At 32.5% G+C, this 144,179-nt stretch overlaps 3 protein-coding genes across 5 annotated transcripts; 1 reads left to right on the forward strand and 2 right to left on the reverse strand.

Annotated features, from left to right (window-relative positions):
* The first annotated feature begins 28,336 nt into the window (after nucleotides 1–28,336).
* Nucleotides 28,337–97,229, forward strand: LOC134708545 (homeobox protein Hox-B5-like). 3 transcript variants are annotated; one of them, XM_063569178.1, is made up of 3 exons: nucleotides 28,337–28,458; nucleotides 66,726–67,384; nucleotides 95,145–97,229. In XM_063569178.1, the coding sequence occupies exons 2-3, from the start codon at nucleotides 66,850–66,852 to the stop codon at nucleotides 95,432–95,434; spliced, it is 825 nt and encodes a 274-aa protein (XP_063425248.1). In that variant the 5' UTR covers nucleotides 28,337–28,458; nucleotides 66,726–66,849; the 3' UTR covers nucleotides 95,435–97,229. The 3 variants fall into 3 exon arrangements, with proteins under 3 accessions (XP_063425248.1, XP_063425247.1, XP_063425246.1); XM_063569177.1 differs by lacking the exon at nucleotides 28,337–28,458 and adding an exon at nucleotides 58,419–58,540; XM_063569176.1 differs by lacking the exon at nucleotides 28,337–28,458 and adding an exon at nucleotides 65,998–66,554.
* LOC134706158 (calcium-binding protein P-like) lies at nucleotides 52,451–53,602 on the reverse strand. The gene has a single exon (XM_063564867.1). It carries the CDS (start codon nucleotides 53,600–53,602, stop codon nucleotides 52,451–52,453), a length of 1,152 nt encoding a protein of 383 aa, XP_063420937.1.
* Nucleotides 53,609–54,802, reverse strand: LOC134706159 (calcium-binding protein P-like). Its single transcript, XM_063564868.1, has one exon. It carries the CDS (start codon nucleotides 54,800–54,802, stop codon nucleotides 53,609–53,611), a length of 1,194 nt encoding a protein of 397 aa, XP_063420938.1.
* Nucleotides 97,230–144,179: the final 46,950 nt, after the last annotated feature.

The raw sequence follows: 144,179 nt of genomic DNA on the forward strand, positions 1-144,179 counted from the left end.
ATGATATATCTGAAAATTTCCCGCGCGTCTTTTCCTTTTTCGTTGTGGCAGTTCGTATTTTTCGTCATTTTAAATTGATCTATGCTTCTTTTTCTTGTTTTTCGGTTGCTGTGTCCATTTTATCATTATTTATTTTTATCCATTCCGCAAACTACCGTGCTGAAAATTCTTTTACTAGGTTAAGCTAGCTGTAAAACCAGGTTTAACCCACCGTTTTCGTCGGCAAACGCCTGTACCAATTAAAGCAGGTTTTTATTCACTGACTTGTTCTGTTGATTGCTAGCGTTTAATGTTGATAGTTTTTATGGACTCCTTTTTTTAATTCTTTTTGGAGCTCAATATTTTTTTAATACTGAGTATTAGTATTTTTCATACATGTATTTGGTATTACTATTTTGAAATTTTCTGAATAACTGTGTGTATAAATATACCTTACGTTCTTAATAAGCAAGAACAAAATTCTAATTAAATGTTCATCATCTGCTTCTTTCAAGGTATACAAACAGTTTCAAGGATGAAGGTCAGATAAGTAATTTTTACACTTTGTTTTTTTAAACACAATTCTAAAGCAATTTTGTATTTATTTCGGCAGCATGTGCATTTGCAGTCCCTGATCGTTCTGATCAAGTGCAATAAGGAACTGAAACGCATTTAGTTCGCAAAACCAATCAATTTAACGAAAATTAATGTATTTTTCTACATAATCAATTTCTCTTTCGTACTTTTTTTGTTTTCGGGATCTTAGAGTTTAATTAAACTGTCGTAGAATTATTATTAACCATACAATGGAAATCAATACTATATCTTATTATGTGAAGAAAAAGTCTTAATACTAGATTTTCCATAAATTTAAATTGGGAATTTCGAAATCAACAAGAGACCAAATTCATCGCATAAGTCACTTTATCTGTGAAATTAATCCTTATAAGCCTCGGTTTGAGTAACATTTCCGATATATCACTGACAGACATTTTTTCGCAAGAATACACACTTCTTATCGTATTGTTGTGCCAGCTACCAACTCTCTAATCTAGTAAAGCTTTTGTGAGGTTCAAAACGGGATTTAAGAGAAACACGTATTTCAATTTCTATGGTCATATTTAGAATTAAAATTAATCAGCAACGTATGATTAGCAAAAACACGTGTCAACATAAAACATTTATCGGAAAGGATTCTTTCATATATTTGCTATACATGTGTAATGTTTTTCAAAATACGGATGAGAAACCAATGAACGTATACATCTTATACAAACAACACTATGGCTACAAAATAAACTAAGGAAAGACAAACATCAGTTCAAAACAATACTAAAGGAACCCCACAAACAAATATTGGGTGAACTCAAATGTCCTAAATGAGGGCAACAGTAGTGTACCGCTGTTCAAAACTCATAAATCGACCGAAAAAAACCCAATATCCGGGTTTCAAACTAAAACTGAGGGAAATGCATTAAATGTAAGAGAACAAAGACACAACATTGAAATGTAACACACACAGAACCAAACTAAGCATTAGACAAAATCCGATGAAAATATCAAATATAACGTAAAAAAAAATACATGAAAGAGTCCATAATTCTTGTTCCACTATTGATACCAGCCGTTAAGCATCAACTCTTTTGTTTTTCCTCGGCTTTACCTTCACCAAATAAGACTGATCTCTGAATCTTTATTATATTTAGCAACACGACGGTTGCCACATGAGGAATAGGATGAACTGAATACCATTTCAAATCAACTGCAATTACCCCCTGCAATAAAGATAAGATTCGTGCCCTCAGTTTCTATGAAGTGTTTTGAATAATAAAGGCAACAGTAGTATACCGGTGTCCAAAACTCGTAACTATATGGACAAAAAACAAAATCGGGGTAAAAAACCAAAACTGAGGGAAACGCATCGAATATAAGAGAACAACGACACAACATTAAAATGTAACACACACAGAAACGGACCAAGCATTAGACAAAATCCGATGAGAATAACAAATATAACATCAAAACCAAATACATGAATTTGGGATAGAAAAGTACCGCGAGACGTCTTATAGTAATGTGAATTCACACTCAAATATAAGGGAAAACAATCGACACAATGTTACACACACAGAAACGAACTATGATATAACATTGGAACTGTTTTTGTGTTTCTTCATATTTTTTTCGCCATGGTGTTGTCAGTTTCGTTTCGATTACTTCAGTAATGTTGACTGTTGAGTTATCTCCCTGTAGTGTTAGGTGCCACCTCAAGTAAAGTTGATTGCCCATTTTGGTATCTTCTGCTTTTTATAAAACGCAGATAAGTAAATAAAAAGACATCTTATGAAAGTCAATTACATATCGGTAACGATGAAAAATAAGAAGATGTGGTATGATTGCAATGAGAAAATCTTAACGAGAGAACATATGCCGTAGAAGTTGACATCTACTAGTATTGATAACCGTACTACTTCAACATTGAGCATTACCTATACCACATAATTAGCTTTTAAAAGTCCCCCTATTGACAAACGTAAAACAAGAAAACAAGGAACATTGCGGCCTGATTTATGTAAAAAAATAATACAAGATAAGCATAAATGATATATGATATACAGCAACCAACGACAAACATTGGATCACCTGGGACAAGCACATACTTGATGAATCGAAGGTAAACCCTCCATTTACCATGACCAGTAGTGGAGTAATTAAAATTATAAAAATGCTAGACTCCTAAAAAAATCAAAACGGAAAGTCCGTTATCAATTAACAAAAATAGAAGCTCAAACTCATCAAACGAATGGTGAACAACTGTCTTTTTTTAGTTTGGTACAGCCATTTCCTTGTGTAGAAAACAGTATAAAAGTTGACTAAGTCTCTCACTTTTATGAGAAGTCGCATTAAATATCTTTATATCGGCAACAATATGTAAGCAAAACAAACAAAAATAAAAGGTGAAAATGTCAACAATTGGGGTACAGCAGTCAACATGTACTTCAGCGTAACAGTACAACAAAAGAACAATCTAAATCTGTTGGAAAAGGCTTAAATTATCCGATCGACACATAAAAGAAAGACATCTTACAGAAACACAGACCGCCGGGACGTGCCAAGGTATTTATACATTTCCACAAAAAAAGACACTACGTGCAGATTTGACAGTACCTGTAGTTACTAAGAGTCAGTTCAAAACCAATAATAATAAATAAACACTTATGCATTAAAGACTTAAATAGCAATCAGTACACATACACCACCTAGTGAGTGGATTTACTGTTAAATCACCTTTAACAGTGAGAGAAAAGCATGACCTTGTGCATTGAAAAGATACAGAATACATTTTTTAAAACTTACCGAATTTTGAAGTTAAGTTTAAGCTAGAACACTGTTAAATTTTAGCATGACGAATAGATTTGGCGTAAAGGTAAGTTAACGACAATACCGTTGTATCTGTATTTTTAAGATGCAAGTCAAATTATGAAACAGACTTAATTTTAACTGCGCTTTCCATGTATCATCTGTATCATTTGTTTCAAGTTCATTAGAATCAATACGTTCGACATACAATGTATTTATATTGTGTCCAAAATTGGAACTATTTATTGATAGGAAATCTTCGATATAACCCGTAAACAAATAAAGGATAATGCTACCATTGTTCGATCTGAACATCATTTGAACACTGAACAATATTTTTTTTCCTTCATTCATTTTTAACATGTAACCACTGGGGTTGGTTTGGTACTGTTTATTCAATTTGATTTGGTATTGTCTATTCAACTTGATTTGGTACTGTTTATACAATTTGATTTGGTACTGTTTACACAATTTGATTTGGTACTATTTATTCAATTTGATTTTGTACTGTTTATACACTTATCCACTGGTGTTGATTTTGGTACTGTTTATACACTTATCCACTGGGTTTGATTTGGTACTGTTTATACACTTATCCACTTGGGTTGATTTGGTACTGTTTATACACTTATCCACTCGGGTTGATTTGGTACTGTTTATACACTTATCCACTGTGGTTGATTTGGTACTGTTTATACACTTATCGACTAGGATTGATTTGGTACTGCTAAACAGTATACCGCTGTTCAAAACTCATAAATCCATGGACAAAAAAAAAATCGGGGTAACAAACTAAAACCGAGGGAAACGCATTAAATATAAGAGGAGAACAACGACACAACACCGAAACGCAACACACACAGAAACAGACCAAGCATCACGTCTTATCTTAATATCTCAAAAATAAGAGAAAACAAACGACACAACATTAAAATGCAACACACACAGAAACGAACAGTAATATAACAATGGCCATCTTCCTGATTTGGTACAGGACATTTTTAAAGGGGAATAAAAATGGTGGTTTGAATCTGGTTTTGTGGCTTGCCAAACCTCGCACTTTAATGGCAAAGTTAAATATAACATTGAAATGACAACATAATATTACAGGACTGCAATCCAAATAAATAGGTAGGAGAACATATTAGACAAAGAAACACATGATTAATAGATAACAAAAAGAATCAGGTTTAAAATTCAATACGTCAAAAACGCGCCTCGTCAACACAAGACTCACCAGTGACGCCCAGATATAAAAGATCGAAAGTGAAATAAGTACAAAGTTGTACAGCACTGAAGATCAAAAGTGAAAAAGGTTGTGCCAAATACGGCGTAGTTTTTATGCTTGGGATAAGAACATCCTTATTATTTAGAACAATTATTGCTATTGTAAACAGTAAATTTTATCAAATGAATATGAAAGAGATATACATAATGAAACTGAAGTATTAACTAATTACTGAAAACTAAACCCGAATACATAATGCTACGACCAACATAGAATAGACACACCCGACTCAGTTCAGGCCTAAACGCAGTAAATCATAATAATACACTTATCCACTGGGATTGATTTGGTACTGTTTATACACTTATCCACTGGGATTGATTTGGTAGTTTATGCACTTATCCACTGGGATTGGTTTGGTACTGTCTATACACTTATCCACTGGGATTGGTTTGGTACTGTCTATACACTTATCCACTGGGGTTAATTTGGAACTGTTTATACAATTTACTTACAGTCAATTCAGTACTGTTCAGTAATTTGTAGACAATTTATAATAATGTTGATGTGTACAGGGGAATAAAGGCAACAGTAGTATACCGCTGTTCAAAACTCGTAAATCTATGAACAAAAACAAAATTAGAGTAACAAACTAAAATTGAGGGAAACGCATTAAATATAAGCGGAGAACAACGACATAACATTAAAATGTAACACACATTGAAACGGACGAATGCAGTGGTTGTCGTTTGTTTATGTGTTACATATTTGTTTTTCGTTCATTTTTTTACTTAAATAAGGCCGTTAGTTTTCTCGTTTGAATTGTTTTACATTGTCTTATTGGGGCCTTTTATAGCTGACTATGCGGTATGGGCTTTGCTCATTGTTGAAGGCCGTACGGTGACCTATAATTGTTAATGTGTGTGTCATTTTGGTCTTTTGTGGATAGTTGTCTCATTGGCAATCATACCACATCTTCTTTTTTATAAGCATTAGACAAAATCCGATGAGAATAACAAATATAACATCAAAACCAAATACATGAATTTGGGATAAAAAAAAAGTACCGTGACACGTCTTATAGTAATGTGAATACACACTCAAATATAAGAGAAAACAAACGACACAACGGAAACACAACGTTAAAATGTTACACACACAGAAACGAACTACAATGGCTATTTTTCTGACTTGGTACAGGACATGTTAAAAGATAAAAATGATGAGTTGAACCTGGTTTTGTGGCATGCCAAACTTTAATGGCAATGTTAAATATAACATTGAAATGACAACATAATATTACAGGACTACAGTACAAAAAAATAGGAGAACGTATTAGACAACCAAAACTACTGCACTGTCTGAACAAAAACTGAACATATCCAACTTGACTGCAAACAAATTTTAAAAACAGTACTGCAGTAATCGTAATGGATAAGTCGACAATCGATTGAACGACTGAATATCACTGAAAAATATATTGTTCCGACCTATCAGATGATTTTTCAGATAGAAAAGACCGTTTAAAACTTATTTCAATTTTCTAGTAACAGTGTTTGGTGCTGGTAACGATTTTTATGGTGCCCGTTTTATGGATCTTAAACATATGTCTGCTCACACTTTTGCACGGCTCGTTTGTTTGACTGTTTGTAAATACATTACGACCGGCTGGAATGTGGCAGTTAAATCCGATTTGTCACAGGTCGCAACAAAACAATGTGAGTTATAGTACGTGAATTAACACAATAATCTAAAATCGTAAAAACATCGTGATCAAACAACACACTGATAACTAAGTTATCAATCACTTATGCGCCATATCCATTCTTGAATTGTGTGTAGTTTGTTTTAAAAAAAAATCACAAAAAGTGAATCAGAAGATAACAAGTGAATATTCAAACTCATACGATAACTTTACAACACCAAGTCAAAAGATGATAAACAACGAACGGCCAAAACAAAAACTAAGAAATGAGCTACACGAATTCCTCGAAACACTGGGAATTATCAAGTGTTCTGAAAGGATACGCTGATGCTGTTCTACATATGACTCGTCGTATTATTGCATTAGTAACTCTACAATGTCGCAAAGGTACACATAAAGTTGAACTTATATAAAGACTACAAAAAACAAATTAAACAAATTTATTTTTTTTACATATTCAAAAATATTCGTATGTTATACAATTTTATGCGTCCGTCATACAAGTACGGGGATTATATAGCCTTAAAACCAGGTTGAATCAACTTTTGTCTTCATAAGGATATGCCAGGAATATGACAATTGTTTCATACGTTTGATGTGTTTGAGATTTTGATTTTGATTATGCCATTTGAGGAGGAGCTTTCTAATTTTAAATTTCCTTGGAATTCGATATTCTTGTTATTTTTACTTATTATAATTCATTTGATTGGGAATATAAGAATCTTACTCTGTTTTGATTTTTCAAGCTTGCAATATTACATATAAATAATCAGTCCAGTTGATCGAATAGTCTACGCGGCTGATCTCTAATGTCCTAACTTCTTGAGTTCAAAATACTCTCACAGGTGATGATATATTTTATATATTTGCAATTGCATAAATGCAGTTTTAACATTATATGACAAGAAGCATATTCATCCCTATTAACAATAAATGGATTTATATCTAGGATTTAATAGGAACTTCATTCATACAATCTCCAAGCTGCAATGTATCATGTACTGTATTGCAATGCTGAACTAAGCTGACAATGAAATTTATCGCCAAACTAACGCTATATTAAATATAACCAATTGGTCTGCATGTTGCATACAGTGCAGGGGGATTCCGGTTTCTGAACTGAATATTTAAGTTCACGTCAAAGCTAGCGAATGACATTATATTGTAGCCGACAATTCAGTACTAATATAAAATATAACAATAGCATGAAAGAAGGGCGAAAGGTACCACAGGGACAGTCAAAATCATAGATTGAACATAAACTGACAATTTGCCAAGTAGTACATCTTAATTTGGTTTAAAAATTTCAGCAGTATGAAAAATTCGACTAGGTGTGTTAGGTCCAGCCAAGATAAGTTCTATTGTCAACAGTGTTTTAAATCAGGGTTTTATGCTGAGTAATTTCTATCTAAGTATAAATAGTTATCAAAGGTACCAGGATTATAATTTAATACGCCAGACGCGCGTTTCGTCTACATAAGACTCATCAGTGACGCTCAGATCAAAACAGTTTTGTAATTTTGGATCACAAATCAAGATATAAGACAGATCCAAACTATCATGTACACAGTGAGTACAAACACAAACCAACCTGGCATTTGGAATCTATAGCAATCGACAAATAAATTCAACAGTTTACTCATGTAAATAGTAATTAATAAAAGACTGCACACAGAAGCTAAATACATAGCAGTTCAAACTAAGAACAATGTTTGCACAGCCAAGTATACTTATCTATCAGAGTATCCACATTGTTTTTGCAAGTTGATGTGTGGTGTTCATTTATTTCAACGCTTTTCCATAACACAAGAGTTTGGCAGCAATTCAAATAATGTTCCTTTAGAACTATCACTAGGTTGCTACTGCCATGATCAGCATGACGATTGCCACGGTCTGCTTACCTTCCGGAGCACCTGATGCCACCTCGGTGGTTGATGGGGTTCATGTTACTCAGTCTTTGGTTTTTCTACGATGCATTTTGTTTACTTTTTTATGTCTTTAAATGGTATTTTTTGCTTTTTCTACAATGCATTTTGTTTACTTTTTTATGTCTATAAATGGGATTTTATTTTTACTATAGAAATTTATTGTTTTGAATAATGTGTTTGAATGACCTATATAAGTACATCTTTCGCCTGTTGTTTGTCAATATGTTCTGTTCTCTAGAACCACATTTAAGGAATAAAGCTATAATTTAATTTTGATAAGTGTTTTATACATACACAATATTTTTTCAAATGCATTAGAAGAAAATTATTTTATTTTGCATTGGTTCTTTTTAAGACATTACAGCAATTATACTCACAGATATTTCTGGTTTGTAAAAATTGGTAACTGCTTCGTGGTATATATTTGGTGTTGGATAAATTACAATCGTAAAACAAATATAATGTCGATTAAAGTTTAGTTGAAATCCCTTGAATATATTAGCAAATATTTCTGACATGGCATATATTGTTTGTTTACACGATTTTCAAACCAAAAGGAAAATGGTGTATGAAATAAAATATTATTATTTGTTGTCGCGAACGTTCTAACTCTATTAACGGTTCCAAACTTGTCTAATATAAGAAATAGTTGCAACCATGTACACTGTCCATTGTGAGTGTGTAAACACGATATGATTTACAGAAGTGAGTTGATAGATACTTCAGGCATATTCAAACTCAAATGTCGAGAAAAATGGCAATGCCATGGCAAAAACGATCAAAAGACAATGCCATGACAAGAACGATCAAATGACAATGCCATGTCAAGAACGATCAAAAGACAATGCCATGGCAAAAACGATCAAAAGACAATGCCATGACAAGAACGATCAAAAGACAATGCCATGTCAAGAACGATCAAAAGACAATGCCATGACAAGAACGATCAAAAGACAATGCCATGGGAAGAACGATCAAAAGACAATGCCATGGCAAGAACGACCACAAGACAATGCCATGGCAAGAACCATCGAATGACAAAGCCATGGCAAGAATGATCAAAAGACATTGCCATGACAAGAACGATCAAAAGACAATGCCATGGCAAGAACGATCAAAAGACAATGCCATGGCAAGAACGATTTAAAGACAATGCCATGGCAAGAACGATCAAAAGACAATGCCATGACAAGAACGATTAAAAGACAATGCCATGACAAGAACGATTAAAAGACAAAGCCATGGCAAGAACGATCAAAAGACAATGCCATGACAAGAACGATCAAAAGACAATGCCATGACAAGAACGATTAAAAGACAATGCCATGACAAGAACGATTAAAAGACAAAGCCATGGCAAGAACGATCAAAAGACAATGCCATGACAAGAACGATCAAAAGACAATGCCATGGGAAGAACGATCAAAAGACAAAGCCATGGCAAGAACGATCAAAAGACAATGCCATGACAAGAACGATCAAAAGACAATGCCATGGGAAGAACGATCAAAAGACAATGCCATGGCCAGAACAATCAAAAGACAATGCCATGGCAAGAACGATCAAAAGACAATGCCATGGGAAGAACGATCAAAAGACAATGCCATGGCAAGAACAATCAAAAGACAATGCCATGGCAAGAACGATCGAAAGACAATGCCATGGGAAGAACGATCAAAAGACAATGCCATTGCAAGAACGATCAAAAGATAATGCCATGGCAAGAACAATCAAAAGACAATGCCATGGCAAGAACAATCAAAAGACAATGCCATGGCAAGAACAATCAAAAGACAATGCCATGGCAAGAACGATCAAAAGACAATGCCATGGCAAGAACAATCAAAAGACAATGCCATGGCAAGAACAATCAAAAGACAATGCCATGGCAAGAACGATCAAAAGACAATGCCATGGGAAGAACGATCAAAAGACAATGCCATGGCAAGAACAATCGAAAGGCAATGCCATGGCAAGAACGATCGAAAGACAATGCCATGGGAAGAACGATCAAAAGACAATGCCATGGCAAGAACAATCAAAAGACAATGCCATGGCAAGAACAATCAAAAGACAATGCCATGGCAAGAACGATCAAAAGACAATGCCATGGCAAGAACGATCAAAAGACAATGCCATGACAAGAACGATTAAAAGACAATGCCATGACAAGAACGATTAAAAGACAAAGCCATGGCAAGAACGATCAAAAGACAATGCCATGACAAGAACGATCAAAAGACAATGCCATGGGAAGAACGATCAAAAGACAAAGCCATGGCAAGAACGATCAAAAGACAATGCCATGACAAGAACGATCAAAAGACAATGCCATGGGAAGAACGATCAAAAGACAATGCCATGGCCAGAACAATCAAAAGACAATGCCATGGCAAGAACGATCAAAAGACAATGCCATGGGAAGAACGATCAAAAGACAATGCCATGGCAAGAACAATCAAAAGACAATGCCATGGCAAGAACGATCGAAAGACAATGCCATGGGAAGAACGATCAAAAGACAATGCCATTGCAAGAACGATCAAAAGATAATGCCATGGCAAGAACAATCAAAAGACAATGCCATGGCAAGAACAATCAAAAGACAATGCCATGGCAAGAACAATCAAAAGACAATGCCATGGCAAGAACGATCAAAAGACAATGCCATGGCAAGAACAATCAAAAGACAATGCCATGGCAAGAACAATCAAAAGACAATGCCATGGCAAGAACGATCAAAAGACAATGCCATGGGAAGAACGATCAAAAGACAATGCCATGGCAAGAACAATCAAAAGGCAATGCCATGGCAAGAACGATCGAAAGACAATGCCATGGGAAGAACGATCAAAAGACAATGCCATGGCAAGAACAATCAAAAGACAATGCCATGGCAAGAACAATCAAAAGACAATGCCATGGCAAGAACGATCAAAAGACAATGCCATGGCAAGAACGATCAAAAGACAATGCCATGGGAAGAACGATCAAAAGACAATGCCATGGCAAGAACGATCGAAAGACAATGCCATGACAAGAACGATCAAAAGAAAATGCCATGGGAAGAACGATCAAAAGACAATGCCATGGGAAGAACGATCAAAAGACAATGCCATGGCAAGAACAATCAAAAGACAATACCATGGCAAGAACGATCAAAAGACAATGCCATGGGAAGAACGATCAAAAGACAATGCCATGGCAAGAACAATCAAAAGACAATGCCATGGCAAGAACAACCAAAAGACAATGCCATTGGAAGAACGATCAAAAGACAATGCCATGACAAGAACGATTAAAAGACAATGCCATGGCAAGAACGATCAAAAGACAATGCCATGACAAGAACGATTAAAAGACAAAGCCATGGCAAGAACGATCAAAAGACAATGCCATGACAAGAACGATCAAAAGACAATGCCATGGCAAGAACGATCAAAAGACAATGCCATGGGAAGAACGATCAAAAGACAATGCCATGGCAAGAACGATCGAAAGACAATGCCATGACAAGAACGATCAAAAGAAAATGCCATGGGAAGAACGATCAAAAGACAATGCCATGGGAAGAACGATCAAAAGACAATGCCATGGCAAGAACAATCAAAAGACAATACCATGGCAAGAACGATCAAAAGACAATGCCATGGGAAGAACGATCAAAAGACAATGCCATGGCAAGAACAATCAAAAGACAATGCCATGGCAAGAACAACCAAAAGACAATGCCATTGGAAGAACGATCAAAAGACAATGCCATGACAAGAACGATTAAAAGACAATGCCATGGCAAGAACGATCAAAAGACAATGCCATGACAAGAACGATTAAAAGACAAAGCCATGGCAAGAACGATCAAAAGACAATGCTATGACAAGAACGATCAAAAGACAATGCCATGGGAAGAACGATCAAAAGACAATGCCATGGCAAGAACAATCAAAAGACAATGCCATGGCAAGAACGATCAAAAGACAATGCCATGGGAAGAACGATCAAAAGACAATGCCATGGCAAGAACAATCAAAAGACAATGCCATGGCAAGAACGATCGAAAGACAATGCCATGGGAAAAACGATCAAAAGACGATGCCATGGCAAGAACAATCAAAAGACAATGCCATGGCAAGAACAATCAAAAGACAATGCCATGGCAAGAACAATCAAAAGACAATGCCATGGCAAGAACAATCAAAAGACAATGCCATGGCAAGAACGATCAAAAGACAATGCCATGGCAAGAACAATCAAAAGACAATGCCAGTGCAAGAACAATCAAAAGACAATGCCATGGCAAGAACGATCAAAAGACAATGCCATGGCAAGAACGATCAAAAGACAATGCCATGGCAAGAACAATCAAAAGACAATGCCATGGCAAGAACGATCGAAAGACAATGCCATGGGAAGAACGATCAAAAGACAATGCCTTGGCAAGAACAATCAAAAGACAATGCCATGGCAAGAACAATCAAAAGACAACGCCATGGCAAGAACGATCAAAAGACAATGCCATGGGAAGAACGATCAAAAGACAATGCCATGGGAAGAACAATCAAAAGACAATGCCATGGCAAGAACGATCGAAAGACAATGCCATGACAAGAACGATCAAAAGACAATGCCATGGCAAGAACAATCAAAAGACAATGCCATGGCAAGAACAATCAAAAGACAATGCCATGGGAAGAACGATCAAAAGACAATGCCATGGGAAGAACGATCAAAAGACAATGCCATGACAAGAACGATCAAAAGACAATGCCATGGGAAGAACGATCAAAAAACAATGCCATGGCAAGAACGATCAAAAGACAATGCCATGGCAAGAACGATCGAATGACAATGACATGGCAAGACCGATCGAAATACAATGCCATGACAAAAACGATCAAAAGACAATGCCATAGGAAGAACGATCAAAAGACAATGCCATGGGAAGAACAATCAAAAGACAATGCCATGGGAAGAACAATCAAAAGACAATGCCATGGGAAGAACGATCAAAAGACAATGCCATGACAAGAACGATCAAAAGACAATGCCATGACAAGAACGATCAAAAGACAATGCCATGGGAAGAATGATCAAAAGACAATGCCATGGGAAAAACGATCAAAAGACAATGCCATGGCAAGAACGATCGAAAGATAATGCCATGACAAGAACGATCAAAAGACAATGCCATGGGAAGAACGATCAAAAGACAATGCCATGGCAGGAACAATCAAAAGACAATGCCATGGCAAGAACAATCAAAAGACAATGCCATGGGAAGAACGATCAAAAGACAATGCCATGGGAAGAACGATCAAAAGACAATGCCATGGCAAGAACGATCAAAAGACAATGCCATGACAAGAACGATCAAGAGACAATGCCATGGGAAGAACGATCAAAAGACAATGCCATGACAAGAACGATCAAAAGACAATGCCATGGGAAGAACGATCAAAAGACAATGCCATGACAAGAACGATCAAAAGACAATGCCATGGGACGAACAATCAAAAGACAATGCCATGGCAAGAACAATCAAAAGACAATGCCATGGCAAGAACAATCAAAAGACAATGCCATGGGAAGAACGATCAAAAGACAATGCCATGGCAAGAACGATCAAAAGACAATGCCATGACAAGAACGATCAAAAGACAATGCCATGGGAAGAACGATCAAAAGACAATGCCATGGCAAGAACAATCAAAAGACAATGCCATGGCAAGAACAATCAAAAGACAATGCCATGACAAGAACGATCAAAAGACAATGCCATGGGAAGAACGATCAAAAGACAATGCCATGGGAAGAACGATCAAAAGACAATGCCATGGCAGGAACAATCAAAAGACAATGCCATGGCAAGAACAATCAAAAGACAATGCCATGGGAAGAACGATCAAAAGACAATGCCATGGCAAGAACGATCAAAAGACAATGCCATGACAAGAACGATCAAGAGACAATGCCATGGCAAGAACGATCAAAAGACAATGCCATGACAAGAACGATCAAAAGACAATGCCATGGGAAGAACGATCAAAAGACAATGCCATGACAAGAACGATCAAAAGACAATGCCATGGGAAGAACGATCAAAAGACAATGCCATGGCAAGAACAATCAAAAGATAATGCCATGGCAAGAACAATTAAAAGACAATGCCATGGGAAGAACGATCAAAAGACAATGCCATGGCAGGAACAATCAAAAGACAATGCCATGGCAAGAACGATCAAAAGACAATGCCATGGCAAGAACGATCAAAAGACAATGCCATGGCAAGAACGATCAAAAGACAATGCCATGACAAGAACGATTAAAAGACAATGCCATGACAAGAACGATTAAAAGACAAAGCCATGGCAAGAACGATCAAAAGACAATGCCATGACAAGAACGATCAAAAGACAATGCCATGGGAAGAACGATCAAAAGACAAAGCCATGGCAAGAACGATCAAAAGACAATGCCATGACAAGAACGATCAAAAGACAATGCCATGGGAAGAACGATCAAAAGACAATGCCATGGCCAGAACAATCAAAAGACAATGCCAGTGCAAGAACAATCAAAAGACAATGCCATGGCAAGAACGATCAAAAGACAATGCCATGGCAAGAACGATCAAAAGACAATGCCATGGCAAGAACAATCAAAAGACAATGCCATGGCAAGAACGATCGAAAGACAATGCCATGGGAAGAACGATCAAAAGACAAAGCCATGGCAAGAACGATCAAAAGACAATGCCATGACAAGAACGATCAAAAGACAATGCCATGGGAAGAACGATCAAAAGACAATGCCATGGCAAGAACAATCAAAAGACAATGCCATGGCAAGAACAACCAAAAGACAATGCCATTGGAAGAACGATCAAAAGACAATGCCATGACAAGAACGATTAAAAGACAATGCCATGGCAAGAACGATCAAAAGACAATGCCATGACAAGAACGATTAAAAGACAAAGCCATGGCAAGAACGATCAAAAGACAATGCCATGACAAGAACGATCAAAAGACAATGCCATGGCAAGAACGATCAAAAGACAATGCCATGGGAAGAACGATCAAAAGACAATGCCATGGCAAGAACGATCGAAAGACAATGCCATGACAAGAACGATCAAAAGAAAATGCCATGGGAAGAACGATCAAAAGACAATGCCATGGGAAGAACGATCAAAAGACAATACCATGGCAAGAACGATCAAAAGACAATGCCATGGGAAGAACGATCAAAAGACAATGCCATGGCAAGAACAATCAAAAGACAATGCCATGGCAAGAACAACCAAAAGACAATGCCATTGGAAGAACGATCAAAAGACAATGCCATGACAAGAACGATTAAAAGACAATGCCATGGCAAGAACGATCAAAAGACAATGCCATGACAAGAACGATTAAAAGACAAAGCCATGGCAAGAACGATCAAAAGACAATGCCATGACAAGAACGATCAAAAGACAATGCCATGGGAAGAACGATCAAAAGACAATGCCATGGCAAGAACAATCAAAAGACAATGCCATGGCAAGAACGATCAAAAGACAATGCCATGGGAAGAACGATCAAAAGACAATGCCATGGCAAGAACAATCAAAAGACAATGCCATGGCAAGAACGATCGAAAGACAATGCCATGGGAAAAACGATCAAAAGACGATGCCATGGCAAGAACAATCAAAAGACAATGCCATGGCAAGAACAATCAAAAGACAATGCCATGGCAAGAACAATCAAAAGACAATGCCATGGCAAGAACAATCAAAAGACAATGCCATGGCAAGAACGATCAAAAGACAATGCCATGGCAAGAACAATCAAAAGACAATGCCAGTGCAAGAACAATCAAAAGACAATGCCATGGCAAGAACGATCAAAAGACAATGCCATGGCAAGAACGATCAAAAGACAATGCCATGGCAAGAACAATCAAAAGACAATGCCATGGCAAGAACGATCGAAAGACAATGCCATGGGAAGAACGATCAAAAGACAATGCCATGGCAAGAACAATCAAAAGACAATGCCATGGCAAGAACAATCAAAAGACAACGCCATGGCAAGAACGATCAAAAGACAATGCCATGGGAAGAACGATCAAAAGACAATGCCATGGGAAGAACAATCAAAAGACAATGCCATGGCAAGAACGGTCGAAAGACAATGCCATGACAAGAACGATCAAAAGACAATGCCATGGCAAGAACAATCAAAAGACAATGCCATGGCAAGAACAATCAAAAGACAATGCCATGGGAAGAACGATCAAAAGACAATGCCATGGGAAGAACGATCAAAAGACAATGCCATGACAAGAACGATCAAAAGACAATGCCATGGGAAGAACGATCAAAAAACAATGCCATGGCAAGAACGATCAAAAGACAATGCCATGGCAAGAACGATCGAATGACAATGACATGGCAAGACCGATCGAAATACAATGCCATGACAAAAACGATCAAAAGACAATGCCATAGGAAGAACGATCAAAAGACAATGCCATGGGAAGAACAATCAAAAGACAATGCCATGGGAAGAACAATCAAAAGACAATGCCATGGGAAGAACGATCAAAAGACAATGCCATGACAAGAACGATCAAAAGACAATGCCATGACAAGAACGATCAAAAGACAATGCCATGGGAAGAATGATCAAAAGACAATGCCATGGGAAAAACGATCAAAAGACAATGCCATGGCAAGAACGATCGAAAGATAATGCCATGACAAGAACGATCAAAAGACAATGCCATGGGAAGAACGATCAAAAGACAATGCCATGGCAGGAACAATCAAAAGACAATGCCATGGCAAGAACAATCAAAAGACAATGCCATGGGAAGAACGATCAAAAGACAATGCCATGGGAAGAACGATCAAAAGACAATGCCAATGCAAGAACGATCAAAAGACAATGCCATGACAAGAACGATCAAGAGACAATGCCATGGGAAGAACGATCAAAAGACAATGCCATGACAAGAACGATCAAAAGACAATGCCATGGGAAGAACGATCAAAAGACAATGCCATGACAAGAACGATCAAAAGACAATGCCATGGGACGAACAATCAAAAGACAATGCCATGGCAAGAACAATCAAAAGACAATGCCATGGCAAGAACAATCAAAAGACAATGCCATGGGAAGAACGATCAAAAGACAATGCCATGGCAAGAACGATCAAAAGACAATGCCATGACAAGAACGATCAAAAGACAATGCCATGGGAAGAACGATCAAAAGACAATGCCATGGCAAGAACAATCAAAAGACAATGCCATGGCAAGAACAATCAAAAGACAATGCCATGACAAGAACGATCAAAAGACAATGCCATGGGAAGAACGATCAAAAGACAATGCCATGGGAAGAACGATCAAAAGACAATGCCATGGCAGGAACAATCAAAAGACAATGCCATGGCAAGAACAATCAAAAGACAATGCCATGGGAAGAACGATCAAAAGACAATGTCATGGCAAGAACGATCAAAAGACAATGCCATGACAAGAACGATCAAGAGACAATGCCATGGGAAGAACGATCAAAAGACAATGCCATGACAAGAACGATCAAAAGACAATGCCATGGGAAGAACGATCAAAAGACAATGCCATGACAAGAACGATCAAAAGACAATGCCATGGGAAGAACGATCAAAAGACAATGCCATGGCAAGAACAATCAAAAGATAATGCCATGGCAAGAACAATTAAAAGACAATGCCATGGGAAGAACGATCAAAAGACAATGCCATGGCAGGAACAATCAAAAGACAATGCCATGGCAAGAACGATCAAAAGACAATGCCATGGCAAGAACGATCAAAAGACAATGCCATGGCAAGAACGATCAAAAGACAATGCCATGACAAGAACGATTAAAAGACAATGCCATGACAAGAACGATTAAAAGACAAAGCCATGGCAAGAACGATCAAAAGACAATGCCATGACAAGAACGATCAAAAGACAATGCCATGGGAAGAACGATCAAAAGACAAAGCCATGGCAAGAACGATCAAAAGACAATGCCATGACAAGAACGATCAAAAGACAATGCCATGGGAAGAACGATCAAAAGACAATGCCATGGCCAGAACAATCAAAAGACAATGCCAGTGCAAGAACAATCAAAAGACAATGCCATGGCAAGAACGATCAAAAGACAATGCCATGGCAAGAACGATCAAAAGACAATGCCATGGCAAGAACAATCAAAAGACAATGCCATGGCAAGAACGATCGAAAGACAATGCCATGGGAAGAACGATCAAAAGACAAAGCCATGGCAAGAACGATCAAAAGACAATGCCATGACAAGAACGATCAAAAGACAATGCCATGGGAAGAACGATCAAAAGACAATGCCATGGCAAGAACAATCAAAAGACAATGCCAGTGCAAGAACAATCAAAAGACAATGCCATGGCAAGAACGATCAAAAGACAATGCCATGGCAAGAACGATCAAAAGACAATGCCATGGCAAGAACAATCAAAAGACAATGCCATGGCAAGAACGATCGAAAGACAATGCCATGGGAAGAACGATCAAAAGACAATGCCATGGCCAGAACAATCAAAAGACAATGCCATGGCAAGAACGATCAAAAGACAATGCCATGGGAAGAACGATCAAAAGACAATGCCATGGCAAGAACAATCAAAAGACAATGCCATGGCAAGAACAATCGAAAGACAATGCCATGGGAAGAACGATCAAAAGACAATGCCATTGCAAGAACGATCAAAAGATAATGCCATGGCAAGAACAATCAAAAGACAATGCCATGGCAAGAACAATCAAAAGACAATGCCATGGCAAGAACAATCAAAAGACAATGCCATGGCAAGAACGATCAAAAGACAATGCCATGGCAAGAACAATCAAAAGACAATGCCATGGCAAGAACAATCAAAAGACAATGCCATGGCAAGAACGATCAAAAGACAATGCCATGGGAAGAACGATCAAAAGACAATGCCATGGCAAGAACAATCGAAAGGCAATGCCATGGCAAGAACGATCGAAAGACAATGCCATGGGAAGAACGATCAAAAGACAATGCCATGGCAAGAACAATCAAAAGACAATGCCATGGCAAGAACAATCAAAAGACAATGCCATGGCAAGAACGATCAAAAGACAATGCCATGGCAAGAACGATCAAAAGACAATGCCATGACAAGAACGATTAAAAGACAATGCCATGACAAGAACGATTAAAAGACAAAGCCATGGCAAGAACGATCAAAAGACAATGCCATGACAAGAACGATCAAAAGACAATGCCATGGGAAGAACGATCAAAAGACAAAGCCATGGCAAGAACGATCAAAAGACAATGCCATGACAAGAACGATCAAAAGACAATGCCATGGGAAGAACGATCAAAAGACAATGCCATGGCCAGAACAATCAAAAGACAATGCCATGGCAAGAACGATCAAAAGACAATGCCATGGGAAGAACGATCAAAAGACAATGCCATGGCAAGAACAATCAAAAGACAATGCCATGGCAAGAACGATCGAAAGACAATGCCATGGGAAGAACGATCAAAAGACAATGCCATTGCAAGAACGATCAAAAGATAATGCCATGGCAAGAACAATCAAAAGACAATGCCATGGCAAGAACAATCAAAAGACAATGCCATGGCAAGAACAATCAAAAGACAATGCCATGGCAAGAACGATCAAAAGACAATGCCATGGCAAGAACAATCAAAAGACAATGCCATGGCAAGAACAATCAAAAGACAATGCCATGGCAAGAACGATCAAAAGACAATGCCATGGGAAGAACGATCAAAAGACAATGCCATGGCAAGAACAATCAAAAGGCAATGCCATGGCAAGAACGATCGAAAGACAATGCCATGGGAAGAACGATCAAAAGACAATGCCATGGCAAGAACAATCAAAAGACAATGCCATGGCAAGAACAATCAAAAGACAATGCCATGGCAAGAACGATCAAAAGACAATGCCATGGCAAGAACGATCAAAAGACAATGCCATGGGAAGAACGATCAAAAGACAATGCCATGGCAAGAACGATCGAAAGACAATGCCATGACAAGAACGATCAAAAGAAAATGCCATGGGAAGAACGATCAAAAGACAATGCCATGGGAAGAACGATCAAAAGACAATGCCATGGCAAGAACAATCAAAAGACAATACCATGGCAAGAACGATCAAAAGACAATGCCATGGGAAGAACGATCAAAAGACAATGCCATGGCAAGAACAATCAAAAGACAATGCCATGGCAAGAACAACCAAAAGACAATGCCATTGGAAGAACGATCAAAAGACAATGCCATGACAAGAACGATTAAAAGACAATGCCATGGCAAGAACGATCAAAAGACAATGCCATGACAAGAACGATTAAAAGACAAAGCCATGGCAAGAACGATCAAAAGACAATGCCATGACAAGAACGATCAAAAGACAATGCCATGGGAAGAACGATCAAAAGACAATGCCATGGCAAGAACAATCAAAAGACAATGCCATGGCAAGAACGATCAAAAGACAATGCCATGGGAAGAACGATCAAAAGACAATGCCATGGCAAGAACAATCAAAAGACAATGCTATGGCAAGAACGATCGAAAGACAATGCCATGGGAAAAACGATCAAAAGACAATGCCATGGCAAGAACAATCAAAAGACAATGCCATGGCAAGAACAATCAAAAGACAATGCCATGGCAAGAACAATCAAAAGACAATGCCATGGCAAGAACAATCAAAAGACAATGCCATGGCAAGAACGATCAAAAGACAATGCCATGGCAAGAACAATCAAAAGACAATGCCAGTGCAAGAACAATCAAAAGACAATGCCATGGCAAGAACGATCAAAAGACAATGCCATGGCAAGAACGATCAAAAGACAATGCCATGGCAAGAACAATCAAAAGACAATGCCATGGCAAGATGATCGAAAGACAATGCCATGGGAAGAACGATCAAAAGACAATGCCATGGCAAGAACAATCAAAAGACAATGCCATGGCAAGAACAATCAAAAGACAACGCCATGGCAAGAACGATCAAAAGACAATGCCATGGGAAGAACGATCAAAAGACAATGCCATGGGAAGAACAATCAAAAGACAATGCCATGGCAAGAACGATCGAAAGACAATGCCATGACAAGAACGATCAAAAGACAATGCCATGGCAAGAACAATCAAAAGACAATGCCATGGCAAGAACAATCAAAAGACAATGCCATGGGAAGAACGATCAAAAGACAATGCCATGGGAAGAACGATCAAAAGACAATGCCATGACAAGAACGATCAAAAGACAATGCCATGGGAAGAACGATCAAAAAACAATGCCATGGCAAGAACGATCAAAAGACAATGCCATGGCAAGAACGATCGAATGACAATGACATGGCAAGACCGATCGAAATACAATGCCATGACAAAAACGATCAAAAGACAATGCCATAGGAAGAACGATCAAAAGACAATGCCATGGGAAGAACAATCAAAAGACAATGCCATGGGAAGAACAATCAAAAGACAATGCCATGGGAAGAACGATCAAAAGACAATGCCATGACAAGAACGATCAAAAGACAATGCCATGACAAGAACGATCAAAAGACAATGCCATGGGAAGAATGATCAAAAGACAATGCCATGGGAAAAACGATCAAAAGACAATGCCATGGCAAGAACGATCGAAAGATAATGCCATGACAAGAACGATCAAAAGACAATGCCATGGGAAGAACGATCAAAAGACAATGCCATGGCAGGACGAATCAAAAGACAATGCCATGGCAAGAACAATCAAAAGACAATGCCATGGGAAGAACGATCAAAAGACAATGCCATGGGAAGAACGATCAAAAGACAATGCCATGGCAAGAACGATCAAAAGACAATGCCATGACAAGAACGATCAAGAGACAATGCCATGGGAAGAACGATCAAAAGACAATGCCATGACAAGAACGATCAAAAGACAATGCCATGGGAAGAACGATCAAAAGACAATGCCATGACAAGAACGATCAAAAGACAATGCCATGGGACGAACAATCAAAAGACAATGCCATGGCAAGAACAATCAAAAGACAATGCCATGGCAAGAACAATCAAAAGACAATGCCATGGGAAGAACGATCAAAAGACAATGCCATGGCAAGAACGATCAAAAGACAATGCCATGACAAGAACGATCAAAAGACAATGCCATGGGAAGAACGATCAAAAGACAATGCCATGGCAAGAACAATCAAAAGACAATGCCATGGCAAGAACAATCAAAAGACAATGCCATGACAAGAACGATCAAAAGACAATGCCATGGGAAGAACGATCAAAAGACAATGCCATGGGAAGAACGATCAAAAGACAATGCCATGGCAGGAACAATCAAAAGACAATGCCATGGCAAGAACAATCAAAAGACAATGCCATGGGAAGAACGATCAAAAGACAATGCCATGGGAAGAACGATCAAAAGACAATGCCATGACAAGAACGATCAAGAGACAATGCCATGGGAAGAACGATCAAAAGACAATGCCATGACAAGAACGATCAAAAGACAATGCCATGGGAAGAACGATCAAAAGACAATGCCATGACAAGAACGATCAAAAGACAATGCCATGGGAAGAACGATCAAAAGACAATGCCATGGCAAGAACAATCAAAAGATAATGCCATGGCAAGAACAATCAAAAGACAATGCCATGGCAAGAACGATCAAAAGACAATGCCATGGCAGGAACAATCAAAAGACAATGCCATGGCAAGAACGATCAAAAGACAATGCCATGGCAAGAACGATCAAAAGACAATGCCATGGCAAGAACGATCAAAAGACAATGCCATGACAAGAACGATCAAAAGACAATGCCATGGCAAGAACAATCAAAAGACAATGCCATGGCAAGAACAATCAAAAGACAATGCCATGACAAGAACGATCAAAAGACAATGCCATGGGAAGAACGATCAAAAGACAATGCCATGGCAAGAACGATCAAAAGACAATGCCATGGCAAGAACGATCAAAAGACAATGCCATGGCAAGAACGATCAAAAGACAATGCCATGGCAAGAACGATCGAAAGACAAACAACAGGATATGAAACACAACATAGAAAACTAGATACTGAGCTACACGAGTCACACAAAAAAAATGGGTTAAGGCGGCTCGCGGGTCTAAATTAACTTCTTTTTTCTAATATAGGATTTTCCTATGTTTTTCTATGATTAAACTTTATCTTATACCTAATGGAAATATATAAAATAAAAATATGGGGTCACCGTTCATTTAAACTCACAATTTGCCTCCGAAAGAAGCATTCATTTTTGAAAATGTCCTTTTTTTTTGTAGATCTAATAGGAGAAATATTGGTAATATCGAAATAAAAAAAGAACTAAATTACAGAAATCGCTAAAATGTTACAATTATTTAGTTTATGTACAGCTTGTTTGAAAACAATAATAAAAAATATAGGTCACCGATGAGTTAAAAAAGATATTTCAATTTAAACATCCAAAAAAGACATTTTTGCACCAAAGGGAGATAATTTGGAGCTTTTTCAATGATATGAACACTCTAAAAGTCATCTGTGGCCAAACCAAATCGATTTTTCTATGTGATTTTTGTGCCATATTATAAAGTATTGGCTAATTGTGTAATAAATAAAACTTGTAATGAAAAAACAAATGTGTAATTTTTTGCCGATTTTTTTATACCCGCGAGCCTCCTTAAGTGCAGATCCTGTTTCACATGTAGTACCATGACATTATATATAGTTATAGCTTGAAATATTGCTTATACACAGGTACATTTAGGGGGCAGCTGAAGGACGCCTCCGGGTGCGGGAATTTCTCGCTACATTGAAGACCTATTGGTGACCTTCTGTTGTTGTTGGTTTTTTTTTTTGGTTGGGTTGTTGTCTCTTTGACACATTCCCCATTTCTATTCTCAATTTTATTATTGATTATGAATACCGTATATTAACCTAAAGGTATCTTTAGATTTAATAATTTTGAGTGGTTATTTCAATATTCATTGACCTTAATTCTTTATAAACTATAACTTCAACTGTTAATTATAAATCAAATTGTAGAGCCGATTTGTATTTCACAATACCTTGTATCATATTTATGATATAAGGTGATCGTTTGTACAAACAACGTTACATAGCCGTCTCATCTGCATGTTCGAACATTAGATTGACAGATATTCTGTCCGCATTGAAAGAGGGTCTTCATAAAATACTGTGAAACTGTTTACTCGGGTAGTGGTATTCATTTTAATTTTTAAGACTTGTACCTCGAATTTTACAAAAGCGGCAACCTCAGCACCATAACCTATAATAAACGAGTCTAATTTTATTTGGAAATTATCAATTTCCCCACCTTAGTACTAATTTTCCCCATCTAAGTACCAATTTTATCCAACTTAATACCAATTTTCCAACTGATTCGATATTCATGGGCTTGCTGCTGCTACTCAGAGTCTGAACAGAAAATTGATAAACCAGGGGTATTTTACAGAACATATCGTCCTTTTTTCTAAAATAGTTCATCAGAAGGTACCAAGACCTTGTTGATACATGTTCTGTATCATCTAAACAAATGATACACGACGGTCATGAAGTAAATATTTTAGGCACAGACGTTGTGTATCATCTTTATTTGTCTTTTCATAATATTGCTGTTACCTATCTTTGATAGTATCCATTTGTATGCGACTGTCATACAAATGAAAGGTTTAACTAGATATAAAACCAGGTTTGATATACAATTTTCCACATAAGAACCGGCGTTTTACGTTTCCGCAAATTGGCATTACTTTTCCGCGAAAAAAAGATGACGTTTCCGGAAAAAAAAGTTTACGTTCCGCAAATAAATATCTTACTTTTCCGAAAAAAAAATTAACTATTCCGGAAAAAATAAATTATTACTTTTCCGCGAATAATTAAGGAATACCTATTGATCGAAAGCAAAGCTATAATAAAAAATAAATATGCATTAAGTTAAAGGTCATCATAACATGTAAGTAAAAAACATCATTAAAATGTATGAAAACGTATGTTCAAACATATCTTGATATGAGTTCATAAGTCAGTTCTGGCAGAATGTTTGAAGCCAACACGTCGTGCAAAGACCATAGGAGCACATTCACAGTTTACAAGTTCTGTGTTTTGTTTAGGAAGGAAGTCCATCTTCTCCTTTTCATACTTCCGAACGGGTGCTTTTACAGTTAGAGTTCTCATCTTTATGTAAGATGTTGTTTTCAGTTTCAATAACACATCGACAAAGACAAATATGGTAGGATGGTTAGCTTAAATCTGCTCGCACAGGTAGACACTAAAAGACTCGACACCATTCGTTGTTCTCTTTTCCTCGGGGTCAGGGGTGATGCCCAAATGCTTGGTGGAAATCTAATTGCCACCCATATGAAATTCCAATATATAATCGGTAGACCTCATGCATTTATCTTCAGATGGAGCATCGGCAATTAATTCAACAAAGCATTCTTTAATCATGTCAGTTGGCAAGTAAGCCAAACCAAAGATTTCTCAATGAAGTTTAACTCATCCTTACTCGAGTAAACTAGTTATATCTAGTTAATTGTAGCTATACTGAGATCAGAACATTTGTTTTATTATTTATTTTTTTTTTATCACATATGTACATTCAAATCTTTATAATTTACCAGGTAAATTTGCGGAAAAGTAATAAATGCAAATTGCGGAAACGTATTACTTTAAATTTGCGGAAACGTAGTATTGGGACTTTGAATAATTAGCGGAAATGCAATACGCCCATAAGAACATGTCCGTTCCAAGTCAGGAATATGACAGTTGTAAATAAAGGCAACAGTAGTATACCGCTGTTCAAAACTTATAAATCCATGGACAAAAACTAAATCGGGGTAACAAACTAAAACCGAGAACAACGACACAACATAAAAATGAAACACACACACAGAAACGGACTAAGCATACGTTTGATTTGTTTGAGCTTTTGATTTTGCAATTTGTTTAGGGACTTTCTGTTAAGAATTTTCCTCGGAGTTCGGTATTTTTGTTAAGAGCAAAGACCTTCAACACTCGAAGCTCACATGCTACTACACGACTACTTAGGCCACAGAGGCGGTTGGTTCACTATTTGGTCAAAAAATATTATTAAACCAAAAAGCAAAATATTCTAACATTGAAATACATTGCACGTCTGAGAACTCTTATTTTTATGATTTTAAATTATCGTTGTTTTCATGGCTTTCAGGTGCAATAAGTTGATTGCACTTAAATATTTGTTAATTGTTGGTTATGTTCACCCATGCCGTAAATGTGTCACTCTAAGCGAAAAGGTGCACAATTTCGTACAAATCTTGATGATATTTGTACACACAACCCAATTACTAGTATTTAAAAAAAAAAGTGTTTGTATAGATTTACGTTGAATCTCGGATGTGGTGTCCTTAATTTTCCCATTGTTGAATGGAAAATGCATTTTCTAGCAACAAGGAACCATGTTTGAGGCCCCAACTCCTTCAAAATGTTGAAAAAATATTAACATATTGTATTTTCATTGGTAAAGGTGTTACTAAATGTCTATACACGTACCAAAGTGAGTAAACGGACATTCGAAATCAAAAATGAATAAACAAACGAAAAACGGATGTATGAACTAACAAAGGTAAATAAAATATATACAGTTGTGTCAACAAATTTTTAAAAGCTCCGGATGCTCTCGTGCAGCTCATAATCAACATAGTTATATAATGTCATTGTTAAATGCAACATCAAGGTACTTTGTCAACAAAAACTCAAATAGACAATCAAATTAGTAAGCATAATGCTGTTTGAAATTTTGCTTATAATTCCTCGTAACCTCTCTTTGTAATGCATTTGATGTGTTGAGAAAAACATAGGTACAGTAAATCATTGCAAATACAAATTTCAAAACTCTAAAATATCTATTTATCATTTAATAACGATATAAATTAATTTTCCAGAGACATGCATTTGAGGCTTAATTTAAATTGCTTCATATATATATTTAGATTTTCTTCAAATGCCTTTTTACCAATAATCTTAAAGCTATTGTAGTAATAACCCTTTGGAACCTTGCTGGAAAATTTTCATTTGGTGTGCTTTGGAAACACATCTATTTTCTTTGGCAGAAGATTATTTATTGCTTGTTTATAAAGAACAAACGTCTTTCATCTTCACAGAAGCCATAAAATATAATATTTATCCAGAAAATTACTCTTCTTCAAACAAAAGCATAATTCTATTTAAGAAGGATTTTTGTCTTCCCAACTTTCATTAATACGCATATTGTATTAAAAACGCAACACATGCGAAATAAATCACACTTTTTTGTCATATGGAAGTTGGAGGACTTAAGATTTTCCGTAGAGTTTAATGGAAATGCGTTTAAGGGATGAAGTTATATTTTTATATGATATTTGTGGTGATACCAAATAATTTTAGCTATCAAATAAAAGTGAATCCTTTCAATTTGGGTATTTTCTTTCAAGTTTTTGTATTTTTTTCATATTATTTGCGATATTAGATAAATAACAATAGAATCCTGAATAATTTTGACAAAGAGGCTTTTCTATCAAAGTTGTTATTATCTTTTTTAAATTTGTGGTCATTATTATGAAATAATTTTGCAATTCTTTTTATCCTCCATTTATAACGAAATTATTTCCAAATGAAAATATTGGGTATGTACAATCAGAGACGCGTGTATAAATGTTGGTTGACCCATGTAAATATATTCCTAATATTATTATCACTTTTAAAAACTTAAAATCCTTTAAAAACAGTTTATGTTTTTATAATGTCATTCAAATTTCACTTATCGATACAACACAATCCGATGCAACACTTCAATTTTCAAACTCACTATTTTTAAATGAATAAAATAATTTGAACAAATGAATAAATCTATATGAAACGATATATATCATTTAAGCTCATAAAAATTGTTCATTTTCTGCTAAACAACAATACAAAAATCTCATTACTATAAAATATATGTAATGTAGACGTATTCGTGAAGAAAAATAATTTGAAACATCGAGATCTGATTGGTTAAAAGCCATAAAGATTATCTGGCCATAAAAAGAATGAGAGATCGGCGGGAATGGGTTTTTCGTCAATGTAGCAAAAGCTTGTACAGTGAGAAGATTTACGACTTTCTACCGTAAGTTAATAGTTTAAAATATTAGTGTTGTTATTTATTTTATTGTGTCTTAATGTGTATGACTGGCAATAAAACAGTCAAGAAGAGAGTCTGCTGTTGCGATTTGCTACATGGTCAAAACGACTCTACAAGTGGTCACAGCATTTTATGGGTTGCACATTAGTGTAATTACCGCATCGTTCTAATTTTTCATCATTGACTTTCTTAAATTGATTGAAGAGTTTTCGAAGTTGGTCGAAAGGTCACGAATGTTATAAATTATTTTTAATCAATGATAAATTATTTGTATACTCAAAAGAGAAGATCTCGAATGAGGAAGAAATCTAGTTCAATTTTGAAAAGATCTGCGAAATGATTGTTGTTTTTAGAGTGATTTATATTTAATTCTGTTTGGGAAGTTTATTGTTTTTGTGGGAATTGTGAACGCTTGTGGTTCGCTACAAAGAGGTAATAAACAATTGTTGTATGCATGAATGCTCTGTTGTTTAAAAAAATAAATAAATCATGTAAAAATATGAACATTTTTGCATTACAATCGGAGGAAAATATCTGATATTTTTATGAGATAAACGCTAATGAAAATAACATATGCCTTGATTATACGGACCAAAAGTGTATAAATAGTATTTTTCGGATAGATAACCATACCGCAGTACTAACTCTAAAATTGTGAATGAAATCATAAAAAGAATAAGTCTTAATAATATAATTTTAAAATGTGACGTATTTAAAGTAATCAGCTATATTTACATATCAAAAGCTATGAATAAGTATATTTTTCATCTGATATAAAATCGAGATTTTAACAGAAATTAAGTTACAAGATTAGAAAACCACATAAATAAAAATAAATAAATTATTTCCACCACTTGAAATTGAAACCCATATTTTATTTTATATTTTAGAGTTGTACACACTACACTATTATTTATTCATTGTGTATTTATTTAAATATAAATAAATTAAATTTCTATTATATAATACTCGTTAGACTAGTAATGCTAAAAACTAATTTATTTTAATTGCATTTTCACGAATCGGTATTTATTTTTATGTTTTTTTAAATTATTGTTCATACAGAAAAAAACGCAGTGTCAAAAAATATGGTTAAAAAATATGAGTTTTGACACTGCATCGGCAAATTCCTTTCGTTTGATAAACAATGTATACAGCTCTCGTTTATCTAATTTGTCGTCAAAATTAATTAGAAGATATAGTAAATATTTGTGGTGAAAGTGAAGCATTATTTGTCTGACAGATATGATAACCTACAGGTGACAACACTTGGACCTTTAGGAGAAAGACAATACACACGACATATCAGTATGGCAGATAATCATAGTTATTTATGTCTTGACTTTTTACATTACTCAGTCTTAATGTTTTACTTATTGTAAAACAATTTTAGGGTAATAATCTTACGATTATCATATGTTGAGGGCAATAATTTTCATATTATCTGAAGTTAAATAAGTAAAACAAGTATAGGGTAATATATTACGATTATCATATGTTGAAGGAAATAATTTCCATTTTTTCTGAGTTGATCAATTTCAGGGTAGCATCTTATGATTATCATATGTTGAAGGCAATAATTTCCATATTATCTGAAGTCAAATTATATTGTCTTTATATTCAATTACGATTATGGTCATTGTCTCAATATTGAGAACCGGTATTAAGATCCATTTTGATTATTCAACTTTTAGTCATATTTGCGTGAAATGGGAGTGCATTATACAGAATATTAAATGTATGTCTTCGAAGATAAAATGACTGAAATAATTAAGAAAAAAAATCTTCCGATACGAACTCAAAATTTGACCAACACACCATTTAACCTTTGCCCAGAAGTAAGGCCAAATGTTGCTTATAATACTAATAGGGATTAAAAGGGGAAAGCAGTACATTTTGTACATCAAACGATAGAGATTGATAAAGTTAGTAATATCTTCCACAATAGAATGTCCAGAAATATCATTATTTCATTTATAATACATTTATATTTATACCATATGATTTTTTTAATAAAGATATTAGCACAATAATATTTTCTTTTGATATTTTTGTATTTACTCTCTAAAAGCTCTGCTCTGAAAGTCAATATTTGTATTTTTATGCAAATAAATGAGCTAAAATTTCAATTCCCGAAATAAGTTATTACAATTTCATCCAAAATGTTAAAACCACAGACAAAGGAAAACGTTTTTCAGTTCTTAAATTATCAGTCAGTGGTGTACAGTAGTGAATTATTTATGCTTCGAAAAAAATAGTTTTTAAATATTTAAATATTAAATGATTCTACTTCATTTGGTATTCGGTGTGGACATGGGAGAATTGTCTCAGTGACAATCATACAGCATCTTCCTATTCTGTTTGCAAAAATTGAGTTTATGGAATATAAAAAAATTATAGCAATTCATTGTTGAAATTTTCTAATTTTTCATGGATTGTCTATGCATTTTGAATAGAATATACCTCTTTTCTTATAAAGTTGACTTGTATTATACTTGTTATTTTCTGGGACTAATATACTAACATCTATTTTGATTTCATTTCAAAGAACCGGTTAGTATAATAGCCCCAGTTATTTTTTATGTTAAGTTAAAAAATATTTTTGCATACAAAAAATTCATCAGTAGAGAAAATAAAAGATATTTGTTGCATACAACTACAAATTACATACTTGTAACTATGATTACAAATATAATCAAATCACTGACAAATGTTTATCAAATTATGATATATGATATAAAATAATGAAATTTAGATCCTTGGTGTTTAAACAAATCAATTCGATGAATACTATTGCTATGGGAATGAGATAGAAATATTATATGCATATACATGTTGGATGAAAATGTAATAACTTATTCCGCGAAATTAAAGTTTTTGCTCATTTTATTTCCATGGGAATATATTGAAACGCGTAGGAAATCTGATGTGAATGTGTTATAAATCACAATTTATCCAATCAACAACTTACCTAATAGCAGTATGAAATATTCATACGCCTTTAATAACTCTGATTAAGTCAACTTTATGTTGCATCAAAGATATGCAAATTTTGTGTAGTAAAATCATACAAGCATATAAAATCGACGTCATTTCTTTCTATTTTAGAATTCTTTATCGATTTTAATAGCAGAAGACGTTGCATTACGGGAAGTGATTTTATTTCAGAAAAATGCAATATTGAAGATTAATTATGTTTTATTTCGATTTTTAGTGTAGAAAGAATAGAGACAGTATAACCTTTTGTTTAATTATATCCACGGAATGATGAATTACACATTGCATGATATGAAAAGGAAACGAATCTATTTTCGTTTGAAGGAAATTATGCGAAACTGGATACAGCTAGTATTCAAATTAAAACTCAATTGTTTAGTTTATTTGGTCGTATGAACAGAGTAGAAATGTATATAGCATTTAGCAATCATACCCAATGTTACAGAAATTAAAAAATGTGTTGTCCAATATCTGAAACTTTGGAGAGAATATCTCTCATCTGTTCTCTCCGTATTTATTTACATAAATCCAAACACACACGTATACTCATTCGCACACAATTTGAAAAGCGTGCGAATCTATAATTTATTAATATTCCATTTATTTTCCAATAGTCTGTATCTTGTCTTCTAGGGCTTTTTCTATTTATTATGTAAGATATATGTTGAAATCAAATATTTAAACGATCAAATATTATGCAAGAGTAAAAGTAATATGATAGCTGTAAATACAATGTTGGTCCACTTGAATATACATGTATCACACTTTGGTCCACTTTATATACAAAAGTCTATTTAAAAAAATAATTCTGAGTATGTATTTGAAACACAATTCGAGACCTATCTTATCATATCTAAAATATTATGAAGTTAACTGATGATATAAATTCGTGCATGCCCTTTTAATAAATGGAGAGCTTATTGACATGTAAAATAACAGAAGTTTATGCATGCATTGCTTGACTGGATTCTTTTCCATGTTATTGAATAACCCAAAATACAATAAATGTTAAAAATTCCACGTTTGGAACAATTTCATGGGTTAATTTCATCCTAAAACAGTTTGACAAGCCAAAAAGAGTGGTGTAACGGGAAACAACCGATATAACTGAACTAAAACCTTGAATTGTAGTATGTGCTAAAGATATTGATGATTTGTGATAAAGCATATAGTTATAATAATGCAATTGTTACAATTTAATACTTGTATTTTTTAACAGAGGTATAAATTCTCAGATAAAACATATTTCTAGAATGTACATGTGCAAAGTCATGCACCTGTAGTCAGACCCACGCTGTTGTTAACATCCTGTTCTATATAATTTTTGTTTTTGTTTTGTAACAGTAACCTAATAACCTATAGAAGGTTTGATCGGTTTTGCCTGTATAGTTTTGACTTTTCAGTATTTGTAAATTAAACATTTAACAAATAAGATTCCTGTAAACTTTCTCATTTATCAAAAAATTAAAATTCTATATCTACTTCAAGTTATCCCCCTTGGTATTTAGTAACATTGCAATGCATGTTTCACACGTGTTTTTGTGTTCTGAATATACACGAGGTTTTCGCTAATGAACTTCATTGATCAATATCGTTTTGTTGTTCATTCTCCAAATTCTACCACTAGCACATCTGATGCCTGCTTTGAAGCTGTTGAATCAAGCAGATAAAAACAAAATGTATGCATTAACTTTATCAACGTCACCAGAAAACCACAACAGTGTTTTGTGTATGTTTTGTGTGATATCCGGTAAGGTTCGTTTAATTGTCTTATTGGTTGGAATTGCTAGATACTCTTGTATCTGTGATTAAGAAATACTGATATTACCACAATGAACATTTTTAGTCCCCATCTTTGGATTTGAATAATTACGATAAATTCTAAAGCTGAACAGCATTTCACACATTTAAAAGACAGAGAGATTCATGTAACTCGATTTTCAATACTGAATCTATGGTTTCCATTCATGCAAGGCGAATTTGCATTAGTGTTTGTATTCTCGAATGCATGCATGCAGTGTACACATAATTTATCATTAAAAATCATCTGACATAAAAATAGAAAACCAACGTAGATTGAACTGGTATGGCATCTCGCTTATATGACACGATTCTAAACATTCCAATTGAATATATAAAAAAGAATATGTGGTGTGATTGCCGATGAGACAACTGTCCATAAGAGACCAAAATGACACAGACATTAACAACTACTTAGTATATGTCACCGTATGGCCTTCAACAACGAGCAAAGCTCATACCGCATAGTCAGCTATAAAAGGCCCCGATAAGACAATGTAAAACAATTCAAACGAGAAAACTAACGGCCTTATTTATTTAAAAAAAATAAATAAACGAAAAACAAATATGTAACACATAAACAAACGACAACCACTGAATTACAGGTGGAACCCCCTTTTTTTTTGGACGATCAATGCATTTGAATGGGAGCATATAGTTGGAACCCCCTTTACTCTGGGTAGGGAACCCCCCTTTTTAAAATGGCTGGATCCGCCCCAGATTTTGGAACGGGGCGTAGGGTTCCTTCCAAACCAAAGGATTTCACAACAATTACTCTTAATCGTTATCCACTATGCCTGACAATCGTTAAATTTTAAACCATTCAATTATATGATAAAAGATGTAGTGGATATCATTATACAAAATTACTGCTCTTAATGCAAAATTGTGCATAAACTGAAAGTATTCGACTGCCTGAAATAAATATTCAACAGTTACGTAATCGCATACTTCAAATGTTTTGAAAATATCAAAAGTCATGGCTAAAAGCAATTGTGTATATTTCATTATACAAAACAAATACTCTCTTAAACAAGTTGATATTGAAATAAAACCTGCAAAAACTAGAAGGAATAATAAAGGCAAGAGTAGTTTAGACATGCAAAACATGTAAGCAGTGACTACATCCAGCAAGGTTTACTACAATGTTCTTACTGACGAGAACATATTATTTGTATTCATGTTCAACTATAAATAAACAGACTTCCCGTTTGAATGGTTTTACACTGTAATTTTGGGGCCCTTTATAGCTTGTTGTGCGGTGTGAGCTAAGGCTCCGTGTTGAATGCCATACATTGACCTAAAATGGTTTACTTTCTTAATATTGTTATTTGGATGGAGAGTTGTCTCATTGGCACTCACACCACATCTTCCTATATCTAATTAATAATAATAAAAAGAGTTTGGACATCAAAGACAAAAGTAAATGACAATTATATCTTTTCTTAAGTATATTCTCTGTAGCTACTAAACAACTTAAATATTTGGTTCCTGTATAGAAATTTCCGGTAACATTCTTTTTTTTATATCTCTCGGTCAAATGATTACAGGAAAAAGATACTTATCAACGTTTTCAACATGAAAAGACAAACATTCTTAACAAATTAGCTACTGGTCGTTTCACATGGAGAAGAGTGTCGACAAATCAACAATACATGATTGATACTCGTTAAATAGAACTCGCAATTCGACTATTTGGACAGTCCAATCTGTATCCGATGATTTCTACGGACAAATTAGCTTATTGATTAAAGGTTAACTTAGTTTAGCGAAAATAACAGTGTCACATTTCTACTGCCTAAGTAAAACATTACTAGTTTAGTTGTAAGAAAAAACAGGTCTGAGCTGGCAAATTAATTTTTCTATTAGTAAAAAGGCAACATGACTTGACCGAATTTGGGATGGATGTATCTTAAATAATTTTTTGTCTTTTAAAAAGCTACGGTTACAGCTTCGACAAGGAAAGTTTACATGAATACGTCATTAGGTCACTATTAGATGGTTGTTTCAATGGCAATCGTTAAGTATGTCATTGGTTATAAAAAAAGAAGATGTGGTATGGTTGCCAATGAGACAAATCTCCACAATAGACCAAATGACACAGAAAGTAACAACTATAGATCACCGTAAGGCCTTCAACTATGAGCAAAGCCCATGCCGCATTGGTTTATATAAGGGTGGTTTTGTCTGTTTTTAAATCGTACAGTTTAGTACTTTTGGTTATTCTCAAATCTACCAAAGCTTTTCAGACTCAAATTTTATCGCATTATTGTTTTGCAATGAAACCTGATATGTCTTGTTTTCATCAAACATTTAAACTTCATTTCTTGTGAATTGTATTGAAATAGTTTAAATTATTATTCGGTAAGACAAAAAGAAAAGTTTTCATTTTACGACATATGACACACTTGATGAGCCAATTTAACGAGTAGGGTAGGGTGTAAGCACTTACAGCCGCCTTAACCCCAACACAATTTGTGTCGGTACCAAAGTAGAATATCTGAAAGTGTTGTTTATTGTTGTGTGCTTTTGTTGTCTTTGTTTGTTATTCTGTTTTCGGCTTACACCCAACTTCAGTATAGTATTAGTTTCTGTTTTAAAAAAATATTTAAGAAATATAAAGTAATTGTTTAAAAGCGTTGAATAAAATATATTGAATCGATGATTTAATAAATCTTAAAGATTGCATATTCTATTATCCGAATATTAATTTTGACATAGCAACAAAGTATATTATGGGTTAACCAATTACCAGAACATTTCTTTTATCTCGTAAAATGCAACAACGTCAAGTTTTATGTTTTAGATACTACTAAAGAAGTGTGCAAACCAATAAACGTGTCACTATTTATTCTATCTCTAGACATTATTCATTTTCTCAATGTTTACAAGGGTCTTGCAGATAAATTGAAGAACTCTGTTGTGTTTGATTAAATTTTGTATTAGTCGACAAAATACATTCATTATGGTCGTTATTGTTGACATTTCATCTCTCTCGTGTCCTCCCAATTTAAAACACTTTGGAGATTAAGTTTCAAGCGTTTTCGTTCTTTATCAAATCTCCGGAAACTTCACCACGTCATTCCAGGTTTGGGTCTGGATTATGTTTCTGTATTACAAACATTACAAACAATGTCTCAACATCTGAGACAAAAGCCAGATAATTAATGAAGTTTATCGATAAAGAAAAGGGATATAATCATCCACTTTAGTGCTGGCATTCTTCAATTTTCTTATGCAGAAAAAAATATATTCAGCTGCATTTCGGGAACATGGAAAAGCATTTTTTTGAAGATAGTTTGTATTTGTAGAAGTTCAGTCACGAAAATAATTTAACACGGTCAACAAACACTTCAAGCACATGATGTGGTGTCAGTAAGTTAGATGCGAGTTGCTGTAAATATCTCTAAGAACTACCATGATCTACCATTTAAATCACAAACGAAAAGAGAATGAAAATATGATGCAAAAAAGAACATCGTGATATTACTTACAGCATCGATGTTTTTATCTTTTAATATTTTGCTGATATGGTTTTTGCTTTCTCATTACCCATTTTACTACATTTTTTTATTCTCAAGACTTCAGAGTTGCTCTTTTAATATAAATGCCAAATTTGTTTATATGCTGTGGGGTATATTTGAAAAGTCATGCAAGCAAAGTTGTCTATGCAAAGTATTATCACACAGTTTATAATATTCACAAAAAATGAAGACATAAAATTAGCTTTAGTTTAGATCATCTTCGATATTTTAAAAGTTGTGTGAGATTTTTTTTCATTTCATTTTTTTAGTTCAGTCTCTTAACACTCATAACGACATGGTAACTAGTTTAAATGACATATTTTGAAATGTCTTGGGAATTTCTGAAGACGTTAACAAAAAATAAAAGTGTTTCCAACCAAACCTCAGACGGATATCAGTAGAAAATAATGGGTTTTTTCACTGCTTTAATTTTTTTGGCACAGAGTATTTTTGTTTCACATTCCTTAAACTTAAATATCAGTGCTGTTCGACTCCTTGCCGACTCTGGATGCAATCAGAAATAATTTAAAACTACTTTATTCAATAAGCTCTTGTCCAAAACTTATCAAAACATTTTTTTAATTGTTATAAATTTCTTTTAAAATCTTGAGACTATTTTGGTTATGAACTAAGCCTAACCTTTGTAATAGGGCGTGTATGATTTGGTAATGTGTAAACTCGCTCCTAGGTTGGTCGTTCACCTGTTTTTTGTATATTTCAAGGTGGTCAGACTACGAGTGACCAGGAGTTGAAACAGTTCTATATGAGTCCACTTTTTCTAATTCAATTACTACATTTTCAGTTTCAAAATTTTAAAACATCTGTAAAGTTTTGACATTCGGAATCGTTGACTTCGACCATTTTGATGGCATCCATTCGCAGTATGCGACAAATGCTGTCTCAGTGTTTGTTTACAGTAATATTTACATTACATGTATGTTACAGAAGAATCCGTTATTTTTATTGGATAACAACGCTTGTTCGTCATACTAGAATTCACCTTCATAGCCAAATGGAGATTACAATTCATGATGACACGTGCTTTTACAAAAAAGTGCACAGGTTATTTTAGAAAGAAATGATAAAAATTCATTTCCAATTGTCATAGCGAAAAAATGTAATTATAAGTATTGAATGCTTCTTTTAGTAATTTCATAAAGTTGTAAAAGCGTTGACAGTGTACACATTTGTAGAATGACGCACTTCATGCAAAATGTACTTCAACGCTTCTACCCCCAATGAATTTACAAAAAGAAGCATTACATTCCTATATTTTGATTACTGTTTATTGGAACCATTAACCGAAGAATACCGAATGGGACATTAATAATCGTATATCCGTAAAATAATTATTATCAGTATACCTTAAAAATAATAAAATATAGACACAATGTCGATGATTCTAATATGTAAGTTTCCCTCCCCTAAAAAGGTACAATTACTCCAACCCCTTCAAATGAATATCACAAACATGCTAAACCAATGTATTGACAGTAGTGACAGTAGCAACGTTGCTGTGCATCATTTTATTTAATTGATGACTCGTTAGTATTTGGTAATATTAAAAAAATATATATATATAATCATTCATAAAAATGGTTCGGGATAAATGATATTATTGTATATGTGCGGTTAACGCACTTGGATTAAAACTATTTTCATATTATTTTGGGGGTTCGACAAATTCGAGTTTCGATACTAGTAACTTGAAATAAACAATATCCTTGTTTCCAAACCGCTCAGTAGCAAACGATAAAAAAAAATTAACCAAAAAATTAGCCAAATAGAAACACCCCAATTAAACTTACTCTTTAAGTGTACATATAACTCCATCAACTAAATTTTGACCCGATCATGTTATATTTCTTTCTGAACATTTAACATAAAACCATCAATAATCAAATGCTAAATTCTACAAGATTTTATTAGACACAATTTTCGCCTGTTTCAATTTTAATGAGAGTCGCTAACGCTTCATAAATTATATATATTCAGTAAGTTATTAAATAAAAAAAACATGTTCAAATCTTTTTTGTTATCCTTTTACATATAAGTTTAGTAATTAGAAAGTAGAGAACTCATTCATAAAATGCGAATGTAATAACATGTATGTGACGTTGATGTTTTGTCAGTTGTTTTTTCTTCTTGTTCAATTTGAAAAGGTTTCTTGGTTTACTGGTAGTACTACGAGTTCTCTTTATATTTCCAGTAAACGGAGAGCAATTAGTGGCGGGCTTTTTGTCTCCACATAACGTCATACACACACTTGTTTTATGTGTTAACTTAACACGAGGTATGCCTTCTTTGTGATAAAAATCAAGTTTAAGAACAGAGATATATTATTAAAAAAATATTTTCTTTTTTAATACGATTAAATAGTTCAATATATATCTGTGTACTTTCTAATATTTGTGACTTGAGTCTCGTAATGACATAAAAATCCTTCGATTATTTACTCAAGCAGACTTTTACCGTCTTTGATGTGGAAATGAAAACAAAAAGAGTACTTATGCAAATTACGAGAAAGATCAAAACGCGATGGTATCATTATTACATTTGTCGCCAAAAGAACATATTCTTAAAAGCTGATAATGTAACACAGTTAGCAAGCTTGGCATTTAATGGAGCGTACAGAGTTGATAAAATGGAAAATCTGATCAAAGACCTCATGCTTTCTGTTTATTGCTGGAAAAGTATTGTGAAAAATAGCGATGCGTGTTAAACAGTGACCAATAAAATCGAATAATAATTCGGATTTCATTACAAACCATTTGCTCAATTTATCTGCATGATGATTTTTCAATTTTCTCAAAATATACGCTTTACATAATTGGCGTTCATAAATCAAAGGCAGAAACGTAACAATATACACGTGTTAATCAAATGACGCGAACATGGCTACGTAACAGAAGGCTTGAGCACAAATCTACTGTAATCTACAACGTAGGGCGGTTTTATATTCGAAATTGACGACGCCTACTTTATGTAGATCGATCCTAATGAATGTTCAAACAATTAGGTAATCAATTACTATTGTTAAGTATTAAAATGTATTCTATATAAAATCAGAGTATATTGGAATCCGTGTGAAAAATTTGAATTTTTGTTATGTCTTGTTCAGCATTACAACAGCTTGAATGCATTTACGAGTTTTTGCTGTACGACTTAAAGATCTTAAATTTTCTTTTTATTACGCATACAAAACCCTTAGTTCATGGTATGTTAAATCCCGAATCGCCTATCATAACATTATCGATTAAAACGATGTTTAATGGGGATTTCATCATAGATCAAAAGACTGACATCAAACGCAACTAAAATTTACTCCTGATTTCAGATGCGCATGCGTAACGATGATATAATTCAAAGTTGTTAACAAAATATTTCTTTCATATTAAACTAAAAACGCGACGTAAAAAAATATCCAGGTTAAGCCTTAAATTCAATTTTATCATTATGCATAGGACCGAGTATGTCTTCTAGTATGTAATATAGTGTTATTAACTGGCTGTTTCTGTATTGGCACTGGTATAGATTCAAGGTTTGCTGTATTGGCCTCGAGACCCGTAGGGTTGAGGGCCAATACAGCTGACCGAGAATCTATACCAGTGCCAATACAGAAACAGACAGTTCATAACACTTTTATTAAATAATCCAACGTTTTCAATACAGACTTGTTCTGAATGCTGTATTACATACATCAAATGTGAATATAGGGCCAATATTTCCAATACGGACTGGCAATGATGTGAATATAGGGCCAATATTTCCAATACGGACTGGCAATGAATCCTGAATTACATGCATAATTACACCTAATATAAGAATGCCAGAATTTTATTGGTTCAACCGTTGGTAGCCAGTGTATTTTTCGCATATTCTAACATTTTTTTTTTTTTACAAGAATTTGTCCAAAGTACACGGATGCCCCACTCACACTATCATTTTCCATTGGGACCGATTTCCATCGCCTTGTTGGCTTGGGAAATTTCACAGCCTCTTGACTGGTATTTTTCGCAAATACCACTCCATAACATGATTTATGATCTGTTCACAATGTATGTTTACAGGGCCAATAATTTTTTAAATACTGACTTGCTTTGAATCCAGCTTACAGAGTTACATGTACATGTATGTCATTGATATGTGTCATAATGTGATCAGCGGTCAATATTTCAAAAGACAAATTTGTATGAATTGTTAAATTTGTAAGATTCATATTTTTTCAATAAGAATAAATATAGGACCTACAGTAAAGAGGATACAGAAATCATTTCATATCTGAACTCGTCACTGCTTTTCGCTTTTAAATCCATCATCATGCATGGATTTCTTGTCACCATTGTCAGATGAAATTTCTGATTCCTCGTCCAAGTACTTAATAAAATGCTATAACAATTCATTTTATGTAGCAAATATAAAGTAACTGGGAAGAATAAATCAGACAGTTTAACTATTCTTACTCTGCCTTGGATCGTCTGCGTTTTGAATGTGATGATTGTTTACCTAAGCAGACGGAAATGCAACAGTGTCAATAATAGAAAGTCGTACTCGAAAAGGCTGTGAATTATTTCCGTTTCAAGACTGCAAGACGTTAAAAAAGTTAACATTGCACATCATTTAACCTTTTTATTTTATGATTACACAAATGTACCCCAAAGTTAAGTAATGGCGTTGGAAAATTGAAACCGGAAGTAAACGTCCTGTATTAGCCCATGGGCCAATACAGCTTTTATCTGTATTGGCCCTGTTCGAAAAGCTCTTGATTTATATCGACAGTGGAACGTTATCAGTATTGCACATGCCGATTTATCCGTATTAGGGCTGTTTTAATCGTATTATTTAATAACACATTGTATTTCACTTTTGAGATAATAAGTAACATCTCACGAAGAGTATGAAAAGGTTAAAAGAGATTCAATATCACATACTAGTATCAAAGGTCAAGGTAATTTTTATATTGATTGTTCGTAGTGCTCTGCATTTTCCGTTATCTCTGCATGTATATTAATAAAAAAAAATTGGGAAAGATGATTTACAAAGAATGCAACAACAACAAAAACATATATCGAAAAATAACAAACAAACAAGATGGGCAACTGAATTTTAAAAAAAAACAGCCACCAAAACACTGCACTGTCACAGACAACTAAAGATTTAGTAATAAATACCTTTAATATATCAAGGGTTTGGCTATACGCAGGTACACCAGAGGTATCATCTGTCACTGCTTCATTAGTGATCGTCAAATTGCTCTGTAACTCAAATGAAACTAATATATCTACCCAAGTATATAACCATTATTTGTCTTTATTTGACACATTCTGTCAATTGTTCTTAAAAATTAATTGGCTGGTTTGATTTTCATAAAAAAAGGACAAAGTATTTACTATAACCCTATAAAAAAATATAAAAATTTCAAATAATTTGAACCAACCGTTTTATAAGAAAAAATACACTGGTTATATAGCAGTTTGACAAACATATAATTTGATCATTGAGAAGCTTAATATTCCCTTAACAACACAACATTATTAAAACGTTTAGTTGATTTTACAGAGTTATCTCCCTGGAATATAAGGTACCATTTTAAGAGGCCAATTTTCTATTCATACCTCCTTTTGATACTTGACAATCGATTAGATTTTAGCCGAATTATTTTTAAACATTTATAACATGTATATGCATCAAAACAAATGAATAGTGCCTGATGACGTAATTTTTGCGTAAAAGCATTGTACAATCAATAGCGTTGCGTACAAATCACAACAGATTGAAACGTTCTTATGACTTACAACTCGGAAGGCAATACGGTTTGGAAAAGTTGTTCAAATGATACCAACAATACAATAATGTCTAAATTACAAATCTAAATTACGCTCACGTGATTTAATTGGTTTAATAATCTCTCAAGAATAAAATTCGGTTAATCAAAAGAAGACTAAATCATTTGTAGTAACAGAAATGAGAAAAAGAGAAAACAAAACCACGCGAACTTTGAAATCATGGTTCTAGCAAATGATACTAATGATCTAGTAAAAATGGCTTACATGTTACCTTGACCTTAAAATAATGGTGAGAACCTTTCTTATTAACCAATATTTTATATTTTACCAGAAATTCGATCATGACAGTTGTCTTCTAACAAGAATCTTACTTTATCATAATCATTACGGAAATGCTGAGTAATTTGATAAAACGGTTGCATTTTTCTTGTGTTTTACTGACGGCTAATGTAATAAATATTTTCTAGGGAATGTATGAAATCAGTTATTTACTAAAACGACATAAATATAGTCTAAATTGAATACAAACATTTCTCCCAGAGCATAAATTAGCGGACTAACATTATATTTATGTAGTAGGATGTGAACAGATGTTATGTTATGTACTGATTTATTACAATAATTTTTATCAGGTGTTCACTAAATATATCCACCCAGTCCGAACTACTGTATGTTATTCAGTTATATATTACATCTTTCTCAACAGTAGACATGTGTACGGTCATTCACCATGTGATACGCTGTAGATAGAAAACAACACTTGATAATCTTCATAGGCGACAATAGTAGCCTTTTTACTAGATACAGACTGAAGAAAGTTGATTTTTTAAAGAGCGAACCATCAATATAAATTGAAGAATAATTGGGACGGTATTTTAATGTGCAAGAAATATAGGTTCCCTTTTGCTTCTCTAAACGCATTATGTACTTATCTCCCTTGCCTATAAACACGAGTTTAGTCAAGACTTCTCAGGTCCGTTCTGTCTTAGGAACGTATAGGATATTTGATGTGTCTAGAACAAAATATATCGACAGGACTCGACCGATTAGAATAGCCATGTAAAATGGGTGTTTTAAGATTTCAAAACACTTGATTTTGCGGCACTTGACATGTTGACACCATACACCATGCAGCATATTCCCCAAAGATGTTTTCTAATCCCACATTGTAAAGGGGACCTTTTATGATCTCTTGTTATGATGTGCGAATAGTTTTTTTTGTATAAACCATAAATGATAAAACATCTATATGATAGGCATACGAGTATCAAGTAGTGATAATGTTCAGTGTTGACAGGAGTTATCATTGATATTTGAAATACTAAGGCTTTTCTACCTCAGAAATAGATTACCTTAGCTGTATTTGGCACTTGGATACTCAATGCTCTTCAACTTCGTACTTTATTTGGTCTTTTTAACTTTTTGGGATAGGAGCGTCACTGATGAGTCTTTTGTAGACGAAACTCGCGTCTGGCGTTATTACAAAATTATATCCTGGTATCTATGATGAGATGGTCTACTTCGTTAACAACCATGCCGACAAGATTGAATCATTTTATAACCATGAACGGTCTTTTTACAATTACACATTTTAGTGTGTTCTTGTCTTTGGTCACAATTTTGTTCGTCGTCTATTTGGGAAACATTTAAATGACTCCAGTTGATATCGTTCATTTCTTTACCATGATATATATCTTGATTTTCAACTAATTAACAATAAACTTCAGTTACTTAACTACGTAAGTTTTTAAAAGAAAACAAATCATATAAATAACAATTTAAAGACGGTCAACGCCCGTGTATGTTGTTACTTAGTTCCATAAACAATATCTGAATGACAGAACCTTTTCAAAGTTACAAAATATGAACTAAATTATTACGTCGATACACGCAAGATGTTGGCAGAACCTTCATGTCTAATTGTGTAGAAAAAAGACAGTAGTTAGCAGTAAGCGAATATAGCACATATCCAGACTGGCAATATGTCAAAAGAGACATTGGCATTCTGTGTGGTGTTCATGTTGAGAATTAATGATAATAAATGTTGACCATCGAAGAACTCCAGCTTCCTAGTATAAGATAAACATTATATAAGTATGTTTTGTAGTTGAGTAATATAAAAATAATGTTGAGAATAAATGATAATAAGTATTGACCATCGAAGAACTGCAGCTTTCTGTTATGAGATAAACAATATATATTCAAGTATGTTTTGTAGTTGAGTAGTATAAAAAAAAAAGATAACAAGAATTGCAAATGTTGGACGACACTGCAAACATTGACTTAGTTTGGCTATTGTGGCAAATATAAGACTTCCAGTGACGCTAGAATCATTTAAGTCAAAAATCCAAATCAAATACAAAGTTGAAAAGCATTTAGGACCACAAAATACTAAAATGTTTTATCAAATACAACTAAGGTAACCTATTCCTTGAGTAGAATATCTTTTGCTGGCCTATTGATGTCTGAGATTTCCCACCTTTGTCATTGTAATCCTAAAAAATAATAGGTCCAGTCTTCTTTCAAGAACACATAAGATAATGTGTACGAAATAAGCGTTGCACATTATGAATAAACACCCACACATTTTTATGCATATATGTAATCACTAATAATAGTACATTATTTTGTAAATTTAGTCAAATCCGTTTTGTAGTATTTAGGATTACAAAACATTCTCTTGTGTTGTAAAATTCAGGCGAGTGGAATCAAAAACACAACTGGCGACGATAATAACCAATCGATTTGAAAAAATACCAATCACAAACGTATTAAAAATATCAATTGTGTTTAATATCAAATTGTCAAAACAATTATTTTACTGGTGGCAATATTCATTTCCTATATTCTGAATGTTTGTTGTATTCATGGTTTTATTTATTCGTTATTTATTAAACAATAATTCATTAATTGGTAAACGAGTATTTCATAAATTCATAATATTTGTTTGATACGAATTTATTTATATAAAAGTATTTATTTACAAATTTCGAATTTCTTTCCTATTACCACCTTTTCAACTCAGGTTCCTTAATTTTTCATGTATTCGTTTTTAATAATATTGATCGATTAATTCAGATATTGACTGAATGCGTTTTACTAAATCCGTTTAGATTCCCTTTAAATATAAAGATTGACACCTAAATTGATATACGATATGTGTTTCTTAATTTTCCTGAACAGAATATATATGTATATACATATCAATTTAAAAAACAAATAGGTTACCATACCTTTTCTTAATCAAATTTGGGTTCCTATTTAAGAATTGTATATTTTTAATTCGTATTGAAAAAAAGCAATCTCTGACGAGCATGGCAAATAGTTATCTTACAAAATGTTGATTTAAGAAATATTTAAATCTTCCCTTGTTTTTCTTGTGTTATATTTTCACAAAATAGTATGACATTTTGGTTGGTTTATTTTGTATACAGGATTAAAAGAAATGCAAAATTATCATTTCTGGCATGTTAAGTATACCTATACCTACATTTCAGATATATCTCAATAAAAAAATTTGGAACAATTAAACTCCTTTTACATTTGTTCAGGTAAAAACGATTTTCCTATAAGAATGATAACGCAAATACCAATTCATCTTGTTCAATCAGTACCAGTTATATTTTGTGAAGATCCACACTTGTATCAAAGAACAACAACAACACCATAGATATTATAACAGTTCATTTTGACCGGTTTGAGGACGTGATATTCGAAAGGAATTGAAAATTGCACAATTTTCGAACTCCAAGCAATCAGATACTATGAAAAACGTTTTTTTTAGTCATGTGAAGTTGAATATTAATACAAAACTATCATAAAGACTAGAAGAAGAAACATTACAATATTCTTTAATTCAACTCTTGTATATCCTAACAGTATAATTTTCCTTCATAATCCGTTTTTTTTAAATGAGTGTATACAAATATTGTATTTCTTTGAATTTTAAACTGAAAATCTGCATCATTTGATAAGTGTTTAATGCTGGTTGACTCTGACAATCACAACAATTTCCCCTTTCCAAGAGGTGACGTTTGTTTGTTGTTTTTTTTTTTTTTTTATTATTTAACGTAAATGCTATCTTAACCAAATATAAGGTGATAAGATACAAGTTTTTTTTCAGTATGGCATTTTACCTTCAGATGCATTTAATTTACCAACACAAAATAAATGCAAGTGAAAAAGATCAACTGAAATTATCTCTTCATATATCACCACAATAAAATAGTTGATTGTTACATTTTATGACTTTTTACATTGTCATAGATTATAAATGTTTATGTTAGGAAATCTGAGGTATTATGAAAACTAATCTCTGAAACTTATAAGTGGATTTTTAGTTATAGGCGGGTTGTGCAATCCTGTCGGCACACACGATCTCCTTCATTTTCTCCGATTGGAAATTTGTTGTGATTCCGTTTTTTGTTTATAATTTATACATGGACTTCCGAAATATCAACGTACCCCATCACCACGAGTGTCAACCAATGCCATAAACCTTAACAATGATTAAAACGCATTTGACAAAACTTTTAGGAATTTTGGTCCTCAATGCTCTTCAACTTCGTACTTTATTTGGCCTTTTTAACTTTTTTGAATTCGAGCATCACTGATCGGTCTTTTGAAGACGAAACACGCGTCTGGCGTATATACAAAAGTTAGTCCTGGTATGTATGATGAGTTTATTTACAACTACTGCGTCGATGTCACTGCTGTTGGATATATTTTTCCCCGAGGGTTTCACAAGCCCAGTAGTCAGCTTCTTGTGTTGACATGAATTATCATTGATATTGTTATATTTATAAATTAACTGTTTACAAAATTTTGATTTTTTTTAAATACTAAGGCTTTTCTACCTCAGGCATATATTACCTTGGCTGTATTTAGAAAAAAATTTAGGAATTTTGGTCCTCAATGCTCTTCAACTTCGTACTTTATTTGGGCTTTTTTGTTTTAACATTTTTGAATTCGAGCGTCATTGATGAGTCTTTTGTAGACGAAACGCGCGTCTGACGTATACAAAATTTAGTCCTGGTATCTATGATGAGTTTATTGTACGATACTAATTTGTATATTTACAAAAAAGGAACTTGCGCTCATGATCGTGTAGAAAGTGCAGAAACTTATTTATTTTATAAACTATAAAAAGTATCCCAAAAATTTTCCAAACAAGAAAGAACCTTTTTTAAATTTATAAGAATGAAAGAAATCTGATTATATTTCTGTATGAGAATCAGTTATTGTACAAATGATACCGTAGATTAAAAAAGTAAAAAAAACAAAAGTACCGACTCAAAGTAAAATTCGAAAAAGTCCCTAGTCAAATGGCAAAATTAAAAGTTCAGACAAATTAAAGAAATGTAAAAACTGCCATATCCCTGACTTGGTTGATGTTGATTTAAAAAAAATTCACACTGTTTTTTAACAAAAAATTCTGTATTCAGCCTTTAATGGAGTGGTTCTTGAAATCGCCCCAAGTTGGAAAGTCTGAAATGGTTGATCATGATATATAATTTTGTGAGTTGATATAATTTTGTGGTTTTATTTGTTGCAAGTTGACTGATCACGGCTGATCCAATTAGGTATAACATGACTGTTAATGTGACATATTGCAATATATATTGTTTTACTATCTTGAATAAAAAGTAAGTATACCCAAAAATAGTTTAAGTGCAAAACTGATATAGCCATATATAATTCTTCTGCACTTGATTTTTGAATTATAATAAGCTCTCTGTTCTTCTAGTCAGTTTGGCTGCTCTATTTTGTCAGATTTTATTTTAAAGGAACTATACCAGTTGTGTATCATTTATTTTCAATTCTTGAAATATTTACTGTACATTTGTTTTTATATTGGTCTTTAGTTTAGTTTAATATGAATACAACTACAAATCAGAAACAAACTTTCAGATTGGTGCAGAAGCTTGAAAAATAGACAGGTTGAACCTAGGATGAATAAACTTTAAAAGTCTCCGATTTTCAATTATAGTCTTGGATTTTGTTTACTTTGTCCGAACACTGTTGTTTCCTATCATATATCAAAATGAAGAATGCATTTTAAGTGATTTCCATTTTTAATAATAAGATAATATTCACTTACAATTTTAACGATTAAATGTAGCATTGACAAACATTGAAGCTGACGATATCAAATACACATCTACGGATTCATTATTATATATTTTTGGGCTTCGACGGTATACGTTTGCATGAAATTTGATATTCAATGAGCTACAGACTTTCTATGGGCTTTCATGCAGACTTTGTCAAAACCACGAACTTGCAAAATTTTCTCAATCAACGAAAATTGATATCAAATTTGTAAAATTGAGTCCACAGTAGCTAAATAAAAACCAACAACAAAAGTGTTAATTTCGATATTTATTATTTCTACCAAAATAAAGTGTACCTATTGGAGAAGCAGTACTTCTTTGATAAAGATGCATTACTTAATGGAAATTCTGAATTAAGTTTGTCAGATAATCGAAACCATTTTCGTTCATACAACAGTTTATTGACTATTCAATGAAGAATCGGACATTTCATAGTTAAACCTGAAATTCGACATTTCATTTTGGAAAAGAGGCTGAAAATATTGTATACCCATGTTAATTGTATGCAATATGGGACATAGTAAGATCATTTAATAACTCGTCATGAAAAAAACAAAAACCCAATTAAATTATTTTGTAAACCATCATATAACTATTTCAGGTATAGATTCTTAGAATACGTGTTGAACATATTTTAATAAACTAACAAATGCTTTCTCCAACTTATTAAGTGGAATATCAGATAAAAAGAAGTTAATATGCATGTAAAATAAATCCTTCATATAATTTTTGATCCATCTTAATCGAAATTTGTATTTCCTTGTTACAATAGTTTCCTTTTTTTCAAATTCATTGATGGCGCAGACATTATCAACAACCAAGAGTTATAATATTTTGTGATCTGAACAATCAATACCGGTTCTGAAATCACTAAGGATTAGAGAACATAACACGAAGTCAAATTTGGGTGTTACCATCAGAACTCAAAGGCAATCAAAAATATATTAAGACCTGGACGTCATTACTTCTGTCACGTTATATACTTAAAATATGGAAATTGTTTTTACAATTGTAATTATAACTATAAAATCCGTCTGGATCATTTTCCTATTGAGATAGTTTCGAAGAAAAATAAAGTATTGTTCAGTAAAGTGCAGAAATGTCGTTATTCGACTGCTCTAACAAATGAATTTTAGTCTCAAAAGTTTATTTTGGTCTTAACATCATCTCAACACTAAATACTAAAAGCGTTGTATTTTGTTTAAAAATTAAAACAACACCTTATAAATTTTTTAATCACTTTTAAAGAACTTTAAACAGTTTGTTGAATTATGTGTTGTATCATTCCAGAACTGGTCAGACATTTTCCTGTAGTCATAAAGTTCATTATGTTATTGCTTTGTACAGGTAAATAAGTACAGCACAACTAAAGTCTGAACGGATCGTTCCGAAGCACCTGAGACCCCCCCCCCCCAAGTTTGGTGGGGTTCTTGTTGCTAAGTCTTTAGTTTTCAATGTTGTGTCTTGTGTACTATTATTTGTCTGTGTTTGTCTTTTTTGGCTTTAGCCATGGCGTTGTCAGTTTGTTTTTAATCTATGATTTTGACTGTCCCTCTGGTATCTTTCGCCCCTCTTTTGTACTACTTACTCTTAGAATCGTGCATTGTAAAGTCAGCACCCTATTCTTAAAATCATGCATTTTAACACATTTCTCCGTGTATTGTTTATTTTGGATATTAAACTCCATGGGTGCCTTATGATGGTCATCAATATATGCAGTGATGACAAATTCATATACAGTGATGACAACACTATATACAGTGATCATAGCAGGGTTTTTTTTATGTTAAAAGACATTGCATTGCTTTTTTATTGAAACCACAGAAAGACGCATGGTTTAAAGATGCCCTTTGTAAATAATATCAAAGTTTTCATTCTCGTCTTTTATAGGCACCTGATATCACCCCCAGGTTTTGGTGGGGTTCGTGTTGCTCAGTCTTCGGTTTTCTACGTTGTTTCTTGTGTACTATTATTTGTTTGTTTTTCTTTTAGAAAAGAGGGACGAAAGATACCAAAGGGACAGTCAAACTCATAAATCTAAACCAAACTGACAACGTTATGGCTAAAAATGAAAAAGACAAACAGAAAAACAGAAAAACAATAGTACACATGGCACAACATAGAAAACTGGGGTGATCTCAGGTGCTCCGGACACATTTAAGCCAAGCCGTTGTCAGTTTATTTTTGATTTATGAGTTTGACTGTTCCTCTGGTATCTTTCGCCCCTCTTTTATACCTGAGATCACCCCTAGTTTTTGGTGGGGTTCGTGTTGTTTATTCTTTAGTTTTCTATGTTGTGTCATGTGTACTATTGTTTTTCTGTTTGTCTTTTTCATTTTTAGCCATGGTGTTGTCAGTTTGTTTTAGATTTACGAGTTTGACTGGTATCTTTCGTCCCTCTTTTTTTATACAGTTTGAAGTGTATACATAATCATTGCATTGTGGGAACTAACACTTGGCCACATATAGTTATAGTGTCCTAGATTCTGAATTATTTACATTGGTGGAGGAAATAGAAGAATAGAATTAAACAATTGGACCAAAGAGACCATTACATTCACATGTTTGTCAAAGGAACTAGAACTTGGTTAACTTTTCGTCATTACTCTTGGATATCAACGTAGATTTGATAATATCTTTCTTAGAGGTGATGATACTATAGTCTATTTAAAAAAAAATCAATTTCATCTCTTTCGTGATGAAAAACATAAAATTCCGCGAACTTTAATCATTTATAAATTAAAATTTTAACTAAATGACAGCTACAGCTGTCTTAAGTCAGCAGCCTGAATTCCAAGATGTTTGATATCTGAGTTAGCCTTTGAAGTCCGACTATTCTGATCGATCTTTCCTTAGAATATGAAACGAAATTTGATGATGAATTTTCGAGTATTTTATTCCATATTTAATGATAGTTTATGTACTGCATTGCATTTACAATTCTTCTAGAAAAAAAATGGTTTATGCAAATTAGGTCATGTTTACAGTATATGTGAGTTTAGGTAACCTTTTCTAATTAAAATACGTTCAACAATTAAAGAGCATTCCATCGGGTCTTTAACAAATACGTTTAAGCTCAACTTTGCTTTAGTAAATAATATAACATCATCTCGTTTCAAAACGAATTAGGCTTTTCTACCTCAGGAATAGATTACATTAGCTGTATTTGGCAAAACTTTCAGGAATTTTGGTCCTCAATGCTCTTCAACTTCGTACGTTATTTTGCCTTTTAACTTTTTTTATTCGAGCGTCACTGATGAGTATTTTGTAGACGAAACGTGCGTTTGGTGTAAATAAAAAAATTATTCCTGTATCTATGATGAGTTTATTTATCATCAACTGAAAATGTACAATTATAAACTTTTTTTTCATTTACAAAATCCATGAACCGATATGATGACACTGGGAGAATTGCATCTAACGAAATGATATGACGTCTTCATTTGAAAGTGTCTGGATATGCAATATAGTTCTCACGTCTTCCACGATATTAAAAATACTACTTATAAATAAATGTATGCTAAGTGTATAAGTGAAAACGTATGAAATGTCACACCACAACATTGTAACATCATACATTCGTGTCAATTATTAACTAACACTATAGCTTGTCCAGTTATATCATGAAAGGGTTTATTTCTGTGCTTCTGTTCAGTTCTTTGATCAGATGGTTTCATGCCAGCAATATAAGTAACTAGTTGCCATTATCAGTATCATTTTAAAGAGCAATGGTATTTATTGCTTTGTAAATAGGCTTTTATAATTGGTAGTAATTGTCAACACTTGAAGATGCTACTTCAGGCATGTTGCTGTAGCTCATGTCTTGTCCTGTGTAAGATGCTACTTCAGGCATGTTGCTGTAGCTCATTTCTTGTCCTGTGGAAGATGCTACTTCAGGCATGTTGCTGTAGCTCATTTCTTGTCCTGTGGAAGATGCTACTTCAGGCATGTTGCTGTAGCTCATGTCTTGTCCTGTGTAAGATGCTACTTCAGGCATGTTGCTGTAGCTCATTTCTTGTCCTGTGGAAGATGCTACTTCAGGCATGTTGCTGTAGCTCATTTCTTGTCCTGTGGAAGATGCTACTTCAGGCATGTTGCTGTAGCTCATGTCTTGTCCTGTGTAAGATGCTACTTCAGGCATGTTGCTGTAACTCATTTCTTGTCCTGTGTAAGATGCTACTTCAGGCATGTTGCTGTAACTCATTTCTTGTCCTGTGTAAGATGCTACTTCAGGCATGTTGCTGTAGCTCATTTCTTGTCCTGTGTAAGATGCTACTTCAGGCATGTTGCTGTAACTCATTTCTTGTCCTGTGTAAGATGCTACTTCAGGCATGTTGCTGTAACTCATTTCTTGTCCTGTGTAAGATGCTACTTCAGGCATGTTGCTGTAACTCATTTCTTGTCCTGTGTAAGATGCTACTTCAGGCATGTTGCTGTAACTCATTTCTTGTCCTGTGTAAGATGCTACTTCAGGCATGTTGCTGTAACTCATTTCTTGTCCTGTGTAAGATGCTACTTCAGGCATGTTGCTGTAGCTCATGTCTTGTCCTGTGTAAGATGCTACTTCAGGCATGTTGCTGTAGCTCATTTCTTGTCCTGTGTAAGATGCTACTTCAGGCATGTTGCTGTAGCTCATTTCTTGTCCTGTGTAAGATGCTACTTCAGGCATGTTGCTGTAACTCATGTCTTGTCCTGTGTAAGATGCTACTTCAGGCATGTTGCTGTAACTCATGTCTTGTCCTGTGTAAGATGCTACTTCAGGCATGTTGCTGTAACTCATGTCTTGTCCTGTGTAAGATGCTACTTCAGGCATGTTGCTGTAACTCATTTCTTGTCCTGTGTAAGATGCTACTTCAGGCATGTTGCTGTAGCTCATTTCTTGTCCTGTGTAAGATGCTACTTCAGGCATGTTGCTCTAGCTCATGTCTTGTCCTGTGTAAGATGCTACTTCAGGCATGTTGCTGTAGCTCATGTCTTGTCCTGTGTAAGATGCTACTTCAGGCATGTTGCTGTAGCTCATTTCTTGTCCTGTGTAAGATGCTACTTCAGGCATGTTGCTGTAACTCATTTCTTGTCCTGTGTAAGATGCTACTTCAGGCATGTTGCTGTAACTCATTTCTTGTCCTGTGTAAGATGCTACTTCAGGCATGTTGCTGTAACTCATTTCTTGTCCTGTGTAAGATGCTACTTCAGGCATGTTGCTGTAACTCATTTCTTGTCCTGTGTAAGATGCTACTTCAGGCATGTTGCTGTAACTCATTTCTTGTCCTGTGTAAGATGCTACTTCAGGCATGTTGCTGTAGCTCATGTCTTGTCCTGTGTAAGATGCTACTTCAGGCATGTTGCTGTAGCTCATTTCTTGTCCTGTGTAAGATGCTACTTCAGGCATGTTGCTGTAGCTCATTTCTTGTCCTGTGTAAGATGCTACTTCAGGCATGTTGCTGTAACTCATTTCTTGTCCTGTGTAAGATGCTACTTCAGGCATGTTGCTGTAGCTCATTTCTTGTCCTGTGTAAGATGCTACTTCAGGCATGTTGCTGTAGCTCATGTCTTGTCCTGTGTAAGATGCTACTTCAGGCATGTTGCTGTAGCTCATGTCTTGTCCTGTGTAAGATGCTACTTCAGGCATGTTGCTGTAGCTCATTTCTTGTCCTGTGTAAGATGCTACTTCAGGCATGTTGCTGTAACTCATTTCTTGTCCTGTGTAAGATGCTACTTCAGGCATGTTGCTGTAACTCATTTCTTGTCCTGTGTAAGATGCTACTTCAGGCATGTTGCTGTAACTCATTTCTTGTCCTGTGTAAGATGCTACTTCAGGCATGTTGCTGTAACTCATTTCTTGTCCTGTGTAAGATGCTACTTCAGGCATGTTGCTGTAGCTCATTTCTTGTCCTGTGTAAGATGCTACTTCAGGCATGTTGCTGTAGCTCATTTCTTGTCCTGTGTAAGATGCTACTTCAGGCATGTTGCTGTAGCTCATTTCTTGTCCTGTGTAAGATGCTACTTCAGGCATGTTGCTGTAGCTCATTTCTTGTCCTGTGTAAGATGCTACTTCAGGCATGTTGCTGTAGCTCATTTCTTGTCCTGTGTAAGATGCTACTTCAGGCATGTTGCTGTAACTCATTTCTTGTCCTGTGTAAGATTTATTATCATTTGATGGGTATTTCTCCACATTTTTCTCTTCTTCAGATTTGTATAATTTGATAAGTTGTTTGAACTGTCTCTTAACATTCTAGTTCAGTATATAGAATTCAGAAAACACATTTGTCGTAATCCAAAATACTAATAGTATGTGTTCTGTGTTATAAACAAGGATGACCTTGTTGGAATCCGAAGCTACGCTACGTCGTAGAACTCGGGGACTTCTTTTAGGTTTTTTTTTAATTCGTAACCGAACAAAATCCTTCGCTTGCACAAAACTATCGCTGGGTTTCATTACATGTGTCATTTGCTTATACTTTAGTGGTGTAAGATACTTTTGAAATGCATCTAGACTCAGAGGTTTAGCCATTTATAACACCATGTTAAAACCACTATTTCTACAAAAGGAAATGCCTGTATTAAGTCAAGAATTTGACAGTTGTTTTTCATTCTTTGATGTGTTTGAGCTTTTGATTCTGCCATTTGATAAGGGACTTTTTGAATTTTCTTTAGAGTTCGGTATTTTTGTTATATTGATTTTTATAAATATCGTGCGTCCAATGACCTTTAACCTAAACTTTTGAAAATGAGGTATGTAAAAATACGTAGCCCCGTTATGAGTTTCATTACTAAAAGAAACACGAAAAGAATAACCTAATTCATCCCTCTAAAGCCAGCTTTGTCACTTAGTTCTAACTTATTGTCTATTTTATCAAGTGTGTCTAGGAAATGTATTTTATGTATTGTCTTAGTGCCAAAGCACTGACTACTGATCTGATAATATCATCGGGGACTAACAATCCAACAGCAGATTATCGACCCCTGCAGTGAAAGTTCTAATGTTAACTATGCAGGGCAACATCTCAAATCTACAATCTACCATTACATTTATTTGTCAAATGTTCACTTATTGCTACATAAGAGATCAGTATAGCGATAATAGCGATAGTTTTAAATTTCTAATTAATATTTTATTGGATATTAATGAAACATACCGTTGTATGAGTTTCAAAACCTGTTTATAAATTATCAAGAGTGTTATGAACTTCTTTCATAGATGACTATGCGGTATGAACTTTAACATTGTTGAAGGCCGTACGGTGACCTATAGTTGGTAATAACTATGTCACTTTGGTCTCTTGTGGACAGTTGTCTCAATGACAATCATACCACATCTTCTTTTATATATTCGGTAGTAATTCTTAGCCTAGGTTCATAAAACTCCACACTGTTCTTAGCCTAGGTTCATAAAACTCCACACTGTTCCTAGCCTAGGTTCATAAAACTCCACACTGTTCTTAGCCTTGGTTCATAAAACTCCACACTTTTCTTAGCCTAGGTTCACAAAGCTCTACATTTTTCTTAGCCTAGGTTCATAACTATCCTTTAGACTTTGTGGATAGTTGTTGTCTAAAATATTGCCAATCGATACAACGTCTCATTTTTCTTCTATCGAATCGGATTGTGTGTATATATTGGTCGTGGCGGATTGTGTGTATATATTGGTCGTGGCGGATTGTGTGTATATATTGGTCGTGGCGGATTGTGTGTATATATTGGTCGTGGCGGATTGTGTGTATATATTGGTCGTGGCGGATTGTGTGTATATATTGGTCGTGGCGGATTGTGTGTATATATTGGTCGTGGCGGATTGTGTGTATATATTGGTCGTGGCGGATTGTGTGTATATATTGGTCGTGGCGGATTATGTGTATATATTGGTCGTGGCGAATTGTGTGTATATATTGGTCGTGGCGAATTGTGTGTATATATTGGTCGTGGCGGATTGTGTGTATATATTGGTCGTGGCGGATTATGAAGTCTAAACAAATATTATGTGAGTTATTACACAAGGATGTTTCCAGAAGTTGTGATTGTATTTGAAACTAGTTATTGTAGTAGTATCTTTCATGGAATTGATGTGAACTTGATAGGGAAAGCCAAGAACAAACTGCAAGTTCAAACACAGAGAAATTGGTACGTTAAACTCTGAAGTATTCTGAAGCTACTTCGTAAAGTTATAGTATACACAATACTATATTATCATGGAACAAATACTAATAGAAAGCGAAAAAAAAGTTTATGTACATTTCACATACTCATTGAAGTTGCTAATTTTGTTTTTATTATTGGATTGGTCTTCTGTGTATCCAGATGTAATACTCACTTATCATTCGATGTAATACTCACTTTCCATTCGTGTAAATAACTTATATTGGTAGGGAAATTTACATCAAGAAGATAGGTCCTTTTGAAAAAAGGCCATATTTTCCAAAATTGTATTATTGGAGATTTTTTTCGAGAAGGAAATCGTGTGAAACACAAATCAGACAACGTAATTTAAAAATCTAAGACCGATAACTCATTAAAGACTCATATTTATAGTCAAGTAGTCATGCCGTTTCCTTTTTTTACATTTTATATAAAATTATTCATCTGTTGTTCTATTCTAATTACTATTGACGTCATAATATCCCTAGTATATTATATATCAAATGAAGCACTTATAAAATTGAGAAAAGTATGTTAATTCACCTACAATATGCACAGAATGCAAGCTTGATTTACAAAAACTGCACGCTTACTAAATACTGTGTACCATATTGCAAGTTTTGTATAGAATCGTACTGATCTCTTTAGCCTTGACGGTGATCATAGCGTTGTACTTTATAGTAAGATTTAATGAATATTTGATACGTGTGGAATAATTTACACTTAAATTTACCCCGCAGAAGTAATGTAATACGAACCCAGTCCATAATAACTTTGTATTATTATCATTATGTATTTGTCATTAAGATATAATATGTATTAAATATATACTATGAACATTCGTAATCTCTCATTCGCAAGTGTGAGTATTAATAATAAATATTCTCTATTTTTTGTTAAGAGTAAAGTTAATATATTTTTTGTAATTGTTTTATAGTTAACCGTATTACCTATTATTGTTTTCAAAAATGTCTGTATGTTTGTAAAGTTCATGTTATTATTAATTTTTTTTGCCACGCGTTTTTACTATTTGTATAAAGAAAAGAAAAACATATCTGCTAGAGGGAATATAGCGACTGGCAAACAATTTATTATATGATTCGAATCACTTCTAAATTCGGATAAAACATTTTTAAAAGCAGTGTTTCGAGGGTTTATGTTTTAACAGTTTAATAATCTAACGGTTTGAAGACACTGGGATATAATATTAATTTGATTTAACAAGAAGATATAAGCGACAAAGATACCGAATCTTAAATGGGTACTAGTATTTGAAAAACGTTGACATTAATATTTGTTCCTATAATATTCAATTTCACATTTTTGATAAATACGTCCAATCAAAATTATATTTGTACAAATGTAAAATTTTCACATTAATATTTTTCTTTAAAAAAGCATTAATCTAAGTTTATCAAAACGCTTTTAATTTCCTAAGCCTATTAAAAAATAGATTTTAAAATGCGCACTACTTTTCTTTTCAGAGTAAAAGTATGGCTTGTCGGGGAGATATTTATCAAACTTATTTTTCATTGGAAATAAAAATTTGTTTTTCATTCAGCCATGTAACTGGAAACTTACCAAGACCCGCCTACCTTTGAAACACATTCGTAATTGATACCCTTCTATGAACAGTATAACACTCAACACGTTAAAAAGTCTTAGCAATTATTTTCAAAAGATTGATTTAGAAATCGGAGGGCTTTTCATTTTGGTAAGTATCGTATGTAATGCTATTTATCAATGTTTACATAAATTAGAAAAAAATAAATTGGAATTGAAGACAACGGAGGCAGAGTTAGAACAAAGTTTGTTTGTTCACTAAAATGTAAACAGTGCGGTTTTTTTAACTAAGATTAATTTGTAATAGGGAAAACTATAATCTTATGGTTATAAAATACTATTCTGTGATACAACAATTGGACAATACTAGATGATATTGTAAAGATATTTATTTAATGGCTATAATCGGAAATATCTCATTATTTATCTGGATAATACTTTACTCGTATGACAGACAGGTCTATATTTTCTTTACACTGCCTTTCAATTTTATGCTGTTATAATATCTTATTTTGAATTTAGTTAAGATTTCACAAAAGCAATAAACATAAACAATAGAATTAACCGTCTCATCGTAATACTCAAATTTATAACATTTTATCAGTTTTTAGTTCTGATAAAATACGTCTATTTTTAGCGATGCATTGAATATTGTTTCATTTGAAAATTGTTTGTTCTATAAATATTATCATTGGATGCCAGTTATAAAATATACCACTAGATATTTAGTTTTACATTATTTTTCTAGTGATTTTCTTACAACCATTTTATTTGTAATTTTTATAACCATACTCCATAATCAGTTTTAATTTATTGCAAGTTATCAATTTTTAGTTTTCCTTGGCAATTTGAATTTCTATTTTAACAAAAGAATGAACAGTTTTAAAACCTATTCTCAAAATGCAAATAAAAGTGTGTATTCTTGCATTTCCAAATGAAAGCAGAATTTGCTTGCTTTAAATTTTCAAAATCCTAATTTTTCTTTGAATTCTAGGTTTATATCTTATCAAAAGCTACAAATAATATAATCCAAAACTCATACATTTTCTTCCCTCAAAATAAAGGTCTTGATAAGGAAAAAAGTGTCCCTACCTATACACTTACCATTCATATCCGTGTTCTCAATTTTTCAGGGGGAGGGTGAACTTTTTCAAAGCACTTCAAATTTCATTTTATTCAAATGTAATTTCCAAACAATTGCATCAAATAGATATCATCGAGTTAAACAATGACTTTGTAGTACCCTTTGCAAAATAGAGAGACCGGTCATCTATGCTTCCCACACATAAATAGACTAGCATTGAATATGTCTTAAGAACGAACAATTGACTAGAACAAGAAAAGTGTGAATAATATAAATATGGAATATTATTATAAGAAACCGTCTAAATATTAAATTCTTCATCCTATGCTTCGGTTGTAATGGTAAATAATTTTATTTTGACAATTTAAGAGAAACAGTTAATGTTTTTTGCTTTTTTAATTATTAACATTTTGCTGTGTTTTTTAAATAATAAATTATTTTATGCATTCATTTATTTATACGTTCAGATGATTATCAAGTGTAAAGGTTTCTTTTTGCTATAAGTTTTCGTGGTGAATATTTCCTTCCATGTATATCCCCCATAAAAACAAATATTGTAAACGTACAAAACGGTTTCATTATTTTAACTCATTGATTAATAATTTCAAGAGATAGTGAACTAGATCCACTGCATAATTTAATGATATTAATCATCACATGTTACATGACATAAATTATTTAAAATTTCTCTGCTTTTTTATTTGAATGATATATTGACAAAACAAAAGTACTTTTTGTTTTTCTTCATTTTGTTTCTTTTTTTCTTTCTCCACTTTTAAGATTAATAGACATACAGACTATTTTAATAACAACTGCGTCATGGGTCTTCCTTGAAGAAAATTTTAACCATTAAACTTTTTGAAATAAATGAGTTAAATCTTAAAACTTAATATTGGAATGGGGATTGGATTTCAGAAAATTCGACATTTCATTTCCTTAGCGATTGTGTTGGAACTTTCCCATGCCTTTTTAATACAAAGTACGAATTCGTTTTCGTTTGATGAATTTGAAATGCATTTGTATGCCGAATTCTTGAGCAAGTGAAATAGATTTCAAATATATTTCCCTCGACGTTTAATCATTCCAATACGAACGCTCTAGTGAATCAAATAAAGCTTTGTGAGTCAGAAAAAAATAAATGTCTTTTTCTGAGAGTGTAGTAATTTCGGTCAATACTTTAGCAGCTATTGTCCAGTAACCGCCATTACTGGTTGCAGACGTTAGGTCAAGTCTTGTGAGATTGTAATTATTTTCCTAAAAGGAAGATACATGGGTTTTAGGGCGAGAAATAATAAAGAAAAAGGTATTATTAACAACCATTTTTCAAGAACAATCCGACATGTTTCAAAGTTCTATCGGCGTTTCTTAAGAAAGACATTTATCATTCGCATTCCATTGCTGGGAAGGTTCCATGGTTTGAGTTCGTTTCTCGTCTCCTATGATTAAATTTTTCGCTTCGGGAAGCAAATAAGTTTGTCCAATTTGTGTAGAAATGAAAAATCACTTTTAACCTTATGAAAGTGAAATAAGTGTTCGCACCAGAAATTAGTTTATGGTTTTAATTCGTTAGACTTGAAAACTTCTTGTCATTTTATCCAAATGAAATGAATATTTGTTTGTTAATTATTTTCTTCGAGTTCTTGCAGGATAAGATCTCAAACACAACTTTTAATTTACATAGTTGGTAAAGTTATTTTGAATAATTCACGCAAAACAAATGCAAGGTGCCTTGTACAATTAAGAAGCCAATTTTTATCTGATCACATTAGAATATGCTGGTATTTTTAAATGATGTCATCCTGACAACTTGAGAAGCAGTAAATTATTTTCTTTCACAGTTTTGTTTCCTCTCCTTTGACTTCCACGAACTGTTAAAAATAATAAATTTACAATTATATGGCTATTCGATTCGGATACTTATTTGTTAGTCTATTCTTCTTGATGTATGTTATCCGTGAAGTTTTCTGTCAAAGTATTTTGTTTAAAACCTAAACATAAATTATTTTGATATTTATTGTAACAAATCCGTGTCAAAAAGTATTGTCTAAGTTTAAACAACATCCGATCACACCTATTTTTTGTTAAAATCCATGAACAGTTAAAATGCGTCAAATTGCTTTAACACACGAGAAATATTAAAATTCCTCTCGTCTTTTCTGCTTCACCGTAAAAAGATAATTGACTTCAGAGTCTGAATACGTCGAGAAAGATTTAGAGACAATAAATTTTGTGAAAATGTTTCTTCCGACATCGCTAATATTTATATCTACTTGAAAACCCGTAAAGCCAAAGCGATGAACATAAAATCGCTCTCGTTATGGGCTATTCACATTGTCTAGGGGACTAATTTATCGGCCAGAAAATTGCTAGTTTATGCTTATTGTGATATCCAAGTGTAAACTGAGCTTCTATAACGATACATGTCGTTGGTTTTCAATTATAACTGTGGTTTAGACACTGTAACTTGTTAAATGGACATCAAGTAATACACTGACGAGCTAATTTTATATATTGATGTCATTTATTGCCTAACTTTGCATCACAATTTAATTTTGACAACAAAATCTTTTTTCGTTGTTTCTTTGTGTCAATGTTTTGTTGAAGCTAGTTTTTATTTGATTTTTTTTAAATATTAAACAAGAAAAAAATGTTATTTAAGGGCTAGCTAATGCATACATAATGTAAAGACAGATGATCAACAATAAGAACATTTTATAAACTCATTTTTGTACAGTTTAATTCAACGTGATTGTTTTCAGTATGTTTTATTTTTTCAAATATATATTTTCCTTTGCAAAGTATGTACTAGGTAGAGATTTAATGGGGTTGTCTGTTCATATTAAACGTCTTTTTTTGTGTCAAAATTCAAAGATACATGTACTTTTTCGGTTTGCTCGGGTTGTTGTCTCTAAGACAAATTTCCCATTTCCATTCCGAATTGTCTGTATCTATACTTGTCTGTTTATCTCTCTGAACACCTGTATTCGCTACCATATATGATCGGAGTATGTTATCTGTTGTCATTTGTATACATTATTCCTGGTTGCTTTATTTCCCTGTGTTCGTTTTGGTGTGACTAGTTTTGCGTACTGTCCTCTGGGTTTCCGAATGTTACAACTCCCCCTTCTTCGTGTAATTAGTTCCGTATCTTTTCCCCATTGTTTTGTAACGTACATAATAAAGATTTTATGACACATATCAAATCTTCGGTAACATATGTATTTTAAATGAGTAAAAAATTAAACATACAATTGATATATTCCCATCAGCAATTGAAAACATATTATTGTAATAATCGAGCAGTCCTAAGATAATGATCCTAGCTTTAGTTGATACATGACTCCTCGGAGTTTTAAAACAATATTAATATCAAAACAAATGTAGTGTTTTCTAATGCATTATATAAATAAATCTATTGCAATTGAGCAATTAATAAATGAACCCCAGGGAGGGTTAGGTTTACGAAAGTGTGACCATAAAACAGTGCATTAAATAAACTTTCTATTGATTCGAACAGATTTTCATTGTTGATAAACACAGTTTTATTAATATCGGTGTCATTGGAACAAATAACATATCATGCAGAAAAATAAACATCATTTGTACTGACTGCAATTGTCTTGGAAAGATTAAAAGGTTGTTATACAGTAGGGACTTTGAAGTCATCACATAATGGTGACCGCAATCAGATGACATTGTAAAGAAGTATAATACAAAATGATGATACAAGGTGCGAATAAAATCAAAATTAAAAGTTCAATCTCCTGTAGATTGATCGAATAATCAATATATAAAACAATCGAATTTTGTTCTACTGAGATCCTTCCATTGTGATCAGAATGCGCAAACTGTAGATGTTTTCGATATGAAAATAGAATCGTATAGTTGACTTGGTTTGTTTAGCTGCATAACTATAGTTTGAGTTAGTTTGTCTAGCTGCATTACCATCGTTTGATTTTGATTATCAATAAGTTTACTAAGACATGGCTTGTTTCAGGGTTATCATATAATAATTTCTTTTCGTCCTTTGAAATTCTTCAAACATCAAGAACCTATAGCAAATTTGCTCATGGTCTTCTGCAAGAATTATTTGTTAAACCTTTGCTAGCCTCTAGTCATTCCCTTTATCGGTTCACCAAAAAGAATGATCTAGGAAAAAACTTGACGATTCATTGATGTTTTAGAGTACTCATTGATTGGTTTAATGTCCAGTGGCAAACGTTACATGCACGTTCAGGACAAACTCTATTTGTGTGAACTTGCACGATAGTGGGCAAATAGAATGCAGTTGCAAATAGAATAGAGAAAGAATTACAAAGAAACAGTTTATCCGTGAGATGTTTTACTTGCAATAAATCTGGTCTTTTTTGTTTGTTTGTTAGAGTATCCATAAAAAAACAGCCAATTACTTGGGAAAATAACCAAAATATTATTCGTCAAAACGTTTCTTTTCATTGACAACAATGGTAAGCAGATCCTTCTCAACCAGTTACACCCGTTAACATTGTTTTTTTTTAATTCAGTCTTTATGTTCTGCATATTGGTTGTCTTTGGTTTGTGCGGCTCAGGCTATGGTTATCTGTGTTGTGTTTTGTGTACTGTTGTTTATCATTTTTTGTTCTTGACATGTAATTTTTGGTTCTTGTCAAGGCATTTTTTGTTCTTGCCATGGCATCTTTTGCTTTTGTTTTCGACTTTGTTTGAGTTTAAATTCCCTTTAGTATTTTTCGAATCTGCATTACAAAAGAAGCAGGAATCTGATATAGTTTTTAATGAATGGTTTAGAATTGTGATGTTGATTGTTATATGCAGAATTCGTTTTATTTTATTATTAAATCTTAAGACCTATATAAGTCACCGAGTTAATACGTCATTGGAAATCTTCAATACCTTTCAAAATTTAAGCAAACTACGTCATGATTGTAGTTTTTGGCTTGTTTGATTTCCTAAGCATTTACAAAGCTAGTGTTGAAATACAATTGAAAGTTGTATTTGATGAAGAAAACACAATTTGGTGACGATTAAGAATTTATATAGTTTTATATTCGATGGGGAGGAGGTAATTGGTACATTTAAAGATTTTGTTTTAAAAGTGTAAAGGACATTTTGTGTCAGGGGATAGCAACGTCAACATTGAAAATGTGACAGCAAACGTGCATACTAATATAAACAATATTCCGTGCGTTAATAGACGTGGTTTTGGTGGGGTTCGTGTTGCTTGTTTTGTAGTTTTATATGTTGTGTCATGTGTACTATTGTTTGTCTGTTTGTCTTTTTCATTTTTAGCCATTGCGTTATCAGTTTATTTTCGATTTATGAGTTTGACTGTCCCTCTGGTATATTTCGTTCCTCTGGTATATTTCGTCCCTCTTTTGTAGAATACATACCAGGTGTGCTTCATACCAGCAGTAAAAAAAAATAGAAATGTATAAAACTATCTGAGCATCAAACCTAGAATAAAATACAATAAAATGATGTCTTAAAGTATTTATTGTTGTAAGATTAATGCAATATGTATAAGTTACAAAGAATAACCAAAACTTAAAAGTAAAGACGGAAAATTTAAAAAGAAAATAAGTGACAAAATATTCTTATGATCATGTTGTGGTTATCAAAATCACAAATTATTTTCAACTTACAAGTTAAATTTGTACAGAAGGAGGAATTTAAAAGAACTTTGTATATTAACAGAGATTGGAAAATGATGAATGTTTAATGGATCTTAAAAACGTCGTAATGTATATACTAAGACCTTTTCAAATGTGTTATCCATTGAAAATCGTTTGGCCGAGTAAATTGTTCCAGATCGATGGATTATAAATGTTCATTTCTACAAAGTTTGATTTGTTCAAACACATTCTGCAATCATTTGATAAAAATATAAAAAGGACAAACGCAAACAATGGGCTATAAATAAAAAAATTACTTTGATAAAAACGTATATTTTTTTTTCAAAGATGACTAAAATGTAAAACATTGTGGAGAATTATAAGCTATCGAAGATTTGAAAGAAACTGGATATTTAAAATACGCTTTATTGTTTCAATGTCTGATTTTAAACAGGATATAAAAAAAAAGTATTTTAGGGGGATGTGTTGGGATAATTTATTATGTATAATGAATGAAAATTATACGTTTTTTATTTCATTTGTATCATTATTAGGACATAGAAAAATAGAAATATATTCAAACATTTAAAAATAAATCTAAACATTTTAAACTCAATTTACAGATCTAGGTGTCGAATGACGACATATATATAGAAAACATAAATATTGTCGCTTTTTTCTACACACCTTTTATCAAAGATAACAAAAACATTCTTTTTAACTATGAAAACTAGATATATAACTAGACATGCCTTTTTCTTGTGTATGTAAATCAATGTAGCGGTAATTTCTTTCAAGTGTATACATACATTTCTCCACTTAAGAGTTGATTTATTTCTCTCATTTTAGAGGCAACTGACCGAGACAACTATTCTGTTTAAAAAGATTATTGTATACTTAAGATTTTCAGTGTAAGTTGTGAAAAGGTATGAATGGGCATATCTTGGGAACATCAAAATATTATAATATGGTCGTCAAAATCGCATTAACCATGAATATACATACTTAGCCGAGTCGTCCAAGAAACAGCTTCTTTTATCATACTTCAGTTAGTTGACTCGCAATAATTTATCATCGGCATCATAAATACATTTTACACGAGTAAACTAGTTGGAAATGTGTCTTTTTATAAGTGGGTTAATGTTAGCTCTAAATGACTGTTCCTCCGACGTAAATTCGTAAGCTAAAAGTATTAACAGAGCGCAGATTATGCACACATTAATATACTCTAAGATTTATTTTTTGGTAGATTATTGTTGGTTTTGTAAAAAAAGGTTTGGAGATCGTTTTCATTGGGTAATATGCTGTAATCAGTGACCCATACACGGTGTAAGTTTATGCCCACGTGGGTTGAAAGATCGACAGATCAAGTTTTATTTACACGGTAAAGACTGATAGTGTACACTTGTTAAATAATGTCGGGATGTGCAAACTATAAAAACAAGGGACACGGTCTAACTGTTCAGGGACAGGTAAAGTATAATTTTGTTATAATTAATTAACTTAATGTGTAACGTTAAATTTTGAAAACCTTGATTAAAATTTATCGCTCTTATGTTGACATGTGAATCCATAAACCTGCATTTAAAATTGATTTACTATTGGATATTTTAACTCACGTGATCAAAATGGCTTCATTTCAGTGGCGACTGCAGTTAAAGTCAAAGAGGCATCCCATAAACGTAGAAATTGACATAATTCATCCTCGTCCGACCCTGACCGCATTAGACAGTTTTACGATCTGAAAATAAAACACTATTATACCAAATGAGTTCCTACTTCGTCAATTCTCTGTCTACATGTTACGGACAGACAGTTGGATTGGAAAGTTGTGCCGAAGGAAATTTTCACAGAAATGGATCATTTCAACATTCCGGAGGAATATACCCCAGTTTCCACGGATCCAGGTACCCATTTTCTGCAAAAGACGAACGATCAGAAGAACACAATGGGGACTATTATGCTACACAGCGATTGAGTCATATGCCGCATTCTAGCCCGTGTTCCTCACCCCATAGTATCCATGGAGGCACACCAAATATACCGAATGTTCATCACATGCATTCATCAAATGACCGGTCGTGCAACATAAGAACATCTTCGAATAGTAATAGTTCGTACTACCCAAACGGTCAACTGACCAATGTGGATAGAAATAGATCGCCACCATCGCAACAACCACCCCCGATATCACCCCTTCCACAACAATCTCAGACACCACACTCACCCAGACCAGCTGACCAGAGTTATGGAGGATCTCCACAAATATACCCATGGATGAGACGAATGCAGTATGCTCAAGGTAAGGGTGTTTCTTATTATTTTGTCTGATATATTTTCAATCCAACATTTGTTTTGTGTCTACTCTTGCTGTCAAAAAGAGTAGCAAAGAAAAATAGACATGAGGTTGTTCTTATGATTTGAAAACTTCCATCTTAAACAATTACAAAGTATATATTTCTAAAGTAACAATGTGTAAATTTTTGCATTATGCATAGTTTTTAGTGTAGATTTATAATAGGTGAATGAAGTTAAACAATTGTCAAACTGATTTGAAATATTAGTGAATATAACTTTATATAAATTAGTTTTAAAATTGGTTTTAACCTTAATATGCTCAAATAAATTTGCACTTATATTGTTGTATTATTTTTTTAAATTTTCGTAAAATAATTGCTATACAAAGATTTAACTTGCCTCTATATAAATACTTAGTAACTAAATTAACTTGAATAAATAGATAAAATCATGATAACTCTAAATAAACTGAATAATTTTAATGTTTGGATTCTTGGTATCCAAACAAGTAAAAAATCTAAAATAGAGTAAGGCATACAAATTTCAGAAGGTTTAAAACAAAAATTGTATATAGATTTTGTATAATTATCTTTCATATTACAAATATTCTTTAGTTGACTCTGGCTTTAGTCATTCAAATCTGATCTCAGGTCTACAATTATATTTTGAAAGTATTTAGATGGATAAATAATTTGTAAGTTATAAACTGTTGAAATAATAACAAAATTTCAATATAACACAAACACAAACTTCAGAAAATAGTTTTATTAGAACCCCGATTATCGTACAGAATTTGTTTTGTTCTTATTACGAGCTTGTTAATGGCCGACTTCATCGGGGATTGTTTACAAAAATACTCGTGTGTCTGTGACGAATATTACCAACAAAACATATCTTTACAGATATACATTTTAACACATTTGAAATACATATATTTTGAATTAAACATTACGTTCTAATCATATGTGTCCTAAAATAGATGAAAATATAGAATAAATATAAATATTTTATTTTGTATATAAGAAAACTATGATAAAGTGTTGATTTTGCTTCTTATTATTTAGACACGTGCACAGAAGATAATAAATTTTCTCGTAACAACTAATGACCAATAAAAAAGAATTTATAATAAAGTTGTTCAGTATTATTAATGCAATCGAATGTCATTAGAGGAAATTTATAAGCTAAATTCGAAATTCATGAGGAATATATTAGCTTCAAAGCATTTTCAAAAGTAAAAATACTTCCAATATCTTTATGAGATCAGGAGTAGTAAATCCGTTCCGCCTTGTCAGCCTATATGGACATAATTGAATATTTAACTGTATATGACACCTAAAGCCTTTAAGACCACTGATGGATGAAAATAAGAAATATACAAGGAAATTGACATTGGACTGTCCGACAATGGTGTACAATATCACAAGTACATTATCAATGACCAAATGAATGATAAATAACCGTGTCCATTTCAAACAGACTTATTTTGTAAATAAATATATTTGAAAGTGTAAGTGTACCTTTATACCTGCGGTTTTTGTAAAAATAAAAATATTCAACATTTTTAAAAATCCGGAACACGTTTTGACGGAACTCGTAAGCTTTCTTTTTAAAATATTATGCCGTATTTTCATATGTATTGAATAAGTTACTATTACTAAAACTTTGACATCGCATATTTTAAAATTTTACCCGTATCACATTGATTTCCTGTGCATGTATCTGTAAGTCAGTGTCTTTAAAAAGGTCGCTCCATGTCTGTTCAAATTTGATAAAATTCAAAACACTTTACTCCACATGATTTTTCGGTAATTTAATGAATTTAAAAAGGTGGCGATAGTGAGAATTTTCCAGTATGTACTCAACTTCTCATTTATAGTGGAGTTTCTTGCTGTGCAAAGCGTAATGCTTTTGTAATCGTCGTACCTAAATATTATAATACGAGCTACTTGTCAAAAATGATTTATGTCCCGAATAAAGAACTCTCTAGGCAATGAAGTTAAAAAAAAGTCCATTACAACGCTAGCTTGATCACTTTTAAATATGAACCTCAAAGAGAATTTGATGCTTGAATTATTATTCTCTTGATGTCTTATTTTAGCCTCATATTTTTTTGTTTTAAAACTGATGGTACTGAATTAAAGATTATTAATTAAGTTGTATCTATTCAGACAAAAAACGATGTTTTTTATTTGTAGTTTGATTAATTTTAAATGAAGAAAACACATTATAATATATAATTAATTTGTTTTAATAAATTTAAAAATAACACAATTACAGAAAAACAACATTTAGTCATTTTTTTATTTGAAAAAACCAAGGTTTCAATATTACTGCAATATATTGTAAACACTAGTAAATGTAAACAAATTCAAACAAAATTCATAGTTGAATCACGAAAAACAATCACATGAACTAAATAAAATCTGCAGATTAGCAATGTTCCATTATAGTAAATTATTACTACTCGAGCATAACAATTGACAAAAGTTGTATGCAAAGTTTAAAACATATCCTCAAGATTGAATTAAGTAAATTGACATAAGGTCGTTATTTAATAAATCAAAACAAAAAGATACAGTTTATTGATAAGGTCTTTTTCGTTCATGCTACGTAACGTAACCCTAAAAAAATATATGTCTTTTGAAATTATACGTACATAATTAAAAGCAAAATAAATGTGTGTATAGATTGCACATGCTTTCCATATATGTCGTATGTATAAGTATCTCAGCTCGTTTTTCTTTTGAAATACACTTATCTACATATATTTGCATTGTTAAAACCAAAATAAATTATTTTTATAGACTGTACATGTGCCTGTTTTTGTCATTCGTATATTTGTCTGAGGAATAAGTATTTCATCTCGTTTCGTTGAAACCACGCATAACAACATGTTCAAAGTACTTTCATAATTTAAAAGCATTCTTTGTATGGACTGTACATGTGCAGTTGTTTTCCTTTGTCATCATTTCAGTATTTCATCTCGTTGTCTTTGGTAATCACAAAATATACGTTCATAAATTAAAAGCAAAATACATTGTATATCCTGCACATGTCCCTGTGTTTGTCCTTCGTATATTATGCCGAAAGTGTTAGTATTTCATCTCGTGTTCTTTAAACATGCATCGTCATTTTATTCCCTCGCCTTTTCCGTGTGAAATTATTAAAAGAACAGAAAGTGGGCTAATGGATATTAATATTGGATTTTCAAATTATTCAAAGATAAAAAGAAATGTTGTTTAATTTGTAGGTTAATGTATTATTGATTGTTATTGAACAAGCACAAGTAAGATAAACAATATCATATAAAAACAGTTGATAACCAAACGATTGCACCAAATATTAACGAACGTTTGAGTCGTCTGCTCAATTGTGTACTTTTCGGTATTTGGTCATTCAATGGCCGGTCAAATTTGTAGACGGAAGTAATTATTTTTTGATACTTTTAGATTTGTTAGTATTGATTTTTGTTGTTTTAAGTAAAGAGAAGTAGAAACAGATAAATCATCTCCTAAAACAATACAAAACAAATCAATAGAAAGCTATAATTTATATTTCTGTCAGTGGAAGAAAAACTTGAAATGGAACCATTTACGTCTTAGAACGATGATTAAAGATTGTCAATGGTGTAATAATCAATATTCATTTAACATTTCACACATATTGCAGACATTATAATTTTTTTAATGCATATTATTTTAGTAGTTTGCAATACAAAAACCAAGTAAAGAAATTAATAAATCATTGAATGAAAACAAAAATATTATTAAATAAAAAGAAATGAATTACAGTATCAAAATTACATTATTAACTTGAATATGTGGACTAAATAATGTATCACAATCAAAACTATAACGTATTGCAACTAAATAATTTTTAATTATTAGAACTGGACAATTCTTCTTCCTATTCCAAAACTAAAAAAGGTCGTATCACCCTTAAAATGCATAGCATGACATTTTTTTTCTGGTTGCGTTTTTCTTAGCAGGTCGTAAATATATTCATTTATTTTCCAAAATTCCCACGATTTAGAAACAATTTAGAATTGTTCATGTGTTGTATATCCTTTTATCTTATCCTATATAAGATGGACTGTAAATCATGGCAAAACTAAACAAAGTGGAAAAAGAAACAGGCTTTCTAAGACAGATTGTTGAAAGGATTGATTTATATAAATCAGATATATTGTAACATTTCCGTGAGAAATCAAAGAATGTTTTCAAAATATTTAATGCTCAATTTTGCCTAATAATAGTTCAGTAAAGCTAACAAAACGACTGTAAAATTGTCAAAGAGGTCGGAGTCTGCGATACTCTTTTTGTTCTGTGATGTATAGTTTCGTTTGATGTTATGTGATAAATTTTCTATGTGACGTAAAATCGATGATGAAAACTACATAATAACATTAAATATAACTGCTTATTTTTGCATTAACACAAAAATAAAAGATAAGTTACATGTTTGATGTTTTAATAGTAGAATAACGATTTTAATAGATTTTATCTTAACACCTAAAGATTTGCTGAAAATAATATTTCAAATTTACTTATGTATTGCTTTCATCATCACAAAGAATTTATAAGAATGCGAGCGTCTAAATTTATCTATTTATTTTTTTAATTTTATATTAATTATTTATTTGTTTTGAATAATTACTTGTTTATTTATTTACTTAGATGATGGGTTTTTAAACCTCACGACTAATGAAAAATTCAAAAAATGTTCAAATTTTCATTTTCAAATGCTCAGCAATATTATCATGTACGAATTATTCATAAAAAAACTTTTGTTTTACTTTTTCTCAATGACATTTCTATAATAAAAAGTAAAAACTAACAATTAGTAGAATATATATAATAATAGATAGAAAAGAGATGATTTTATAGCTAGTCTGTGTTTATTGGGTACATTCTTATACATATATATATTACTTAAATTTAAGTTGTTGTAACTAAGTATTGCATTGAAATGTTATTTTTCTTAAAAAAAAATTAATTAAATAGCGTTCACCATTTGTTTCCATAAAATATTGTTAATTCTTCTAATTTGTCTTGTATTTTGTGTTTTGTCTTCATATGTATGTAACAAAAATCTGTCCTATTCATTTGACCCTTAAAAAGTAAAAATAAATCTGTCCGATTCCTTGAACAATTAAAGATCATTAAATAGTATTAAAAATACAGGACAGAGTGAAAAAATATTTCCTTCAAAACCAAAATAAAAGTAGTATAGTGATATGTCTTGATTTTGATCTCACAAATGCAGGGATGAGAAATTCTGATAAATAGCTTCACGATGCAAATTTTATTTTTATGAACATGTGTTTATCTCTGTCCTTCAAGTTGCATTAAATATCCAGAATTTTTTGATAATGGATACAAAGCCCCCCTCCCCCTCCCTATCCCCCTCCCCTCCCTTGGTACATGCGGAACCCTTACAATGTACACGATGAATAGAGAATAAATTTTATACATTTTTGTGTCATTTCAGTTAAGAAAAGATCAGATTCATTATTAAGCTTATTTACAAATATTTTTGACCTTAGAAACATGCAGTAATTTATAAATTAAATTAATGATACAATACGAACATCACGGAACAATCTCCATTTCAACAATGCGTTTCAATGCTGTACGAAATCGTTTAGAGTCGAATTATGACTCCCTGTGTATAGACTATATGAATACAGATATTATGCTGTAATGCAGTGCAATATGAAGAGTTCGTTCCACTTTGTGGACAGAGTTAATTCTAACTATAGCCTAAAATTGCTCTATATTTACATGGCTTAGAAAATCAATTCGGACATTTCTTTGGTCCTTGTAAATTGGATGCCCTGGATTTCGTTCTAAAAATATTTGGAAACAGAGTTCACCTCCAACGCTCTGTATCGACACCATCCTCCTGGACAACATCCCCCTTTTAGATACAAATATAATACTAAAGGTATATTTTGTACGTATTCCCCACAAACCAAATGATTCATTGTTTATATTTTTATACTAAACGTCTATTGATAAACTGCAACAACGAAGGCTTAATATACAAATACAAAATAATATATAAAGACAAAATTACAATAGAAAAAACTATACGTAAAAAGAAACACAAGAAAGGGAAAATTATTGGTGTTAAAGCTATTATAATAAACAATATTTAAAAAAAATCCTACCTTGCTTCTCTAATTTTTCCCTGTAATTTTGAGTTTATTCGGGTTATGCATTTTTATCTTCATATTGTATCATATGTTACAAATTCTTTATATTAAGTATTACAATAAAGCTATTGATTTTTATTTTGTTTGGATTAAAACGCAGTGATGCACTTAAACATATATTAATTAAAGTGTTTAAGTACCAAACGTTAAAAACGTTTAAAAGAACAATTACACACACCCTTTTTTCATAAAAAAACCGACACAAGAATAGCAAAGGAACGCCTATATCTTTGCTTATTGATATTTTCAATTACTTTTTAATGTAAGAACACTGATAAAACAAGTGCAAAACTCTATCCAACTTTAAATACAAGTCGACAAAACACAAAAATGACAGCCCCCCCCCTTTTTTGGTAAGATTACTAGGTCAAGGTTTTATATTTCTGGATAATTAATTATGTTTCACAAGTATGCAGATATGACAGACATTGCTGAATGACGTCTTTAATGAGATATACTTACCTGCCATTAGCGTTCGCCTACTCTAATTTTTTTAGTCTGAAAATGCTGTATGTACCAGGCAACTGTTTTGATGTAAGTTAGAAGTACTCCACCATCTTGAATTATGATGGTTTCATCATTTGTTCTCTCGTCATTACTCATCATGTAACTTTTCCACACAGCTTCATCCTTCTAGCCTTGTATTATAAGGGACGACTTGCTTCATCCTACTATTCTTGTATTATAAGGGACGACTTGCTTCATCCTACTATTCTTGTATTATAAGGGACGACTTGCTTCATCCTACTATTCTTGTATTATAAGGGACGACTTGCTTCATCCTACTATTCTTGTATTATAAGGGACGACTTGCTTCATCCTACTATTCTTGTATTATAAGGGACGACTTGCTTCATCCTACTATTCTTGTATTATAAGGGACGACTTGCTTCATCCTACTATCCTTGTATTATAAGGGACGACTTGCTTCATCCTACTATTCTTGTATTATAAGGGACGACTTGCTTCATCCTACTATCCTTATATTATAAAGGACGACTATTTTTGGAGGATAAAAAAGGGGGTGGGTGATAAGACCATCATGACCCGGTTAAAGCTGAAAAAAAGTAGCCTGGCATAATACAGGATGCAAATGAGTAAAGTCTGCAACACAAAAATCCCGTGAAACAAATAAGCATGCGCAGCAAAAGATAAAATGAATAGTCAGCTCCATCCCCATGGAATTTCATATGGTCTTCTCCTAACTAAACAATCCAATAACAGTCATGTCATAAAATGTGCATACCTTAGATATTATTATTATTTATTTTATTTCTTACCAAATAATTCAAGATCCTGCATGTTGGCAATGTGTGTGTTTGTCGCAATTTTCTGAAAATATTTTCATCAGTAAACGGTTTGGCAAAAAAAAATGAGTAACAAGGGGAATTTGTGTTTGTCTGTATATTTTCTATTCTTAAAAGGAACATATAATTGAATGCCTAGATAAAGCACATTGTTTCATTTTTAATTTTCATGTACTCTTGTACTTCTCCCTATATTGGTCTGGTCGGTTTCAAACGCACTTCCGTGATCTCGTCCACTTATTTGTATGCCGAAAGCAGCCCCTCGAACTAATCACCAGACAGATATGTAATATATCCAGACATATCAATATACAAGACTTAACATGTTATTGACAACATTGCTGATTGTTTTATAAGATCATTAACCTGCACCGTGTAAAGTTTAATGTAGGTATTCAATTAAACCCTGACATACGCAAATAAAACAATAAAATTGTTTTGAAAACATCTTGAACCTTTCTTGTTAAATGAAACACAAAGTTTCTTTACTGTTCATCTGTTTTACTCTTTTGCCCTGGCGTTATGTTTTTCTTTGACTTTTTTCTTTTTATTGCCTCCTGGTCTTATTTACCGCCTTTTTATAACCGCCAAAATTCAGCTTTTTGTTAAAACATATTCAAAAATGAAACAAATTCACTGCCGATGATTCAAGAATCAATCTTTAGGTTTCATGCTACATTCGCCTTCAAACATTTTGGTTTAAGCGTTCCTGATGAGGGTGCATTTGAAATTGGATAAAAGTTCGATTGGCGTTAAATACAACAATTTGTTGACGAGGAGAAAAGCAAGAGAAACCTATAACTAAAATCTACCATCTGCATAAATTTATTTTGTAAAAGTAAGTATCAAACTCATCATGTTGTTACATATGTCATCCTGAACATACCTGGAACATTTGTCTCTGGACGGTAAGCAACAAGCAATCCATCGTTTGGTATATATGCACTGACCACATAGGAAACATACAACAGTTCGGTTTTATAAGTCAGTTCCCTTTCTTGGGATGTATGTTTTAAATTATGTTAAAACCAACGAAAATTATTGGATATCCAAATTTAGAGCCATTTTTAAAACAAATCTCTGTCTGCTATGTAATCTTTGATTGTGTTAAGTTTCATTCGAGACATAGTTTCAAATGTTTTCAACTTTTAAAATTCTTATTGAGTTTATGCCTAAAGCTTTCCCAAAAATACGCATAACCAAAAACAAGCTATATCGTCTGCTATGTCGTCTGCCTAACCAATGTTAAATGATACTGTTATGCCACAATGTAATAACTCCCTTCTGCTGACTATAGTTTCAGAGTTAACTCCCTTGTGTGTTTCAGAGTTTGCTCAATTTCAATTTCGAAAAAGCAAGAGGAAACTTAATCTATAAATAATTGTTTGAAAAACTGAAAAGATGTATGTTACACTTCGTACATTGAAGGAAAAATATGGCTTTAGAAAGCTGCTATAAAACATTCTTTGTGAAACAGCTGTAGTAATCAGCGATGATTAAAAACTCAAAACATTAAATAATAAATCCTTGAAGATTTCTTGTAAAACGAAGATTATGTATATATTCATGGATTGAAATGGGAAACAATTGAATGTAATCATTTGCACATTTGAACAATTACAACACTTTGAGCGTGTATTACAACAAGACATCATTAATATATTATCGAATGTTTAAGAACATCATTTGTTAGTTCATCAACCTGTTAACATTTATGCAAATTAGGTCCGCCTGTTGATAAGTTCCATTTGTCTCGTAAAATCTAAATTTAATATAAGTTTGTATCATATTTCATCATAAATGATCAAAACGTCATTAATATTCAACCTTCGTTTGTCAAATAAATGTTAGTATTCTATAATTGAAAGGTTTTAAAAGTATATGTAACCTTTTGTGTGTGATGTGTGACATTTTGAGAAAAAAAACATGTATCTTATTATATAACCTTTTCACACATTTTGCAGCGATGTCGTAACCGGTTTATACGCTGATGTGACGAATAGAAACACCAATCAATCAATCAATCAATCAATCAATCAACCAATCAAATAAGAAAATAAGAATATACACATTTTTCACGTTTACGTTTTAGTCTTTAGACTTGTTTATTATTTTCTCACTGCAAAAAGTTGAAAACTATTTTATATCTTAAAAGCGATTGTCTTTACAAAGTGTAAACTGGTAACTATGTTTATGATCATGAAAGAATACCTGAAACTTTATTCTACAGTACTCTTAAAACGGTAATTTATGCCATATTCGATAGATCAATAAATGTATTAACCCTTGTCTGCGTCCAATTCGTTCAATTCCGTTATTGGAACAATTTTAGTAGTTTATAGTTGAAAATTCAAAATAAACAATACAAGGATTTTTTTCTCTCTACAGTGACAATTTTATGAAAGTTTTATCACAAATATCTTGACGGCCATCAATCTATGTACTAATTTTTTAAGTGATGAGAAAAATCGCCTAATCACTAATCATTCTTACGCCTTTAGATGTGATTACGTCTACTTAACCATTACTGCTATTTATACATAGCCAAGTAATCTAGAAAAAAAAGTAATTTAATGACTTCAAGATTTACTTAAATAAAAATGTGAATGCATATTCTCTGATTTGTCTTAATTTATTCCGTCTTCTAACATGACATCAATCTTATGAAGTGGCGGCCATTTATCAGATAACGTACTGCTATATTTCAATTTTATGTATTCCTAATTGAAGAAACTAAAGTGAATCTCAAGTTAAGGCCCATAAAACAGATTGTCGTTGATACAAAGGCTACGGAGTATGTCAGATACGGAGGAACATTTATAACTTCTTTAAGCTTTATGTTGATCGCTAATGGGAGTTGAAATGCTTGATACTTATGATATCTTTAATTTTCATCTCATTAACATAAATTGTGTTTGGCTAATTATCACATATTAAAAAAACTGTATGTTTAAACGTCATCTCTGTGAGGGAGGAAGTCCATACCATATTTATCGCTTTTTATTTCTTTATTTTTGAACTAAATTCTATAGATCAAAGGTTTGGGTTATAAACATTAAAAGTATTATGCAAAAATATTTGAAACATGAGTTATTAAAAAAATTCAAACCACTAAGGCCAAGGGAGAGATGAATTATTCAAATGTAATGTACTGTGGATTGAAAGATAGCAAAATCATATATAGCATCTAGAAAATATTATTAATGTTCACTTTCTTCAAAAATTTATGTCAAAATCTCTCACTGTTTTAATTTGTGGTTTATTTTGGTTTCCTTTCCTTTTTGATATTGTCGTATGAAATATTTTAATAACAAGTGCAATAGTAACTTCGATGAATTTCGTATGCAATGATTACTGTGTTTTCCCTGACTGATTTAAATAAATATATTGGAGGAAGAAAATATTCAAATCTCCCCTATATTGCCAGGTTGATTGTCTATGCCCACATAAGTTATGAAAAATGTTAGTAGTGATATGGCCTGTTTCCATAACGATTTAAAGAAAAACTCCGGGTGAAATATTCCGAATAGATTTGGCGGGAAATCACACGCGACAATGGATCATCTGCTATTTATCAAAGATCTATCAAACTAATCTTAAAATTTTAAGTGAATGAGAGGCTCCGATAAAGACAGTATTTATATAGGTCTCTTTTATTTTGAGTTTGAATGTCCCTCCGGTATCTTTCGTCCCTCCTTTTTAGCCTTTTTATCCTTAAAGCTCCAAGTGATTCCAATACACATAAACACAGAAATCTGAAACAAATGGAATATTTCACTATGATAGCGGAAGTAAATTAAGACATTTCTGGTTATTTCTTTTCTTAATCAAATTTATATATCAATCTACTTTGAAATTCCCTATGATTGATTATGTTTCTTTCATAAGTGTTATACACTCGTCTTCTGTGTAAATTGTACGCCCTTGCATTTTGCACTCAAATATATTTCTGCAATGTCTTTGGAAAAGAACAGAAATTAATAATAGCAATTTATCTCCAAGAGTTCACTGTTTGAATTTTGATATGATAAATAGTCAAACTTTAACTGATTAACAAATCGTTTTGGCTAACACTTAGATTTTAGAAAAATAAGTTTTCGTTATGCTAGAAGATAAAAAAAAATACTATGCGATGAATTGAAACAGTAACTTAGTTTTTCTGTACGAGTGAGAGACGCCAGTCAAACAATTTATCTTCTCTGCTTAGACATCTCCAAATTGCAGAAAACATTTCGGTATGTTAACAATCTTCCAAATCATTTACAATTTGTATTGTAAGTGTTTTAAAATACATCCCAAGTCATCGAGATATTTCTTTGTCTATTAATGAAATACTTTGACTTATTGAGGTGACTTTTCCAAATGTTTACTGTTGCTTACATTTTTTTCTTTGAATAGTATTATAACATCACATATGTGTGGTCATCATAGTGTATGGTCAAATTAAAGCAAATAATTAATGAATTTTAATTTTGGTTCTTTCGAAGCATGGGATACATCTTCCATTATGTTTGAATAGTCAAAAATGTGTTACCTTTGTCGTAACTATATGCACCAATCAAATTCAAAATTCAAATTCAAATATTTTATTGGACAAAGCACATATGATACAAGTAATCAATTATTACATATCTTTTCCAGTACTGTAGGCAATGATATATAGGGGGTTGGGGTCCAAAAATAAAACAGAAGCAATGTGGTGAATATTACATTCCTATATTTGTCGGACTATATATTTGTATCTTTGGAACATTTTGTAATAATTGCTGTTTTCATCCAATCATATTTAGTGAGTCGTCTCCCATTTGTGCAAATCTCCTTATTTAGCATGTTCTGGGTCCCATTTATCTTTAATGATTTTAATTCTAGCTTAACTATACAATATCATTCATAATTTTTCATGCGGTATATAAAACTTTGAAGTGAATAAAATTATCTTTTGCACACATTTATATAAATCTGTATGCTTTCTTGTTTTAACACGTAAAGTAGAAGGGCTATTAATTAAATTTCTGATTTCAAATACTTATGCCGGAATCCATATTGCATTAAAAGCGTTGTTATAAATTGTTTACCTTAACGCACAGGTGTTTTGTGGAAGAAAAACTGTCTACCTGAAGTTCTGACATATACGGTGGCATCTAATTTATCTATATAAAATATTAACATTAACACATAATAAATGTTTCACTGCCCTATTACACCTTTAAGTAATTAATATCGGCATATAAACGGAGTAAAACAATACTTCAGAGATTTCACTGACATTGTGAATAAATGTTTTGCTTTAAGTAAAAACAATGTCACCATTAATAATTTAATAGTTTCTAGTATAACATATTGTTGAAACAAAGCCAATATCAATCAATTGAACATTGAATAAGGATTATTATTCACTCCGGTGCAGATATAAAATGCGCATCTAACAAATAGGCAACTAGAACAATTATTGTGGTAAAGTAGTATCGATAGAGCTACTCGAACAACTAGTGTGATATCGTACTTTCGATAGGGCTACTCGAACAACTATTGTGGTATCGTAGTATCGATAGAGCTACTCGAACAACTTTTGTGATATCGTACTTTGGAAAGGGCTATACTCGAAAAATTACTGTGGTAGTGCAGTATCGGTAGGGCTATTATAACAACCATTGTGCTATCGTAGTATCGATAGAGCTACTCGAACAACTACTGCGCTATAGAAGTATCGATAGGGCTACTCGATCAATTAGTGTGGTATCGTATTATCGATAGGGCTACTCGAACACCTTATGTGGTAGCGTCATATCACAAGAGTTGCTCGAACAACTATTGCAGCATCGTAGTATCGATAAGGCTACTCGGACAACTATTGTGGTATAATAGTATCGATAGGGCTACTCGATCAAATAATGTGGCATCGTAGTATCGATAAGGCTACTCGAACAACTATTGTGGTATAGTAAATCAATAAGTCTATTCGAACAACTATTGGGGTATCGTAGTATCGACAAGGCTTCTTCTATTGTGGTATAGTAGTATCGATAAGGCTACTCGAACAACTATTGTGGTATCGTTCTGTCGAAAGGGCTTCTCGAACAACTCTTTAGAATTTCGTATTAATTTTGAGACGATAAATTTATATAGAGGTTCTGCTTCAGATGCTGCTTCTTAAAAATGGACAGTTCTCAATAGTTAAAAAAAAATGAGAAAAAAAATCCTGTCTATTTTTGTATAGGTTTATTTAACTGTTGTCTTTTGTTGCTGGAAGTCAAGGCATTGAGCAAGCTGAATTGTAAATGTGATGACTTTTATTTCAAGATCAATGGGTTGTGGCAATGACTTGATCAGCAGTCGCCAAACTTACATTTTTAATGAAAGGATATCATCCATATAGCGAAACCTTAATGAAAAGTTCTAGCTTCTTAAAGAAATTAAAAATACTGCATCTTTAGACATGAAACCTACTTAAAGTTAATATCATTTTAATTTTGGTTTATGGCGTAGGTTGGTATAGTACTAGGGTCTACATTCAAATATGCGTAGTTCTTTCCTTCTTTGAAATATTTATGGACAACGCAAGTCAGTAAAGCTAATTTTAGAGAAAAAAAAAATAAAATTTAACCAGCATTATTGTACAGCTTAAGGATGTACACCTCTGAGGAGCCAAAAATTTCTAGAATTAAACTTTTTTTCTTAACCTGATTTTTAGGTTTATAAGACTGTAACAAAACTTTTGGTGAAGAAAAAATCATATGGTGGTGTGCTTCTTTTTTTGCTACGGCCCTTTGAAAATGCCCAATTTTGATGATTTTCTCACTTTTCATCGATTTTTACCTATTTTTGGGCTATTATCGTGAAAAAAATCACAGTTTCACAATAAACTTTTTTTCATACTTTCCATAAAGATGAAGTGGACCAATCTGAATAAATTTAACTTACAAAAACTATAGGTAGGTGTTAATATAAGAAAGTTTTATCATATTTTGATGCTTTTTTGTGTAAAATTTACCATACTGCCAATTTTGTATTTTTATGATTTTTCTCATTTTAAAGAGCAAAATGCATATTAATTCAACTTTTTTGTTATAAATGATTGAAAAAATACATATCTAAGAAATTTAAAAAGACCAAAATGAGATGGGATGTATATTTTTCTTGTAAAATCATTTTTTGTATCCCTCACCCATTTTCTCAAAATTTTGACTAAAAATACTGACTTGAATGGTCGTAAAATTTGAAAACTGGATTATTCAAAAAACATTCATGGTAAATACACAATTTTTTCACAGAGTTATGTTTGATTATAATATTCTTAAAATTCTTTGATATTTTCCACTTCTATCATATGTTTTGGAAATAATTTAAGAACGAGATTTCAACGAGACTGAACGAGACTGAAAAGTCAGAAGAATACATCCTTAAACCATGTGTTTTGTTGTTTTCAGATCAATTGCATTTTGTTTAATCTATCCAAATAAAGAATGATAAAAGGGTACAGCTAACGATCTGTCTATCTATGTTTGGTTCTGATACTAGTAGATAAACTAATACTTTATATTTTAAACAGCCAACACTAAAATAGACCTAGAAATTTCCAGTTTAAGTTCATTTGATGTGTTTTGTAAAATGTATTTCAAGATTTAAAACCATTTCTTTTTATGAAACAACAATTAATATAATAATAAAGTGTCAGAAAATACAGTTATTTAAATTAAGTAAATATTAAGAATGTTTGCAATTAAGGATCTTGGTAATATGAGAAATCGTTGTTTCTGTTGATACCGAAAAAGCATATGATTTTTCATGTAATGTGCATCAAACACTTTTTTTTATTTCAATACAATTTGAAGTATTTTCCTTAATTGAGTTTCAAAAGCTTATAAAATTGCATTACCAGAATTCACGTTGAAAGCGAAGCTCCGTTTACATTTTCCATACCTGTAAATACGTTAAAGACTTAACAATTTTTTACATTGAAAGTGATAAATACAACAATTTATCTTTAAGATGTATACTGACCATGGTCACTTACATATAAGTATCGAGGCATTTTATTCTAATTACCATTGGTATGTTCAAGGTTCACTTAGTGGCTATCGAAATCGACCATCGCAGTCTTTACTGAATCAGACATAATCTGTACAGATGTATCAGACTTCATGTGTATAATTGTCTTAAAAACAAAGAACATATTGAACCAATGAAAACATTTTTTTAATCAAAATCAGATGATTATTTTTTAATGCAATATTCTCATGAACAGGTGAACATATTCCCGTTTGTAATGAATGAATAGATCGCTTGTATATATCCATTAATAGGGGATGGAATTATTTATGACTAATGATACAACATTGAGGAAGTTGCAATATTAGAGACATAAAAATAAGATCAAAATTCAAAATATTCCAAGCGACAGACAACGCCATGGTCAACCGGAAGAAGAAAAAATAGAAAAAAATATTGTTATATAGTATACACATCGACCTTCTACAACTTTTGTTAGAACTTCGTCTCAATACATTTTGGTGGCAGCTAGAGCCCTATCAAAAACTGGCAAAGTAAAAGGAAACAAAATATTTTAGCAAAATAAACCCACTTAACGTAATAAGTACACACCATATAACACTGGAGACTAAGCAACACGAACTCCACAAAAAACTGGGGGTGGTCTCACTTGCTCCAGAAAGGTAAGCAGATCATCCTGATCCATCTTAGACACCCGTTGTGTTGCTCATGTTATTACAAACCCGATAAATAGTCTTATACGGAAGATCACCTCCATGGAAAGGGAACGGGATGGTTACGACATACGGAACATATAAGAACGCCCTTCTATACAGCTATAAAATATCGTTCTACTATCCAACTTTTGTGAACAATCGTTCTACTATCCAGCTATCATCATCACTAATAGACCCAGGTATCATACAAGAACATTCATTATAAGGGTTCTTCCCAAATTTATGTACAAAAATGCGTAACTTAACTTTTTGGAATAATTCCGACGTAGTTTCCTCATAACATTTCTTCATTCACATTTATAGCTAACTTTGCTTATCAAATAATTATTAATTAGTAAAAATTGAATACTAAATAGAACAAATTATAAATAACAGTCAAATAATATAGGCATGTACAAATTTAGGTTAACAACATAATGACTTTTACAATTAAGGATCAATCAATCAAAATATACTAATAAATATTCTAGTGTTTTACTAAAAAGTACAACTGACTTATAAAAAAATCGTCAGCGAGTCTGTAACTACGCCTAAACAATTCGCATTCATTTATGGTCACTTCAAAGTTAACTTCCTAATAATGACAGACGAGATCTTATTGTGCGAAGTTTGACATTGATTTGATTGGTAATATATCATTTTTGTTTTTCTTTTTTGACAAATTACGGCAGACAATTCCGGAAAAATTAGGATTTTCTGCTTTACATTGTTCTTTCATTTCATCAAGCATCTCAGCGATTATGCAAAGTCCACAATGCGATTAAGATATTTGGTAAAAACTAAAACTTTTATCTCAGAACCTTGTCTGACAGTCTCTGATCTTAACAATGCAATGGATGAAATTTGTCACAAGCATAATTCATTTATCAAGATTTTTAGAGCTACCTAATGTCAAAAAAATACATTTATATTTCTTAAAGTTGTCCGATACCTGTTGAAGGTGTTGCAATTAATCAAAATTAATAATTTATCATTAATTAAAATCTTAACAACAGATGGAAGCAGGTATTGATAAAATCAGAATCAGTACAAAACAAGGTTACGCAATAGCTTAACATATGATTTTTAATGACTAAATGATTGATGCACATTTTTAATACTAGTCTCATATTGCATAAAACTGTCATATTTTTTTAAACCTAAACCATAGTCATTTGGTGTCAATAAGGATGTCCTCAACTTGTATCTATAAAGGATCCAATGTCCTCAACTTCGATCGTAAGGATCCAATGAGAATCTTCTACAAACATTGTACTATAATTGAAAAGTTCGTAATATTTCCTTAAGCTATCGAGCTTCTAACCCGAAACCCTTCGAATATCAACACAATCAGCATGTAATACTTTCTGTAAATTTTTCAGATTGAACACTAATAAAACTAGAGGCTCTAAAGAGCCTGTGTCGCTCACCTTGGTCTATGTGCATATTAAACAAAGGACACAAATGGATTCATGACAAAATTGTATTTTGGTGATGGTGATGTGTTTGAAGTTCTTACTTTACTGAACGATTTTGCTTCTTACAATTATATCTATCATGAACTTTGCCCATTAGTAACAGAGAACTATATTTGGTAAAAATTTACATAAATTTACCAAATTAATGAAAATTGTTAAAAATTTACTATAAAGGGCAATAACTCCTTAAGGGGTCAATTGACCATTTAGGCCATGTTGACTTATTTGTAGATCTTACTTTGCTGAACATTATTGCTTTTTACAGTTTATCGCTATCTATAATAGTATTCAAGATAACCAAAAACGGCAAAATTTCTTTAAAAATTACCAATTGGAGGGCAGCAACCCAACAACCAGTTGTCCAATTCATCTGAAAAATTCAGGGCAGATAGATATTGACTTGATTAACAATTTAACTTCTTGTCAGATTTGCTCTAGATGCTTTGGTTTCATAGTTATAAGCAAAAAACTGCATTTTACCCCTATGTTCTATTTTTAGCCGTGGCGGCCATCTTGGTTGAATGGCCAGGTCATCGGACACATTTTTCAAACTAGATACCCCAAAGATGATTGTGGCCTAGTAGTTTCAGTGGAGATTTTGTAAAAGATTACTTAGATTTATGAAAAATGGTTAAAGATTGACTATAAAGGGCAATAACTCCTAAAGGGGTCAACTGACCATTTTGGTCATGTTGACTTATTTGTAGATCTTACTTTGCTGAACATTATTGCTGTTTACAATTTATCTCTATCTATAATAATATTCAAGATAATAACCAAAAACAGCAAAATTTCCTCAAAATTACCAATTCAGGGGCAGCAACCCAACAACCGATTGACCGATTCATCTGAAAATTTCAGGGCAGATAGTTCTTGACCTGATAAACATTTTTATCCCATGTCAGATTTCCTCAAAATGCTTTGGTTTTTGAGTTATAAGCCAAAAACTGCATTTTACCCCTATGTTCTATTTTTAGCGGTGGCGGCCATCTTGGTTGGTTGACCAGGTCACGCCACACATTTTTTAAACTAAATACCCCAAAGATGATTGTGGCCAAGTTTGGATTAATTTGGCCAAGTAGTTTCAGAGGAGAAGATTTTTGTAAAAGATTACTTTAATTTATGAAAAATGGTTAAAAATTGACTATAAAGGGCAATAACTCCTAAACGGGTCAACTGACCATTTTGGTCATGTTGACTTATTTGTAGATCTTACTTTGCTGAACATTATTGCTGTTTACAGTTTATCTCTATCTATAATAATATTCAAGATAATAACCAAAAACAGCAAAATTTCCTCAAAATTACCAATTCAGGGGCAGCAACCCAACAACCGATTGACCGATTCATCTGAAAATTTTAGGGCAGATAGATCTTGACCTGATAAACATTTTTATCCCATGTCAGATTTCCTCAAAATGCTTTGGTTTTTGAGTTATAAGTCAAAAACTGCATTTTACCCCTTTGTTCTATTTTTAGCCGTGGCGGCCATCTTGGTTGGTTGACCAGGTCACGCCACACATTTTTTAAACTAGATACCCCAAAGATGATTGTGGCCAAGTTTGGATTAATTTGGCCAAGTAGTTTCAGAGGAGAAGATTTTTGTAAAAGATTACTTTAATTAACAAAAATGGTTAAAAATTGACTATAAAGGGCAATAACTCCTAAACGGGTCAACTGACCATTTTGGTCATGTTGACTTACTTGTAGATCTTACTTTGCTGAACATTATTGCTGTTTACAGTTTATCTCTAACTATAATAATATTCAAGATAATAACCAAAAACAGCAAAATTTCTTCAAAATTACCAATTCAGGTGCAGCAACCCAACAACCGATTGACCGATTCATCTGAAAATTTTAGGGCAGATAGATCTTGACCTGATAAACATTTTTACCCCCATGTCAGATTTGCTCTAAATGCTTTGGTTTTTGAGTTATAAGCCAAAAACTGCATTTTACCCCTATGTTCTATTTTTAGCCGTGGCGGCCATCTTGGTTGGTTGACCAGGTCACGCCACACATTTTTTAAACTAGATACCCCAAAGATGATTGTGGCCAAGTTTGGATTAATTTGGCCAAGTAGTTTCAGAGGAGAAGATTTTTGTAAAAGATTACTTTAATTAACAAAAATGGTTAAAAATTGACTATAAAGGGCAATAACTCCTAAACGGGTCAACTGACCATTTTGGTCATGTTGACTTACTTGTAGATCTTACTTTGCTGAACATTATTGCTGTTTACAGTTTATCTCTAACTATAATAATATTCAAGATAATAACCAAAAACAGCAAAATTTCTTCAAAATTACCAATTCAGGTGCAGCAACCCAACAACCGATTGACCGATTCATCTGAAAATTTTAGGGCAGATAGATCTTGACCTGATAAACATTTTTACCCCCATGTCAGATTTGCTCTAAATGCTTTGGTTTTTGAGTTATAAGCCAAAAACTGCATTTTACCCCTATGTTCTATTTTTAGCCGTGGCGGCCATCTTGGTTGGTTGACCGGGTCACGCCACACATTTTTTAAACTAGATACCCCAATGATGATTGTGGCCAAGTTTGGTTTGATTTGGCCCAGTAGTTTCAGAGGAGAAGATTTTTGTAAAAGTTAACGACGACGGACGACGACGACGGACGACGACGGACGACGCCGGACGCCGGACGCCAAGTGATGAGAAAAGCTCACTTGGCCCTTCGGGCCAGGTGAGCTAATAAAATGGATTTGTAGTTGATGTCTGGAAAACGGGAACACTTTTATCTTGATCATTTGTGTTTAAGTATGTTCTCAATCCTGCACCTTTTACATAGTTTTTTTTACTAACGCAATTAAATTAGAATGATGATAAAAATACCTAAATTGTTCTAAGCACAACCCCACTATACTGGATAAATGCAAGATACAATAAGCATAGAATCAGGAACCCAGGGACAATCCGGATCAGTGATTTAAAGAATTAACAACCCCTTTATATGTTTAGAACAGAGACAAAATCGAGATGAGTAACAACAAAAAATGTTGATGCATTCACTATGTTATAACACGTCTTGATGCTTAATGTTATCTACACGTGTTTTTTTTTTATCCGAGCTATCTTTTTTCCCGGCGTTTTTCACTTCAATGTGTTACTCATATTGATCCAGTTGTAGTAGGCTAAAGCAATAGTAGAATCGTGATAAAAATAAAACCGAAACGTATGCATGATATAATTGTGTATGATTACTTCTTTTTTCTTCGTTGACCTTCAGAAGACAAATTTTAACGTGGTTCTTGCATTAAGGAACAATATTTCTCCATAACAAAGCTGCAGTGCAGTGTGTCATGATCGCCTGACTATACAAAAGTCACCCTATACAGTTTATTATGTAATAATTTCCAAACATTAACCTTTGAAAGTTATAGATGTTAGGACTGCTTGATTCAATCTTTACATGATAGCTAGTCATTAACAGATAGCTATTCGGCCTTCGTCACTATTTTTACACTTCTAGTGGGATATAAAAAGGTTTACATAAACTCACGTTATGGTTTCGTGCATTTATAGCTATCATGAAACTGGATTTCTGATCGGAATTACCACATGCGAATTCTGAACCGGTTCCGGATATTAAAATACTTGAACGGTTTGATAAGCTCAGAGGGGAGACAACTTTGGTTTTAATTTAACATACAAATTTGTGGCTTTTTGTCAACTGAGTTTAAATTACATAAAGCAATAATTCATTCTGTTAATAACAAGCGTGAATTAAGATAACCTAAAACCCTATAAATCAGATCCGCCTTCGTTCTTACTGTCCTTATTTCTCCTAAATTAATTTTGTTAAAAAAGAAAACAAAAAGATTCAATTAAATGAAGTGTCCAATCGTTATAAATGTGTTTTCACATCTTTATTAGTGAACGACAGAAGGACATAAATTTAAACACGATCGCGTAATCGGTTGATAATAACAGATGCAGCAGAAAGATATTTAGAATCGCGTTTCACGGTTGATATACTCTCAATATGATTCCTTTTTATTTTATATTTGACTTATTGAATTAAAAAACCGTAGTCCAAACAGTCAAACTATAGGTGTATTTTGCGTAATGTCGTTGGGTGGTTGTCTCTCTCTCTCTTCGTCGAAACACCTCGTTTTGGGGATATCTGACAATTTTTTACTCACCTTTTCCTTTTAAAATCGCATTTTTACATGTGTATAATATCGGAAGGATGGTATTCTTAACATGCTTTGTTCATTGTTGAAGGCCGTACGGTGACCTATAATTATTAATGTTTGTGTCATTTTGGTCTTTTGTGGATAGTTGCCTCATTGGCAATCATACCACATCTTCTTTTTTATATTTAATTACGAAACTTCTCCTTCCTATGGGAAATGTCAGTGTTATCATTTATTGTTCTCCGAGCAGTATTCAGATGGAATTTTACATTTTACTGCTTAAATTTGTATACTAACAGCGTATAAAGAAGGTACTCATTTCGTTTTGCAATTTCCTGGGCAAAAGCATAGTTGAAACATTTGAAATGAACACTCTATCCTGATGTGTAACAAATGTGTACCTCTTGTTTATTTATCCTAATTTCATTGTTTTATTATGTTCATATAGGAAATGGTCTTGTATACTATGTTAGATGATATTTAAAAAAAATGTTATTCAACGATGATAATAAGAGCTGTTTTAAATATTTTAAAACGAAAACACCAGAATAGCAGAAATTAACACACTGCTATATGTTGTGTTAAATAAGTATTTATTTAGTTTTTTTTTGTATTCTGGTTTTAGTATGTTGTGCTGTTTTTACCTTCGAAATTGAATGGTTTGCACTTAGAAAAGTATTTTTTTGTGTTCCGTTGTATATAGATACTAAATACAAAGTACATATCGATATGCTGTTGTTCTGGATCTACTATTAGAGTTTTTTAAACCTTAAAAGTCTGATTCCATTTTCACTCGAATTATCTACATACATACATGTAGTTTTCCTGCTTCACGTTAACCCTCCTGTATATATAGATAAGGACGAAAACACCTCCATGATAGGGAAGTTGTTTTATATAAATATAACGCACAATGAATATTTAAAATATGATTTAGACATAAACACTTATTAAAAAAATACACTAAAATAAACTTTACAAAGTGCGTCGAATTACATGTACTAGATACTATTCGTCTCGAATGTGTCTGATGGATCATGTGTTGGACAAAACATCAACGTAATGAGCTCCATGGCTTTGGAATGTTGAACCCAAATTTTCATTTAACCTTTGTACAAAAATGTAAAGTAGAACTTAATGATTTTCTATATTTACACAGTCGTTTAAAACCTGATACATTTCGTCGAACGTGAGGATATGTAAAATTATGTCTTATTTCATTCCTGTTCATCGGTTGCATGTCGAAGTAGGCTAGATACCTTGTAAATCGTAGTTTACATGATACAACGATATACTAAGTACAGACAATTTGTGTTTTTTATCAGTAACTGGGATTTGTAAAGAGAAATCTTGGTAAACAATTGTTAATCATGTGTCTTTCTCCTTTTCTATGTCATTAGTTCAGACAGTTGTTAATTTCTATGTCATTTAGGCTCTAGTGGAGAGATGTCTCATTGGCAATTATACCACATCTTCTTTTCTTTGTCATTTAGGCTCTAGTGGAGAGATGCCTCATTGGCAATTATACCACATCTTCGTATTTTCCTATCTAACTTAAAATTGATTTGTGTTATTTAATGAACTGTCCTCATTCTTTTAAGTATGTTTTTTTTTCAATCTGATATATGTATCAGGAGCCTGCTAATCGAAAATGTCCAAATCAATATCTTACGACATTATAAAGGATGACTCTGCGAACTATCTTACGACATGGCAGGCACATCAAAACTTGTCTAGAATTATCTGACCTTGTACATGCTTGATAATCCCAATTAGGACAAAGATAAGTTGGTGTCCTAAACTAATGACGATTCCTATGACAATCCTATCTTACGACAAGTCCTGGTCCTACAGACTGCTGAGTAACAGTCACCAGTTCCACTGCAAGTACAAACTGGATGGTTTGTTTTAACTGTTACTTTAGCGCTGGTGATTCGTTGGTGATTATTTTATGGAGCTTATTTTCGTAAAAAAAAGAATTTAAAGAATACTGATTATTCTTGATAAGAATTTTGAATGTATCATTTTGTAGACCTCTATTTCCTTGCCAAGTAAATGCTTAAATGGGCGTCACGTCAATAGCTTTCTTTGAAAAAACGCACAGGCTACTTCCGAACGTAATGCTCTTTTCTTAAATTCAATTTCTATCAACATACGAAATTTCGAGATACAAAATGTACTTACATGACTAATAAATGAACAAATACGTATTTTAAAATACATATGAAGGACTGTCACTTGCATAAACTTAATTTAAATTCTTGTATGTTTTATAAAGCCAATCAGGTCTGATCATAAACATAAGTTTGTGTATTCTATTCTTGATATCATCATTTTCATTTTTCACAATACTCTTAAATTTTGCTTGTCATATTCTGGTACGATTGTTAACTCTACACTTGTTATGAATTATAAATAGATAACTATGCAAATTTTGATAAGCTGTAAATCATATTCATTTTAGTGTAAAAGTACATGTTGGGAGGTTTTGTTTTATAATTCTGTACACAAATGTGTTGGAATGAAGTAACATATGTACTGGTGTACACTCATTCTGGTTGAGAGAAAATGGTGCAAGGGCTTATAAGTCCATACTAAGACTGGTAGACTTCTTTCTGGGGCAACTGTTATACTATATGCGGTATGGGCTTTGCTCATTGTTGAAGGCCGTACGGTGACCTATAATTGTTGATGTTTGTGTCATTTTGGTCTTTGTTGGATAGTTGTCTCATTGGCAATCATACCACATCTTCTTTTTTATATTATAGTTTCCATAATTGCAGCCCATATTTACATAGGACATGAACAGTCATACATGTAGAATTTTATAAATGCAAAATGTAGCTTTCAGTCTTGGTTAATGTCGCATGCATAGTGATTGACAAAAAATGTTATCATATATATCTTTTCAAAATATACTCGTTCGAAATGGTAACTTGGGACCGTGACTCACTACTCGGCAGTGAAGCAGAACTAGCAAAGATTGGATGGGGAGTTCAGGCTTTATTACTTATACTTTCTTAGATGTTTTTGTCTGAAATCCTACTCCGTGTAAACTTACGGACAACCACTGGTTACTTTCCTGCAGCTGGTCAAGCAACAATGATGTGCTACGATTTGAAACACCTTGCTGGTTAAATATTGTGATTTAGACGTCTTTTAGATTAGTTGACACTTCTCAATGACAATTATTATCCTACGGTGAGAAAATGAGGCCGTAAATTCTACATAAATGGACTGTAATGTTAATTAGAAGGACATAAAACAATTCACGCGTGGTGAAATATGTGACTCTCGTCTGCTCTTCCCTTTGTCAATGGCGGATCATTGAATATAAGTTATGTTCATTTTAGCGGAATTTTGTGACCCTTTTCATTGGCCGATTACAGTTAAATTGTGGAAGTAGATTGAATTTGTGTCGATCATTATATATAAAATCATTTTTATGAATAATTTAGAATTATTATATATTTATTGAGACCCATAATACTGGTGAAAGCAAAAATTAACAGTCAGTGTCGCATGAAGGGGTGTGGGCGTAGAGGGCGTATGCCAAATCTTGATTGGAAAAAAATATAATTTTGAGAGTAAAATTTGAAGAAAATATAAATAAACAGTTTTCAAACGCCCCCTTTTAAAAATCCTGGATCCTCCCCAGTATATTACAAAACTTAACAGGTGTCTTTATATATATATACAACCTAATATGAAACAATAAAACTTTCAGAACGAACAGTCCGATAAATCCCGAAGGGTTAGATTCCTTGAAATAAATGTTTATGAACGCCACACAGTTAATAATTTTTATACATTTGATTAAAATATTGTGTAGATTCTCTGTCTGATGAAAGCAAGAGTTCACGTTTATATAAAGCGAATTAAACAATGTTTTTTGTTCATTTACAAGTGAAATACAATTTTGATCTAATAAGTCTTTAATTTTTAAGTTCTCATTTTATTTTAAGATCTCTATACTCAGACATATATTATTAATGTCAAATATATATGTTGATGTTCGTACCTGCTATAAGTGTGCACAACAACATAATATAAATCATTTTTTAACAAGGAAATGAGGCATTTGACTTAAGACACAAGTTAATTGGCTTTTAACAACCTATACCTGCTAATTATTAATGATCATTTGAAACACACCTCAAATTTTCACCCAAAAATAGAGAACTTTAGTATCTGAACTAGAGCGATCAACCTTATTGCGTTACGTGTCGCTGTACATTTCAGAAATAGATATAGTTGTGATTATAATCTGGTAAAATAAGGTATATGGTTAATTCATATGTAATAATTCATATTTGTTGAATATTGAGGTCATGTAATTAATCTAAATAACACCTACTAGTACCTTTGATGTTGTGAAATATGACCTTGGCAAAAGAATAATACTTCTAGGCTTTGATATGCTTATCAGTACTACAGACAAAAAACAAGAAATCTATTCTGTTTAACTATAATTAAATAAAACTTGATGTCTGTTGTCTGACTGATATTCTCTCGAAATACCCTATTACACTGGAACTGTAATAAATAAAATTATATTAAATTTATTTTACACGCCATTAATAAAATAGAAATAAGAAATGATTGATTAGGGTGTTGTTTGTTTAATGTCCAGTGGCAAATACTTCATTAATATTCAAGACGAAAAATTAAAAAAAATGTAAAAAAGCGCCTTATTAACTGGAAATAATTCATTCTTCAATAATATGTAAACCATGTGTTATTATACAGAAAGAAAGTGTACCTGCTATTTGTTAATTTAACTTAAAACTAGTGATTATAATTTTTTCAGTATTAGTTCTTAGTTAGATATAGGATAAGGGGTGTGGGTGCCAATGAGACAACTTTCCATCCAAATAACAATTTATAAAAGTAAACCATTATAGGTCAATGTACGTGGCCTTCAACACGGAGCCTTGTGCTTAGTGCTATTTATCATTGTTATATTAATCTAATAAAAAAAAATCACAAATCTTATAGCTTTTGATTCAAGAAATTTGTTCACACTTCTAGTAAGCAAGTTATATTCATTAACTAAATTATTTGATTTTAAACGCCCCCACGAATTATTTATGTAATAAAATAAAATCGTCAGCATATATACGTAGAAAAGTTTTCATGTATAAAGCTTATATATTTTTTTTTTATCTCAAAATAAGAAAATACCAATCGAATTTATTTGTCATTGTAAAGTACATTTAAACTAAAACAAGAAAATGAAATAACCTACCTACAAAACAAGAGGTTAAATAGTGGCTATACATCATAATATAGAATACATGAATGTTTAAGTTGACAAATAATCATACTAAGTGTAATCTTATTTCCCCAAAACTCATAAATTCTAGACAACCAAATGGAATTTTATAACAACTTGTCATTTCACTCATAAGATATCCATAAATGTATATTAGAAAATGGCACGTCTTATGTGAATTCATCAGTTTGGTCCAATGCGTGGAGACATTTCTGTCCAAAGGCAAAACCTACAGAACTCTCCTGTGGTTACGGTTGTCAAATTGACTAGACCTTTTTCTTATTTCTGAGAGTATACTTTGCTGTTTTATCAGGTTTTCTGATGAATTTATTTATATTTAATGTCGTGATATTCGTGATATGAATAAATAAATAAAAGGTCGATACCTAAATGAAAATACCCACCCTTTTTAACCAGTATATATAACGACAAAATGATACAACGACTAAGTTGATGGAACCGCTACCAGAAAGTAAAAATTCCCGCCATTTTATTGAATTACGATTGAACTTGCAAAATGATAGATGTTCCCACCAATTTAATTTATTTACTGCGATATTGCTATCATATGTGGTCAATTATCTCTTCTAAAAATATATTTTATTTACATTTTCAGATGGTGCAGACGCTGACTCAAAAAGGTCACGGACATCTTACACGAGACACCAAACATTAGAATTAGAAAAAGAATTTCACTACAACAAGTACCTCACAAGACGACGAAGAATTGAAATAGCGCATGCGCTTAATCTGACAGAGAGGCAAATAAAAATTTGGTTTCAAAATCGCCGAATGAAATGGAAGAAAGAACATAAACTTTCACATATTGCCAAGAACATGAACTTTTGTAATGCGCTGGAGAAAGCATCGCAACAACGTGACCACGAAATGAAAAGTGCATTGTAGGATATTGTGTAAATTATGTCGCTAGTGGCTCTCCATAGGAGAACATATTTAAGTCAGAAACAGTCCCCGAGTGAATATTGAGAGCTGTAAGTGCTATTTGTAATTGTTATTAAATAGACTGAGAATTGACAAGAAATATTGAACACTGTATAGTGGGACTGTTTATAGCACGTGATATGGACAAACCAAGGCAAAGCATGATTCTACTATCATTTTATCATTTGAAATCCATTGATATTATACGAGAACACCAAGGTTGTACGGGTACTACTAATCAGTAAAGACTGCATTTATAAAATGGTCCAGTCAAATAGACCACTTGTAAATAACAAGTGATACTAATTAAAGAAATGGTACCTTTTATACACAGTTACTAAATCATATAAGAATGATTGGCAAAAACAGTTTTCTCGCACCTGAAGTTTTCCAAATAGTTGCCCATTTAATTTATTCTTGGAAAACGACCGCAAATATCTAATTCACATAGAGAGAAACAATAAATATAAATTTGTAAAAATAAATATGTACCATTTAGGAACAAAGCTGTATTTATAATATTAAAAAACTTTAATACCAGGATAAATATTTTCAAAGATAATAAGTTTGAAAATATTCTTCATAGTTCCTTTTCCATTCGTCTTCATGCCATTACATTATATCAAATATCTAGGTAGTAAGCTACAGCCTCGGTTCCAAATCAGGGTAAACAAACATTTTGATGAATAAGAATATGTTGTTATATGTAATAGAATGTTATTTTTGTGTATGATTGGTGATGTTTCTCCATATGTCACATTAGATCCGGTATATGATATCAGCAATTATTATATATATTTTAGTTTTACTACAAATCGATTGTCATTTTTAACATGAATTATCTTCCTTCAATTGTTCAATAATTTACATAAATTATCTCCCTTCAATTGGTCAATATTAAATATAAATCATCTCCCTTCAATGGTTCAATATTTTATTTAAAGGCGAATTGAAGTTTTTTTTCAAAATTCTTGATTATATGTATTTGGCATGTGTCCTTATCTCTGAATATTACTTTTGCTTTCACGTAAAATATGAATCAATGTCTGTAATTTGTCAGATAACTGCAGCATTGCATGCACATGAATGTTCTGGAAGCACATGTCAAAAAAGCATTGGATATCACTCTTACGTATCCTTTTTTATTCCACAAGTACTTAGTATGTAAAAATGAATGTCACAGTGATCCAGCCTTTTACAAATACTCCTATGTTATAACACCTTTTATTATTTAATATAAAAGATGGAAACGGCATTTCTGGTCCAAATGTGACGAGAGTTTGGACAGATTTTTTGGAAAATTTGAATTACTAGTATTGTAAAATTATGAATACTCAAAAACATGAATTTTGTTCATTTTAATTATTTTTCCGCTATAAAATCAACATTGTATCTTATTTGTCCTTTGAAATATGGTTTTGGTGTTATTGTAAAGCTTTAAAATCTAAATTTACCGAGGTTCTAAAATTGTTTTGCTGTGCATTATAATGTTGCAAATACTCAACAATCAGTTTAAGAGTATAGTAAAATACTCTTTATAATTGTAGTATACTATATATTATTTTCTTCGCAGTGCGCAAGGAAATATACCCTAAAGACCAGAATTTTATGTAAAAAGAGACACGTTTTTGTGTAATTTATGTTTATTTGTTTGTTTGTTTATTTTGTTTTTGACAGTCAATTGTCTACGATGATAGATTAATGTTATATTTTACTTTTTAAACCATTAACTGCCAATGACTACTTCAAATAAAAAAAATGAATTGTAATTCTTCTCTATCATTTGCTTTGCCAAATAGAAAGTTAATCAGCTGTAGTTACATTTATTCTGCTTATTGCTGCCAGAACTGTGATCTTGAACCAACCCGATGAAGGTAATTAAAAAACAACTGTCGTGAGCATTGAAATTTATTTCAAAGAAAACAACACAAATAAGACAACGAGGGATCAAAATAAACCAAACCACACAAACAAATAACACACAAAAATAGGACGAACACATACAAGCAGCAAGGATAATACATACCGTAATATTGTTATCTACAAAAACACATGGAATAAGGAATAAACTTTATGGGTACTTAACATACTCCTACTGTTAGCTATACAACCAGGTTTAATTCACAATTTTCCACATAAGAAAATGCCTGTACACGGTCAGTAATATGTCAGTTGTGATCCATTCGTTTGATGTGTTTGAATTTTTGATTTTGCCATTTCTTTTAGGAACTTTCTTCAAGATTTTTCCTCGAAGTTATGTGTTTTTGTTATTTTACTTTTTGATAGATGAGCCACGAATGTCAGGATAGTTCACAATGGCCTATGAGTCCGTGCTATCGCACTGTCTACAACAAATCTAGGTTTTGTATATACCATTTTATATGTGATAGCGCAAAAAAAATTTGCAATTTCCCAAATCTTGAAATAAATTGTTGTTTATAGTATTTTTAACATTCAGGCTAAATGTTGATTTGGTATAGATGTTAGAATAGTCGGTAGTGTGGGTTGATGTTAATAAGAATTTGCGTGATTTATTTCAAATGAAAACTTACAAAGTTCAAATTTCACCAATATTATTCATTCAAAATTTCAAATTCTTTTAATTTTGTAAAATAGTATGTCAACTATTTCATATTAGAATTCAGGAGAATTTACTCAGTTACAATTTAACGACCAATTAGGCAATTTAATTTCTGAATGGACAATGGTTAGTCTTAAGGTATCATCACGCAATTTTAAACTCCACCATTTGACTGTGACAAAATTGTAACACTTTTCTTGCAGGTGAAAGGACCTTGTTAATTCTTTATTGCATGACATTTAGCTTTGATACATATTAATTATATGTTACTTATTGTGCTTTTTGGTCTGGCATTTGACACAGAGTCAGTCGTGACATGGCCGAGGTCATGCATCCCGATGCTCTGTGTAATGAAGTAGGGAGCCTTCCGGATGTCACCTATTTCATAACTTCGGTCATAATGTAAAATTATTATATAGCACGCTCGTGTCATAGAAAATTGACATAGGACACAGGAGTACACTTTTTTTTTTGGCAAAACAAACACATTTTTATCAGTTCTTGTGCTCTGCAGGTGGACTTGTTGTTCAAAATGTTGTTTCCATAGGATGCAAAACTTTTCATTGTCAAATACAAAATGTGCTTGTGGGGTCAATGGTATATGTGTCATGGAAAGACACCGACCATTCATCGTTTGAATGGTCACTGGCATTTTTTATAATGAGTTGTGCATTTTTAAATTTCTTAAACAATATTGTCGTTTGAGAAAGAGAACAATTTTATTTATTTCCTTTGAAATCAAGGGAATTACTTCTAATTTTAGTTTGAAACAAAACATTTTTGTTCGTGTATGTTAATGGAAAACAAATACATACACAGAATAAAAATGGAAATTGGGAGTGTGTCAAAGAGACAAAAATCCATCCTAGAGTACCAAAAAAAAAACCAAGGCCACGAATGGATTTTCACTACAGGGAGAAAATTCTGCATCATATAAACATATTGCAGAATTTGTTGAATATATGACCTAAGTCTTGTTATAATTTCTACGAAGATCTCATAGTTTTAGCTGTTACAAAATCACTTTCGGAGAGGTTCTTTTAAGACTTATTTTTAAAATCTTTAAAATAGTGTTTGTGGAAAATAAAATCCTTTAAAATTGGAAAAAAGAAGGCTTTAATACCAAGAGCTTGAATTAAGTGGTTGACCCTTCGTACTTTTCGTTGTGGCAGGGTAAAGAAATAGAACGTATGAAGCCGGGAGCCTGTACATTGCAATTTAGTAGTTGTCGTTTGTTGCAGTAAATCATATTTGTATTTCCTTTGTTGGTTTTTGTAAATAAATCATGACGTTTTTTCCATTGATTTTTTTTTACATTTTTCTTTTATCTCGAGGCCTTTTGTGGTTTGCTATATGTGGTCTTGATGTTGTAGTACGATGACCTATAGTTGCTACATCTATAGCTTTTGGTCTGAAGTGGATAGTCGTCTCATTGGAAATCATACTATATCTTCTAATTTTACTCTTATTCTTACATCTATTTTACGAACAGTAATGAAGCCAGGCTCTTTTTAAGCAGAGTCTCTGTTTTCAGTAAAGTGACTGTAACCCTTGGTATTTATCTTGATTTCAAATGAATCATAGGTACAATACAATTGTAATACAGAAAAAGAAAAGAAATCAAGATCTCAAAAGTATCAAATTAAGATCGAGAGATAATAGGAAGTATTGACCTGTAAACTTTGTTAATCCGGCAAACATTTTTTGTATAAGTGCAGGTATGTTCTACGTTTAGCTATTCTGCAATTGGATTTCAGAACAAAAATACGTTGTTTTTCGAATTGTGTTTTCTTTGAGCTGTCCTACAGGAAAAACAAAACATATGGTTTAATAAAAAGATCAAACAGTACGATGAAATTTTCCTTTGTTAGGTTTTAGGATACAAACGAGGGGCCCCATTACCAGGGACATTCAACCATTATGTCATAAAAAAAACCCAGACAACGCCATTACTAAAACTTGAAGTAAAAAGACAAAAAGACAAACAATATAAAACACAAAACAAAACATAGACTGAGCATAAAAAACAAACCAAAAACTGGGTATGATATCAAGTGCTCGAGAAGGGTAAGCAGATCCTGCTCCACATAAAATACCCGTCGTGTAATACTAATCTCCGCTGTATATAATATTTCAACAAATCAAATGAAATTGATCATACTCCGAAATAACGATGACATCAATACGCTCATTTATACAGTGTCGTGTATAGCAAAGCTGACGTTAACAATAACAGGGTCTTCAGTTTGATAGTTTTCAATACCTCCATCATCAAAGTCACTGTGAAATAGACAAACCAAAGTGGTCATATACAACAACTTAGTGATCATTAGTACGAATTCTTTTCTGAATCGCAGGTTTTTCATAAAAGTTGCAAAAAAAACCCTGCATACTGCATTTAAGACTAAAATATGTAAATCTTGCAAATAACGTAACCTTTAAAGTATGATTATAAAAAAAAGACAAATCGTTTTGAGAAGAAGCGCATCATAAAGATGGTCTTACTCAACACTAGATAGATATAAGAAGATGTGGTATGAGATTGCTTGAGGACTTATGGACTGATGTATGCCATAACTATTTTACTTATTACAGAGGATACGCGTGCGATCTTTCCAGATTTGAAACTGAACAGAAACGGGTGTTTTTTTCTTAAAATTGTCAAAGATTTTCTATGTTTAAAAAAAAAACATACAAGAAAAGGGAAGATGACTTTATGCAGTATTAAAAGCAGAAATTATCCCTCTTGTTTATGCTTGCAGAAATAACCTTTACATATGTCTCTCAATAAACAATTTCTAAAATTCTTATTTGCTGCATCTTGTCCCCATTCGTTTCAGTTTTGTACTTCACTAATTTTGTCATTGAACGGTATACGAACTTTCAATGTTTGTCCTATATGATATGCAATAGTCATTCAATATATTTCAAATACAGTCAATAAAGTGTAAAATACTAGTATGTAGTATAGAGTAACCAACTATTGGTTGGTATTGATATTTCCCAATATCAAGCAAACTCCTACATTCTATGTGTATAGTCCTTTTTATACGTTTGTTAACCGCCCAAAGGCAAATATTTCACAAACAATCAAGGCGAGAGAGACATTGAGGGAGATAAATTTATAATAGGGAGTATTGACTCTGCGTTATCCACCATAATATCAGTATTATTTTTACAACTATAGTGATTGTCGTTTGCTTAACGCCCAGTGGCACATATTTTATAAACTCTCAAGAGTGAGAGATATCAAGAGAAAGGGTAAATATTTGAAAAGAAGTACAGGACTCTTTAAATGCAATAATAAACAATATTATCGTTTCAACTGATTGTGGATTTTCGCTTGATGATCGTCCAGTGTCAAATATTTCATAAAAATTCAAAAGTTAGAGAGACAGCGAGAGATAATGATAATATAAAAAGGAGTATAAACTGTGTAAATGCAATATCATTTCAACTTCTTTCAAACATTAAGTGTGCTCTTTTTCAGCGGCAAGTACTTGACTTAAATTTTCATAAACTCTCAAGAGGAGCAAGACAGAGTGAATGAAATATAATAAAAGAGTATACGACTCTGTTTAATGCAAGGCATTGGTGGACGATTGGTCGTCTGAGTTGTCCAACTATATATAGTATTTCCGACAATCAAAACTGGCCGTCACGAGATGACCAACAGTGCTGAAAGTGGAGTTAAACACCAATGAAAATGAATGAATGCTATGTTAATACAACATAACAACAATATTATCATTACAACTACTTTAACGGTTATGTACTAAGATGCATCTTATACATCATCGAGATGCACTTAAAAGGGTCAAAATTATTGTCTGTTGCGTATCATGTATATCTTAATCTTGAAATAACAATCCAAGTAGAAATGAAGTAATACTCCTAATTTATTAACCCTTTCAACGCATAGCTAACGCAATCTTTGACAAGCTTCAAATTGTGCTAATTTAGTGTCATATTTTTGATAAAAAGGCAAATTGTTTACATTTATAAAAGGGAATAAATCTTTAGTGTAAGAGTATTCCTGACGCTTTCAATTCAACATGTAAATAATTCATAGAGGAAAATGAAACCATCTTGTGATAACAGTGTCGTCATTTAGTGATAACGAGGCTGGAACCGACAGACTACTTAGTACGGAAAGTTTTTTTGGGTATAAATAATGATGTCATTTTCCCCTGCCAAACACTGATTAAAAATATCATATTTCCCTTCTGTTTTGATTTTTAAAAATAAACCCTAAGGTCAGGAGAAAGGTCAGATTCTTCAGGATTTTTTTCAAAACAGCCTTGATTAATTGATTATTGCTTGATTTACTTCCAGTGGCAAATATTTCATGATTATTTTAGACAACAAAAAAATAATATTGATACAATAGGTAGGTTCTGCTCAGTAGATCGACAGAATGAAGGGCGGGAAATTTGATTTGTTAATGGCAAATGATGGTATACTGATCAGCTAAAGAAACGACACAAGTCAATGTATTTTCCAAATGTAACAAATTGGATGCTGTACCGAAGTAAACAATTGCCCACTTGGTGTAAGTAATATTTACAGTGTTATGTTTCTGATTAAAACTATCGATTTAAGGCAAATACGTAATCTTTTGCTGTTGCAATTTTTGTTATTTAAAAAATTGTATTTTCACCGAAAAATTCAAAAAGGGACCCCCCCCCCCCCCCCCCAAAAAAAAAAAAAAACAGATTGCCGCCATTTAAAAAAACTGAGTTGTGTTCTCTTTACATGAGACATCAAATGTCCCCTCTATTTTCAGATCGTCCTAGGTTGCTTATATTTTTAAAAATCTCTGAAGAGCCAAACGGGATGCCACTCGTTGGAATATATTTTAATATCCGATTGGAAAGTTCCAGATGACCATTAGTTGCACCCCTGTCAAAAATTATATAATATGAAATAAAAGTATTAAAAACGGTTTAATCAAAATCATAATTTTGAAAAAGGCAACTAAATGAACAGTTGAGTTCACAAAAAATTAAACAGAAGAAAAAAATAAACAAAAGAAAATAAACCAACAGACACCCATTAAATGAGCAACACATATCCCACCAAAAACCGTTGCTCTAAGTTGCTAAGAAAGGATTTTTCGCTTGTCTATAATCCATTTATTCAAATTTTTCAAATGTTTAAGGTTTCACATTTTGTTTTAATGTGCTTGTTGATTGTATTGATTTTTGAGAACTTCGTACATTTAGTCGATCTCCTTTATATGGCTATATCAAATCTAATGGCTTAACATGTACTTGCTAGTCAAGACATTATTTTTTGTATCTTTTCCTCATAGTTTGTTGAACTAACTAAGCATTATCTGTACAAATTAACACTACATTAAACCAATCCGTTCAATGAACTTTTACAGATCTATAAATAAGTTTTTAAATGAACATACAAAATCATAATTAAAAATACAAAAATAAACCGTCTTCACGCTCAATTAATATTATCCCCACTTAAAGCTGATTGTATTCCATTTTCTATTCTTTCATAGTAATAATGAAGCGAAAAATATTGCATGATAGTTCAATCTTATCGACTATCGTGTGTCGCACCTCGTAAATTTAAAAAATACTTTTTGGTTCAAATCATGAAAAGGACAAAACCATTCTGTTATTTAACACTGTCAATCAAAATTGCAGGTGCAAATGACTACTCGGTTAGAAAATTTGACTTTTTATATACATATCTACCCCTGGTGTCATTACGGGCAGATTGATCACCGATAAGGACGGATCTCGTGAGAGGATATGACGGGTCTTCATATGAATTCGTACAGATAAAAAGAAACACGCCATTTATAACATTTGTGACCTGTTGTATTGAACAATCAATCAACAGACAATAGGTTATCTGCCCTTTGAAGATGTGCGCGTCAAATCTCGTTTATTTTTATCTTACGAGATCTATATCTGTAATATTTTGTAATTAGCAAAGATTCTTAAAAAGAGTTTATTTGACAGTTCAATGAGATAACAGTAAAAATTGAATTTTAGATATAATAAGGGATTTCTCTCCCATTCCCTTTTAAAGACTTTTTTTTTAACTAGACAATACTTTCTTGTCATATTCATTTGTATTTCGCTTAATGAATATATTCAAAGAAAATATCTTTTCGTTTAAATTATTTGGGTAATTGATTGGTTGAATGAATGAACGAAAGAATAACGTTATAATAGTGTGAATTATCTATAATTTCAGACGGGATCATAACTGACCTCATATGCTTTCAAGATTAGTTTATTTGTTTAATAATTTTTCTAACATTCATAACACATACATGTATTTCACTTTTGATATCTTACTTAGGTTCTTTTACTAAAGTTCCTCTTCATCAGTCTCTATATCTAAATCTTCTCCATACATAATTTAGTATTCGTTGCTTCTGTGATAAATATATTAAACCTTTGAGAGACAAAAAACCTGGTGTGGACAAAAAGAAATAACTGTTATTTACAGCAGCTCCATAATTTTATTGAAGAGTGGGAAAATAATCAAATATTTTTTTGTTAAACTAATTCTTTGTAATTTAAAATCAATTTCATCCATTTTACAGGGGAAAAAAATGTTTTGGCCATGTTAAGGTACAGAAGCCAGTAATGAATCGCCCTTTCAAATAAATATCCGCACAATACAAGTACAGTGCGCAGATGTTCAATCCCTGTCCCGCTTGTTCACTACATGTATATCTCCTGTTCAGGGAATTCATTTCCGACTTTTTATCTGTTAACAAATTTTTAGTGCAAAACGGTCACATACACTTTTGCATCATCTTTTTTAATAATCCAAGTACCACACAGTTATACTGACCACCCAGACATTTCCTTTCAAGTTAGAGAACATGTTAAACTGCTTTTAATGGGATGTTTCCGAAAGTTGACAAATTTTACCTACAAACATTCTACACAAATAACGAATACCGTTTCCATGTCACACAAACTTCAGGTCTATGTTGACTTCAGGAAAACATAACAAATATACAATAAGTAATGGGCGACTACATCTTGTTCGTCTGTCAATGGTACATGGTCGAAGACGTAGAAACAATTTAATATGACCCTATCGTGTCACGTGTCAGACTTAACAATTCTTTATTTTCCATTGACGTGTGGCTTACATGTTTTAACAATACTGCACTTCACTTTTTAATACTGACATAATTCCCCCTTTAATCTATTTTAATTGCCTTAGTCTGTAATATTTTCTGGTATTGAACTAAGATGGGTTTTTATGTTTACTGACAAATAAAGTTATTGTTTTATTTGACCTGTTCTGATTTCCGCGGTTAAACTAGTTTAAGTCCTCTTGCAACCGCCCGCCCTGTAGCAAGCCTTTCAAATCCGACGGATACAACCAGACACCTTCTGTATACTATTATTGAAGAGTAATCGGTATGTCTTTAATTTTATTTTCTTCTTATATTTGTTTATATTTAATTGTCCCTATATTTGTTTTTCGTTGTTCAATATCATATTTTTTCTTGTTTAAAACATTATTGTGATTTCATAACTTTTTTTATGAAATAGATAGCCAGAGCAAAAATATTCTTTGTTAAGATGCCAGTTGAGATGTATAAGGTAACATTTTTTTCCATTGTTGACCGTTTATATTTACACGAACAAAATCCATTAGTTCAGTAGGCAGTACTGCTGTACTGATAACAAACTTTTCTTAAATTGTCCGTTTTAAGGTGGTACCCAACACTTTCACTAAAATTAATTTGGCTCGTTTAATTTTCATAAAATTTTGTCAAAGTATTTACTGTGACCGTTTAACAAAAATATTAAAATATAAAATAATTTGAACCAACCGTTTTGTCAGAAAAAATACACTGGTTATATAGCAACTTGACAAACATCAATTTTGATCATTGAGAAGCTTAATATTCCTTTTACAAAACAACGCAATTAAAACGTTTAGCTGACTTTACAGAGTTATCTCCCTGTAGTGTTAGGTACCACCTTAAATGGTTTTGGTTAATATTTACAGATTCGTTTTGGTCATGTGTAGCTCTTCGACTGTTTATGTTATGTTTAGCTCTCCAACTGTTTCGGTTCTGAAGTATTCGGCTTTTCAAAACGTTCCTTATTAAGGTAAATCCAGAAAAAAAGCGTTTCGGTTGCAAGATATTTAGACATAGTGTTGTTATAATATTTTGCAATCAAATTTTTTGTTTTGTTTTCTTCTTTAAAATGCATACATAGAATAATAATATATTTAAAAGTACTGTCTTATTCAATGACGACCCATAATGAACCATTGCCATCATGATATATCTCATTCACTGACAATCTATAATGTATCATTGTCATTATGAGATATCTCATTGACGGACGATCAATAATGAACCATTGTCATCATGAGATATCTCATTGATGGACGATCAATAATAAATCATTGTCATCATGATACATCTCATTGACGCACGATCAATAATGAATCATTGTCATTATGAGATATCTCATTGACGGAAGAACAATAATGAACCATTGTCATCATGATACATCTCATTGACGCACGATCAATAATGAATTATTGTCATCATGATATATCTCATTGACGGAAGAACAATAATGAATCATTGTCATCATGATACATCTCAATGACGGACGATCAATAATGAATCATTGTCATTATGAGATATCTCATTGACGGAAGAACAATAATGAACCATTGTCATCATGATACATCTCATTGACGCACGATCAATGATGAATTATTGTCATCATGATATATCTCATTGACGGACGATCAATAGTGAATCATTGTCATCATGAGAGATCTCATTGACGGACGATCAATAATGAATCATTGTCATCATGATATATCTCATTGACGGACGATCAATAATGAATCATTGTCATCATGAGATATATCATTGACGGACGATCAATAATGAATCATTGTCATTATGAGATATCTCATTGACGGAAGAACAATAATGAACCATTGTCATCATGATACATCTCATTGACGCACGATCAATAATGAATTATTGTCATCATGATACATCTCATTGACGGACGATCAATAATGAATCATTGTCATCATGAGAGATATCTCATTGACGGACGATCAATAATGAATCATTGTCATTATGATATATCTCATTGACGGACGATCAATAATGAATCATTGTCATCATGAGATATATCATTGACGGACGATCAATAATGAATCATTGTCATCATGATACATCTCATTGACGGACGATCAATAATTAATCATTGTCATTATGATATATCTCATTGACGGACGATCAATAATGAATCATTGTCATCATGAGAGATCTCATTGACGGACGATCAATAATGAATCATTGTCATCATGATACATCTCATTGACGGACGATCCATAATGAATCATTTTCATTATGATATATCTCATTGACGGACGATCAATAATGAATCATTGTCATCATGATATATATCATTGACGGACGATCAATAATGAATCATTGTCATTATGAGATACTAGTATCTGAAAATGTTATAGAACAAAGAAAAGCATGCAAATTAAGAAATTTAAGCTGGGTTGATCTGGTAGGCGGTTCAGATCACTTTGTAAGAACAAAGGAGCTGGAATGTAACACGTTTTCTATGAAGTTTTCTATGGAACGCCAACTTACACACGCTGACGGGTGTTACGTTTTTTCAAGGCACATACGATGCAATATCGGCTGTAAAACAATTCTCCGTCAAAAGAAATTAAACCAAACAGGATAAGAGAATAATAAAGTTTGATTTATTTCAAGACCAATACTGTAAAAAATATATATATATATATATAACAAAAACTAACACAAAAATTAAAGTTTGCAAAATCTTTTCCAAAACGCATTCCTTCGATCAAGGTGACATTGATATATTTAGATATAGTAAAAAAAAAAACTTTTTGAATGTAGAATTGTAAAATATAAGAATTTATGATAAAGTAGAACTAAGAAAATATTATTGCATATACAAATTTAAGCCGATTTTCGAACAAAGCGTATGATGTGCAAAACCGGTTGTGAGGCTGTGGTTTCATTTTTTTTCAATATTCATAATATATATTGATTTAGTCTGGTCTATGTTTTGCCAAGTCGAGTTTTAAAAAATCTGTATGAGAATCCTTTCATATAGTTAAATTTTTAAGTTATAGTTGTCTTTCTCAATTCTTTGTTCCTTTCTCAATTTTATTTTTAAGGAACAAAGTCAAACGTACTTGATTTACTTTTTAAATTGTTATTTGGATGGAGAGTTGTCTCATTGGCACTCACACCACATCTTCCTATATCTATTGAAACAGAAAAAAGTGTTGTTAAGTTACTACTATTTACTTATTTTCCAAATGACAAAGAAAAGACCAAAAACGAAAATTGGTGTTTGCCTAATGTTCAGTGGTAAATATTTAATTTATATTCAGAACACAAAAGAAGAGAGGGGAGTTGCATTACAAATTTATTTGTAATTTCATAAGTATCAAAATTTATTGACACAGGAACATTAAAACATTTTAGGGATTAGTATGCTGTAGTTTGCTTAAAACAAATGTTAATTTTGTTTTCAAGTTTAGTTAATTTAATGTTTCAATTAACAGCTGTTGGTTCAAATCATTGTTTGAACGTTCCTATTTTGGCCATTCTATTATTATTTGCATATCTTGAAGATAAGATTCATGCCAAGACTTATATATATATATTTGGGACAATTTTGAAAATAAATATGAGCGCGTTCAATAGGTCAAGTGAGAGGTTTAGCTAGCTATAAAACCAGGTTCAATCCACCATTTTTTAAATGAGAAAATGCCTGTACCAAGTCAGGAATATGACAGTTGTTATCCATTCGTTTGATGTTTTTGAACTTTTGATTTTGCCATTTGATTGGGAACTTTCCTTTTGTGATTTTACTTTTCACAACAAGGATTTGTCTAACATACAAATCTTTGGTCACAAGTAAGGATATTTTCTTACTATCAGATATTTGTTTTGTTATATCCAATAAAACAAAATATGTACACTTCAGTTGTAATGCCTATTTATAAGTCAAAGTATTTATGATTTGAAAGATATTTCAGAGAAAACATTCGCATAAATTATTTAAAATTATTTAAAACTATTTTTCTTTATTTTTTGTTGATATACTTGTATGAAGATTGGTGTACATTTTAGTTTTATTTTACTTATGTCAGTAAATTCTATTTTTTACAATGGTTATTATATAGTAGACGTCAATTGAATGTTAAATATAGTGTTATACTGTTAAAAATGACCACAATTATTTGCTTGGAATGTCATTGGAAATTAAGTATTTTGAGTCATTCAATGTAGATGTTTGCCAAATCAAATGGAACCGTCATAACAATAAAGGTCGTAAACACAAACCACAGTTACCCTTTTGCCCTAACTATTTAGCCATGTAAGCATTTCATGGATTCTGAAACTAACCTTTAAAGTATTGTGTTCAGTAATTGGTATATTCATACACACATTATTTACCATTGATCTCGCACAGCTATCCAACTTTCATTCATTTTTTTTTATATATATGATTTAATTAATTTAGCATTTTTTGGGGCCACTTCCGGTAATGACATGATCATGAAATCTCATGTAATAATGGAAAATAATTAGGCCCCAATTTGTACATGTTGTCTCAATGTTCACAGTACTACAAGCACTGGGTCATAAGTTTTGTCGTCTCTAATTTACATTAAACATATGATTTGTTCACGGTTGCTTGTGATTATTGTTTATGAGCTGCAAATATGCACAGCTTGCAAATATGAAATTCAACCCAAAACCGCTAAACAATTTTAACACATCAACACGCTTCAGTTAATAAACATATCGGTGTGCATATCATTTTAAATTTAAGATTTTATCAGCAGAAGACTACAGGAAACGCAATTTTTACCCAAGATCCTTTAGCTGACCTCGGTTTCAATATAGTAACTTGTAACTACTGGTACGGGTTTGGAACACGCACAGATGTAATATCTTTAAAAGTGTCAACGCGTTTTTGGAAACAATGGGTTTTTACAGTCAATGGTATACTGGTAACTTAATATTGCAGTATAGTCTGACACGTAACACAAATTACAGCATAGGACAATTGGTTTAAAAAAATGCGACCATTCAATCGTAAGCAAGAGTTTTAACGCTAGCTTGCACAATGTCACATAGTGCACATTGATACACGTTTGATATGGTTATGTAAATAGTAAATTATTATCCAATTCCATGTCAACAATAATAGCACTTGAAATGAAATGTACACCCAATTATCGCTGACATGTTAACGATTGTAATATAATGAAAGGAACTGGTTTCATCACAGGTGAATTCCAAAGAACAGAGAATGAAAACGGGGAATGTGTCAAAGAGACAACAACCTGACCAATGAGAAGAAAACAGCTACTATCCATTCCAGTTATTTTCAGAACAAAACATGGAGTAAACTTGAATATAAGTAGATATGGGATATTAATAGACAAGCAACGTTTTCATCTATCGAATCAAGCAATCTGAATTGATTATTTTATAATTACATAAGATGTATGTTTCATTATAATACGTTATTCTGATTGGCTAACTGCACATCACATGTTATTCCTTAAGCAATTGAACCACTCAATAACTTAGCATTCTTAACACGAGGTCCCCCAATAAAGTGCACAAGTGAATTAAAAAAAAAAAAAAAATTAAATCGTGTTTTCATGATCATAGCTAACAAATGTAATTATAAGTATTGAATGCTTCTTTTTGTAACTTCATAGGGTTGTAAAAGCGTTGACCGTGCGCACATTTTTTTAGAATGAAGCGCGGAACAAAATGTACTTCGGTACAAAAAGAAGCATTAAATTCTTAAACAAAGAAATAAGGATATAGCTGAAGCTTTTTCTGGTAAACAAAACATAGAAACAATGAGAAAATTTATTCATCATTGATATTAGGAACGGGATTGAAATAATGTACGCCAGACATTATAAATGACAAAATGACGCTCGAATAAATAAGGTAAAAAAGGTAAAATATAGTTCGAAGTTGTACATCATTACGGACCAAAAATTCCTAATAGTTATGATAAATAAAGCTGAGGTAATATATGCCCGAGATAGAAAAACCTTAGTATTTTGAAAATTTAAAGAAGTCCTTTAAATTTCGAGGTAAAAGAATATGAAATATTTGCCACTGGACATTCATCAACCAATTATCAATGCAGCATCTGTCGACGCTTTGTTAAATCTATAGAAAGCATCAATTATTTTTTTCTGTATAAAAGAATCTTGCCCAACTTCCAATAATTTTTTGTTTTTAAATTAGATAAATAAATGATTTTAGAAATTTGAAAAAGTACGCCTTGATAACACAAAATTACAAAGATCATAAATACATCAAAATGTCCAAGAGGAATGAAAATCAGCAATAATTAATGCAGATTGTATTAAAAACGCGTCTTATTTCAATTTTATTTATAAAAAGATAATTTCAAACATGCAACTTGCCAACATTTTAAACTGATCCTTCGTTAAGTTGTTTTTAAAATATGCAAACGAACAAATAAGCAGTAGCATTTGATAATTCGCACAAATGATCAAGTGTCTCTGTGAACGGTAAACAAGGAAAATACGTTTTGGCAACTACCAAAGCAGAGAGGGTAAAAGAGACAAATCGTTATGAAAATACATCGACAGTGGTGAAATTTGAACGATACATGTGTATATATTACATAAAACAAAACATATAAAAAATACACTGACAATCAACCAATCGAAATCTAGTGTGTACAGTACATGGAAGAAAAAAAATTAATCCCAGCAAACAAACGGGTCGACAATTTGCAGCTTAAACTAAAGTCACGAAATGGCCTGAGAAATGATTTAAGGGCAAACGAAAATAATTTTTTTCGCGACATCAAACTGGGACATATCGGGAATAGATGCATTTATCGACTGTTTTTTGTTTGTTATTAATACCCCAGTCCCACTAGGCCACGATCGCACTACGATCTGTGAAAAAAAATGCAAATTTTGATGATAGTGGTACGATCGTGTAGGTCGCAGTAAGGTCGTACCACGCGGTCGTGGTGAGGTCTTCAAGATCGTGAAGAGCGTGGCCAACTTTGAACATGTTCAAAACATCCGTGGTGCGGTCGTGGCGAAATTAGGTCGTAGTAGAAGCGTAGTGAGAGCGCACTGAGATCGTAGTAAGATCGCTGTACAATCGTAGCGAGAGCGTGATTCTATTCGGAGAGATTTCGATACGATCTCACAGCGACGTTATCACGACCTAACTACGACCATCACGTTCTCACCGCGACCCAACTACGCTTCCACTACGACTTTACCACGCTGATCACGACCATAGTACGATTATAGAACGCCCCTGCCGTCCTCATTACGCTCTTCTCACGACCTTACTACGTTCACACTACGACCATCATTTTTATTGTCATTTTCCCATAAAACATATACAAAAAAATCCTTAGATTTTGATTGTCTGAATGTATTTATCCATTTGCTCTAACGGCTCAACTATGCTTCTCGTTTTTATATAGATTAGACAGTTGGTTTTTCCCGTTTAAATGGTTTAACATTAGTATTTGTTTGGGCCCTTTTTTATCGTGCTGTTCGGTGTGAGCCAAGGCTCCGTATTGAAGGCCGTATCTCGGCCTATAATGTTTTACTTTTATAGATTTTTACGCTGATGGAGAGTTGTCTCATTGGCACTCATACCACATTTTCCTATATATATTGACACACCTGTGTCATCTCTGCTATCGTTCACTAAAATATCGTCATTTGAGCTTTATGGACCAGCAATAGGTTGTATTTAGGTTTGATTGGTCGTTCCGACATCTCTTGATGACAAGTATTACACAACTTAACTGTATAGTTTCAGTTTAATTGAAGTCTGGAGCTGGCATGTCAGTTAACTGCTAGTAGTCTGTTGTTATTCATGTATTATTGTCATTTTGTTTATTTTCTTTAGTCACATCTTCTGACATCAGACTCGGACTTCCCTTGAACTGAATTTTAATGTGCGTATTGTTATGCGTTTACTTTTCTTCATTGGCTAGAGGTATAGGGGGAGGGTTGAGATTTCACAAACATGTTAAACCCCACTATGTTTGCGCCTGTCCCAAGTAAGGAGCCTCTGGCCTTTGTTAGTCTTGTACTATTTTAATTTTAGTTTCTTGTGTACTATTTGGAGTTTAGTATGGCGTTCATACTTTGCTCTCTCTGCCTCTACACCAACCCCTACCACCACGCCCACGTGTTCTAGTAGATTTTGGTGGCATGACTGTATTGTTTCCGAGAAATCTCCGTTTTAATCAGAAATAGAAGAAATGTAACTCTATTGATATGAAACACGATATTGATGGTATTGCTGAGAACGTAGTAAGATCGCGGTATGAACGTAATTATAATCGTGATAAGAACGTGCTATAATCGCAGTAAGATCGTGTTGCAATCGGATAACTCGTGGTATGGTTGTAGTGAGAACGTGAAGGTCGCAGAATAAGCGCGGTGAGAACGTGGTTTAATCGTAGCGGGATATTTGTAGAAGCGTAATTATGACGTAGTAGCATCGTGAAAGCAACGACAATTAACATTTTCATGCCGCTCATACCACGACCTCACCACGATCTAAATTTATTTTTGATCGTGGTGAGCGTGGTGCGATCGTGGTCTAGTGAGACTGGGCTTTGGCCATTGTTATATTATTGTTCGTTTCTGTGTGTGTTACATTTTACCGTTGCGTCGTTTGTTTTCTCTTATTTTTGAGTGTAAATTCACATTGCGATAAGACGTGTCACGGTACTTGTCTATCCCAAACTCATGTATTTGGATTTGATGTTATATTTGTTATTCTCGTGGGATTTTGTCTGATGCTTGGTCCGTTGTGTGTTCCATTTTATTGTTGTGTCGTTGTTCTCTTCTTATATTTAATGCGTTTCCTTCGGTTTTAGTTTTTTACAGTGATTTTGTTTTTTGTCCAAGGATTTATGAGTTTTGAACAGCTGTATACTTCTGTTGCCTTTATTTTTCGAAATCATTTTAATTAAGGAGAATTTCTCATGCATACGTAAACGAACTTCGTTTTAAACCTAATGTTTTTTGTTATCTATATTAATCATGTGTTTCTTTCTCTAATACGTTCTCCTATTTATTTGTATTGTAGTCCTGTAATATTATGTTGTCATTTCACAATGTTATATTTAATATTGCCATAAAAGTGCGAGGTTTGCATGCCACAACACCAGGTTCAACCCACCATTTTCCCTTTAAAAATGTCCTGTTCCAAGTCAGGAATATGGCCATTGTTATATTATTGTTCATTTCTGTGTGTGTTACATTTTACCGTTACGTCGTTTGTTTTCTCTTATTTTTGAGTGTAAATTCCCTCGGTTTTAGTTTGTTACCCCGATTTTGTTTTTTGTCCATGGATTTATGAGTTTTGAACAGCGGTATACTACTGTTGCCTTTATTTTTCGGAATCATTTTAATTAAGGAGTATATCTCATGCATAGCTCTTATTCTTTGTCTAAGTATGGCTTTACTTTGGTCCATTTTGCTATCAGATTTCTTAGGTTTGATATTTGTATTAGGTTTTTTAATTTCAAATGCATTAGTCTCGGTCATCACTGCGCAGACATGCATTAATTTATCAAAATGTGAATCTGGAGTTGTTAAAATGAAACCGTTTGTGTCATTAGTTACATGATATGTGGTAAATTTTATTTTTATTAATTTGTCTAAAATGAAGTTTATATTCAATTACACTTTTTATTAGTTTAAACAATGTTAGGCTAAATCTGCAGAACGTTTGAACGCAATTTGTTAGTTTGCTGACGTTATTATTTGCATTTTCATAAACAATTGCAGTTTCGCCAAATGCAGAATGACTTTATCTTAGATCAATGTAAACGGTGTGCATACGAAAACAAGTATAACATGCACACTTGTATTTATTTAACATTGACATTTTAAAAGCCTAATCATCACTATATCTTGTAAACACTTAAACATTTTTTTATGTTCTACTCTGCTTTTTAACGTTTGGGACAATGCCAATGGAACAATGTATTTCTTTATCGGTATTTCTCTCTGTCAATCATTAAACAATGAGTTCTACTTTGTAATATCATTTTCTTATTTCACTTTTTAATTAAGGCTTATTAAGAATATTTAAAAACCCATTAATTCGATAGTAATCTTTTTGGTTACTTTGGTCTTTTCCATTGCCATTCTAAGTGTTAAGAGCTAAATGTTCCTCAGGTTATCATTCCGAACGATTTAATTTCGAATTATGAAAACGTCTTTTATGTTATACAATTCCCTTCAAAAGCATATCTGACATTTTACTCTAATATAAAGTTATCAGGAATTCTTTTAAACATTTCTATAAGGAAAACAAACGTCCTACGTGTACTGCTGAATGTTTATTAACACTTGATTGACATGTGTGCAATTGGTTGTCGATTTTGTTCTAACCGGAAGTGTATAATTGGTAGATAATTAAAAGATGATTACAACGATATCGACATTTAAAAAAAAACGAAAAAAATATTGAATTGTTAAATTCTGAGCGTTCTATTATATCCTTTTATATGAAACTATAATTGCTTTGTTTTTGCAATAGAAGTTTTATATCAGGCTATACATAGGATGGCCATGAGTTTGAATATTAGGGCAAAAGTGCATCTAAGATATTTCTTCTATGGTATAAAACAATGTGTATTCAATCATGTCATTTATCCCCTAAAACATGGAAACCCAGCGTTGTTGGTCATTTCGCGAGGATTTCACAAGCCCAGTAGGCAGTACTTCGCTACTGGCACTTAAATATAAATATTGCTTTATTGATATTTGATGTTATAGAATATTTGTTATCATTTAAAACAGAAAAATGTATCTCATCTGTGTATTGCTCTGATTAGTTGTGCAAGTTTGCTATATTGTGTTGTTGTTCTCCTCTTATATTTAATGCGTTTCCCTCAGTTTTAGTTTGTTAGCCCGATTTTGTTTTTTTGTCCATGGATTTATGAGTTTTGAACAGCGATATACTACTATTGCCTTTATTTGCTATTATTCTTCGGTAACGTTTTGCTTTTATCTTCAATGTTTGTATAAGGTTTGCATTTTTAAATATTTTGGATTCGAGTATCATCCGAAACACATTTATGCGCATATGGTGTAGTAAAAAAACAGCATTACCGTTCCTACAGATTATCTTTAAAGAAAGGAAATGCTTACAAAATATAGTCTTTAGCCTTTATTTAAACATCCTTCGAGGGCGACTTTCATGACAGATTTAGTTGTTGCAAACCCAAACTTATAAATAGTGAGTTCCAAAAAAGGTTGGTTCACACATGGTTACCTACTGTTCCAAATATTCATTCATTTGATAAATGCAAAATCAATAGGAGGTTTTAAAACATTGAATCAGTATAACGGTTATTTCATCAGTGTACACTTTTCGATGACAGCTTTAATTAGAAGTAAAATCTCCAACAGATCCGTAAAGTTCGATCACACAGATGATGGACAACAATAAAAAGAATATGTGAAGTAAACCTAAGATTTTTTTTATTCATAGACATAACGAGAATATTTTTTTTTTTTAATTTAGTAATCAACAATATGGGCAGTACCTTGAAGGTCTACATGTCCTAAACTGAACCATATTAAAACCAAGCTAAAAAACAATAATTTTACCTCCATTCTTACATGATGAAAACCCATACCTTCTAGTATTTAAGCAAATAGTCTTTAGTCTTAAGTTTTTGGTAGCCGACTTTATGGACCGTTTTAGCACCGATTTTTGTGCATGTTAACTTGATTCCTTTTGGTGATGAAACTTCTTACGTGTTCAGGTATTTGTACATCCATGATTTCACATTTCAGTTTTAGCATTCATGAAGGTGGTTAACCCTAGAAAAAAGTTTCGGACGTACCTGATCTAAAGATTTTATTTTGTTGGTGTATTTGTCATCAGGAGGAAGATACAAATCATATCTGGACGGGAACCTCGGTGGCCGAGTGGTCTAAGTGGTTACTACTGTGATCACTAACCAGTCAACTGAGGTTGTGAATTCGAACCCGCTCGTATAGTGCACTCTACTCAAATCTTAATTCCCTAGGATTGTCAGTTTTCCTATAAAAGGTCGATGGTTTTCTAGGGGCACTCTGGCTTTCTCACCAATAAATACTGACCGCCACGAAATAACTAAAAGGCGGTGAGTCAAAGTGGCGTTAATTACCAAACATCCAAAAATTATATCTACATTGATTTCATTAGTAATATTTTCCAACTTGGACAACTTGCGACAGTAATTGAAATTATATGGATATGATCAAAACCAAACAAGTGTCTTATTATGAATAAGGAACTTATATAATTTACTGCATTGGACATGATTCTTTACATTCACATTGCGTTGCATTTTGCATGTGCTTCTCAGATCTGGAATGTTGGCCAGAGTCGATGGAAACCCCGTCCACGTGTATACTTTATATAAAGGCTTTCAAGCATTATTTCGAGCACACTTCGGTGTTGACATGAATATCAATAATGTGGAATTTTTTATAAATTTCCTGTTTACAAAACTTTTTTTTCGAAAAACTAAGGATTTTCTTATCCCAGGCATAGGTTACCTTAGCCGTATTTGGCACAACTTTTTTGGAATTTTGGATCCTCAATGCACTTACATTTGGACTTGATTGGCTTATAAATATTTTGATATGAGCGTCACTGATGAGTCTTATGTAGACGATCGCGCGTCTGCCGTACTGAATTATAATCCTAATACCTTTGATAACTATTAATGACATCTAGACGTAGATTGAAAATTGTCTTGCTGAAATTCTCGAGATATTGGTTTTTTTTCTTACAATTTTATAACGCTGTCCCTTCCACCCCGTCCCTAGCAGACAAACCCGGATTAGGAAAACAACTATGTAATACTTTGGGGCTGTCTTGCTACTATAGGTATTTGGAATAGTATTTATTTTTGTTTCTAGATTACTATGACACTTCAATATCTCAGAAAGAATGGTTAGTATGTTGGGAACTTTCCGTAAATTTTCAATTCTGAGAGTAAAGGTTGGCCTTGCGAATTAAGGAATAGCATCGTGAAATGTACAAGAGGGGTAAAAGATACCAGAGATACCAAATGGACATTAAATCTCACAAGTTAAAAATAAACTGACAATGCTATGGTAAAAAAGACCGAAAGACAATCAACAGTATACAAAACATAACAAAGAAAACTAAAGACAAACACGAAACCCACAACACCTATGATTGCTTCAATGTGTTCCTGAATGGTGAAAAGACCCTGCTCATCATGTGAGCCCCTCTAATTGCTCATGCATGTTAAACTGGTTTCAATAAAAAAAAAAAAAACCACAGCTACATGTTTCTGTATCAAATACAATAATCGTGTTCCTAATAGGAGAATATTTGATGCTATTTGAGAATGTTTGAGAGAAAAAAAAATTAACAAAACTAACCTCTTTATAAACACGTTCTGTATAAGGGACGACATCAAAAGTTCAATGAAGGATAAAAAAAACTTAATTGATTTAACTATAAGGATATATGTAAAATCGATTTTAAATTAACAAAACTTGCAGCAATGTTAACCCCCCACCCCACCCCCACCCCCACCCCAAACTATTCGATTTAAGTTTTTATCCTACATCGATCTTTTGATGTCGTCCCTAAGTATTTATTTTTCTCCCAAGCAATGCTTTCAATCGGCGTTTTGGATTTAGAATGATAAATCCTTGGGTTAAGAGTGGAAGAATCAAATTGTTTGAATGATATAGAATGAGGATATATACTTCAATTGAAGCCCAGGTGGTCGTGTGGTCTAGCGGGACGGCTACAGTGCAGGCGATTTGGTGTCACGAGATCTCAGTAGCGTGGGTTCAAAAAAATTGCGAAAGTAAATTTACAGATCTACTAACATTGTTGGGTTGATGTTGAGACGAGTTGTATATACATAATGTACACAGCCATGTATCGCTATCATTGCTGGTGATCCGATGGATAAATATGTTGTAGAGTTGTCACTGACTCAGACGTTCTTCAATTGTTTCAAGTTTAATGTGGATGATAAAAATCATTATTCAAAGAATTTAAAAAATCAATTGAACGCGAATGTAACGATATCATGACTAGAATAGAAACTACATAATTAGTCAGAAACTAATTTAAACAACAAGTATACATAGTACGTACCTGATATTTAGAACAATTATACAATTTAAATTTTCAACAGGCAATAAATGTAATTCATGAATTAAATTTTTAATTTTTAACCATTTTCCCACTAAAATAAAGGCAACATTAGTAAATCGGTGTTCAAATATCATAAATCGGTTGAGAAAAAAAAACAAATCCGGGCTACAAATCAAATCTGAGAGAAACACATCAACTAATAGAGGAAAACAATGGAACAACAGGAACACCGAAGTGCAACAAAAATAAACGCAAACAAAGATAGAAGCAATTTGATAACAATTGCCATATTCTTGACTTAGTACAGTACATTTTAAGAAAAATAAAATAGTGGATTGAATATGGTTTAATGGCATGCTAAACTTCCCGCTTTATGACAAATATCGCTGAAACACTACGTGACAGTAATACAAAACAAACACACGCAAGAACATTCATAACAGAGAAATCCACTAAGAAATAATATAATAGCCGACACAACATGCAAACCGCAGAACAACACGAAAGATTTTGAAAAACACTGCAATTAAGGATTTTAATTAAAATACTAATATAACGGGGGCGTTTTAATTAATTCAAAAGTTCAGCATTCTGACTATATATTCTGTTACAAAAAGATTACCAGATGAAAAGTCAAACTCATCAATCGAAAATAAACTGACAACGCCAAGGCTAAAATGAAAAAGACAAACAAACAAAGACAAGATTTTTGAAAATACTTTTAAATCAAGGAACATCTACACCTCATTCAAAGCTTTGATTCGTTGTCCGTCATTGACCATATTGCTTTTCCTATTTTGCTTATAAGCTTTGGATTTTCAAATATTTCAGTCTGAAGAACTACTGAAGAGAAATATATTGTCGAAATGCGCCTCTGTGGTGTAAAATTGGTATCGTTTATGTTATTCTAAACTTCTTTTAAAAGAATGATTGTTGTGGCATGTATGTTTCATGGTTTACAGTTGTAATACCCTATTCTATTATTCATTTAATTAATCTCTAAGTGTTCATGTGTTTATTTTTACTGTATTCCCGTAACGTAATGTTGTCATTTTAACTGCATTTTTAACATTGTCATACAAGCGGGAGTTTTGGCTAGCCATAAAAACAAGTTCAACCCAAAATGTGTTCCATAAATGTTCAGGAATTGACAGTTGTAATCAAATAGTCCATTTCTATGTATGTTGGCGTTTGTTTTTGTTGCAGTTCAGTGTTTGTTATGCTCCTTTGTTTTACTCTTACAATTGATGTGTTTCCCTCGGTTTTGGTTTGTGACCCAGATTTGTTTTTGCTTTCTTAAATCCATTTATGAATATTGAACATTACGGTTGTTAATGAACAAGTAAGGATTTGATTGATATATTTTGTTTATGTTCAACGCCACTGTTACCAATATTTGCTTTTTTTTGCGCCAGTGTTCTTTGGCAGACAAAACCAAGGCGCTCGGAGAGAACAACTAAACCTCAGCAATTCTAAAAAATCAAGTTTGAAACCCAATCTCCTACGCAATTCCCACGTGCGGGTTCGGATTGACAACCTCAGGATTGAAAGGCAAGTTGTGCTGAAGATGTAGCACTTGGTATTTTTCTTAGGAAGACATGGACTTTAAATTCGTTCAATGCCTAGTGGCAAATATCTCACGCAAACCCACAGGAAAACAAGTTTACAATGAATGCAATACTGCAAAGTGGTGAGACCTGAATAGAGGGCCGGAGATTTTGGGTGGCACAGGAAGGAAAGAATACTAAGAATGATAATGCATGTCTTTTAGAAAACGGTCACCTACAGACCTACAGGAATATATTTAATTTGGATAACGCAGTTAAAAGCATTGGCCTATAGATAGGTTCACGACAAGAGATACTTCATGATATGCAGATTAGAAGCTGGATGTGTATTTATGATGTATATTTGATTTGCATAAATGCATATGGATTTATTCATAATTACTGTTCGTATTAATGTCAGACGAAAGAAATCAAATTTAAGACAAAGAGCTCATTGCTTGCTGAGGAATATTGACAACGAGCGCATTGCTTGTTAGAGAATATTGACAACGAGCATCACTTCAAATATATATAAAATTTCGAAATGCACAACTGGTGCAATAAAACTAGTACCGATTATGCTAATACTACCATTGCTGGGAGGACTATTAACCCCAAGGGTATCACCAGCCCATTAGCCATATTCTGGTACAATTATGAAAATACGGAAATTAATAAATAGATTTTTTTTTCTATGGAATTATGAAATAATTTAAAATTACGGAACACATATCCCTTATGCAGAGCCCTGATACCTTTTTTCAAGTCTATTTTGATTGGTTTTCTCTTTATAGGGTGTATACGTGTTTAAGTTTTCAGAAAAATAAGCCTCAGGCGTCGAGGAATGCAATTAGTATACCGTTTATCTTATGATTATTTATGGAAATGGTTCAGTGTGTAAATCACAAAAGAAAAAACATATATTATACTGGTCAATAGATCTGTTCAAATCGTATGTTTCAAAACGCTTTACTTTCGTGACTGGCGTGAGTAACCTCACTGATATTGTTCATTCTCAATCGTTGGAAGTGAATTCATAAAAACACGGAGTTATTAAACAATTGCTCAATACCTTTTGTTTTGCCTAAACAATAATTTTTGTTAAAACTAAAATTGTCTAGCTGGGAATTGATTGAATTATGAATGATCGACCATGGTCACAACCGAGTCATCGACCATGACGAAATACTTCGATAAGTAATATTCATAACATATATATTATAAAAACTTCCATATCGTCACTTAATAAAAAAAATTGTTATGCATTATACATGCTACAAGGTTGCACACCAAAGACACAAAATGAGCAAAATAAAGCATAAGCTATGACGCTGATGTTTAAATTAGCTATACTGCGTTTATCTAGGAATTTTGTACAAGTGTGTATTTTAGTTTGTTGGTCTAATTTTTCATCTGCTTAATAAACGTTTGGCTACATATATGGCGTGGCTGGCTCTGTACTTTGTCGTTGTGTTATTGTACTATGGTACATTTGTGTCTTCTTGTCGTTAATTTTTACTAATATGCTTGATCTAAATGCCAAATTTTGCTTCTTTGTTACATATTTGTTATTTTGTTTTTTGTGATTAAGATTGGAACACAATGTTGACATTTTTACCTATAATGACTGTTTGTTTTGGTTCACACACCGTTGTCAATAAAATGGAATTTGGTGCGACTGTCATACAAGTGAGAGGTTTAGGTAGCTATTAAACCAAGTTCATTCTACCTTTTTCTACATACGAAAATGCCTGTACCAAGTCAGGAATATGACAGTTGTTATCCATTCGTTTGATGTGTTTATGCTTTTGATTTTACAAATTGATTAGAAACTTTTAAGTCGCAGCAACGTACATGCATTTATAGTTTCCATAGTTATAATTAGCATACTATTATTTGCTTGCCCATGGCACTAGAAAAAAACACCAGAAGTGTTACAAAAAATAAGCTACATGTATGAACGAATACTATTTATGTTGTGTTTTTTGCATCTCTTCCCCTTAATCTCAATTAAGTTTTCGCAATGGACACTCTCAATTGCTTAAAAACATTGTTTTAGGAGTTCCGTTACATGATGATTATATTTCCAAAATGATACAAAACATACTAAATTTTGATATAAGTATAAACTCCACTACTGTCTTTAGATTTAAGTCATAATAACCAATGATTTAATGTTTTACTCCTTGTAAACAGCTGTCATATTCCTGACTTGGTACAGGATATTTTTAGAACAAAATGGTGGGTTGAACGTTTTTTGTGCCAAGCCAATCCTAGCGCTTTATAAATACCTGAAAACATGAGGAGCACAATACCAAAAAAGGGAATGTAGCATATATTATTTAGCTGTTTGGTGCGCAATTAATATTATCTCTTTCTGAATAAACATGCTCAGATATATTGTTTGAGCAGACCGAAATAGGTGAATAACCGAAGCGCAATCTTTAGTGACAATTTTCGCGGTTTTGTTTATAAAGGGGACCTCTCTATATTCAATAGACATTTTAATTGAGGATATATTAAGAATATGATTACGAAACATTCTTGTATGCTTATATTTGTATAAGACTTTTATTGAAACTTCAACACGCGTCTGGCGTAAATATAAAATTTCAATCCTGGTATCTTTGATGTCATTGAGTTCATTTACAACCACTGGGTCGATGGCACTGCTGGTGGAGTTTTTAATTCCCCGAGATTACCACCAGCCCAGTAGTAAACACTTTTGACTTGAGTTATCATTGATATGTTCATAATTATAAATTAACTGTAAACAAAACTTTACAGTTTTGAAATACTAAGGCTTTTCGACCTCAGGAATAGATACCTTAGCTGTATTTGGGAAAACTTTTAAGAATTTTTGGTCCTCAATGCTCTTCAATTTTGTATTTTATTTGGCTTTTTTAACATATTTTTATTCAAGCGTCACTGATGAGTCTTTGGTAGACGAAACGCACCTCTGGCGTAAATATAAATTTCAATCCTGGTATCTATGATGAGATTATTCATATTCAGAACACATGACATTATAAGATTTTAGATTTTCGTTTCCTATTCATAACCCAAAATTCATCCATATCAATTGAACCTACAGGTGATATTAGCATTTTGGAAATATGTGTGCTGCATTTGATATTTTTCTGTTTTCAGACGACAAGAAACACTACAGAAGAATTATGTGTAATAAGATAACTATGTCTTTTGGATCATATTTAGTTTTAACGTTTACATACTTGTTGAAGTATAAGCGGGCTTTTTCTCTCGTTTAAATAGGTTTGTCATAAAAATGAAGAAAAAAAAGGTTGACAGTGTACGCATTGTTGTATAAAAATGAGAAGATGTGTTGTTACTTTTTTTTTGTAAACATGATATTTAACGCGTAAACTTTTTTCTAATTTACGGAACGTTGTAAAAGTGATATCTCCAGCGCTAGACTTTAAACTTGAATTGTTTATCTGAATGAGACTAACAAGGCTCCAGACTAACTGAATATGATCCAACGATCATACATTTCAGCAAACATCCAAAATGTTTTTATGCGGAAGCTCGAAGTTTACCATCCGTTGACTACTGTAAAAACAGGTGACAACTCATGGGTTAGCATTTCGTGATCACAAAACGTATTTTTGTTACAAGTGTTATAATTAAGTTTATTTTTTGTTCTCTCTCGGACACCATGTTGTAGATTTACTAAGTGTATACAATACAAACCCAGTGCAAACATTCAGCAACATTTGCGAGTGCGTAACTTTACGAAAGCTCCGCTAATAAAGTTCCTGAATGTGACATTTAGACTGAGTGTGTGTACGAAGCAGTGTCCATTAAGCACACTTTTACTTCTTGTTCTTCGAAGTTCGGTTTTTTTTATTACTTATTTTTTTAGCAACTATTCCGCAATTTTTAAGGCAACATTTATTTGTTATGATCGTCCCAGTTTACCAAATTTCAACTGAGTGTGAAAACGACGTAAAGTCCAGCAAAGACACTAAAAATCATTTCAATAGGGGGAAATAACATGCGGCTACCGTTTACCGACTGTCCAAAAACCAGATTATATAATTTGATAATGTGTAAATCAAATGATTAAAAAATTAAAGCGTTATCAATGACAGGTAAACTCGTACCGTATAGTGTTCATTCAGTGTCAGTAACTCGTACGATAAAGTGTTCATCAGTTTATGTTTCACAACACAGAAACAATACACGTTAGTTTTATCACCAGGGTACAATAGACTTAATGTCACAATTCAAATAAATAATACCTTGATTCTGATTTATGTTGAAAGACGATCAAATGTTAGTAATTTTATTTCAGTCAGATATATTAGATTTCGTTGTAAATTACGTTAGTACTTTTGTGAAGTCAGTTTTTTCCTTTAAAGTATACAATTATGTGGTTAACTTACTCATCTCATTGACTGGACGTCTCCACTAATTTGCTATAAACCTCTACTTCTAATATAAAATGAAATAAACACTGTGAATTTTTTGTTTGTTAAGTATAGTGTATAGATATGTCAGTAACGTTTAGGAATTTTGTCTACTATGTTAGTTACTATAGCATTCATGCAAGAAAGTTGAATATTGTCTCTATATATATATAGTGCCAAACAATTGCGGGCAAATATTCAAACAGATACAATTATATTCTATACTTCAAAATGAAGAGTAATTCTTAAACGTGAAGTGCTTTGGGAGACTTTCTTTAACAAACTTAATCCGTAGATCCTTTATTCAATTAAATTCGTTTTATCATTGAAATCGAATTTTGATACACGAAATCTTAACGCATTTTAAATCTTTTAACATGTGTTTTTGAATCTATCAGTGACAAATACTATTAAGTGAGTACGAAGACTGGATTGTCCAGAGTTAGATTGGTAGAATTTACTCGATTAATATACGTCTACACATGTGCAGACTAGAACAATTTACGTTCTACATCTTGAAGCATTCAGACTTAACCTATGCATGCCAAAGAAACAATGAACAGGGAGATGAGTTTGGCTGCAGTTCTGCGTTCTACATGTTTAGAGAAAAAGCAAAGAAATATGTTACTTCATACTGATATCTTCATTTTGAAGAAAAAAGAAACCAGTCGACATCTTTATTTTCGATAGCACTGATTTTCGTTTGTAATGCTTACATTGCAATCTGGTATTATACTGGGGGAGGGGTGAGGGCGGGACAGAAGAGAAAAAGGATACGTTTAGAATAAAAAAAAACAGAACTTAATAATCCGTATTTTGAAAAAGATAAAGACTGACGATAAATTTCCACAAAAGCAACACTAAGACATCTTTCACAAACTCGGAAATAAGAAGGAGTTCGCAAGCTGTGTTAAAAGTTTTTAGCCAAGACAGTCGTTTTGATTGACGGTCAATGGTTAAGACAGAAGTTCTGAAAGTTTCTGCTAGAGCTCAATTCATTTATGTTGAACATCTTTAGAATCAATGAAAAATAAATACATTATGCACATACTGTCAATCGATTTATTTGTTTTAATGCTTTGGACAAGGATTGCGCTATAGATATAAACAAATCAAAATACACCATTTAGGGTTGACAGAAATAAGTTCATATTTGTGTACCATATCTAAGAATATGTTATTATGTAAACACTTGCAATGTAATCATACGCGACACTGCATACACACAAGCACACGTGCGTGTGTCTATATGTCTTTCTTTAATACATGTTTTAGAGGCAATGGCACGATGACCATTTGTAGGCGACAATGCATAAGCTCACAGAAAAAGCCTCCCTAACAGATAACATTGAGATTGTCCTAATGTCTGGTTAATTTGTTTCCCTTGATAACTTGCATCAAGGGTTCCAAATTATAAAGTTCACGTCATTAATCATTAATGTGTAACTTTTGTAAACGCTATCAAGATTTGGGTGACCGTTACGGCATATCTATTTCACAGATAACCCCGGATATCTTCCATTGATTGTAACCACAGTCCCTTCTCTAAGATGGTGCCCCATGTAAAGCAGGAGAGGCTTACACATCAGACGATGCTGAGTTTACATCCCCTCCCCTCTCCCCTTTTTGGGTTGGGTTCTTGTTTAATCTTTAGAATACTGTGTATCGTTTAATTTATGTTGTTTGTCTATTCATCGTTTCTATTTTTGACCATGGTGTTGTCTGTTTTAAAAAGACTAATGTTTTTTGGTTGCACCCTTATTATCTTCTCTCTCTTTATTACTTTTTGTGATACTCTTGCATTAGCAGAAAAATATCCCTTTGAAAAGGTTCATTCTAAATTTTGTAAAGCAGTATTAGGACTGAAAAAGACAGCCACTAACATAGGTGCTAGATCAGAATTAGGTAGATTTACTTTGGACTCCTATATAAAAACTCAAACACTCATGTATTTTTATAGAATAAATTGTAATGATATTAATCCCCTGGTTAAAGAATCTCTACAAACAAACATAAATTTACATTCAGAAGGAATTTATTCTTGGTACTCATTTGCAGATAAAATTTTTAAAGAAATGAAAATAAACCCAGAAAATTACTCTAATAATAATGTACCTTTTAAACAATCAAAAAACATGTTAAAATGTAATATAAAAAAGTGTGTTTCAGAGGAATATGAAAAAAATACTTTAATTAAACTTTCAAAAATGGATTCCTCATCCAAACTTTGTCTTTATGGGAAATTAAAAAATAATTGTCAGTCTGAGGAATATTTAAATTGCAATAATTTTACACATAGGCAGTTACTCTCAAAATTTAGACTAAGTGATCATTCCCTAGGATTGAATTAGGAAGGTACAGAAACATTCCAAGAGCACAAAGATTATGTAAAAAATGTGAAGTCCTAGATGATGAATATCATTTCTTTTTGTATTGTAACGTTAACATATCTTTGCGTTCTAATCTTTTTGGTTATCTAAAAGACTATGTACCATTATTTCAGCATATTGATGCATTCAATAAACTTAAACACATTCTAAACCCCATCCCTGAACTTGTTTGTCATATTGGAGTCTTCATTAAACAGTCTTTAGAACTGATGGAGTCAGACCCGTGTCAGGCAAGGTTATGATGGTGTTTTTTACATACATTTATAATTGAACTCTAATGTTCTATTATTCCATATATTGTATTGTATTATTTTTGTATTTCATTGTATTACATTGTATTTCATTGTATTGCATTGTATAGTATAAAATTATTGTTTCATTGTATTGCTTGACCCTCATGGGTGTAATTTTGCAATAAAGATTTATTTATTAAGCTCTTTTAATTGGTTTTGCTATCTCTGTCCGTTTTCAGCTGCAATAATATAAAGCCAGTAATTATTATTACAAATGAACATGTCATGGCGAAAATTGAAATAAAAAAGAAATAAATTTCTTCTTTGTTCATACTTCGTGTATTATCGGTAGATTAAAGATCACACTTTCATATTAACATGAGGAGACCATAGATCAAAATATCCTATATCCAAGATGTCCGCCGTGTAAGTAATTCAGTCATGATAAATGGCGATATTTAAAACGTGTAAAGATTTGTACAATGACCAAATAAAAAGATAATTGTAGACTCTTATTGATAAAACAAATAAATCAAACGGTCGCTAAATTTAACTCATGCCAGAAATTTGAAACATGAGCACACGGATTCGATTTGTGGGGAATGCGTAGCAGATGCCAAGAGATTATATTATAAAAAGTCAAATATAAGATAGGTTTTTGAAGTCGTTTGATTTAAATGTAAGCACGTGTCTATCCATTTCAAATTTAAATATATTCTGGTAAAAATGAATCCACGTTTCTTGTTGTTTTATTTTATGGTAAGGGGACGACTATTTAGGGAACAGTAGGATTTTGAAACTGAATATCTTGGTCTGATAAAAAACTGAAAATTAATAAGCAGAAGACGTAAACACAGAAAATAATTGTGTTAAAAAATAAAATACTTTTTCGCGCGCAACTAACAAACGAAAACAAGATTTTAAGCATGTACATCAATCGATGACAATAAATAGTTAATTCGCAAATAAAACCTTCTGGTCTCCAAAATATCAAATGGTAGTCCCCTAAAGTTTATTTTTCACTGGATACCACTATGACGGGAAAACTAAATCACATAATTTTAATGTTTATTTAGCTCTAAAAATCCTCTTGACGTCACTAAAATAAATCAAGTTTATTTCCCAAACACCTGCAAATCTGGTGAAAACTGCAACCTCTCTTTTATTAAAAAGAAGTTTTTTCTACAGCTGAACGTCCGGTGTCTTGGATGTTTTAAAATGCATTCTATAAACTTAGCAGTGTTCTTTGAGAAGTATCTGCATTTATAAATTAAGATGCAAATGATTTTTTCGTTAAACCGTTTTTTGGAGTTATTTGTTCGTATTTCCTTAAACAATTGGATTCCTAACAGAAAAGAAAATTGCAGGAATGTTATTTTATATCAATTGGGATTGATTCATCAAGATATTGTGCAAAAGAAAACAACACTTAATTATTCAGAAGAAGAAAATGGTTGTAAAGGAGGTTCACACTATCTAATTCATGTGCATATATTTATGACTTTGAATTTTGGAAATGTAATTTTTGTGATTTAAGATTTTTATATAATTCTAATTCCTACGGAAATTAATGTGTCGCCGAGGCAGAGTTCGTTCTTTTTTACCTGCTGATACTTGGCGCAGACTCAGAGGTAAAATATATACAGAGTCTCCATCTGGATTGTATAAATTACTGGGTCACTTCCCACATAATTGAGTCGGTCAGTTCCACTAAGATTTATTAGTAGCTTTCATTGATTTATTTCTTCGTGTCTCGCCAGCTAAAACCTTACATTAGAAGACTTTTATTTCTCTTAATTTTACAAAAAGTTGCACTGAATAATCATAATTTGAAATAAAATTAAGCGCGATCCTATTCATATAATTGTATTTGTTTTATTTATATTGACACAGATAATCTTTTTCCCAAAAGTTATAATTTACATTTTTAAATATTTATTACTACTTGATTAACAATAATTGATAAATAGTAAATCAGTATTGTACCCTATTCTGCCTGTAACACAACCTCGAACAAACACAAAAGATCATTTGATTTTCCATAAGTTTTGTTACACAAGGGGAAAATATTAAATTACATTTTAACGGAAAAAATAAAATAATGACTATCTTTATTGATAATTTGCATTGATGATAAAGTATATTTGTCTTCATAAATAACATTTAGCGACAACGAATGATTTAATGTCGTAAAATAATTTACGATTCGATACTTTGTTCGCGGTGACTTTTATTGCAGTTTAGTTGCATACTAAATTTTGACCTCGTAAATAAATTTCACGCGGTTTATGGGCTTGTGTTTAGTATAAATTTGTCTAATTTTACATCGATAAACAGTAATGTCCCATTTGCCTTTATTTATAACTTTTGGTCGACAACCTCCAATGAAAACAATTTCCGTTAAACAAATATGTAATAAAATCAGGAAAAGTCAAAACCCTTGAAACATTTTTAAAATTTTATCAAACTTAGATAATTATTAAACAATTGAAATATATTCTAAAACGGTCAAAAACGGAGGTAAATGTAAATTTCACTTGTCCTTTCATGAAAACTCATACATAAAATAATTTATAAGGAGTATTTCATCGTTATCATTGTAAAACATTTATACAAATCAGACGCTGATATATTTTTTCTTATTTGTGTATTTTATTGTAAAAGAAATATTTATGCCTTTTACAATGTAAGAAAGATTTCATTGGTTTTTATCTATCTTTCATATTCTTTTTTAAGTAAGTAATGCTAATTTTTTTTTAAATTGTTTAATATGAATTTATAGATGAAATAGTTAAAACAATTCAACTTTTAAAAAGATATAATGTCTTTTTCTTAAGGTAAAACAGTAAATTAAAATGAAACTTAAAATAGTTTGTGAATGTGTTTTTTCATAGTTTATATTTAACACAGATAATTATTACTTAAGATTTCAAAACAAAGACTTTTAAACAATCGCCCTATTAGCACGCAAAAAATAAAGATAACTTAAAAAACTGAGCAAAAAAATGGATTCAAATTTTTTATTCTTTTCATGCAATTTGAGTATTCAGTAAAACAAAATACTCAAGCGATTTTTGTCCAGAAAGTAAGAAATCAATTAATTCAAATAAATAAACAAATAAATGTAGTAAAACTAAAAGACACTACCAGCTTATCAACAAAATAATACATTCAAGAAAAAAAAACTTACTATTGTATTTCAAGGATTTATAGTTTCCGAGAAGCAAAGTTTTAAAGCAAAAATCCTCATCTTTGCAAATAGATGAATGTATGAGTAAATGAGAGGCTTGAAATTTCTTCTATAGCTTAATGCATTCTGTCGTTCTTATAATAAATTGGTGCATTAGAAATTTACATTAGCGGCCTTTATCGACAAATTAAAATGCAGATTATGAAAGCTGTGTACAAACTATGTACATTGAATGTGTAAATGTATATAGTTTACATACGAACAATATACCATCAACATAATTTGAGTTTTAAAAGAAATTACGAAAAGCACATAAATCTTTCTAATTAATTATTATTCATGTTGAAATCAATGCTTAAAAGACATAAGGATTTTAAAATTATATACTAGTACTGAATTTTCTGGACACCTCTACTTCGAAATTATTGTTATTTTTGAAAACAGCTTTAATCTTATATATATATAGGTTTGAAAAATATATTCATGACTTTTAGAATATGAGAAGGATATTATTAACCCATTTCTAATAACTCAGTCAAGTACACATGTTCTTTTTACTCTCGTTATATATAATATATATATTTTGCACATTCTAATGTCTATATCCGTAAGTTTAAACTAGAGTAATTTGAATAGTTTATCAAAAAAGTAATTCCCTTGTCAACTAATCATACTGTGCCGAAAAGAAATCGGTTGAAATTCTTTTGTAAAAGTAGGTGATCGTCGTTAATTATGTTTTGTCTTATATTAGACGCCTGACTTGAAACAATTGAACATTGCCGTTAAAAACCACGATTTCTAAACAAAAGTTAGTGAAACTTGCACGACTATAGTGAAAGCATTTTTTTGCTAAGCCAGGGTGCACCGCCAAACCACAAAAAACTTTCGTACTCTACAAAAACTATTTTACGTTTCTCGGAAAGGAACAGGGAATCATTTTCTTGGGTAAGAGCAATTATTTCCAGAAACTAAAAATAAGAGTGAATTCATATTTTTTTTACATGAATCCTCAATCTGCAAAAAGGTACATAGTCAGAATTATCTAGTAAGTTTTCCAAATCTGGTATTTGCAGAAGTGAAATAATTCCATACCAACCACAAAGTCGAGTAGGTAGGCAATATATTTCAAGATTATCATGATGTCAACAAATCCCGTACATGCTCTTCTCAACAATATCACTGTCTATACCTTAAATAGAAAATTCATCGGCGCGAATAAACAGGATTATCTATACTTTGTGTTGTTACACCATTAAAGTAAACAAATAACTAAAAGCGTTATATTTTAACAATAGCTCTTATGATTTGCATCTTTGATTAATGTGATATTGTTACAAATTAAGTCCCTTTAACAATGGCTGCCAAGACCCGGATGTTTGGAGTAAATAAGGTATAGTGGAAAAGCGTGTGACCATGTTGGTCTACAACGAAGGCAGACGGTCCCGTGTGTTTGGGTGGTACATTTATTTCCCCCAAAACATTAAAATGACATATTAAAAGACTTTCTTGTACACAGATGGCCATTTTGTCAAGTCTTCAGACTATAATTTTGAAGAGCACCTTATATACTTTCAAGGTAACCGACAAACAGTCTCATTTGAGGACATGTGCCAATGTTTTCCTCTGTCAATTTAAACTTTCATAAAATACCTAGGATAATAAATTATATCGGAGCTTAAATATGAACAAGAATATTGAAATGTTTCCCTTTGAAGAGGACATTAAAATCATAAATTGCAATACCTCATTAACACGAATTTCAATAAACGAAGCTGAAGTTTAAGAACCAATGAACCCATATTCAAAGAGTGAAAATAAGTCGTACATATGGTGTACTGTGAACTTTTAAGCTTTCATTTTGAAATTTAGTTAGAGCAATACAATTGAGTATGGAAATGGGGAATGTATAAAAGAGACAACAACCCGACCATAGAACAGACAACCGCCGAAGTCCACCAATGGGTCTTCAATGCAGCGAGAATTAATTTCCACCCATTTAATTTTGCGTGCAGAAAAGTCATCAATAGACCAACATGGTTCAATCATGAATAGAAAGGTGCTTCTTCATGTAATTGCCAAGCTGAAACCACATATGCCACCCCACCCCGAAAACTGTGCCGTCTACAAAACAGTTAGCAAATTCAAATAATATATATATCTGCACTCAAGCTTAATTCTTTGAACGACAAATCACAATATGACATTACTTATTACAATCACTGAAAGATAACCGATTTTAGACTTGGGACAAGGAGCATGTATTAAGTGACCATGCTGGACCCATTTTAGATTCGGGACAAGGAGCATGTGACCATGTTGGAACTGTTCGTTTGCTTTATATATTTCTATCGCGAATTAAACCGTTCTCTTTGTTTTCGTCTGGTTGCGATCTTTTTTATGTGTTTTTTCATCACAAAACCAGGTTCACCCACAAAATTTTAAAACAAATGAATAAGTGATGTTCAGACTGCGGAACTTCGTCATTGGTAGTGATCATTTTCGAAACTTTTTGTGATTTTTGGAAATTAGCGTAAATACTAGAAATTGGTCCAGCCCTTCTTTGGATTCAGTCATTCACCACTTGTTTAGAACTTTGGGGATTTTGTGCTTGTCATGGACACTCGTACAACATTGAAGACCGTAAATAAATTAAGGCGATGCGGTATGAGTGCCAATGAGACAACTATCCAACAGTCCAAATGAGGCGAATTTAAGCAAATATTGGTAACCATACGGTCTTCGACAATGAGCAAACCCTTATCCGTATACGTTCAGTTATGTGAAGCAATTCAAAGTACAAATGTGTCAGATAACAACTAAAGACAACCTCTGAATTAATTACAAATCTCTGACTTGGAAAATGCATATATTATAGAATGGGACATGTTTTTGAGAGCTAAACCCTCCCCCACATTGGACAGCAATGCAACATGCAACACAACATGGGAAAACACTGTTAAAATCAGTTGGAAATGGCTTGACTCATGGGATCAGCAAGAAACACAAAACTAACTACTATAGTCACATAAATACAAAATGTGCACAGTGCCGATTGAAGGGTTTTCGTAGCTACCTATAGCAAGTTGAGCGCCGATAACAACTAATGTATTGGTTGTCTGTTTGCCATTTTCCTTTTTTGCCACGGCGTTGTCAGTTTATTTTCTATTTCGGGTTTGAATGTCGGTCTGGTATCATTTGCATCTCTTTAAATAAATAAATTCATGTTATCCCATGCAGACTATAAAGTATATATTTCAGTGAGTTTGTGAAGTTGCCTTACTGTTGCAATGATATTTCTCAAATCCTCTTTTATTCGTGTTTTACCCTTTTTGTACTAAAACACCAAGTTATTTCATGTTTATAGTTAACTTCTTATATTGTGATATCCCTTTAAGTTCTCGTAAACATGAAGCTATTCCAATAAAATCGACTCCCTCACCGATAAAAATGTCCCTTTCTAACGTTTTACGATCTAACCCGCAATCTAGTTAAATATCTAAGCTAAACAATGTTTGGTGTTTTAGAAGACCAATATTAATGGCTTAAAAACCTATTATAATGGTTTCAAGTCACAGCAGCAAGATGGCGATCTCCATTAACCTTTCTTTATAAGGAAAGTGATTGTATCGACTAGGCTTTTCTCAACACTGATGCGCATTACATGTTCTAATGGAGAACATGCAATCTTAGGTCATGTATTGTATTTTGGAAGGTATATAGCGTGCTGCTGTGAAATGTGTATCTTAATGTGACTGTATCATATTCTAGGTTGTTCATGAATATAACATCATCCATTTATTATAATGTGCAGATAGCAATCGCACATTGTCGAAATTTTCTTTTTATTTCGCCCGGTTTTAATGGAAATAAATTTGAATTGCTTTAAATTGAATATTTGGCTGACTGTAAATGCGTGCAAGACAAGTTTTTTTTACAATTTTTCATTAGGAATACCAGTGTGTCTTAGTTATACCTGTATGGAACTAGTTTCACTGTACAAAGTTAACATTCACACGGGATCTTGAACGATATGAGGGGCAATAAACAAGGACGGTGGGACTGCATTACGTAAATTTAGAGAAATAAAAACGGGTTTCCTCGCAAATTTTACGAAACATCCCATTCGTGGTTCAAACTGAAAATACAATTTACAAAAAAAAAAAAAAAACTAACACAAACAAGCACAAAATGTGCTAGAAACCTGGGCATTGTTCGTTGTTTTTGAGAAAAAAAACAATTGGAATAAGAACTAATCTTTCTGCACTATAATTTATTAAAATGCTAAGCCGTACCGATTGACGCCGATATGATGCAAGCATGTTTGTTTTCCATAATATATCATTCAAGTTCCAGAATTACTTCTTGAAATGTGGCAATTAAATACTCATCATACCGTGTTGATTTTCATCTTTTCCACTTTTTTACCCTCCGTCACGGTTATTTTACGCCTCATTAACCTCATGATATTGTGCAAGTATGATGACTGAGAGTTAGTAACAATAAAATTTCAAGAAATTCTGAAAAATCTATCATTTTCTCATCTTAGACAGTTCGTTGTATTTAAATTATAAATTGCATTTTTGCGTGAATTCGTGAAAACGTTTTGAAGCATAAGTTAAGACACGTTTCACATAAGACAGCGTTGACCCGTTTCGCTCCTCTTATGAAACAATCTGTTTTATGAAACTATTTGCACATATCGTGCTACTTTGTAAACATAAAACTGTTGCCTCTAACAAGATATTTGTTTGTTACTTCTTTTCATTTTAAACTTGATCATTTTCCCAGCTGCACAAATAATTCAGTTCTTACCCAGCATGCATTTTAAAATATGGCGGTCTTATTTCTCTCTTGGGTCAAGAGGTTAGAACGGATTGTTCAGATTATGAATGAAAAGAAACGAGGAGTAGAAACTTCGGAACATAAAACTTAAACTTGACAGATCTTTGGCCATAAATCTGTCACGGACTAGAATCTGACACAGACGAGAGTAACATCGGGAACGGATCCGTCCCGTTTAGGCATAGTTAGAAGGCTTAACTGACACTTTGGCAATATTTAAATCTTAACTTTTTGTGCTTTGACAAATTCGTTGACTGACGAATAAAATAATTCTAACCCTTTCGCCAATAAATAACCTTGCTATCTAACGAGAATGTAGAATACTATTGCAACCGATATGTTTGCGTCAAAGAAAATGCTTGACTTGTAATTTATGGGCTGGATAGCTTTTCTTACGGATATTCTCTGAGAAAATTAGCGATGCTTATCGTAAAAAATGTTTGGTATGATTTTCCGTTTAACCATTCTGATGAAAACCATACGCAAAACTTTACAGGCCGAACAACATACTACTTTAGCATTTGTTTTGTATCATCCTGCAATTATAAAAATAAAGTGACACATGTTTTTGTTTCTTTTTCCTTTTTAATTTATTACAATTTAATCTCTGTTTTGTTAACTAGCTTGAATATTGAAAGATGGGCAAGGTATGTTTATTGTGATTGATAATTGGTTTATTCGAGAATTTATGGTTTTTATTGGTCCAAGGGAAATAATTCCAACTACTTTAAGTACTTCCATGTCCCAAAACGTATTTGTATGGAATGCCAAGAAAACTAAATTTATGGGACACACTTTATTGACGCTAAAGTAATTTTATCAGTCAAAGTGGATTTGTCGATAAAGTTTATGTTTTTTTTTTTATAATTGTAGACGCATAGAAATAATCGATATAGACAAATAATAATAGGAAAAAACAAACCATGCATCAAAACAAAAGTAATTAAAAAAAAAATCGAAAATAAAAACAGTGTAAAATTGTGATGAAGAACACGCAAAATAAATATGTTCCTAATATACTGAGCATTCATATTATGAAGTATAAAATATCTCGTATAAAGAGGGAATGCACTCAATCCAGTCTAAATATAAATATTGGTTTCGAAAGACAGTAAAAATAATTAAAATCTAAAAACAATGTAAACTGTAAAAGAATTACTAGTTTGCCTTTTCTTTCTTTTTATCTTCTGATGAAAGGCTTTGCTAAAAGTTCATATCAATGGTAAAGAAACTAACCATACGTTTAACCACTTAAAGTATTTGGATGTCTGTAAGATTTTTTGTTACCAAAGCTATTTCTCTTTTCTTATGCCAAGTAATGATATGTTTATTGAGACATTTTGAAGTTCATCTGGTACTGTTGCACTCTTCGAATTTTCTAATGCATACGTAGATATGTTTAAGAGATAAAATATATTTATGACCAGATGGCTATTTCATTATCCAATAAGAATCTGCAGGGTTTATTTATTTGTGTTGAATGTTTTATATGTATGCTTGATCATCTAAGTATCGTTCAAGGCGTTGTGTAACAAAAAATAATCATAAGCTTTCGTCAAGAATAGCATTCTCTATGATGATTGCGATTTTTTTAACCTATAACGACATTATAGATATTTAAGTATAATCATTGCTTCGAAATGCATGAAATAGTATGTATGACTTAAGTCTTGTTCTTGTCATTTGAGATAACAAAAACAAAGAAAGTCAAAACAAGTATTTTTTTCAATATGAGTCTTACATTTATAACGAGTTAATTGTGTTGCTGGTTCAGTTCTATATCAGTCGAATTGTAATAGTTAATAACAAAAGGGGAAGTTGGGCCTTCAATAAAAACAAAGAAAAATTTAAATCGAAATTCAAATTTAAAAACAAAAACAAAAACAAAAACAAATTCAAATTCAAATTCAAATTCAAGTTCCAATTTAAATTCAAACTTCAAATCCACATTCAAATTCAATTTCAAATTCATATTCAAATCAATTTTCAAATTCAATTTCAATTTGAAATTGCATCTAGAAACGGAGGGTATTTACATTTTTGTACCTCAATCCCTTAATATCTTTTGTTTATTATGATAAAAAAAAACATATTGGCTTACTCCTTCACTGAGATTCGGACTTTTCGTTCACTGGCGTGTCACGAGAATTAGCTGTTATGTGTGCAGTCTTATGTTAGCGCACACCAGCGACTTTTGACTTTTGTACTGAGTGGTTGCAAAAGTTTAGGCACGTTATTTCAATGTCGAATACAGCAACATCCAAGTAAAAGCCTCAATAACGATGAATATAGACTGTATTCTGTTGCATTATGGCCTGAAAAGACAGTTATTTTGCAATGCATTTCCTGTAGACAAAAACGCACCTGATTATCCTTCAAATATTTGTATAATAATCGAAATTTATACAAAAGTCTATCGGCTCTAAATCCAAATATAGATAATGTTATGTTAAGGGGGTCTGTAAATCAGTTCGAAGCTTTAGACATACTAATTTTGCCCTTTTTCAAACTGGACCAAATCACTACTTCATCTAACACTTCATGCCAAAATTCCATTTTTACATTACATTTCATCTCCTCTCCGTACTATTTTATGCATAGAATATGAATGAATAATTAGAAAGGTGTATAAAAAAAATTGCAAGTTATATACTTTCCACACTAGGAACTCTATTTTTTGACAACGAAAACCAAAGGACGATGACTGTTTCCCCGGACCGTTCCGTAGTTAATGAATACCAAGAATATATATACAATTGAGTTATGTCCTGAACGTGAGCATTATCAAACATTTGTTCCATAGATATAAGAAGATGTGGTGTGAGTGCCGATGTAACAACTCTCCATCCAAGGCATAATTTGTTGAAGTAAACCATGATAGGTCAAAGAACCGAGCTCAACACAAAGCCTTGGCTCACACCGAACAGCAAGCTACATGTATGTAGGGACCCCAACATGACTAGTGATAACATTCAAATGAGAAAAACCAACGGTCTAATCAAAATATAAAAAAACGTAAAACGAGAAACATTTATGAACCACATCGACAAACGACAACCACTGAACATCAGGTTCCTGTCTTATGACAGCTGTAGTTAGTATATTAAACACAATCGAAAGTATTTTTTGCACCGCATCTTGAAAGCTAATTTGCAATAATGTACCTTTTAGATTTTGCAAAACATTTGAAGAAAATACGATTTTTAAAAATGACTTTGATATCAAATTACTAAATGCTACACAGCGAGAAAAAGTTTTTAAAAGTTCAGTGAAACTAGCATGTATATTCGTTTAGAAAAACAAATCATTTTCCACTCTGGGGTGGGAGGTGAAAGAAAAAATAAAAAATAAAAACCAAAGGAATTGAGGCAAACTATCACCAAATTTAAGACTAATAACCTTAAACATTTTACTCTAACCATCTTGTCGATTTGTTCAAGAGAGGATCAATGAAACATGATATTTCTTGCGAAATCATGTTTGATTTTGATATCAATTGATGGTATGTAAAATTATAAAATAAACTAGAACAAACCCATCTCAACATACAGTCATAAAATTACACAAATAAACATATTCTAGAGTGTTGTTTACAAGTCAATTATTCCATCCGCCTTAAATTTGTTTATTGTTTTATGATCTACTCAGAATAATATTAAGCGACTATTCCATATCTAAAATATTTGTTTACCATAACTTATTATAATGTTGCATGTATATTATGATTTGATTTTCGGTATGTTTATGAAAAACAACAACGGCATAGAACCCCAACTTTTTTCCCTTTAGAATTTGAGCCTATTAAATATGATTTTTGTTATTTTTGTTTAGGACATTCAGAACAAACAAGACAGTTAGAGTTATCCCGCTTCATACGCTAAAATACAAAAGGGAAAGCTTTTTTGTCAACTTGGATACGTTTGTCATTACTTTAGTAATTTATTGGTCAAATAATCTATTATAAAGCTGATATATTTCAGCCTTATCACAAGAAATTGAAAACATCAAAGAAGATTTAACGTTTTTAAATCTCAACATTTCAGAAATGCGTCGGTGTTCAGCTATTAAATGCACAAAACAAGGAAGATTTTTTAATATAAAACTCGCTAAATTTATTATTTGTTTTTGCTTATTTGCGAAATGACACTGATATTTATATCTAATAAAACTTGGAGCAAGATTATTTCACTTCATTATCGTCTTCCTGAAGAGTTGTAGATTTTATGATGTTTTATCTTTATTTCCTCTCGTTAAACGGCCATAAAACCAGCGATAACGCTGTTTGAAGTCGGTATTTAGGGGCACCTTTAACGCTGGTTCCTATCAAATCTTGACCAGTTGAGTCTGTAATGTTCTCCCAGCATGCCGTCCCGGAAAACAGTTCTTTATACCCGCAGCGAATAGGTGAGTAAAAATTGTGTATTTATGAAATCCAGCTGTGCAAATGAGTTATGTACATATGCCATCATTTATATCAATTATTTAAGACTACAAATTTACTTTTTGAAACAGTATCTAAGAGTCTCACTTAAGATTTCTATTTAATGTATTTTTCATGAGAAAAAAAGGCGGAAGAATGAAATGCAAGTAATTGTCAAGGCAATTAACAATAACGTATGAATGATGTTGGAATTTTGACGATTTCTAAATGGTCGAAAATTAATGGGTTTTTAAGGTGGTTACATTAGTAACCTCAACATTGTAAAGAATCAATCATGTTTTTATCTTACAATTCACTGTTGTATGTAAATCTTTCTGGTTGAAATTGAGATGTAAAATTCGATGCTATATGTTTTGGAGAGTGCCATCTTAAAGAACACTTGCAATTTTTCGAAAAACTAAGGATTTTATTATTCCAGTCATAGATTACCATAGCCATAGTTTTTGGGAATTTTGGATCCTCAATGCTCTTCAACTTTGTACTTGTTTGGCTTTATAGATATTTCGATTTGAGCGTCACTGATGAGTCTTATGTAGACTAAACGCGCGTCTGGCGTACTAAATTATAATTCTGGTACTTTTGATAACTATTGCAACAAATTTTTCAGAGATCCATAGTTGACCTGTTGAACGGCATATATTAAAACCCTTCATCCTTGTTATTTTATTCACACACTCAATATACTAAGATAACAGCCATTTAAATTTTCAGGTTGAATTCAATTTTTCGAGTCACAAATAGAATCATTATATAAATATATCGTTTGTTATGTAAGATAACTGGATATGGAGTTATCCTTTTAAAGTTACATGGAATCGCAAATATTGGGTTATTTCATCCACCATGTGGCAACTTTACCGCATTTTTTTGGGGGTTCCCACAAAAATCCCTGTTGATGATAATATCGTGTTATACTTTTTTAAAGTACCCTTATGACCCTGTCAAAGTTTTCGTTTTTATAAAATAAAGATTATGTATGAAAATTGTCTTGAGTCACACAGTGCTTAGCAGTCACTTTTACATGAAACAAAAGACCTGATAAGTTACAAATACCATTGCAAGGTTACCAGTTGCATTCTGCTGCATCATGTGCAATATATTTAAGGTTTGGTTAAATCTTTTCAAAATAGAAAATGCAATAATTTGTGTCTATGAGTAGTTGAATTGTTATCGAACTGGTCAATCCTTGACTGACGTTTATGTTACTTTTGTAATTTTTCATGTTTATTTTTCTCATCTGTTTCGAGCATTCTAGTTATCTGTTTCGAGTATTCTATTTTAGAAAAATATACAATGTTGTACGATTGAAAGATAGTTATTAAATATTTCCAAAACATTGCAGGTTATTTCTGTAAACACTTTAAGCAGTCTTTCAGTGATTAGATTAAGTATACATAATATTTTGAAACTACTGAAATAGCTAATTATTCGCAATGCGTCTTAAACATCTTACCACTTCAAAAAACAGATTTTGTAGATAGATTGTTAAATCATTTTCTAGATTCTTTGAATGATAAGTTTGGCAAATTTCCATTTATATTTCATAAGAAACAAACATATAATATTACATATGATAGTTGGTTACATGCTGTGAGTTGCTGAGATTGAAATCGACACTGACAGCAATGAAATTAACACTAACAGATGCATTTTAGATATAGGTCATTAATGTTTTTACGTGCCACAGAGTACGAACACATTACAAACATAAAAAAAATCAAGATCCATTAATCTCTATAAGTTCTTAATTCATTTTTGTAGACCTCTTTAACATTGATTTAAAGTTTATGCGTAAATTCTTCAAACAAAGACATTTATTTCAACATTTGCAATCTGACCCTTCAAGTTTGGCCTTATATATTTTTCAATATATAGAGTCTATCAGGTAGGCTTGCTGGCATACTTTATATTTATCGTTTTGTTTTGATTTTTGGGGTAAAAAAAAATAAGAATTTAAAACGTTTCAAATTTCATTCGTCTCATGAAAAATTTCAAACGACAGCGAAGATCTTCGTAGTTGTGAAAAAATGACAGAGTAATAACATATAAACATGGAAATGCATGGACATAAGAATTGAAGGTGAAAATATAGTTGCATTTTTTAATACAAAGGTGAATTTTGCTATGTGGAAAATGCCCGAGGTTATCCGACACGTTTTGTACATTTATTGTAATATTTTACAAATTCATACACCTTAAAAAAATAAAACCAGCAATGACAGTTAATCACGACAGCTTTTAAAGAAATGTGTTATGTCACAATATTTGAAAGTTTGACAAATATTCAGAACCATATATAAATTATCCTGGAGCAAAATTTTGTAAACTTTATGATTTTCCTTTATATTGTTTCAATTTTTTTCTTTTCTTCCAAAAAGCTAAGTAATTTTTTTAGCCTTTGAAAAGAAAAATGAGGTTCACGTTTCGAAGACAGCACCTATTAAAGCGAAATATCCTTATCTAGCCTTAAACTTTTCTATTGATTAAAAGTAAGGGAAAACAAAGAAATCATACCAAAATTGGGAATGGAAACAGGGAATCTGAATGTTTTTATATAACTCAGCCTATAGTCTTCAGATATCTGTCTGTTATTGAAGTAGGGATGTTGTTACTGGGGTTTTATTCTGTTGTTGTGTTTTCTGTCAGTATCTGAAGCTGACCTGTGCAGTTTTATTATGCTGCTGTTATGATTGCTGTCTATCAGGATGTTGATGTTGGGTATTTAAGGATGTTCGCTAGACATGGTTTGAAATTTTTGTCAAATTTTCGGAATCCTCTGGTTTTACACACATATACATTTGAATGCCCAAACAATAATTATAAGCCATCTGTAAAAGTCTTACAACATTTTTTTAGTTTTTGAGAACTTTGACTTGTTAATGATAAAGCTATGAAATGTCAAGAGAGAACATGTCCCTGCCAAATTTTCAATGACTTATATCTCGAAAACAAGCACACTGATCATTAATTTAGTGGTTTTTTTTAACATCAGCTTCCTTAATGTTGTTATGCTGTTGTTCCATTTTATTCTCAACACATGACATTATTAAGGACAGGCAGTTGTTGTTAATGTCAATTGTACTGCCCTATATTTATTTTCTCAATGATTTAATCGGTGGAATAACAAGAAGTACCAAGAGGAACACACACTGACTTAAAACATTTCAGAAAGACCACTTTACCCACAGTGTATTGATGAAAACATTTCAGAAAGACCACTTTACCTACAGTGTATTGATGAAAACATTTCAGAAAGACCACTTTACCCACAGTGTATTGATGAAAACCTTGTAAAATTTGAAGTGCAAAGGTTCTTACTCCTATGAAGTTATTGTTTAACATGAGCTTTACCCTATTATTTATTAGGTCTAAATAAACCATGATCATATCATAAGTCTCAAGTGGTGACACCCATGCTCAAGAAAAATGATATAAAACACAATCTAAGACCTGGCAAAGTTTGGGATTAAATTAAATATTAGTCTTGTTTGAACAAGCAATATGATCATATATGAAGTTCAAGAGTGTTAGTCTCCTCGAAGTCGACCCCTATATGAAATTATCGGTGTTTTACAACCTTGTAACTCTATGTTGCAGTTTTATTGTGTTGACATTGTCTTGTTTTATGACGGTATATTTCTATGTAAACTCACTAATCTACAATAATGTGTACATTTATCATAAAACGTTTGCTAGACGCTTGACACTTTATACGACCTTTCAGTCACATGCTTGAAATCATACATTCCATGTGTCAGGACCAAATTTAAAAATATCTTCAAGCTACTTAAGATTC

Source organism: Mytilus trossulus, chromosome 2 (genome assembly GCF_036588685.1).
Source record: "Mytilus trossulus isolate FHL-02 chromosome 2, PNRI_Mtr1.1.1.hap1, whole genome shotgun sequence".
Lineage (NCBI taxonomy): Eukaryota > Metazoa > Mollusca > Bivalvia > Mytilida > Mytilidae > Mytilus > Mytilus trossulus.

What these genes read in the sequence shown, in the direction of transcription:
- LOC134706158 (XM_063564867.1), bottom strand. Translation starts at nt 53,602, where the DNA reads ATGCCTGAAGTAGCATCTTACACAGGACAAGAAATGAGCTACAGCAAC.
- LOC134706159 (XM_063564868.1), bottom strand. Translation starts at nt 54,802, where the DNA reads ATGCCTGAAGTAGCATCTTACACAGGACAAGAAATGAGCTACAGCAAC.
- LOC134708545 (XM_063569178.1), top strand. Translation starts at nt 66,850, where the DNA reads ATGAGTTCCTACTTCGTCAATTCTCTGTCTACATGTTACGGACAGACA. An exon ending in ACGAATGCAGTATGCTCAAG is followed by an intron (nt 67,385 to 95,144) that starts GTAAGGGTGTTT and finishes TTACATTTTCAG; the next exon opens with ATGGTGCAGACGCTGACTCA.